Below are 121,896 nucleotides of genomic sequence, written 5' to 3' on the forward strand. Positions count from 1 at the left end.
TACTGTAGGGTTTAACTGATTGGCACACACGATATTGGCTATTTTGGAAAAGCTTCCGAGTCGAGAGTGTCGCATCCGAGAAACCCGTTATTATTGCAAGAGCCTTTGCCGCGAAACGCGTTTTCCGATCACGTGAGTCGAAAAGCCAAAAAGCCAAAAAGCCAAGCCGAGCGCCAGCAGCCAACTGAATGAGCCAGGGCAAGGTTTCCGTGGTTTTATTGTGAACTTGACTCTAGAGCCGTCGTCCGAGCCATCGTTACTGCCAGTAATATAGGTGAAAGCTCAACCTGCAGTTTGATGGTCACTGGGTTGGTGTCTATGACGACTGATCTTCCTCACATTGGTGGATAACTTGGCTAACTACCGTATAAGATACTTGATCTTTTCTAGAATGTGTAATACGAATATACTAGCTATATTTAAACAGTTTATAAATATTATATTAAATAATATTAAAATATATATTATTATATTATAATATTAAATTTAATTTTGAGCCATATAATAACTATACTTTTAACTAGTCAATTTAGGTAATAAGGTTTCTGGCAATTATGTTAAATTATTACTTACCTGAAGAGAGATAAATTCTTAGTTCCAAATCGTTTTGATTAAAAGTACCATATTGGTTGAATTACTTTAATTAATTAAAAACATAGAACCTTTTGTTATTTTTGGGAGACTTTATGCTAGATCTAAAGTTGACTGCTTTAAGCGACGGGCTGAAGCTTGCCTAGAGCCCTGGGCTATGCACTTCCACTTTTCTCATTACGCACACCAAATACACAAATACACACATAGACCCATTGTTCGTATTTGGGCAGCCGGAGCACGAGGAGCAGTAGCTGAGCAAAACAACACAAATTGTTATGATAAAAGTTTTTATCAAGTTTCGCTTCGTTTTTGTGTGTCGTCATCATCTTGGAATTGGTCTAGCTCCGCCGTAGATTTCCCCCATAAGATAGCAAAAACGCCGGAGAGCGAGCAAGTTCTTCGTGGGCTAGCTGGAAAATGCATAAAACAAAGACCTCAGGGCATTTGGTCCGAGAAAGTGGTGTGTGTGGTGTGGTTTGTCTCATAAAATGTTAACTACTTGCAAAAATACTGCTAACTGGTAAAACTTTAAGCCAAAAATCATTAAGTCTGCACAGAGCATTTTGCCGATGAGCTCGAGACCGAGACTATGGACAAGGACAACGTGTTGGGGGCAAGGACTTGGCTTGTTTTATGCTAGGGAATCGGTTGCATGGCCATTTTGCGGTCCACTCCGAGCCACCGGGGATTTTCTAGACGCCCTTCTCAAATGCAACATTCAGGGTTCATCCCATATTGCCATTTCAGTGGGTCTCGGCTTTTGTCATTATGACTGGGACCTTGGGGGTGACAAAACTGGACCAACGGGCCAAAGTGTCCACTTCTCAGAGCGCAGCCAAATGGACCGCCCTATGTGTGAGCTCCCTCCATGGCTCCCTGGTACACAACTTTTTGATTGCAATTAAAAACTAAGCAAAACTCTTGGCCAAGAAATTTTTAACTCCTCGGCTTAGTTGCTGGTGCGCTTACTGTTGTTTCTCTCAAATTAAATGACGCTAGCGGAGACCGAAGAAGTTACGGATTGCAATTCTTCCCCAACTTTACTTTAAATATTGCAGAGCCGATAGAGGTTGGTGTCAAAACGAGGTAAAGTTGTACATAGCCGAGCAGACAGCGCAAAAATGCATCTAAAAATGTGAATTTTAAATGAATAAAACACATTTAAAGGCGTACATTTGCCAAACAACATTACCTACTGAAATTAGCCGAAATGAGTTGGCGATCGAGCAAGTCACAGAGAGGCTACGAACTATAATAAAACTTAATATCATTTCATTCAAGCATGGATCCTTTTAGACCCCATTGTGGTTAACGTTTAGTAGAAAAAAGGGGAATCTAAGCAAATGTAGTTCAACATTTTTGCGCATATATAAATGCCTATTCTACGAATGTGCCGCTTCAACTGTTCAACTTTCTTTTGCCGGGAGAAGCTGCAGAGTCCAGTATATCCATGTCCTGACCGCCTCAAAGGATCCCTTGGCTTTTGTGGCCAGGCCAGAAATCATTTCAGACCTTGCCCAATCCCAATCCCTCTCCATCTCCGAATCTCCGACTCGACTCCGGCTACTCACATGTTATGTGCACGGTAATCTCCTTTATTACTGCGGCAACTTTTGCGAGGAGCTGGGGAAGGGGCGTCGGGCATAAAACAGGATATCCAGGAGCTATGCCGGAGGACTCCCCGCCGTCCTTGTCGTTTACAACTTTTGCATAAAAGGCAATGGGACAAACTGTGAGCATTACGCAAATGTTTATTTGCGGGTTCAAAAAGCCACGGAACCATAAAACAAAGTTTTCCTCAAATTATATATTTGACAAATCCCATAAATGTTCCAGGCTGAGCGCTAATTGAAAATGATTCTGGGCCACTTATTTGTGTATTTTTTCTGATGCCTAGTAAACTTAGATACCGCAAGGGGTATGATGGTTTCGTAAATTCTTATAAATATTTTGGTATTTATTCAAATGGTCTACTCTGATCAAGAGGCCACATTCCATATTAAGGAAAAGCTTTGATGGTTTTCCCGGCCTTCTTTTAAATTCCATTTCCTCACTTTCACCTGTACTTATCCTTTTTTTCACCTCTGTGTGGCCATATTCCAATAGGTTACAAGTAATAATTAAATAAGTTTAGGGTATTAAGCAATGATTCAATTAATATGTAGCCCCCAATGTCACAATTCAGACAGCCATAGCCAGTTTAGTACAAGGAAAATATTAGAGGATAATAAGAGCTGCATTAAAAGCGCCCTCGGCATCCGGAGGAGCAGAAAAAGTGGCAGGAGGAGCTGCAGCAGAAAGCCGCCATTTTTCTGGCTTGTTTGACAATTGTTGTGGCTGGCGCATGGAGCATGGAGCATGGAACTTGGAACATGGCCGCTATTCATCGTCCGTTCGTGCGGAGCGCCGGCCGGAAGCACCACCAGATGCTGAACGTGACCATGACAACGATTCCTCCCGTACACTGAAGAAAAAGAATGTTCAAATTTGAATTATCAACGCTCGGAAATTACCATTAGAGTGATACTGTACACTTTTGCATCTAAATAAATTACCTAATTAATTCTTGTTTCCCTATATCATGGTTTATTTTATGTCAAGTGACAAGGAGTTAAAACATAAACGTTTTCATAATTTGATTCATATGCTATTAATCAGTCATACCACCTGTTGCCCTTCATATGCCTTAAAACTCAAATGTCAAAATCCCAAGGGCGTTACCTGGTTTGAATTTTTTTTTTTTTAATGTTTGGCAAAATGATTATGCACAATAGTTAAGTTCTGTTGGCGCATTCCGTTTGATTATACTGAAGCAGATAGACGGCAACTTTCTCCAATAATAATGGAAATTCCCTCAGTGCAACGCTGAATGGAAACAAGACCCGCCGAACCACTAATGCTGTGCTAGTTGTGTTGGCTGTTGTTCGACTCAAAGAGCCATGCAATGCAAGTTGTTATAGTTAGCTGACTCTTGTGGTGCGTGCAGTTCGCAAGTTTGCCGCTGCAAGTTGGGTGTTCTTCAAATTCTCGGACAGTGGCTCTATCAAACGAATTGGCGCGACTTCTAGGCAAAAAGTGTAAACTTGGATATCGAGAAATTTCAGGGTATACACACCAATAACTTGCTGCGTCGTTAGAGTCCTTACCTTTCGTCGATCCCTCCGCACTGAAAGGGAAAAGTATTCCCCAAGACAAAGCCATCGTTTTTTGTTGTATTCTTTTGACTGCTTCCTTTTTAAGGCTTCTTTTCGCTTAATTGTTTTCGGCACGTTGAGTGTGAAAATGGAAATGTGTCTGAAAGGCGTTCGAGTTGTCAAGGGTTAAGGCGCTGGGCGAAATCCGAGCTCGCTTCGATGCATCGCCAGACTTTTGTCTTCTGCTGTCTTTGATGGGGCGCGCCTAATTAGCAACGGGCCGAAACAAATTGCTTGTTAATTAAATAACGCCAAAACATGAAAAGGATTTCGCCTTTTTGTCGTTTCTTTCATGCAAACTGCTTCAAGTGGCATCGAACCCATTGACAGGCACTTTGGAGTCCGTTGGAAGGGGAATGAAATCAGTTTGAAGCAGTCGAAATGATTGGAATCCGTCTTAAGAAGCTCGTAATGGAAAAGAGAAAAAAGTTTAATAGGGTACCTTAAGTTATTTTTAGGATTCTTTGATTGCTGAAAGAGAAACAGAGAACGGAAGAAATCAACCATGAATGTCATACCCTTGCCATATTAACTATACAAAAATCAAGTATACGTCTTGTGAACTTAAGAGACTGTCTTATCCTCGTGCAGAGCTAAAAATAGCTATGAAAACTTAAACTGCGGAATAAAGAGACTTGACTTAAGGGGTTCTAATTATATTTTCACCAAGTTGAGCTCAAAACTTGCGCCACTCGACTGAAAAAGACACCGACGTCTGCGTTTGAGTGACCAACTTCCGCGGCCCCCTTAGAAAATTAGAACTGCGAACCGATAAACTGCAATGACCGTCTGTATACGTATACTGGCTTTTGAATGCGCCATCGAGTGGCTTGGTGTGCTGTCCGTACTGCGATGGCAATTTTATGTCAGCTGCAGTGCCATATGCAAAAGGAGGCGGTGGCCCGAAATTTCGTAAGCGTCCATTGTCGCGGGTCATTAGAGACACGCGATGCCTGCAACTAGTGCGAGAAAATCGCAGAGTCGAAACCAAAAGGGGACTGGCTGGCGGGAACGGGAACAAGGGCCAAATTGGAGCACAATGCGAAAAGCAAACCGCAATTGATGGTCAGGAAAGTGCGTAGGAAAAGCTGAAGTGAGGGCACACCGAAAATCGTTGTTCAAGTGCCACGAAGTGAAGCCAGACATTAAAGGCGGTGAATACTCCATACGGTATTGCTCTACTATTAATGCGCAATTTCCATCGAATCACCATTTATGTTATTAAGTTCTGCCTTACGCGGCTCATTGTTATTATAAACATTCGATCTCATTTCTTTGACCCGGCAGAACTGCATTTCTTGAACCCCAAATATAGGATTCCACCTTTGTAGTCCTATACCATTGTTATGCCCACATCTGTCGCCGTTGCTGTTGCTGTCGTTGCCAGGAGGTCCTTTCTGTTATTGCCATTTGTGATGTTGTGGCTGTGAAGCAGCAGGTGCACGGATCTAAACGGTTTCCTATTCGCTTTGGCCTAATGCGTGCATGTGTGAGTGCGAGTGCGAGTGTGTGTGTGGCGGGTGAACTCAATTCAAAAATACTTAACAAACATTTATTTGAATTTTTCCCTCCCCGTCTTCTTTTATTATTTGCAGCTCCAACTGCGCTCGCAGTTGTTGTAATAAAAATGCAAATAACTCGAGCTCGAATGGGTTTTGGCTAGTCGTATGCAAAGTGCCAAAAGCTTCGCCAAAAATATCTCCCTTATTTTTCTGTATATTTTCTGTTTCCTTCATAGCATGCATACGAGCATGCACATAATTTTAATGCCAATTCAATTTAATGGTTCATTTCATATGAAAATTGTAAAAAGTCATTGCTGCTGCTGCGGCCGAAAAAAGGGGGAATCCAGCTCAAAATTTCTTCGAATATTTGGTTGCTGCTGCTGTAAATATCCTTGTTGGTGGCTCTTGGGCTCTTTGGCATTTTGTCATGCGTGATTTTAGGTAAGGGGTTCTTTGGGGCGTATTTTCTCCATTGTGTTGGTGCAACCTACGGCAGCCACGGGTCCCTGCTTTCAAATATACATTTCCTATTTATTTTTATTTAACTTATATTTTTGTGCGCTTGCTAGGGTGCAGTTGGGAATGAAGGTCGAGAGGATTTAAAGATTAAAGACAGATTAAGACAAAATAAGTTGTGTTCAATGCAGCTGGGAATACGGCGTATCAACGAATAACCAAGGCTAAATATTTTATGGAAAACTTAAACATTCAGGGTAGGTAATATTTCGATTCAGAAAATCATTTTCCCTACTTTTTATCGGTCACGTAATAAATATGCGGAAATGCATTTGCATTCTGATTTTCCCACAGCATACACACACAGATGGTCTTTACATTGTGTAAATATAGCCCTTTTTATATAGATGTGAAATCACTTATACGTGCATTTCTAAATACATGGATGAATGAATGAGTTTCCCACCCATCTACATTTTTCTGCTGCTTTTTGACATATTTGATTTATTTTTTGCATTTATTTGATTTCCATTCCAAATTATATTCAATTATTGTTGCCATGGCTGCATTCTTGCCTCTGACATGTCAAACAGTTCTTGCTGCCGATGGGGAGCAGCATGGGTAGCAAGGGGCATATATGTTTCTAGCCCTCTATACAAATAATTATATGCCAACAGACATAATAAAAATATATACAAGGCCACCAATATTTACAAAGTAAAATTAAAAAGAAAACTTTATACTTTGTAATTATTTTTGACATAAAAGTAATGGATTTTCATCAGTAAATAATATTCATAAATTCTTTTTTGTCTTTAAACTTTTAATTCTACTTACAAGAAACTGTTCTCCCTTGAACTGGTTTGTCGGCACTTAGTTTCCCTTAAAAGAATAATTTATAAAATAATTTCTTTACAGGAAACCATGTTGGGTTGAATTTTCCAATTTGTTGCAGCCAAACAAGCGTTACTTACTCTTACTCGCATTCAACCACCCAACGCATGTTTTCACAACGCTCCATTTTTTGTAAAGTCCCGGAATAATCCTGTTTCTGGAAGTCAGCACCGTAACTGCCGTTGCTGAGGTTTCTCGGCAATTTGTTCGTTGCATTCTTTTCGCTTTTTTACTTGTGGGTCATGGGGAGCCCAGATCAAAGCCGCTGGCAACTACATTTCGCTAGTTTGATTGGAGCATCAGGTCTCGATATGTCATATTCGTCCAATCAAAATGGAAAGCCATGACAAGTGAGGAAAAAGCCCGTTCGAGATGTTGTTTGATCTTCCTACTGCTGACATAATGTCCATCAGCGACCTACATTTTTATTCTAATTTAAGTTTCTTTGTTGGGTTTCTGCGAACTACTTTAATGATCAAAATTCATGAAAGGAAACTCTGCCTTTCAGCACAGGTACTTGAAGTATTTAAAGTTTCCCTCGATTAATTGATACTCTACCCCAAGGGCTTTAATCGCCAGCATTTCAAATCCTTTTCATTTTCAGTCCGCTACACGAAATCCGATGCTCTGTTGCGGCCTTAACACTTTAAATGGCCTAAGTAGGGAATGGCTGGGAAATATGCGCTTGGCTAATGGATTCTTTTTTTATTTTCTTTTTTTCGGCTGGCGGTATTGGGAGCTCGTTGTTGTTGTGGACTAATGGAAGCGCCGACGACGACCTTAAAAATGTAAATAAATGTTTTTCTCGTTTTGTTGTTCACGAGTTGGCTACCTTGTGCTTAACCCCTTGAAGCCCTCCAGCACACACACACACACACTTCTATTCGTTTTAACCCCTAGGGGCGCTGGTAGTGGGTTTCGTTTGGCCGCTTTTAATGCCGCGTAAATTTTGCAGGATAATCCAATAAAGAGATTTTCGTTGTGGCTGTTGCCGTGGGGTGCCCACACCCGAAACTCACTCAAAAAATGGGAAAACATTTTCGCTGGGACACCACATCCAAAAAAATCGCGCTTGTGTTTGTGGAAACAATTGATGTGACCCCCAACGACGGAATTTAGAAATGGCGTAGAAAGGTGATTTCTACAGCACGAAATAGTGCTAAAACCTAATGAAACACTATTCGCTATCATTATAAAAACTAATTACATATAATTTATATACTTTTCATTTTATTTATCTATATGCTTTTAAATAAAATAACGCACAAAGTGCCTAAAAAAATCTTTCTCTTACAAAAAAACTTATTAAAATAAACACCGTAAAAAGCAACCTCTCACATTTTAAGTTTTCAATTTTCAAATTGCCCTGAAAAGGCCCGCAAAGGTACTTCACGTCCACTCGAAGCCCATTTGCTGCTAAAACTACTTTAAAAGTCCATATGTAAAAATAGCCATGCAAAAAACCCCGACCATAAAAGGAGGAAAAACCAAACAAATTATAGAATCAATTTTCATACAAATTTATTATCACAAAAGAAATGCATTTATTTATGGGGATGCCTATATACAGCTACTCAGTTAAGCATAGACAAACTACATAGCTTAGTTATAAGCTTAGTAGAAATCTCCTTCTGTTTTGCTGTTGGTTTTAATAATTAAATATACTTCACTGACCCAGTTTCCTTAATAAACGAAAAATTACATCTATTTTTCCCATGAACCACTTATTAAATACAGCAGTTTGCTTGTTAGTCATGGCCCTTAAATTAAACTTATTATTACATTTAATTTATATTTTTCCGGTCAAGTGTGTGTATTGGCTTCAAGGTAACTGACAGTCACAAATTGCACCAGGGCTGCTGCTCAGTCACACCTAAACTAAAGTCAAACGCCAAAAGCGAAACTCACTCGCTTTTTCCATTACATTTCAAATTTCCTCTGGCTGAAGGAATCGTACAGTTGCCGATTTCCAAGACAAAACAAATAGCAAACGAAGCGTGTTGAGCGAAAATTCCTAGCGTTCTCCAAGGGTAGAGCGAAAGAAATCAATAAATTTCAAAGGAAATAATTAAGCAAGTAATTGACTTGGATTTCTTTTAGGAATTCCTCCATAAATCTCCTCCAGCTAAGCTAGCTCAGAGCGTATAGAACCTAAAATACGAGAAGGGAGGCATCCTCGCCGACGTCTCCTCCTTGTTAGTTATATGGTGTTTGTGTGAGCGGGCCAAAAAGGATTTCCAGATTAAGTATGTGGGAGAGTGGTACACTATGTTTCAGCAGCATAAGAATCTTTCAAATCTTTTTAAGTGAAATCAAGTACAAAGGATAAGCCATAAATTTGCTAGCACTACAACTTATGTATATGTGTAACCAGAATTAAGTTCTCTTGCTTTACAAAATGGTATGAAAAAGGATGAACTTAAGCCAATTCCACTCTGACACAATTAAAAATGTATTCAAACTGTGGAAGAGATTGTTATTATTTTATTGCTGAGCTTCAGTTAACTAGATTTCGTACTTGGTGTTATGAAACGCACTGTAATTATCTGACGCCGTTCGTATATAACCAGCTGCAATTGCATCTTGGGTGGGCGGCGGAAACGGGGATGGCAGCATCTATTTTACAGTTTCAACACGCCCGGAATGCGCCACACTTACACTTGCCACTAGCTGCTGGCATTCCTCGTGTATCTGTATCTGTGTGTGGGATCTGAGTCTGGGATGCGGGAAATGGGATACATATGGGCGGGAACTGGGGATATAAATAGACAGAATAAGACCAGCGCCTCCAATGCCAAAGACGTCGCCCGAAATTAAAGCCAAAGGCATTTCGGATTTCGGCAAATATGTTTGTTTGGCCAAAGCCGAAAGCCATGGAATATTTGCACACACTTGCCTTCGAACGGGCGAGTGTAACAGTTCCTGACAAGTGTTGATTGTTTGGTCAGAAAGAATTTCCCCAGCAGTCACCGAAAGCGTTTGACTTTCTTGATCGTGCTTTAATTGCCACAATTAAGTTTTCCAGGGAAAACTTCCATTTCATTCATTCCTTTTTACAATACAAAATTACAATTTTACAATTGAAAATTGCAAACTTGGGATGTCTATCCGCGTGATCTTGTTAACCTGATAAATATAAAACAAATTTATAAAATATGCATCAAATCACGCTAATTAGTAAAACGTTTAATCCAATAATTGTACTCATGGCCGTAATTAACCCATTACAATTAACTCTAACACTTTTTATTCCAAAACTATTGAAAAAGAAAATGTTTCAGTGTTTGTTTGAGTTTTTGTTCTCCACTTATTGCCGACACAAGTGCACTATAAATATTTCAAGTCTGACAAAGGCTAAGTGGCTCTATAGTATGCCATATTTATATTTATATGTTTTATTTATATTTTTTAGTTGTAATGCCTTTAAAAGGTGCGCAAGCTTTTTCAATATAATTATACCGCGTTTAATTGCGCTCATAAAAGCTTATGAGTGCGATGGGCAACCCGCATGAATACAGCCCTGCGCGACTCGTTCCCATATCTTGGCTTCTCTGTCAAATTGTAATTTATACTGGAACACACAGCACATGCACCGCCGTCTGGAGCTTAACTTTTACAGTACATCAATAAATTACATTATCCTTAATTTCCCGCGTTTTTCCTGGTCAACACAGCACAAGCGACAGCCACGACACTCAACCCGCCCGCAGCCTTCTGGTCAACGGCTCCTGCTGAGCCAGCAGAGGGCAGCTACCTCGGGTGTGGGAGAAAAGGGTCCTTAGGGGAGTTGAAAAACCAACGAAAATAGGTTTTATTAAACAGAAATTTAAGAAATATAATCACAAATGAAGAAAATTCAATTGAATAGAAAATATTCATTAAAAGCCTGCTTCAAACTAAGCTTGTGCTGAAGAATTCGCGACAAGTAGGGAACACTCGAATTTTTGCTATATATCAATATTTGTAACTTGTATGTTTCGGCCTGAATTTGGATGGTTGATCTGATTTGGCTAGTGGTGAACACGTCTGCATACACGAGGATGTGTGCATAAGTCCGTTCAATTGAATCGGGGATTTTGGGACGAGTAGTGCGGATTGAGGTGCATGAAGGGAGGATAGACTAACAAACCTTAATTAAGCAACGATGAATTGCGATTATCTGATATTGAGCTGCCCGCTCAGTCAGCGGAGCCATATTGATTACTCAGGCAATTGAGTAATCCCTCGAACACTACGACTTCACCCGCTTTAATAAGGTCTGATTTGTGTAATTCAGCTCATGTTTGCCAACCTGCATTCACGCAGTGGTCCATGCGATTGCAGCCAAATTTAAGCTCATCTGTATTGTGGTGGATGAAATCCATACCTGACGACCAGGTGTAAAGCTTAACTCCGAAACAGTATAATACGTAGAGTTATGTTACAAATAGTTACAGCTTAGACGAGTTATACTATTTAAATGTAACTTTCAGTCGAGCTGTTCATTATATTATATTTCGTGTTTTGTGTTTACGACACGCCCCTCTAATCGTTGCTTTTCCTTCAAATTGTTTGGTGTCACGCAAAAATAAAATTAATATCTCGCGCTTTGTATTGCTAGCTTGTTATTGAAAATTCCTTTTCTAAATATAGAAAGCATCAGTGCTGTTTACATATTTGCCCAAAACAGAGTTAAATATTTTATTTGCAGTTATTGCGGACAGTTAAGAGGTATTATTTCGGCGAAACGCACAGTAAAGTTACTTGGCTTTCTTGAATTCTTTCTGGGTAAAGGAAAGGCTTGATTGTGTCCTTTGTCCCCGTGAATTTGATTTTTCTTATTAATGTCGACAGCGAAATCAAAATCAACTTGTTGTCGATGTCCGCTGTGGGGCTCATTTCTTGGGGGTGGGCTGGATGGCATTGTTTGTGAGTTTGTCGTCCTTTCTGTCGTTGTCATTCGTCAACGTTTCGCGTGGCTGAGTTTTCGGGTTAAATTAATTAAGCGTGTGCGTTTTTATTGTTGATTGAATACACCGACGTGGGCGAGGTCATTTGAACCGCCCTGAACGATAAGCTCTCTGTATTTTTATGTACCAAATGTATTGACTTTTTCACTAAGTTGCCTACATTTGGCCGGATTTGCTTGTAAGCAAGAAATGGCTAAATGATTATTATTTTGTGTATGAAAAAGTTTGAAATATATATCACGCATTCTTTGGTATTAAATATGTGTTTCAATCTTCGTTACATACACTGACGAGCAAAACTGTAACACGAGTTGCATATTCTAACTTCAACGGTCAGTATCTTCTCTCCTATTTTATGTACGATAATAATCTTAGTCTTGTTTTGTTGCTACTATATTTGACTATCGCTTGTGAAAATATGAAGCGATTTGATAATCTGGAATAAATATTCCGAAGCAAAATGTAAAAGAAATCAAATGTTACAGTTTTGCACTGGGGTGATATATTAAACGAAATTTTTTTTTAAAATTATTTTAATAATGAGTCCACAGCCCTTTTGATTTTTTTAGCTCCGTTATGCGATTTGGCATACTTTGGGTATAGCGTAGCACCATTTCAGGACGAATAGCGTACCAGAGGTCCTTTGTTCTTTCCCACAGCTCCATCATTCTACTTGGAGGCCTGCATATTTTGCCAGTTGGGATTTTACATGGCTCCACAAATTTTCTATGGATACATATCAGAGATGCGTCACTTCACGATTGAAATTTGCTTTCCATCATTGTTGACCAAATCGATGTGTTTGATCCTTGTCTTGCTGAATATGCATTTTTAGCAGCATACCATATTTGAATTACTTTTGAAATTTTTGCAAATGTTTAATTTTTCCTTATTTCATTAACAAAACTCGTTTTGTTATACAGCCAACATTATGATCCCACGTGCTTCATTTGCTTACTTATTTGATATGTATCTTATCAATAATTAAAATTACAATTTTTTTCAGTTATATGTCAGCTGAACAAATTAATCGTTTCGATCAGATGACCTCTTGTATTGACTAGTGCGTACTAGTAACTCTTCCATTTAACGTGCCTTGCCATCTCTATATGTGAGTTTAGAATTAATAAAATTACCCCAAACAAAACAGTATCGGCGCACAGCCGAAAATGGGAAATACAACAAAACCACACCGAACTGCAAATTGCGAAATTAAAACTACCGCATCGCAGGCGGGAAGGCGGAAAGGCGGAAGGACAGCCGAACTGCGTTGGCGTTTGTTTTGCAGTGCGAATATTTTGACTGCAGCAGAAGTTTGGCATAAAATTTACTAATTTTATAATGTGGCAGGCAGACATTTATTTCGACGCTAATTACAAACATTTAAACTTTTAATTAGTTTTCAAACAAGCAGCGCAAAAATGCAAAACGAACGCAGCGAAGGCTTGGCTAAAGAAAATTCCCCATCGAAAGCGGAAAGAGGTATTATATGTATGAATACATACTCGTACATATAGATATGCAAGCGAAGTTCCGCAGATCTCTGAACTTATTATGGTTGTTGTTTGTGATTGGGGAACGTGGGGTATGCAAATTGCAATGTATTCCTATGGCAAATGGAGAGCCAGTTCACTGCTCATTTATGGTAGCAAGAGCAAAACAAACAAATAAAGGGAAGATAATGGAAATAAAAATAAGCATGAAAATACCATAAACAAATCCAAGCTCAAATTGCCACTCAAACTAAAATGGAAATTGGCTACAAGCAAATGGCCATAAGCAGCTTCCAAAATGTTGAAGAGATCCCAGGCAAATGGAGCAATGAAATACAGGGGGGAGTGCGATAGAGAAACTTTTGAATTTTTTAGCCGTCAAAAGTCAAAGTATCTGATTCCCCATTTGCTATTTGCTGCTGGCTCAGCTCCCCTATTTCCAACTGCCCATCACACTAATTGAACATGTAAATAGATAGGGATGTCAAATTAGTTTCCAAAATAAAGCCCGTACTGGGGAAATGGACATTTTCCTGTGAATGCAGGGAGGAATTTACTATTGAGCAAATTCTTTAAAAATGGTCTCAACAGACGATTTATATTTTGCAATAAAACAGTTCATCTGAGCAAAGGATAGTTGAACAAAAGTTACATTTGTAGTGTACTTCATTAAATTAGGAAAATTAATTTTCACGCAACCCATTTCTAATTTAATATCCCCTCAGTTCATTACACATGCTGGCCAATTACACGAATAAATTCAAGCGAACCTGCGCAAAATCTCGAATGAAATGGATATGAATATTTCATGGCGATATTTGGTGGCACCACCTGACCGCAGATTCCCTGGGCCACAAGTCATAAAAGTATTAATGCCGTTTTAAGTACTTCCGTACCGAGCACTAAATACACCACGCCACACACAGAATGTACATAGTACGTACATATGCATATGGATGCGAACAAGTAAGCGAGATAGCGAAAAATGCAAAGCGCACTAATTCTAACTGCAGCATAAATTAAAGCTCTCATGAATAATAATTCAAGGCACTCGGGCAAGGGAAATACCCTGCAACAACAACAGTGGCAGGAGCAGCAGCAGCAAAAACAACTGGAAAAGCAGACGCACAGTATCAACGAGCCACTTGAGTAAATGCGTCAGTCGTGCGTTCTCGATTCTGTAATTCGACCCCAAAACTCATCAGTTTGCTGAAGAAAGGGGTATTATAAGTTAAATTACTTTACGATCAATGCAAACGCGTAACTCGAAAACTATTTCCAAATGTATACAAGGATTTCATTATGTGGAATACATGATTGTGAAAGATTACATTCCCAAAAAGTTTGTAATTCTGCCTTCTTTTGATATCCGAAAATGTAATTGGAAAGCATATTAGATTCGATATTTCTCTAACTTCGAAGTGTACTTGATGGTCATGTGCTAAATTTTGTATATGCAATTCCAGTTTCAGGAACATTGCTCACTTCTGCCACTCTCCTTGTGTCGCAAAAAGCCAACAAAATTTTATAGCTGTTGTCATTATTTCATGTGCAGAGCCACATAGTCACGCCCCGCCACAACCCCTACCGCCCACTTTCGCCCTGCCAGAAGCACCCACACACACTCACCCACACACACACCCACATACACACGTTGATCATACGCAGTGTTGTGCTTAAAAATTTCAAATGCATGGCACTTTGCTTCAGAGACAGCCGCATCGCATCGCATCGCATCGCATCTCGTGCTCCCTCAGACAGCAAGTGGAAAAACATTAACAACACCAACAAGGACAATTTTTCGTGTCTGCAGCTATTGTGGTGTTGGTGTTGCTGTTGGCGTTGCTGTTGCTGTTGGTTTTCCTATGCGATTTTCATTTTCATATTTATTTATATGTTTTTACGCTGGCTAAACTATGAGTACAAGTGCACACTTGTCTGGCGCCAAAAACGGGTCCTGTGTCCCCAGCCTTTTTGCGGGGCTTGAGGTGGAATTGGGTTTAACGCTCCGCTTGCAACTGGCTCCGGGCACTGGTGCCAGTAACCCCAATCTCCGCCAGCTCTCTGGGTAAAAACGCTCTGCGATTGTCTGTGCATTAATTTAAATGCACTGTTTGGCTAGCCAATTTAATGGCAAGTCATTAGTTCTTGTCTGCAGCCAGTTGGGCTCCGGATAAAATGTTTGAAAACCAAACTAATGTCGTTTTAAGAGGTCCTTTATTCATGGACCATGACTGGGGGAATTATTTAAAGTGTCACAAATATACATATATAATATTTCACTACGAAATTCTTTACTCTTTTGGAAAGAATATATGTTAGGATTTCATTAATTTCTTCAATTTATTTATGAAAATACTTACTATAAACAATTGGCGTTGCTGAGAAGCACAATTGGTGCTGAATCCAGTGAACGTGCAAGCTTTTACCTGCCATTGTTCCCTCTTTCAGCCGTAAACTTAATCATACGGCTCTTAAAATTACAAATCACCGCCATCAGCGTGGCGCCAAGGACACTGCGAGGCTGGGTGGCTGGGCGGCTGCAAGGATAATAACAGACAACCTGCCGCACAAGATTGAATTCCCTCTTTGGCCGCGCAAGTGTCCTTAACAGTGGCCATTTAACGGTAATTATTGCAACACTGTGGCACATTTTAAGTGCTCTCGCAGCGAACTTTTCATTCGGCCCGTCCAGTTTGATGGTCAGCACCTGGCCAGCAGTCAATTGGCCCACCTGGGCTGGCTGCATAAATTTCCGGCTCAGCATTTTACTTAATCCCGTCTATTTGGCGAAAGGATTATCAAGCAACTTTTTAATTCGCCGCCCAAGTGGCCAAGTGGCCGGGCAACATCGCCGCCGTGATCGCATCGGCCGTGATGTCAGCAGTTTTGTGCGGTGGCCTTTTAATGGGCCTTCCACTCCCATTCCCATACCCTTTCATCCATCAGCAGGCGGATTTGCAGGGAGGTGGTGGAATCGCCAGGACTCCTTTTAATGCCCATTGAGGGGCCCATTTGATGCGTGGCCAACTGAGCGTGCTCGGGAACTTGCCAACTTGGCCAGCAGGCCACCGGGCGAGAAGATAATAATTTGAAATGATGGATTAAAGTAGCCGTTAAATTGAAGGAGGTGAGCTAAGCAGAAGGGACTTTTGCGGTGCTTTGCAATTGAAAAGCGTGAATAAGGGCGAACATGGCATGACTTTTATGTATGTTATAGTATTTATATTTATTTAAAATATTCAAGCACATATTCAAGCGCCGACTGACGAGGTGCTAAACTATTTGTCAGTAAATTTCAGTTGCGAAATTCTTTCAGGAGAATTTAATGAATGGCCTAACAATCCATCCTAGATATGCCATTTATAGAGCATACCGACATCCTCGAGCACTCGCCAAGGAAACAAATAACAAAAAATGGCAAATATTTGCACACATATCTGCATCGCAATTGACTTCAGCCCGAATTCCTTTCGGTATACAGCATTATTCAAAATGATGGACTTAAGTAGCCGTTAAATTGAAGTGGGTAGGAGAAAATAACAAAAATAACAAAGCCAAAAGGGGAATGATAAATGTTTGCTTATGCCAGCGCGTGTGTTTGTGTGGCTTAAGTTTAATACGCCATTCAATCAATTTCTGCACCGCAACCCCGATCCACTGAAGCCTGTGTGCCGGGTAGCCGGGCAGCCGGGCAGCCTTATCCTGTCGATGTCCTTCCTTTTCAATATTGTCGTTTGCATTTGCAGGGGAAGAGAATCCAGCGGAAAACGAACGCGTCATTATCCTTTCAAGCAAACAAAAGCGTGGCTGCTGCCCAGGACCTCATTCTCGCACTTCTTCAGTCGTCGTGATTCACATTCTGCATCTTGGAGCCCGTATCCTGGCCAGCCACTCCTCCTTTTAAGTCTTTTGTCTGGCCATTTATTTATTTATTTATTTATTGTCATGCTTGTTTATTGTTTCGCCTGTGATTGCCTTTGGCTTCACTCTCTTGATTTCTAGCCGCACACTCCAGTTTCCTCATTTCAGACCGTTCATATGCATACGCTGCGACTTGATGAAGTTTATTAGCTTTGTGGCAAATGAGTGTCATTTCGAGATAAGGACGAACTCATTTCTTTGACTGCAAAAACAAAAACAAAAACGTGAAAGGGCAAATGACAGCATGTAATAAAGGATATTTCCCAATAATTTTGGCCAGAAACAAGTCCCAGTTAACTGCATTACAGCGTAATGCAGTTAACTTTCCGAATTTCAACCTCTTACTATCTGTAAGGGATTCTGATTTTTGCCATTTTCAAATTTATGCTCAAATAATTGTTAATTGCAATCTCAACTAAACCCCTCTAGCGCTGATATATAACTAAAATAATGAATCCATTTTGAAAATCAAGCAATAGATAAATGTTTTATAACATCGAATCTTCAAAAGATGGAAGACACAGAACTAATTTGATTAGTTCATTTCCTTAGTTAATTATTTGTACATTTTTCAGACTGCACAAAAATTCTTTTGAATGTAAAACAAATTTGTATACAACTCCGGAAATCACATATTTCCGGTGAGCTCTCGGCCTTTCGACGTGCTTTTAATGAGCAGCACAATTAAATTTCACTCTCAAAATTACTCGAAAGGATGAACAGCCAATATGCATTTCGAAAGTTGACTAGTCAATGCTCTTTGTGTTATTTTAAATAATACAAATAAGTATAGCAATTGTTACCAATTTGCCGGTTAGTTTTGATGGATATTTTCAATGTTTAAATTTACAAATTGATCTTTTTGAATTTACGAATTGCCCCTGGAATACCACTCATTGTGTATACATTAAATGAAAGTTATGCAAAATTGGGAATGTACCTATGTGAGCGGATGTTTGTCTGTGAGTGAGTGTGCGTGTTGTCCTTTATTTTCCCATGGCATAATATAAAACATCCTGTTGTTGGCCCTCACATGCCTATTGTCATAAATAACCCGTCCTGAAGGTATGTTTATGTTTGCGTTTGACAGTGTGTGAGCTTGTCTGAGTGGGTTTTGTACATTTTTGTGACTGGCTTAAATTTGTTGCGTTATTTGCGTCATTTCCGAAGCAAATCAAAAAAGGGGTGAAAAGCGAAGGCCAGACAATGTGCGGCGAAAATAAATAATGGCAGGATAAAAAATACCTACTATGTGTGGGAGGTTTGTGTAAAGTGTGTGCTTAATCAGCCAATCAATTTCATATACATATTTTAACACTCCAGTGCGTTGGTAAAGAATAAAATTCCGATGCCGCTTGAGTTGAGCCTCGGGCCACAGCAAAATGCCCACTGAACATTCCAGAGAATTCAATACGCACAATGCAAAATAGTTCAGCATTATATTGCTATTTGGCCAGGCAATTGTGTTGAATATTTACGTTTTAATTTTTAATTATCGGCAAGAAAAACAGTGCTTTCATCGCCACATGGGACTGCACACTTGGTAGCTCATTGCAAACTAATTGGTATTCAACAACAATTGGAACGCAAAGTTCTAAAGTTTTATATGCTGAACATTTGAGCACCTGGAGTGGGAGTGACACTCGATATTGATGAAGACATTAGTACATTTAAACTGTCGGGGAACAAATCACCAAGGAGAATTGCTAAATCTTCCGTGACATCGTCGAGTCACTTAAATAATTTCACGTCCTGGAAGTTCAGTGTTTCGCAGCAATCTAATACACCTATGGAGTTATTGGTACCCACACAAGTGAGCAGTAAAAAAGCACATCCCCATAAAGTCTCCTTGCTTAGTGGCATGTCGAAAGGACCCTGTGGGAACTGCTAAAGTGCAGCCACTTAGCAGGGCTCTGTAGTTGCAGCTGGCATCGCCTAACACATCGAACGTTAACGTATTTATGGCTGCACTCAGCCTGACATCCACCAACTGCATTGGCATACAAAGTGGGTGGCGATGGCAGTTTGGGGCAACATAACTTAAACGGACGACCGACTTAAATTTCACGTCTCCGCTGTGGATGGCATCCATTTGGGGCAATTATAACGTTTCCTGACTTTGCAGCTAACAAGGCGAAAATACATTTGTATTCAATGTTTGTTTCTCTCGCCCGCTCTTTTTCCCATCGTTTTTTTCACAATTTTCGTAACATTTCCGCCTTTTTGCATTCAATTTAATTTAACATAAACATGTATATGCTTATGTTATTATCCAACGCACACGCCGGCAGCGCAGCTGCTGTTGTGCACTGTGCAGAAGGGTTTCATGCTTCAAGTGAGCATACGTAGCGTATACGTAATGTGCAATTTTGTAACGGACTGAAGGGGTTAATGCAGTTAAAGGGGTGGCCCCAGTTTATGAGGGGAAAAGTATTCACTATAAATTTTGTGTGCGCACCGCTTGCAACAACAACGGACGACGGGAACGGGAACGAGAACGGGACGAGGACGGGAACAACTGCAACAACAACTTAAATCTTAAGTAGCTCAACTTGTTTATTTATCGAAGCAGAAGTTAATGCGATGGTGGTGCGAGCGGGTGGCAGGTTGGTCGCTTCGTCGGTTGGTTGCATGAAAAATGCAGCAATGAGTCAACTCATTGTTGCTGTCGTGCCCACATTATTTACAACTGTAATTGCAGGTGCAGTTCGTGGGTAGGCGTGGGTTGGCTGTACACTTAAACGGTACAGGGTATTTGTTCCTTATTTAAAGGGCACTTTGCCGCACTTAGTTAAAATACAAAATTAATTTAAAGAAAAATGTAGCGACTACCCAAAACATAAAGCCATAAGCTGCAGCCACATTCGAGATAGATACAAGCAGATACAGACACAGTCACAGATACAGATACAGATACAGATACGGATACGGGGACATGATGTGGCCAACTCATGGGAATAAAAGCATAGATGCAGCAGCAGAAGCAGAGCTTTTAATTTTCCAGACACGTGCAAGCGGCGTAAACAACAAAACAAGTCCGACATATCAGAGGACAAATAAGCAAAATTTGTTTTGATATCTCTGCTTGTTCTGTGGCTCTCATAGTACCCAGTGCCAGTGAACAAGCGAAGTATGTTGTCTTTAGCCTAGAATAGTATTTATTATTATTTTAGATTATTTTTTAGAAATACAATACTTTTTTAAGGGGGTACCTCTTAGTCGGAGCACTTATATTCTATGCACACTAGCTATTTGTCTGTCTGCAAGCTTATTTCTAAAGATTCGGCACGCAACAGTTTAATGCAGTTATGAGAAGAGCAGCACAGTATCAAAACCATCACAAAAGTTTCCCCATCCTGCGTGCTATGAAATTGCGTAGTCGATAGACTCCATACTGCAGACTAGACAGGGACACCAACATAATACTGAGCCAGGATACGGTTCTCAAAACTAGCTTTGGCTTAGCAAAATTTAAAAAAGGATATATATAGTGTTTTCCATCTCTGAAATAAAAGTAGTAAATATTAAAAGGCTAATGCTAAGTACGGATCTTACAAGTTACGACCGCCCCGGGCATAGAATATTATTGCAAAAATTCCGTACAAATGGAGGAATGCCAGTGGATAGACAAAGTGAAGAAGGCGGGCCGGTTGCGCCACCACAAAGTTATCGATGGTGAAGAAAACAGGTGGCAGCAAGTGAGTCCATATGTTAAACAAATCCGAAACCCGAGTCGGATTAGTTATCACACGATCCTTGGGATATATGGCTGTCCAATAGGCAACTGCGATCAAGCACGCCAATGAGATGTTGATCCAATAGCAGACCCAATAGATCTTTAGCCAGCAGGACGGGGGAACTAAGAACAATGGAGTATTAATAATTATCAATTATTTAGTAAATGAATTCATGTAATTTCTTACCCCAGGTTTCCGGCTTGTAGTGATAGATAGTCACAAGTATGGCTCCGCTAATACTGGTAATGCCGCACAACACAAATCCCCAGTTGGTCAAAAAAATGAAAAAATTCCCGTTATTGTAGTACTGATAGATACAACTGACCACGCCAGTGCCAAAGAATCCGCCTAAAAGCCATCGATAAACCAGGAAAACAGAAGATTTCGGTCCACTCTGCCACTGGAAGTAAAACATAGAACATATTGATGGAAAAATTTGAGGAGCACCAACTTGCGATCGCAGGAAGTCCGTGGGAGTATGATGGTGTAAGCCCAGTCCACTGAAGCGGAGCTCATCCCGTAAGCTTATGGGCTCCTGAAGATGGCCGGAGTATGATTGCGGCTCAGTTCCGGACAGCAAACGAAACATTTACCTACACTAACAATTTGTTTGTTTTATTTCGAAGCGTCTGTAAATCAGCAGAGAAGTGACTTTAAGTTCAAGGCCCGCATGGCATCGACTTCTCGGCGCCAATTATCCCATCGCATATTCCCAGGACTCCTTATCTCGTGGAGCACGCGGCCTGCCCTGCATAATTAACAGATACATGCGATTCAGTTGGGGTCTCCAGTGCGTGCGATTCGGCCGGGGTTCCGTGGTTCGCGGAATCCCGCACCTCTCGTTCCACGCGAATTACGACATGTGGCTGACATCATTTTCCTTCCTCAGCCATTCAAAGATTACGGCGGGCGGAAGTGGGTGGAAGTGGGTGGAAGTGGGCGGAAGTGGGCTCCCAGAAGAATGGGACAGGATGTCGGTTTGAGCCAGGCAGACACTTTTAATTGAGAGACACTTGGCTGAGCTGTAGCGTGCAATTAAAATGCCATTACATGTCAAAATAAAGCATCACCTGCACAGTGGTACTAAATAGGTAATTTAGCACATCATTTATTTACAAAAAGAAGTATCAGAGACATATTTTGAAATGAAATTTAAATACAATTCTTATTTATAAAAGTAATTAAAAGAAGCCTCTTAAGTTTTGTGTCACCTATGAACCACAGTGCCACTTTGCCTAGTAAGTTCCGATAGGAATGTTTTGCGATTCTTTCCATCTTCAGGCGATGTTGGTCCCCGGGTGATTTTCCTGTGAGAAAAAACTTGGTTTGCCAGAAAGTCTAAGTACTTAACACCCCTGGAGATTCCTGGGGGCGAAATCCCTCTTGCTGTCTTTCAGACTCTTTGCTCAACTCTTTTATTGTCTACAAAGCTCCAACGTACACTAGTCTGCATATTCTGAACAAATCACGTCGAGTCAGATAGTTGAATGTATTGAAATAAACATCTAACGGCCTTGTCCACCTTGGGATCATTTAATATGCAAATTTGCTCCCAACATTCACTCGGTTGATTTTGCCGGAAAATTACATTGTTTACGTCCTTGGCTACGCTGTGAATTTATTTTCCTAGTTTTCGTTTTTCCAATTGATTGGCTGATTTTTACATCAATCAAAAAATATTTATTTTTTGAGGCAGGAAGTTTCACCGGTACTCGAGTGTTGTTGGATCAAAGACAAGTTTAGATTCGACAACTGCTGCGGAAATTATTGAGTGGTCTGGAAGTTAACAGGCTCTTTGATAGTTTGAAATTGTATTGATATTGTACAAAAGTATGCAAAGTGCAATCAAGTTTAATTAAGTACCCACGGTTATGTTATAACTATGTCGACACTGCGAGCTGTTGGGGTGGAAAAAGTACTGAGATTTCGATCGAAGAACTTATTCAGTTCAAGCTGGGGAAGTGAGGGCTCAACTGAGCTCCGTGAGCCTGGGGAAAAATTAAATTTGCCAGCGGCAAGCCCATTGGCGTGCCCCACTTTCTCCGCCCAAGGAAGTCAACTCTTTGGCAGTTTGCCATCGAGTTGCGCTTTAAAAGTGCGTGCTGCCATTAGGGTGCTTTCATGTAGCAGGGCGAAGTCAAGGGTTAAGTGTTTTAAAGTGAGACGCCATTCAGGCCATTTCTATGTTATCGCAATTTACCAACCACTCCTGGCGCCCCATGAGGCGATACCTCACGTGTCATTATCTCAATATAAGGCAGTCCTTGCCCCGATCGTCCTTGCCACATGCCTCCCGCTTGATAGAGCTTCTTTCAGCTCCCATATCTCTTACTTGAACACACAATTAAGTGGCAGGGCGTTCGCCAGAGTGGGGTTCGCCTGTGGGGTGGCTTAAAATTAAATTTCCCCTGCTTAGAGTGCGAGGACCTGTGCCGTTGCTCATTATTATATAGTCACGTGGCTGGGGTTCTCAAGAAGATACGGATACGGACACGGACACGGTATGTGGATCGTTACTGCGCGGCTATATCGCAACTTGAGATTCGTCGAGAGCTCTTGCAGTTCTAGTACATCACTCGAGCTGGGTAAACTAACTAAGCGATAAAGAGCAAAAAACGAAAGGGGTGCAAGAAATCCTTAGGAGGAAATAAACTTGCGAAAATGTAACAGACAGCAATTAAAGAGTAAGAATACTCTAACTACAATGAAATTATATGAACTTTAACTAGTAAAAGCAATAGGTAATATATGAAATAATTTATACCTCAAAATAATGAATACCTGAAAGTATAATTAAGCTGCCCTGAAATGAATCACATTTCAAAGGGTATTTCCATTTCCCTCCGGCAGTTTCTACAGCTTTTTTGCTTTGTTTCGATGTTATTAGTCTCTTGGGAATTCACATGCAATTTGCAATCTTTGGTTCTTGCCACTACAGCTCGTATATATTTAGTGTGTAAATCAAATGAGCATATAAGCACATCTATATATACTTTGGAGAATATACGGATAGCTTGTGTGTGTGTGGTGGCATAATTAGAGAGGTTTCTTCTGCTTAAATGGCAGCTCTTGTAAATAATATCAACATGTTATTGCATTTGAATTTAAAACGTAGTGAACTCTGCAAGAGAAATCAACAAAAGTGTCACAACCTATTTGTCACGTTCATGTCAACTCATATAAAGTGTTTTATAAATATACATATGGAAATATTAATATGGAGAACGTTATGAAATGTTATATTAATAATCTGTTTGATTTTGATATGATATTTGCCATTTTTTATTTGTAGGATACACTTTTGTTTCCCCAGTTAAATTTGACATGAAGAGTCATTTTAATATTACAATAATGATCAATCGGTAAGGTCTCAGCTATATTCCAACAATAAATATAATACTTTTAATCTCTGAAAAAAAGGATTTTATTTAAGTAGCATCATCTCAATTAAATGGCGAATAAAGGAGTAATATCAACAAAACTTGTTGATTTTCTCAGAAATGCATTTAAAAGTTCCGTAATTTAATTATTACCAAAGAAAGCGCAAACACAACACGCCAACTTGTCAATGCCCTCCGCTGGCCCTCTGCGGAAATCAATGCATGCCCTACTGCATCTGGATCTGAATGCATATTGAAAATGTGCATAAAGGCTGGTTGGCTGGCTGGCTGGCGAAATGAAGGGGGTGGTGACAATGCCGTCTGCTCGGTATTTATGCAACTCGCACACCCACAATCAATTATGCAATATGAAAAGCCAAGGCTTGTCCGAGGAAAACGAAAAATCGAAAAGCATTTGCGGCAATTTCTCAATTCGGGGTGAAGGCAGTTGGCATGGCATGCAGGGGGGGGTTGAGTTGTGAGCCAGAGGCGCCGAAAGGGGGGCTGCTTCCATGGGGCAAGAGATAGGGGCAGGGAGGTGGTGCTGTCAGGACAGACGGCATCGTAACCGGACCCCCGGGCTACGTCGACGTCTGCATTGCGCCATGCAAACTCGAGCTGCGGCAGCAACAACTTATTTTTTCCCATTTCGTATTATTGAGAAAGAGGGGGAATGTCGACTGTCGACTGCCGACTGCCGATTTTCATTGAATATTTTTCGGCCAAAACGAGCCCCTCTTCAGGCCTGGAACGTGTGGAGCTCAGAGCACAGAGCCCAGTCAGAGTCATGGCTCCCAGACTGTGTGTCGGGAGTTTGTGCCAAAGGCTAGCAAACAGTTTGAACCACCACCAACAGCAACAGCAACAATAAGGCTCGAGACTCTGCTACTCGACATTCTGCTGACCTCAATATTTGTTCAACTTTTCAGCAACAATTTTGTTATGCGATTTTGGCCCTCTCTCACCCGGCCCACCGCCTCCGTCGCATGGCTGTCATAAATGCCTGCAGTTTGGCAGTTTGTGCAGTGAAAGTGATTTTCGGATGGGTTCAGTTGGTTTATTGCTTTGATTTGCCGCTGCTCCTGCTCCTGCTCCTTCTCCTGCTACTGCTACTGCTGCTGTTGCTAAACTTCTGTGGCGCTGATTACGATGGATGGGGGATGGGGGTGTGGCTTTTGGCCAGCAATCAGTGCCGGCAAATCAAATTTCATGCCTCAAACAAGAATCCACTGACTGAGCTAAAGGAAGGCGGCCGCATTAAAGAAACGAAGAAAGGGGTTCCACATCCAGAACATTTAACTCGGGGCACTCACCCACATGCGTCCGAGGAGGCGGCCCACCAGGACCACTTGGCAAACGGGGCCCAGGCACAGGACCGTGAGGAGGCGCAGGCTGTGGGCGTGGCCATGGACCAACAGCAGCTGACAAATGGCCAAGGCGAAACAGGCGAACAGCACGAAGTTGGACAACAGAACCAGTGTGCTAATGAAGGCCAGCTTGCAGCGCTGCAATGAAATCGAAGAAGTGCGCCGACCACAAAGACAAAGGGGTAATCACTTCTTACGGGCACCAGGAGAGCCAAATTAAATGGCAACAGCAGCGCCAGATGATGCCTAAAAAGGACCTCAAAGAAGTGCCACGTGGACGTCCCAAGGACCTCGTGCCAACTCTGATGGCGTCCCGAAGCAATGCTTTCCTCATACACCAGTGGTACGTAGTAGAATGTGTTCACCGGTCCGTCCGAGTTAATCGACGCTGTCCAACAAGAAGTTTAAGAAGACTCTAGGTGAATCGAAAGGGTATGTAACGTACCCTGGGCCAAGTGCTTGAACATATTGATCACATAGTAGAGCAAAAAGTTGTGCAAAATGAGCAACATAGCGTCCTTCTTTAAGGGGTGGATTGATCGCTATTCAGCAAAGGCAATTAATATAGCATTGACTTATAAACATACAAGTATGGCATAGCTTACGATAATCAAAGTAATCTGGTAGAGGAAAATAATGCAAGTCACAATAAGCTCATGGAAATCGGCCATTGTAACTGACTTTATAACTGAGCCCTACAATTGTAACAATTTCGAACCAGGTTTCCAAAACAAAATTTACTCAGCTAGACACTGAAATCGTTGCGTTAGATCAAAGCCTGCTCTGGCAGCCAAAATAATAAGTTAGAAATAGAAAACAGCAAATGTCTTTAGTAAACCAAGTTAAGTACATTGCCCACAGTGAAAGGTAAATTAAACTAGTACTGCTTGAATTAACTCAAAATACCGTAGCCTTGAGATGTCTTGGCTAGCCTTTAAATTCTACCTCCTCTACTCCAAGGATCTCTGGCCACGCAATTCATCAGGATGCATCAACATCTCTTCCTTGACGTCGCCCCAAATATTATGCCTGCAATTAAGAGTGTTCGGCCGCAGGTATTCTGCAAGCCTAATGGTTTACAATTACCAATTAACAGATTATTCCATACCAAGGGCCCGATGAAGATGAAACATCACAGCCAAGACGGTGCAATCGCAGAGGGCAAAGCAAAATAATGCAATTTAAATTTCCAGCCTGTGCAAATATGGTAAAACATTCCTGCACATTTCAAGTGCTGCTGCAAATTGACTGTCAGTCAGGCAAAGCGGCCACAAACATCAGAAAGTGCAGCGACAACTGCAACAACTTTCGAACAGCCAACCACAGCAACAGCAATGAGAGTTACGAAAACAATAGCCACACAATGGCAATGCAGGGCCATATTCGCATATTAAACAAACAATAAACATTGTTAATTAATTTACTTCAACTCGAGCGGCAACTGCACTTTGGCCCACTCCAGCGAATGGATGAGTTCAAGCGTGTAATGTGATCAGCTTCAAATACTTTTAATACACAACTTGAAGCCACAACTTTAAATAAAATAACAAGAACATTCACAATTTATTCCTCCATATTTATAGCTCCAAAACTCCACTGCCATGTCCACGAAATTACTTTCCAGAACAGCCGTCGGAGCTCTCGTGGAATTCAGTTGTTAACGCTCATATGATATGGCGCTTACTTCGGGCTTTTGATAACTTGTGGCATATTTCACGGGCACTGACTATAATGCCTCATGCAAGCGGTATCATTATAAATAATGACTCTGATTAAATATGATGTAATCCTTTGCCAGGGCTGCCGATTCGGGCATTTTTTAAATGCTGCAAACTTAATTAAGCATTAATCATGGGCGGCAAGCGGCAAGCGGGAGGGAGAAGTGCAGGATGAGATAAGGCGATTGGAGGATGGAGCAGACAAGTGCATTAATTAACGCTCTGCTGTGCCTGGTAACTGACCATAAAGGATTTGCGTTATTAATTGAACGATTTTCGGATCAATATTCTATAATTCGCAGCGGCAGCTACGCACTCTCGGGCCACACCTTTCACATTGCATTATACCTTTATACCTCTATACGTTTATACCTTTTATTTTTAGTAATTTGTTCGTTTGGGCCATTTAAGAATGACTGTCACGTACGTCTGGCATGGCCCGCACACACTTACCATTTCATCAAAGTAAATCGAGCTTGAATTGATTTCGCACACATAAGCCGCACCAGCCTCCTTGCCACAAAAACTACCTTGGCTTGGCCCTAATGTGTGTCATTTGGCCGGCAGTTATCTTAGGGCCAAATGCACAAAGGGGCGGTAATTTCCGAACATTTCCTTTTTGGCCAAAAACAAAGGACCCACTGTGTGTTTTTTCTTATTTCATTTCCTTTTCTTGTTAGCTAAGTGAGTTTTTATTTGCCATAGCTTTTAGTAATTCGCCATTATATTTATTCGATTGGGGACTGCACTCAATATAATTTCATATTTCATAATAAATAAAAGTTGATGATTTTAATTTAAATAAGAATTCGGCCAGCGTTGAAATGCATACATCAGCCGCACTTTCAATCAGCAGGCGCAACAAGTTATAACCGAAAAAGCCAAGCTCTTTTAACTCCATTTCTGCATTCATTTCAATTTCATTTGCAGCAGAACTGGAAAAAACATAACGGCGAAAACTGAGACTCATTTACACATTTATGCGGGAAAATGTCAGCTCCTGAGTAATTTATGCACACAACGGCATTTAAATGCCTGTTATTCCCTTTTTTTCGAAACAAGGCCGCTTCAGCTCGTCACTGTTGCGGGTTCACTTTCATTTTTCACCGCGCAATGTCCCTCTGAGTAAGAGAAATGAGCTGTAATGGGTGCCAAAAGCCAACGACAGGGAAAAGGAGACAGGAGACCAGAGACCAGAGACAGGAGGCCAGCAGACAATTTATGCGAGCCAGGGGAATTGTTTCGAAAATTGACAAATTATGGTCGTAAGTGCTGCGATTAGTCCGCTCCTTTCGCCTTTTCGTTCCTCACTTTCTCCAACTGTCCCAAGGTTGTCTCCTCAAAACCACAATGTGCATTACATACGAGAATACTGCGAGAACAGCTGCAGAAACGGGTTTATGGCATCCAAAACATTGCGGGCACTGCGTGTTATTAATAATTCAATTTAGCTGTCTCACAACAGGCGCCGGTTCAGAGAACTCTGCAAAAGCTTAGGACACGCAACTGCGAACGAACGGCGATACCTTCGAATCCCCCCATTACCGTGCCCATTTTCCGCTCAGTTTTCCCGTTCCATTTCCATTTCGACGGCGCACAGCTCATTATCTATTCATGCAAGTTAAGTGCGAAAGCTCATATAGTGGAATAATAAATTGAATTTCGCCGGGCAGCTGGAACAACGGCAAATAGCTACACGTGCTATGCCAACCGGCAGGAATCGAAAACTCAAAGGGGTTGCTCGGCATCAAAAAGCAAACGATTCTTAATTTGTTTATATTCCCAAAATAAATTTTATTCCTACAAAACTACGGCGTACTTGAATTTGGAACAAAACCCACAATTTGCAGACAAGAAATGGCAGGAAATCCCAGAAGGATGAATGAATCTCGACGATTCAGGATCTTAGCAGGGGTTGCAGACACGACGGCGCTTGTGGCGTTCACTAGTGGTGACCTTGCAAGCCTAAAAAGATAAATTTATTATCACCATAATAGGAATGCTTAATAAAAAGCGTACCATGCGGCGGTAGCGATCCTTCTTATCCTCGGGCAGCTTGGCCCAGGCTTTCGCGGCCTCGGCGATCAATTCTTGTGGCTTCATGTCACAGTGCTTCTTGCGGAAGGAGCGCACGAAGTTCAAGTAGCCGTTGTTGGTGACTGGACCCGGCTTGCTGCACTTCGACCTGGCACACTTGTCCTTCTCCTTGGTGGGGCAAGCCGATCGCCTGGGCTTCGCACACGCTGCCCGCGGCTTGGCACAAGCGGCCTTGCGACGCGGCTTGGCACAGGACTTCTTGGGCTTCGCACAGGACTTCATGGACTTGCGCATGGAACGCCCCATGGGATGGTTGCACATTTCGCTGAGAACTTTGGGCTGTTCATCTTCTAGGCTCATGGAAATGACGCCTATTTGAGCATCGGGCAACTGGCGATAATGGTTCTTGTCCTCCTCGCTCATCTCCTTCCAGGACTTGGCGCCCTGCTCAGCGAACTCAATCCAACCCATGTCGCCGTTTTGTTGAAGGAACTCGCGCATGTAGTTTAGGAATCCGCTCCTTGCCCACGATCCATTGCACATGCTCTGGCTTTCGTTTACTTTGTCTGAACTCATTGTATGACAAGTCTGTTAGTAAAAGGCCTTCAAAATGATATAGAGAAATTCCATAAATCCTGAAAAGAAATGGGGAATTGTAAGGATTTATTACGATGTCAGCTATTCACTTTGCATGTCCTGCATGTGAGTGTCGGCCCCAGAAGCCGCCGAGTTGTGTCCTGGAGAAGTCACTTAATCAGTGAGGGACCAGAGTCCGAAACCAGAGCAAAGCCCCAGCCCTGCCGACCATGATGAAGACCTGAGCTGCAGGCAACATGCGGTTGCCACTGCAACAAAGCCCATAATTAATATCAGTTGCAACTGCCTCCCGACAACCGACGTTTAGTCACCAAGTGTGGGAGTCTAAGTGGCGGTTCCCAGCCAAGACCAATGGGTATTAGGACTGGTTACTTAATTGTCAGGGAAATTCGCAGCGGTTTGTACGCAGAATGGGCAAACGTAAATAATTAATCTGTATATTTATTTACAGAGATAATTCAAGATTAGCCGAGTTTGCTAAAATGTGAGTAATTTGCCAACCAGCTGATATTTCGGGCTTGACAAATATTAATTCGAAATATTAATTAGAAATCGTTATGGATGTGTACAAATTACAATTTGTGACCAGCTGTGCCATCGCACCGCACTGCCTGCATATTGTCTGTTCGACTCCACTGAACACCCAGTTGGAATACAAAATTTAGGGCTTTGGTTTCGAACTTAAAATTAATCATGCGGATCAATATGAAAAACAGCAGGAGGTGACTGGCATATTGAATATTATTATTCTACGGGCTTAACCGAGAAGATGTTCTTCAAAACTCGAATATGTAAGCACACCTTGATTGATTAAGTGCTAAAATGGCCATAAAAGCCAGCGCGGGTAGGTAAAACTAAGTAGGAACCGACAGGAGCCGAGGGCGTCGAGTGATTATCATTAGCCGCCAGAGTAGTTGCCATTTAGCACGCACAACGAGATGAGCGCCAGCAACATCAGCAGCAGATGCAACAATGTTTGAGTAATTGTTTGCCGTTGCAGCAGCGTCAACAGCAGCAGCACAAGCAGCAGCAACTGCAGATGCAACAAAATTTGCATGCAAACACAAGTCCCTACCCCACCCAACCCAATCGCCACCCCCTCGTGGCCCTCAACCCCACTCATTGCCCCATTTGGCTGCACACGTAGCTGAACGGTGGCAACAACTGCAGCAGTAATTGCAACAAACAATTAGCGTCACTTGGATTTATGTTTACGAGCGGCTGCCTGGACATTTTCGGCCACAATGACAGTGTGCCCCTGTCCACTGCCCTTTTATGGTTGTCAACGGGCAAAAAGTTGATCAATCAGGACGTGTAATTTATTTACAATTCCACTCTGGCAACGAAAGAAAGAAGCAAGAGTTTGTTTTCAGATTAACTCGATCTTTCGTTCGGCCGAACCGCGTGCACTATGATTTATTTAATTGCCCGCCCTCGCTGCCATTGTTGTTGCAGCATGTAAATGACGTCATTACAAGGCGTGGGGCGTGGCAAGGTGGTTGGCTGTCGACGGACTGCCCCCGGCATTAGTTTAAAGCCAGATAGGAGGCCACATCCATCCGACATCTAGACAAACACGCGGGCCGCCAGAAAGGCGTGGCCGCCGAGTTTCCGCTTCGACTTGCAACACTTCAGTGCAACACGCCCCACAACCTTGCAGCCGACATTAATTTAAGCAAATTTTGGAGAACTGAATTTCGCACAAGTTACTTTTACAGGGAATTTTGAAAGTAAAATTTTAAAGGCATACTAATAGAAAATGGCTATCCGCTTGGTTTATAATAATTGACATTCTGGTCCTGGTTTTGTAAAAATAAATCTTCATTCGTTTGTTTCACTTACCCACTGAAGTTTCAATTTATAAAAACCGCACTCTTCTCACAACAAATTTTAAAAAAGGGTTTGAAAAATATAACAAATTTTTGGGAGAATTTTGTATGCGAACTGATTGTGTGCCACTCCAAGTAAGAACTGGGGTTCAAACGAGCAAGCTGCCAGGTGGAGACGTTGTACGGCAAAACCCACGCCAACTAGATGGAATAAGTTAGATTTGATCGAAGCGACGCCGGCGGATACGCATCCTGGGAAACATCCTTCTGCTAGTTGGGTACGACCCCACTTTTTCCCTTGCCTTCGGCGGTGTGTTAAGTTTTCCTCATAGGTGGCATAAATTATGTGAAGCCATTTTTATACCCACTATGGCTCGTGCCAAACTCTCTGCGGCTTATTAAAATTTCTGGCCGCCGGGCTAACACACTCGGTGTGGCTAAGAAATTTTGGGCGAAACGTCTTGGGGATTGCGATTGTTTGGACATGTGTGAGGTTTTCTATTATCTGTAAAATGTTATGATTTATTATGTGCGGGCTCAAGTTGATGGTGCGCCCATAAATTGCGACCCTTTGGAGTCCTTGCCTTTGCCTTTGCCTTTGCCTCTGCCGTTGGCTTTACCACTTTCTTTTCCGGCGGTTCATCTTTGGTCTCTGCCTTTGCCAGCAGCAGTTAAGTCAATTAATTGGCCCTAGATTTATTAGTTTTTACCCCGCGCCCTTAGCATAGGTGCCGTGATTTATTGTTGCAGGAATGCCAAAACAACAAAGGGAAATTCCTCGGCTTTGGCTTTGGCATTGGCACGCACACCGAGAGAGTATTCAAAGTCCAGGTGGCTGAAGAGGTGTGGCATTTGCATATAAATAGATATGTCAGCTAAAATATGAACCACATGAGTCGGGTCCTGTGTTCCACATTTTGTTATTTCCGCCTCGCGGAGAAGGCGCCTCCATTGCGTGCCGCGATAAACACAAATTTCAAGTTTGCCACTCGGACATTTTCCATTAAATTAGCCTCAGTGTCAAATACTGACACCCAAACTGATGTGCCCAGGGGCGGGCAGTACACTCATTGTAGCCTAATGCTCCGCCACTGAATTATTAACTGGGTCAAAGCTGAGGGCACACATAAAAAGTATCGGTGTCCGCGTCTTATGAAACAAACTGTCAGGAGGCCGACATTCAACTTGCAAGGACGGGCAATATTATTTATGTATTAAGATATTTTATTCTTAAAGTAAAAGTAATTTCACATTACACCAAGAATCGAACGCAGTATTTAATAAGGCAAGAACACAGTTTGCTGATGATTGCTTCATTCCTTTTATTTATCTCTATTTCTTAAGCTTCCATCAACTTTAAAAGTTTAAGAATCCAATCAATCAATCCGGCACAAATAGCAGAGAGAAAAGGAAGCTGGAAACGTTAAGAACGGAAGACGAAATGATTTTCATCCAAAGCATGCCGACAAATTCGGCTGTAGGCCAAAAGGCATCATGTCATCGCGTCATCCGTGTGAGGCCAAGTCCTGGATTCAAGTGCAAGGAGTCGCATATGTGAGTGCACTGTGAGCAATGGCGCCCGATTATCATCGCTGCTGGATGCTGTTTTCCCGCTCCCCGAAAGCCCCGTTCTCCATCGGGTTGCCGGTGTAATAACTTAAAATCCCATAATAAAGCTACTTACTGCCTGCGTCGTTGGCGATGTCCTCGTGGCTCCAACAATAACTATTTTTCTTTGGATTTGGCTGCCGATGTGGCTCGAATTGAGTTCCAGAGGCTTTCTGCCACCGCAAATGTGCAAGTCAAGTGCATACGTCACTGGTTCCATTCAGCACAGCCATACCTAAGGTCTAAGTGCACAGCTTCCATTTGGTGCTGTTTTTTTTGGTCCTTGCTCTGCTCTTGTTAGTTACTTTTCTGTCTATAAAAAATATCCTGCCGAGCGACTGGATTAAGATTGAATTTTTCTTGGTTTTGCCGCTGTTTTTTTTTATTTTTTATCAGTTTTCCTTGCCGAGGTAGAAATTTTTATCTGGTCGTTGTCAGGTGAAGAGTCGTTTAGATATCCCACACAAAAGGCTGCTAAAAATATTTTCATGTTGAAATAGAAATATTTTTCCATTGAAAATGGAAACGATTTTGCTATTGTGTTCGGAATTATATGTGTGTGGGTGTGTGTGTGTATGCAACCGGATGTTGTACAGTTATTGGAATGTCTCTTCATTTCCACTACCCGTTCTCGAGAATCCCTGGGAACAGCGTCGACAATGGACTATTAGTTGGCATTTTTCTAGTATTTTTGTCGTCCTCAAACTTCTCGTTGTAGTCGTCGACAGGAAATGGTAAACTGATTTCTCTTATTAATTTCAGTTGGCAATTTGTGCAGATAAATCAGCGTAGTTGTTAGTGCCACATTGGCATTTCGCTCCCTTTTCGTCCCTCCTTCTTTGCCTTTGCCCAAAGCCAATTCAATTCGCCTGAAAAGTAAGCTAAGCAATTGCTTGCATATTTGTTAAGAATAAGCATGCCGGAATTTTTCAAGTAAATTAACCTTTGCCTGGCACTCGTCCAACTGGAGAAATGAATGGGGCTTTCACAGGAGAGGAATATTTGTCAGGATGCAATTGAAGTTTCAAGTGGAATTTTCAAGTAGTTGAATTTCACTGGCCAAGAAATTACTTGTTGGCGTACTTTATGTAATAGCCAGCTTATTACCTTATGATTTATATGGCTTAAATATATCGTATGTATGCATGTTTTTCTTAATGAAACTCGCTTTTGATCACGTGGCCCTCTGAAGTATGCAACGTTCTGCCGATTGCAACGGTATTTTTAATGGTTTCAATTAAGCCGAATCGTCGATTCGAGGCATTATAACAACATTAACAATAATAACAGCAACGACGTGACTTTTGTGCAAATTGTTAACGTCGGCGCCCCGCGACATTGTTGTTGTTGCTCCTGCTGCTGCGCTAAATATTTTAATTAAAGAAATAATTACATTAAATGCATTTCCTGCATAACACGCGGATCGCGCTGACGTCGCCCACGAGCAGTTGGTATTTTTTAAAACTTCATTAAGCGAATTTATTGCAAGCAGGCACTGGCCATCGGACAGTTTCGAACAGAATGCAATTTAATCCAACTCTCACACACACACACACACACACACACACGAGGGGAAAACAAAACGAAAATCGAATAAAAGTGCTACAAATGAATGTGCAAGTGTCACTTTTGGGTCATCAATGAATTGCGCACCTTCGGCATTTTCCGCGCTTAATTATTTCAATAAAATCAGCATACGAAAATAATCATCAGAGAAACGGGCTTCGGACAAATTATAAGATTGAACTCGAAATGCGGTTAACACAATTATAATTTCAATTTGCTATCGTATGCAGTGGGATAATCGCAGTGAAGACTGTTTAAACTGTTTGCATAATGTGTTTTCTTTATTTCCGCAATGGATGCCCAGATCGTACCAAGAACTAAAAGGCTGTCTTATTAAAATATGTATATATACAATATCTCCAATCACATTTTTACAGCCATGCTCCAAAATGAAAAAGGAGCCTAGACTTTCGCTTAGATTCAAGATTGTACAAATTTTACCTCGCTTCCTTGTTGCTGTTGCTGGTGTATTCCTGTTTCCATTTGCTATGGCATATTTAATAACAGCGCATTAAGATGCGACACATTTGCAGTCAAGTCAACAAATTGCCGGCAGCAATGCCACCCCACCTCGCACCACCCACACCACTCGCACCACCCGCACCACTCAACCACCGCCCCCGTTTTCGCAACACCCATTTGGCTCACACTCTAAATCTTGACGACGTGCGCGCTTTAATCTTGTTTAAAAATGCGCAGCTGTAACAACAACGACGGCAACGCGAAATGCGTGCTTGTGTGCTAAGGTGAGGCAACTGAGTCGCATGCCACAAAGGAGATATGCGGAAGTCGAATGCTGAAATACTCTTAAAAATGTAAAGAATACTTCGTACTCATATTTGAATATTGTTAAAGAAGAACATGAACCCTAAAAGGTAGCAGTTGATTCTTTATAAATCATAAGTACCAAACCAAATTCTAAACAATTGTGTGAATTAAACACATTATGACACAGAATAAATAATTCTGTGAGCCATACCAAACTTATCGTTACATTTGCAGGACCCTTAGAAAGGGTGAGCTGGAAAGTGAGGAAGGTGCGGTGTGGTTTTCGGTCGGGAAAATGCTAGCTGTATTTAGGCGGACGTCTTGTCAAATCTGCGCCGTGAAGCATTCTAATGAGAAGTGCTCTGCTCCAAGTTTTTCCGGCTCGTCCTCGCTACAAGGCCAAAACGAGGAATGGAAAGGAAAACAACAAAGCTGGGCTATCACAGCCACATAATCAAAGGGCAGCCACTTTGCCTGCCTTTTTATGCTCGCCGTGGAATTTCATGTTTCCTTTTCTTTCTGCACGGCGCTTTTTTCAGTCTTCGTTTACGTGAGATATATAATTTCATATTTTTTAAGATAATTACGTCGATAAGTTGGAAAAAGGTAATGCATGCCGGTAAATAAACCAAAATGAGGATGCCTGGCCCGAGGGGGAAAGTTAAAGCATAAAGAATTGGTAACGGAGCCAACAAAAAAGTACAAAATGGGACGAAGAAATCACGATTACATTATAATGCAGATTTTCTTTTGAATGAACAATTACCACTCTAGATATGAGAAATTTACAACTAATTTTCAAGTATATATATTCCTTTCCCAATCTTATTCTTCAGCTGAGAAACTATGGAAACTCATGGGCATAGATTCATTTAAATGACAGTCCATTATGAAGGTTGTTGCTGAAAATACGGTTACCTCTTGTTAAAAAATGTAATTTAAAGCAACTGCGCTGGGGACTGTCCTTTGGTTATTTTAGGAAAATGTGTGTTCCTGTATGTTGCACAGAAAAGCCCTGTCATCATCCATCCAACTTAATTAGTCTGCCCGATGTCATTGGTGGCACGCACGCCCTCTGGTCGATTTAATCAATAGCTCCAATTATGCGTGCGTCGAATATTGCAATTTAGAATGCGGAATAGTTGCCACTGGTCGGTCGCAGGATCAACGGGGAAAACCTCAGCAGCATTTAGCAGCGATGCATAAATCATAGCATACTTAACAGAGCAAACACGCACGGATGCACGGATGCATCCGGATGGAGGCTGTGCGTGTATAGTATGGCATGTATCCGCTTGGCAAAGCATCCAAATTTTCCAGCTGGCTCGCGGTTGTTTTGATATTGTTTGCAACCTTTAATTAGAAATATTGCCACATACTAAATGAGTCGAAAAGTGCGGCCGCGCAGCACCTGCAACAGGGGTAATGAATGGGCGGCGGCCGGAGCAACAAATTAAATATTGAAAAACGGAATAATAATTATGAGAATTGCATTGAGAGAGAGAGAGATTGATAGTGCATTAATACCGAGAAATGCAGTTAACCGCATTCGTACATTTATCTATGTATTTATGCGCGAAATTAACTAGTTTAAGTGACATGAAATATTTTGGTTATCACTCGGTTTCCATTGACGAGCAGGCAAACAAAGCTTTATTATCACATTTATGATGCTGGCACTGCATTGAATTAGCCACCAATCGAGTTATAATTGAGTTAGTCGGCAGTTCTAAATGGCATTGGCAGGAAATTAGACGATTAAACTGATAAGGCAATTCAGGCAGATGGCAAAAATAATTAATCTAGCTGAGATACAATAATCGGGTTTGCTCTAAATAAAAGTTAGTTAATTGAATTGGGAAAGCGCCATATGGAAAATACAATTTCAAGCCATTTTGAAGTTGAAACTTTAGTACTTTTTCTGCTCGGATTGTCTTCTGTCGTGGAGCTCAGCACTTCACGCAAATTAAGATGGCATTCCTTCAGGAACCAAAATCTGCCGCAGGGATTCTGGGGTAAATCTCTTGAGTCTGGCAGTAAATCAAATACAAAATACTGGCACGTGCCGAACGTCTGCGCGATATCTAGTCAACTATAGGAAAATAGGAATGGAAATTCAGTCTCGATAAACCTGAGACCCAAGTGGGAAAAGTTGCGAGTGCCAAAGGTTGGAGAACTTATGACAAAGCAGTTCGCAAATCCAATTGATAAATTTTTAAACTTAAATATTGTGCAGGTCCTGGGTGGAGCGGTCACCAACTTCTTGGCCTAGTCCTCGCCACTCTCGCCCCCATCGAATGTCTTGTGGGTCAGCATCGATTATGGGTACGTGTATATCGGGCCATAAATCACAGGACAAGGCCAAGATCTCTCTCTTCTTGGTCTTGGTCCTGGTCTTGGTCTTCCGTTGCTGTTGTCTGCCACTGTAATCGCATTAAAACCTAAACGGCAAAATCCTTACTACGTGTTCTTGTTAACTTTTCCCGGGGCTGGCACGGGCATCAAGCCATAAGACAACTGCTTGGATTGAATTGGAGCTGGGTGAATTATTCTCTGGGTGCTGACATTTGGCTAAGCTATAAATACTTGAGGAACCGGTTACCGCTATTGTTATTTTACCTTCGGCAACATCATAAAGTGTAGGCAGGGGCATCTTAAGACACTCTGAGCTTAAGAGCATCAATTATTATTATCATAATAAAATCGATTGCTTCCAGCGTACTTTAATATATTTACGAAAGCCCTTAGAGGTTAACTTTACAATATTTAAAAAAAAACATGGAACTAAAGACTCAACACGCTTTTAAGGTTCACTCTGCAAGCCTATTAACTTTCATAATATGTAAAAATAAAGTTTAAAGGGGGGAGAACTATAAACCAACTGGTGAACCGTATAAAGTTTTTGCTGCCGAGTAGGGCGAAAATTTAATTTAAATTTGCTTCGTTCTCATCGCATTTGTCACAGTTTTGTCAGACAGTTGATGCGGATGTTGAATGGATTTCTTTTTCATTGCCGGCCATTCGGAGTCCTTGTTGCTGCTGCTGTTGTTGTTTGGCCCGGGTTTTGTTACCAAACTCTCTGTTCATTTTTTCGATTTCGGGACAGAGCAGGGTGCCTTGTGGGTTAAGAACTTTGAACTTGTGCTGTAACTTTTTCGTCGCTGGGGCTGGATGTGACAACATTTGATTGCTCATGAAATCGATCGATTGTGGAAACGTGTTGATTGTATTGTTGTGAGCTCAAACCCAAAGGTCAAAAGTTTTCAATTCTCTCGTAAAAGTTGCTCGGTCTCCTTTACTGTGGCATATAAAATGAAGTGTCCTCGTTACTGTTGGCTTTTCTGGAAATCATTTAAATACATCTCCATCTCCGTTTCCGCAACGCATTAAAATTGCATGCCGATGTCCCAAAAGTCGAAAGATGAACTTCGGAAGGAAATGGCCATCTCTCTTCCGTCTGAATAGGTATCAGCTTAAAATTTGGACACTTTGATTAATACGTCAGTATGGATGCAGAAAGAGAGTTGACTCTGCCACCCAAATCATATTGATATTCGACTCGACACATGATGGATTCGAGTGACCAATCACTTGGCCAGCACCGCCCTCCATCCCTCTAATTAGACAGATACGCAAACGGATATTGGGATAGCTTTTGTCACATTTCAGATAAAGCTGATTGATCGCTTGATCGATTATTTAACAATGGGATTTCTCACTTATGATGTTGCTTCTTTCGCGCAGCTCATCGCTCATAGGGTTCAGATTTGCAATTTCGATTAGGCGATATAATACCAATGTCTTGTATAAATTTATGCTATTTTCAATACCATACCTAAGTCGTTTTTACCAGAAGAGCATTATAATTTACCTAACAACAACAATATAAAAGAACTTTATAACATTTTAGAAACTAAAGCTTATTGAGGATAAATACACTATGGTGCACACACATTTTGCGACTTAATTAACTGTTGTGTTGCAACTCTTTCTGGAATAAACTTTTATTTTAAATTGGCCGCCAAGCCATAAATCGTAAATGGGGAAAACAATTTTTGCAACTGTCGCAGTCGTAATATGCAAATAACTCGGTTAACATGTTATTCTATTTGATTGCACATATTTTAATTTGCATAAACATGGCCAATTGGCGGGGCACCATCCACTGGTTTATCGGTTCACGTGGAGGTGCCCATACTGCTATCTTATTGCTGCCTCACTGCCTCACTGCGCCGCTGCCCGATGCTGCGTGACACGCAAATCCGACACGTAAAATAATAAGCGGAAATGTTGAAAAATTCAAAGCGTTTCCGCTCTTCCGCCAGCTGTCCTGGTCCCTGACTTGGTCGTGGCCAAAATGAGCACCTGAAGTCTGGGCGCCATTATCGCATCGCATTGATGTTTTCCCCGGGAAGTCAAGATTTGTGCGCATTAATGGCAAACGATTGAATTTTCAATATCTCAGGAACGTGACTGTCGCGGTCGCATCGATTTCATTGAAACCTGACGTGCCCAACATGTTTAATTGCATCTGGGGAACGAATGCTGATGGCTGATGGTGATGGCTAAATGGCATATGGATGGGTATGAAAAGAGAAGCTAATGCCAATATAGAAGCTACGCGGAAACGCGAATATTCCGATCCTGAATAGAGGCTGTGTAGATAGCCAATCGGTGGGCCATAAATTCGCAGAGCAATAACAGACAAGGCCGAGATACCACAAGTGTTTTTAACAGGCTAATATGTGACTAAAAGATACGCTTCTTTTCAAACTTACGGTACAAGAATTAAATGTATAAAAATCTTAAAATTCTAGTTAAAAATCACAACAATTTGAATGGTTATACAGACAACTGAAACATTAATATTTTATATTTTCCTTAGAGAGCTTATCTTTCTACGTTATGTAGGCTGCCGAGTGTATTCAAGTTATTTTGCTAAATATTTTAGGGATATAGAGCTTTTGTCCTGCGTCCACTTTGTAGTAATTCCCCGTGCGTCCGGATCTCTTCTCAGTGCCAAGCTGGGCCTTTGCACATCATACATTTGGCGGAGATTAATAGCCGCACTGAGTGCTTGGCACCTATCAAATTCAATCAGGGGTATTCATCAATTTTCAATTTGGCATTTGCTGCTGGAACGAAGCAGGACGCAGGACACAGGACAACGGCACAGGACGGCGGAGTGAACTGAGGAAAACTACGGAAACAGAAAGTTGGCTCTGGCGGCTTGGGTTCGATTCCTCTGTTCATGTTCAGGCGGTATCGAGGCCAGACATCAAAGCAAGTCCGAAGGAGCGCAGAAAAAGTGCTGGAAAATATGAAAAATCGTCGCTGACCGCAGAGCAAACACACTCAGGCACAGACCTACCAGCACACACACACACACACGCAGAGTGGGAAAATTGATTCAATGTCATAAATTAGATTTGAAATACTGAAAAGCTTCGCCGGCGACGGGGACCATAAAAATGTTTGCGAAACTCACTTTTGCCGTTTGGCTTTTCTGCTCGCTCATTCGCACTGAACATCGAGAAGCCGCCGAGATGGCGGGGTAAACGCAATGAAGCACCACAAAATAAAGTAAATTATATTTACGTATATTTTGCATAGCAATTGCGCTGTGATTTCAAGCTCCCTCCCAATCGAGGGCTTTGTTTGTGTGCCTAGGCTTCTTGCTGGGCCACGCGTCGTATGCGCAATATTTCCGTTCACACGACATTTGCAAAACAGTTCGATGGGTAGGACGCCTGCCTAATAAATGATGTACAATCAATTAATTTGCGGCCTGTGTTTACACAGCAACTTAAAACGCTGCATCGAGGGTGACACTTTGCTGTGGCGAAAGCCCCAGCAAACACAAAAGTGGCCTTCAAAAAATTATGCCCAATTTGGCACGAAGTGTTGGCGTCACTTGCTCTCGGCATTTATCACACTTGATAGGCAAAGTGTTTTTGCTAATGATGCCCTGCCGCCTGTCACTACGAGCAGAGCCATTTATTTCCTTCTCGATTTGTGGGAATCCAAAGTAGATGAATTACCATATAATTTATTAGATAAATTTACCTAAAAAACGTTATATTGAATCAACAAAAAAATGATTTCTATACAGTGTCACCAGTTTGTTTTGTTTTAGCACCGTATTATTGAAGGGCTATGCAAACACATCTCTTATCAATAAAGGACATATGATTTACATTCCTTTTGAACCAGCACGCATCAATCTAAGTACTTGGTCAACAAACAAAGCGATGAAGATGTCAAAGTGAAACGAGTTGAAGGATCTGCAGCCCGTTTTCCCGCTTTCCGGCAGAAATGTACCTCTCACTCCATAGCTCACGAGGCCCTCGCATAACCCAACGTTTTTATGACTGCAGTAACTTTGCGCCATAAAATAGGATTTCCTACTGAGCCTATTCACAACTTTTCGCATTAGACTTAAGCGCAAAGCCCGCTGCCAGTTCGCCACATCTTCTCCTGCCCTCCGATCTCCCCTTTCGACCCCCTTTTTTTGGCTTGAAAGCGCGAAGCGTTTGCCTCTTGGCCAACACAGCATTCGTGGCAATAAAAAACCTATACACATGTGAAATGTGAAATTCTGGCGGGATTTATGGATGCGGCGCCTTCGCTGGCTGTTTGTATTTTTTGTAATTTTCTGTTGCGCTTTTTCCCCATTTTTAATAACCAGTCAGACAAACCAACAAAGCCAAAAAACCAACACCCAGCTCCTGGCGTTCGGCTTTGCGGTTTTAAATAAAAGAAATTAAAACATTTAAGTTGTAATATTTTAAGGATTTAATATGTTCATACTCTCGACAAAAAATGATTTGAAGTGTTTTTTAGCTAAGCAACTCAGTTTTATAATTAAAATAATTGTTCTGCACTTGCTGTTAAGGTATCTTCAAATGGTTGTGTTTATTCCATTTGAAGAAAAAATATCTTTTAGGAATTCAAATATTTGGTAGAAACTGCAATCCGGGAATGATATTTTGGTAGCCCTCAAGCTAATGCACATCCAGAATAATAAAAAACTCGTTTTTTTTAGTGTAAAATTAGAATTACGGTTCCATGCTCACGTTTATGGACGTCCGAAAACAACGCGGCATTTTAATTAAATAAAATTCGTGCGAAAACAATTTGAAGAAATAAATATTTTACGCTTCGAGGCGAGGGAAATAAAAACTCCAAACAGTTGAAACGTGTTGTGACCAGCAAATTGAGCGAAAGCCCGGTTAGGAAATCAAAGGCTTTAGCCCCAGATATCCTTTCAAACATTACCAGCAGCAGAGATGGCAGCAGCCCACAACAGCAACAATAACAGCGAATTGAAGAGGCAGGCAGGCAAATAAATCAATTCTGATAATATCGTGCGTGTGGCCCCCACCCGTTTTATAATAAAAATGCTTTATATGTTTTGATGCGAGGCCCTGGCGCTTCCGCTTTCCCCCTTGCTGCTGATGGTCTTCAAGAAAATCCCAATAAATTGAAAAACAAAATCATTCAATTCAATGGCAGCAAATCAGGCGAGTAGGCTTGGCATCTAAAAAAAAGGGTTTCAGTTGGGGAATTGGGCGTGGAGCAAGTAAGACATCAGCATTTTAGGGTTTCTGGTTTGGTAATGCCAAGTGAAAAATGCGAGCATGTATGCAACATTTTATTTAGATATTAATAGAGCCATTATTAGTAAGTAGGTATTTGTTTTATAGCCCATAAGTTTTGGGTTTTGAGTGCAATAATTGATTACCATTACTTTATTGAAAAGATTAATATAAATAATATTTATTTTTGTGCACATACATATTAACATACGGGTATTACGCTTTTTATAACATCGTCGAATTTCGGCACAACCTTACGTTTTTAATTTAAAATCTTCAACAGGTGCCTGAAAACTTTTCCCCTTTCTTTTTTGCGGATTTCCCATCATCGGGGGCCGCTGCGTAATGAGAGGTGTAGTCATAAATTAACGGCAAGCTCGGGAGGCTGTCACAACTTTGACCTTGACAACTGGCAGGCTCCCCAGTTTTAATTTAGTTTTAAGCCCCAACAGGAGATGCTCGGATGCAAAGGTCATTGTTGTTGCCATGTTTGTTGTTGGCATTGCGAAAGTTTTCAACTTTGCCATAAAGTTAAGTGGCGAACATTTTAGGCGCTGTCGAAAACAACAAAGAAACTAATTGACTTGGATTAACGCTTTGTGTGTGTGTGTGTGTTGCTATTTGGCAGTGTGAGTGTTGCTGCCACTTCTCCCATAAATCTTTCAACGGAAACTTTGGACACTAGACAATTTCGTCTCAAGGTTGTCGCGTGGTCGTTATCCCGGCAAATTCTCGATTCGTTGGCCTTGCTCGTTTCTAGTTGATAGTTTCCAGTATTGCGCATACGCCCTGTGAGCAGAGCTTGAATTCCCCGCTGAGGGTGGCCTCATGTAGATTGTCTGACTACGAGCTTTAACTTGATCCAAAGGCCGAAAATCAATAAGCAAACCAGCACACTGACCACGCCCCAAATTGGCAACGCCTTCCGGAAAGCGTCTTCCGCTGATTCCTGCTGGCGTTGGCAAAAATTTATTGTGTGTGAAAATGTGTTGACTTCACTCAAAAGTTGCTAGCCCAATGCCAAGTTGGATTTATGTATACACAACACCCTCTTTTCCCGTTTCCCATGCCCCATGTGTCTGTGATGTTTGGTCAAGTTATCGTGTGCGGCTCTTTCGCTCCTCGAACACCCCAACCTGCCCCCTATATACATTGCAATCGCACTTTCCTTGGATTTATTGCCTTTGATGTTCAACTCCTTTGGTTGGCTGTCTCCTTTCGCTGACTGGGCTTTAGCAGAAACATCTCATAGAGATGATTTTCCATCAAACAAATGTAGTAAATGGGAAACTTGAGCTGGGAAAATGTCGCCCGTCGGCTATTAAAAATCACTTTGAGCAGTCGGGCGCAAGGCAACAATTCACTCATGAAAAAATTATGATAAATTGTAGTTTAATCTGCGGAAAATTATGCAAATGTAGGAAATAAAACAAAAGGGCCATATAGATGGGAAAAACTAAACTGTGAATGCTCTTTAGCAAAACTTTATATGGAACAAATATGAAACTCTCCGGCATCTAGCATTTATGTAGAATATAATTTGTAGTATTGTTCATAGCATTATATTGAGCAGCGTAAATTATAGGAAACTTTGCGTTTTAAGAATGGTTTTATATACCCAGAATTTAGAAGAGTATTATTTCCGCTCAAAATGGGTTTGGGTCAAACCTAAAAAAAGAAAATTGCATAAAATGTCAGCGGCCTCACAAAAAGGGTTACCCAAAAACCGGACTTACTCTCATTATTTGAATTTTTCATTTATCATCCTGGATTGATGTAAATGAAATGAAAGTGGGATTATGCCGTAATCATTAGGCTAGACCCGCTGCCACCAACTGGTATATTTTTCTAACAGAAAAAATAGGACATAAAATTAAAGACCCCTAGTTAAAGATGAATTTTCTTTAAAACATATCACATTTCGTAGATTTATGCGCTGCTCACAAGGAGTTTTTCTCGCGACTGGCCGGTCTGTCAATAAATCAAGCCCCCAAATGAGGACCCAAAACAGCCGACCAACTGCGGGGCGGGGTGAAAATCTAATTGTAAAGTTTTCGAAAGCTGGCCAAGAATTAGTAAACTCCAACAAGCCGCTCTGTCATTATAAACGCAACGGGGTCTCCCGAACAAACTCACAACAAAACCGCCAGACATTGCCCGAGCCACAGAATTGCCAGGACCTTCTGCTCACGCTAATCCTGTCCACCGCACTGAAGTCCTTGCCCCATGTTTCCTCCTTGGACGCCTTGTTTGCTCGGCCGTTTCCCTGGCTGCCTTTGGTCTAATTTTAAAGCCATAAATTTGATGGCCTTTTGAGCGCTTAAAGTGTTCTCGGCAATGTCGAATATTTGATATAACAATTATATAAATGCCGGCTGCTTATATGCATCAATGGGCAAGCCAAAGTCCAAGTCAAGGCCCAAAAGGAGGAGAAGTCAAGGCTCAGGGGGCAGTCTCAAGAAGAGATAATAGCTGCAGGCAAAGAAAACATGGCCAATTCCCTTAGAAAATTTTTATTATATTTTATAAGTCTATCAATGTGGGCGGGTGGAAGGAACGTATTTCAGGGCTGATGAAAAACTCAGATAAAAGTACGTTTTTAAGATTTTAAAGATTTTTGAGAGAAATTAAACTGGAAGTAAGAAATGTTAGGTGTAGTATTTCGTTGAAGTAATAATAATAAAATGCAAAGTCGAGATTATAGGATTATTTAAATCCAACATCTACAACTGATTTGGAAACTTAAGTCAGCAAAGTATGGCTGTTCATATTTTTCAAAATTCATCATTCTAATTTGTGGGTGCACAGATTTCGTAGATGACTTTTATGTGATACCGATACTATTCTGTAGCCCTGAAAATGGGAGCGGGAATGCGTTAGTCGTGTCCTTGGCAACCGCCTGCTAAAAATGCGCAGCACAACAAATCCCCAAATCCCCGCCAGCAAATTTATTTTAATTCACTTTTGGACGCTGCCTGTCGCTCTGTTCTGTGCCGCTTCGGTTAGAATTCCCCTCTGTTTTCTGGATCTTGTTATTTTTTTCTTTGGTTTCGGCATTGCCAATTTCCTGAGCCCCAACTTTCCACGGCCTGTGGTCCAATGCGGATGCTGCCCACATCTTGGCATGACACTGGGCGCCATTGAAATGAGCACTTTAGGCAAATAAGCCGAGGGGCCAGGGGGAGTGTCTCCAGTATCGGGGATTAGGGAATTGCGGGGACTGGGGACTCGAAAGCCCACACAACGAACTAAACACCGAAAACAGAAGTCGTCACTGTGTTATCAAATGTATTTTTATGCTCTTTTGATTTTTATGACCACAGCGGAGCCGAAGCTCTCCTCTCCTCTCCCCTCGGGCACTTGATAAGTGAGCTGGGGAATTGGTGGCGCCCCCGGGCGATTATTTTGCCGGCCGCTTATGACCCAGTGGCAGTGGGAATAGTTTGTGCCAGGGGCTACTTAAAATTAAACAAATTACTGCGTCTGACGGTCGGTATTGTTTATCCAAGTGCTGTCGTCGATTTGTCCCCGCCATCATCGTCATCGTCATCGTTGTCAGCGTTGTTTTTTTGGGATATTCCATTGCCATTTCCCGTTGGCAGGCGCGTGCTGAAATTAAATGTGCCGTGAAATAAATCCAGCAACGACAGAGTCAGGCTCTCGGCCAAAAGCACTGCCAAATGTCCTTCACAGCCACTGAGTCTGAGTGCTGTGTGCTATGTGTGTGTTTTAGGTCTGTTTGTATGTGTGTCATTAATAGAAACAAAAAGTGAATTGAATCCGAAACCAAACAAACCGGAGTCGGAGAATTGCTAACAAGCCGGCGCTCCCGAGGGTAGAAAACAAAGATAGAAAACAAAGGCGATGTTCGTACAAGGAGATTTACAATTATGGCCGGCTTGAACATAACCGTTCTTTAATGGGGATTAAGTCCATCCAAATTATTCAACAGATGCTCCAGGATGTGCAGAAATACAAAACATTTTCACGACAAATAACCATTGTGCACTGTAGCATTATTATCCCGCGAGGCCAGCGGCTTCAATGCGAAATTGTTTTCAATACAACATTAAATATTTACTCTAAGGAAAAAACTTTGTTTTCAATCAACACGGATTCCAAAACAATTACTGTTTTAACATAGATATTCGTGCATATTTGTAATATAAGATATGGAAGTCCATTTTTCGCAATTAAATCATGAATTGTCTCATTAAATGGGAGCTCTTCTCAGTCGAAAAGTAAATTAATTGAATGGAGAACTACAACAACTACAGCGGTAAGTTGTCCTGCCAACCACCGAAATAGCGACCCACCGAACCCTCAATCCGAAATCGCCCATCCCATCCACTTAACCCTGAGTCCTGGCCAACCGCACTGAGAGCAGCTGGAAACCTTGGCAACAAATGCCAAGGAACTCGCCCGCCCACAAGGACAACAACATTTATGCGGGGGAAGAGGGTGCGTCTGTGTGTGTGTGTGTGTGTGTGTGTGTGAGTGTTTCCTGTGGGCCTCCTTCGCCTTATTTATCTCAACACAAAGATGACATTTGTGTTGAAACAGGCAAATTAGTATTTATTGCTTTTTGCTGCTGCTGACATATTATTTTATTTGTTTAATTAATTTACCAAAAAATGACCACAAAGCAAAACCATCGGCATGCCCATGTGTGCTTAAGTGTATGTGTATCTGAGGGTCCTTCCCGCCTCGTTGTCGTTGTCTTCCTTCAACGCTGTTATGTCATATGGCATATGGCACATGGCATTCGTAATAAATAAGCAACAGATAACCGAAAAGAACAATTAAAAGAGAGCCAAAAACTTTGGGGCTCGTAAATTCTGCTGCCTTAGTTTGAGTTGATTTAATGGTTTTGCCCCCCTTCCCACTTTCTCTCACTTCATCACCGTCACAGTCCCCCCTCTCCCCAACTAACATACACACACACACACACAGAGTGAGTCCACATAATTAAATCAACTAAATATTTAACGGGACATTTGTTTGGCACCCCTCGTCCATCGTCCTTTATCCATCGACTGGGGTTTTTATTACATTCCAGGAACATTAAGTGGGCCAGGGCGGCGGAATTCCAGCGGTTCCTGCCATAAATTAACAATCGCAAGGACAAAATTATATTAGGTAAATCATGTGAGGACAAGGCTGCTTGGGCATTCAAGCTTTGTTTAAGAATTCGGTTTTTCTCTGCTTTTGTTTGTCTTGCCCGACCAAAATAATTAAGTGTGGACTGGGGACTCTCAAACATTGTGTACTCCATTAAATTTAATGATAAGTTTCCGAGAACTTGAATAGTAGAATCAAGCTGTTTGATAAGTTTCCGAGGACTTGAAACTCCTATTTTGTATGTGGATGGAAGACCCAACTTTGTTTTAGAACCATTAAACATACTCCCAACCATTTAGCTTCACAAATTGCCATACTTTCTTCCAATTACTTTATAGAAACGGTTTTGATTTTTTCCAAAAATAGCATACATTTGGATTCTGAGAAAAGTGACCTTTTCTCTGAGTAATCGTGGTCCTGGGACTCCCCTGGCAATTACTAATCGCATCTAAGTGAAAACGAGCATTTTATATAAGGCCGTAACTTTGGCTGGACTTCTGGGCGTGGTAGCAATGCCAATTCTCGGAAGCCACTTGCAACTTTGTCATTTTATGGGTCACAACCGTTTTGTTGCATTCGCTGGCGGGAATGAGCGGTAGTTGGTGGCTTGTTGCCTTCTGTTATTGTTATGGCTAGTGTTGCTTACAGCCTCGCGTTGTCCATAATAAAGCAAACATATGACAAGCAAGCAACGAGGGAATTCTTGGTGGAATCGCCAGTGTTTTGCCCGGCAGGCAGAAGCTGGATGAGCAGCCAATAAAGTCCAAGGAAGCCGAACAGAGTCATGAAAAATGTTGCCAAAAACACAAAAAAGGAAAGTAAACATCCGAAGAGTGCCAGCCAGAGAAAGGCAAGGATTTTGGTGGAAATGCCACAACGAGGCGGGAATGTATATCGGTGTTATTATTATTTTTACTGCAAGGCATTCGCATAAAGGACATAATCATATTTTTCATCAAAGTCAGCAGCAGCGATAAAAGCTACAAACATACTCAAATTCGCAGACATGCACACATATTCGTACATATGTACGTACATTCTGCTCATCCTTTTTCCTCCTTTTCCCTCCACCTCACACTCTCACTCACCCGGAGCATATCTATTCTGCAGTTGCTGTCAACATTTTTCATATCATAAACACTTTTAGTGTTGATATTACCAACAATAACTTTCACGCTCACACACACAAGCTTCGCAGCAAGGATATTTGGCATGAGCGACACGCCCACCCGTCGTGTATTTGTGAAGGTTCATCCTTTCCCGGCTCGAATTTGGGTTTCTGTGCCCCTGATGCGACTCTTGCCCCAGATATTGCACAAGGAAGTTGTGGTCTTCAGTGTGAGCAAGCAATCTTGTGGGTGACTTCACGCTTGCAACGTCCAGTCTCTTTAAGAGCTTTTGGGGCTTTAGAACACCTATAGATCTGCACTTGTTTTATAAAAATATGAACAAATTTTAGGGAATTTTAAAAGAAATAACTGACAGGATTACACAACGTAATTTAATTTAATGGCATTATACAATTTGCGACACAAAGAGAATTGCAGAATAAGAGAAGTCGGTACAAATAACTAGATTTCGCAACATTTAAATGATAAACCCTTCAAGGAAGAACACAGAATTGGGTTTATAGCAGTTATACCTCTTTATTCCTACTCGCGTACCTTTTTTATTCTTATCCTTGGCTTAACGTGCAGTAATGCGGTAACTTTATTTCGTCCTTGTCCGCCAGAGTCAAAAAATTATACTCTATCAGGGATTCAACACAATGAGTTCTTGAAGTTAAAGTATACCCCTTCACTTAAATAATACTTTTAAGACTATTATTATATTGCTCCGTGTTTTTAAAATGATTGGTACTGTATGTTTAAATTTGATTAGGATTTTGATTGAGTTAGAGCATTGAAATTCGGCTTGGAAGCAGAACATTTCCTTTTTATTTAGTGTTTGTTCGCGTACTTTTCATTGTTGTTCTCATTTTTTTGGTTTTAGAGAGATAATTACGAAAAATGTTTTGCGTGCCTCGTTCATTGCGCGATGGGCCGGGCATAATTATGACTCCTGCCAGGACTTCCCCACAGGATTTGGGTGGGGAGGGGGGGAAATGGCAATAAAGGGTTAGTGTGCGGCACTCTCCTTTCCCCCTCACAGTTGAACACAACTTTTATTTTTCGCCTTCACTTGCTCCGTTTCGTTTGGTTTCTTTTCGCTTCGTTTCGCAGCTCGCTTTTTATGTGTGGCGCGTGTGTTTTGTTTTGGGTGGAATTTGTAGCTTCATTTCGAGCAGCAGTCCGCGTAGATAAGACATTAAAAAGTGGCAGCCACCGCAGAAGGAACTTAACAAACAAGAGCCGAGATAAGTAGGGAAAATGGGAAAACCGAACCGAGCGCACCGAATGACGCAGAGATAATAATGCAAAGGACAATTGTCGAGCTTCTCATGCCGCTTGTGCGGCGGATATCAAGGTTTATGGAAATTTTCAATTTGCTAAGCAAATAGCTAGCCGGAATCGATTTGTGCTGAATGGACAAACACATGTTGCTCCGTCTTTCCTGCAATCCTCCCAGCCCATCCTGCCGCATATCCTTTGGGTTGCAGTTTTCGGTTTAGACACTGAAACAGAGTTCAGATCCTGAAACAGTTCAGTTCAGGTTCAGGTTCAGTTTCACTTCCCCCTGGCTTTGTGGTTCGTCCGTACCTTTGATGGCTTGCCAAACAGTTGGAATATGATTTTTGCAATTTTCGCATCAACTCAACCAAAAAATTAAACTCGACTACACTGCACAAATTGTAAAGTTTTTAATACGTTCTGGGGCGCATCTCCCTGGTGAGCCAGTTGCTCCTGTCATGGTTGTCAATCTCTGCAATCTGCGGCACAGCCAGTCAATGGAAGGAAAAAATGTGGCTCCACCGTCGTCTCCGCCGTGGCTGCCACTCCGATTCGTTGATATTTGCATCGCTCCACTTCGGCCCATGTGTGATGTGTGTGTTTCGGTGTGTTTGGGTGTGCGTTGAAACTTTTTATCCGGCAAAATATTTGAAAATTATTTTAATTAAGGCATTTTAATTAACACATACACGAGCTCACTCTCGCACTCACACTCTCACTCCCTTATTGCGTTGAAATATTTGTTTTCCCCTTTTTGTTTTCGCATAAATTGTTAGGTAGGACGACTTGGCAACATCTCACCACGCCGCCTGTTGACACAGAATTTAAATTTATTTTTCTTGCTTGCGTGATTATTTTCACAGTCTATTGAAACAAATTGGGTACATGTGCATTCGGAGGGTCCTTAGCTTTTTAAAAATAATAATACTTATTTTTGGCATCTTTAAAACAGAATTAAAGCAACTTTCAAAATCACCAAAGTAATATAATCCCAATAAATATAAAACTTACGCATATTACAAAATGTATAAAAGTTAGAGCAACAGCAAGTTAATGAAACTTTTATTTAGTTGATTTTATTAATATTTGCATTGAACAAAAAACTTACTGATAGTTATGAAAATAATGAAATGCAAATATAAATACGGTTTCAATAAAAACTCCTGTTGTTTCTGCTTAAATCGATACAAACACCTGATTCAGACCGAAGCGCTGCGGTTTGAGATAATTTTTTAAAGAATTTCTATTTTCCATTTGGTTTCATAACACAATGTTGCTCGTCTGCCATTAGTTCAACTCCGGTAGGTCGACGAAGCCGAGGCATGTAATTTATCGACATGGAAACCTACGTAACTGGTTTTTTTCCTATATATATATAAATATATATACGCTTATACTTTTGGGCCATACACAAGCGCTTAGCCATAAATTGTTGCGTTGAGCGACGCACGGAAAAGCGGAGAACGTCATGAAAAAAAAAGTAGGAGCAGCTCGGGAAAGCCGAAAAACTCAAAAACAAAGAGCATATGGAAGGAGGCCGTTGCGCTAAATTTCATTTCATGCAGCGCTGCGTTTCCAGCGACATCGAGTCGACTCCGCTGGGGTCAAGTTGAAAGTGTAGGCTGAGATTTATGGCTTCGCCACTGGCCAGGAGGAGGCAGGAGGAGAAAGGAGGAGGCAGGAGGAGGAGCAGCGCCTCCCAGTGGGACGCCTTTGCTGCGATTGGGTTGACAAATGTGGAAAATTTGTGCGGTCGAGTCGCGGGTTAATTGAGTTCAAATATGCAATTACATATGCATTTGTTTACGGCGATTATTGCGGCCTGTCAGATGCTGCAATAAATCAAATAATAAAACCGTGATGTTTTAATTAAAATGGCCGGGTGACAAAAAAGTGGACATGCTAAAAAGCGCCTGCACACAAAGTAGCGTACTTTTACGCGCCATGGACAAGAGCCCATTAATTTAGCTGGCAAAAAGTGCGGTTGGATTTAAATTAAAAATCGCTAAAAAAGGAAAACCATAATTTCAATTCAAATTAAAATAAATTCTAAATGCCTTAATTATGAATGCGACCTTGGCCCGCGGCAAGGCGAAATATGTTTCCATCCGCCACCTTGCGCAGGAGGACGTGCGAAGTCATTTGAATGCTAAAAACAAAAACCAATATTAACTTTAAAACTTCCGTCTCGCTCGCCCTGCTAATTGCGTTGACAATGTCCGGAACAAAGAGGTCAGAGGGCAAAAAATACGGGGGGAAACGGGGGGAGAGCGAACTGCAAACGGAAACCGTCGAACAAAGAAGGCGGCCGGGGCGTGGCTCGCCTTCTGCTAATGAACATCGATTTGGCCTCAGCTGCTCGAAAAACGCTTTTGCCGTAATCGAAATCGGAATTTAAATTGACTCATTAAAACGGAGCAAAAAGCGGGTCGCACGACAATTAAACAAACGCCCCCCTCGCAGCCCCACCAATCTCCCGAATCCCGCGCCAGGAAAACCCCCCTCCACAACTTCGATCCTGTTCCCAGCCCCCTGCATCCCCGACATGGGGTCATTAGTTAATTTGCCAAAGCGGCTTCCCTGCGGTAATACTCTGCTGGCGGCTCTGGCCCTGCAAGTGTTATAACGTTATAACGCCACAGCGTCGGAAAGTTCGATAATGAACAAAGAAAGCATCCGGCGGGAAGATTGGGGATTACTGGTCTTTCCGCTCGTCAATATGGCTTTACTGCTGCCGGTGCGTTTTATTTGTTCATAAGAACCAAAGGAAGCTGTTACCTATAAGCTAATAATATGTGTAATTTAAAACTCATTAAATACAATTTAGACGTCTTTAGCTTAAGTTAGTTTTTGTCTATATCTCACATTAATAAATTTGTATTATATATTAAACACGAAAAGAGTTCCAGTATTATGTAGTTATATTCTGGTATATATATTACTAACATGTTTATATTATGGCCATGAAGTTGAGCATACCCCATTTACCCTATCAGTTTATTGAAAACTTAAAGTCAATCAGCTTAGAGATGTCTCAGCGGGTTCAAGCTCTGCGGATCACTGACGTCAGGCTGTCACTTTTGCCATTTATAGCGATGCCTATTAAGTTTGGCCACTGTCAAGGACGAGCTCTGTGCCCGTCCAGCAATTTATGATTACCACCCACCCAGGCCCACCTCCCCGTTTTGGTTTTTTCCTGTTTGTGTTGCCTTGGTGCGGTGCGTGCCGAGCCGCAATCTGCCGGGGCTATTAGATTTTATTGAGCCGCTGATTTACACAACGCGCTTCAATTCAATTCGCCGCTCGCCCTCAGCGGTTGGGGCACTGAAGCTCTAGGGCGCGGTGCTAATCGCTAATCGGGGAGGGAGGGAGAGCGGGAAAACTGTAAACGGGAATCTAATTTTCACACATACTATAGTTGGGGCGGAAAAATCAATATGGCCAGCACGAGCAGAGCAGACTGGTCGAGAACAACAATAGCATAAGTCACATGCATAATTGAGTCGAACTTATTTGCTCAGATTTCTCTCTTAAGGCTTGCTCCATTTGAAGGAGTTCCATTTATTTATTTACATTTTCCGACCTCAGGGTTTTCTTTGCTCGGCTTTATTCTTTCTGTTGCCCTGTTATTATTGTTGTGTCTGGGTAATTTCTGACACGTGTGAAGAGATTTCTATTAGTGGGCGACGACATGAAAGCAAATACCAATCAAATGCGACCGAAACAGAACAGAAAACTACTTGTTTGGTTATTCAACTCGAAGGGTCAGTGATTGACAGGAGGTTTAAATTAATTGTGAATTGGCTAATATCGTCAAGGACATGGCTTAATTTCTTATTTAATTTCTATATTACTCGCTGGCATTATTAATAAGCGCTACAAATACATTCATTATCCTAATTAACGCTCCACCACATATATTTGTTAATCAATAATTAACTGACTACCCTAATATCAATGTCACTGCTCTAAATGCCAGTGGAGTTCGGGGAATCCAATATTAAATTTCTATCTGCCAGCCTGCCGCCTTTGTTTTCCCACTCAGGCCGTCGATTCAACTTGGCTCCCACGTTCCATTCGGTTGACCATTTTAGTTGCCTGAATGGGTGAATGGGTAGGCGTGTTTGGTCCGTACGACCACCCACGTATACATTTGATTTACTAATGAGGCAAGTCCGGCGATGGGGAAAACAAGGGACGAGCAGCATATGAAATTTTAAGTAGTTTTTTCGCTTGGCACTTGCGGTTTGTCTTGCGGGTGTTGGGAATTGTGGTTGCCATGCGAACCGCAGGAACGGGTGGCGTTTGAAGCTCCGTGTGGCGTTTGAGTGGCGATTTAAATTGGCCAAGTGGGGCTGAAAAAGATTTCGGACATGTGTCCAGGTCCAGGGGGTATCCACAAAAAAGTGAAATTAAAATGAAAACCAGCCATGTGGGTTTCAACTTCCAAATTAGATTCCAAACAAATAAGTTCCCACCGCACTGGGTTTGCAAATAATTAATTAACTCTTTTGGTTTTTTTGTAGTTGATCTATATTTACTTTTCGCCCTTTGTTTACATTCCAAATAGTCAATTTTGTCTTGTCACACTATCTTTCGACTTAGCTTAACATATTTATTGATATTTACGCCTTATTCTGTTAGCCTAGCACAGTTTAAACTCTTTCAATTTCTTTGATGTAATTTACCTTACATCTAGCACTTTTCCTTCTAAACACTTAACTTCAGTTTTTTTTGTAGCTCTAAGCAGGACCGTTTGCCGATTTGGGCGGCGACTCAAACATAAACTTTGATAAATGTACAATCATTCATATTTATATACAACAACAAATGATATTTAGGTGTGCTTGATTTTTCTTTTTATACAATTGCCTATAGTCTATGCCACGTATATATATTTTATATACAAGTATTCCTATGCCGTTTACTTTCATTTCGAAAATATTTTAGCTATTAAATATTTTGCTACTAAATTGTTTGAGTCTTTTTGGAGTTTCCTTAAAATAGCGTGTGTGTTTAACTGTGATGTTGGATGATGTTAATTCAGTTTAACTCCTTGCACTTCAGTTAGCATGTTTCGTGTTAAAATGTTTTTGAAAATATAATCTCAAGATAATCTTTGATATTTCATTGCATCTGTTTTATTTTGATATAACAACGGATATGCTATGGAACCAGAAGATATGATGTTTCCTGTCAGTTAATGACTTCTACTCCCAGAATTTACTTTACACTTAAATGTAGGATTATATATGCACAGCACCTTAACGAAGAGAAAACCGGCATGTTTCAGTTTTCATATTCCTAGAAAGGTCTTAAAATAACTGAAAGGATGTAGGGTAAATAAAACAAGCCACATAAATGTAGGTAGTTACATATTTTACACACTTTTCAATAAACAATCATGAATAATTCCTGCTTCTTTAAGATTGAAATTATCTGAAAACTTCCACATTCCCATCTGACATAGATCGATATTCTTGCTAAGTAAATACTTATATCCGTTTCCGTCTCATCCAAGCCTCGAACTTAAACGCAACTCTCGGGCACTCGCTGCGTCATGAGGCAGTCCTTAATCGCATTTATATTGATGTTATCGTCCAGATCCTGCGAGGAGTTGCACGAGGTAGTCGCCGTCGTGGTGGGTCCCACGACGCCCATCACGCTCCCAGCACTTCCCATCAAGAGACTGGAGCCGGAGTGGTGCGTCTGCTGGTGGTGCGGGTGGTGGTGGAGCTGCTGCTGCTGGTGCTGCTGCTGGTGGTGATGCCTGTTCAGGGTGGCGGTGTGGGTCACTCCGCTTGGCATCCCACCCCCAGGTGGGTGGTGCAGCCGCCCGCTGGCGTAGGCGTTCAGTATGTAGCCACCGCCGCTGCCGAGTCCCGGTGGCAATGTGCCCACTCCGCTGCTGTGCACCGGCTGCAGGTGGGCCGCCAGCGTGGCCGTCGAGGATAGCGACGTGGGCGACCCGATGACCGTGCCACCCACTCCCACGCCCATGCCCAGGCCCATGCCCATTCCCATGCCCAGCGGCTTGGCCAGGCCGCCCAGGATGCTGCTGCTGGGCGAGATTACGGTGCTGCTGCATCCTCCGCCCACAGCAGCCACCGCCGCCAACAGCTGCGCCCGCTGCGCGTTGATTTGATTGTAGGTGACAGTTGCATTCACCGCATCGCCGGACAGCATCGTCGTCGTCACCTGCAAGGCAGAATGGAAGGAGACATAGATACACTCAGAAACACAGAAAAAGCAACTGAATTTTATGAAATATTCATCATTAAAAACGGCAAATATATGAAAGAGAAAAATTAAACATTGTATACCTCGTAAACTGTTTGAAAATGCAGGGAACAGCTGAGCTGCAGTTTATTATCTAAGATACGTGTTATATTAATACCACAATATAAGTATTTCTCTTAGTGTAGCCCTACTGGAACTGAAAGTAATTCGCCTGGAAGCAATTGTGCTCTGCCACTTTGGAATTTTCCACGCGAGTGCAATTAAATTCTTATGTTTGCCGATTCCCTGAACAATTCTCAACTTTTAAAGAAACTAAAAACCAGAATTTTGAAGCAGGAAAAACCCATAACTAAGTTTCGTGCCTTTTTAAAAGTAATGACGGGCCTCAAAAGTTATTTTTTGTACAGAAACCGAATATGGAATAAAACAGATTTTTGCTTTACCACAAACAGTTAGGCCATAGTTGATTAAAATAGTATGGATTTGATTTGAAATCCCCTGAATGCGTAAAAACTTATTCTGCAGATACAATTGTGAATTTGAAACAACGATGTTTTGATCTGCCTCTCACGCCGCCTCCGCAATCCAATTAGCTTAAATGATTATTCCGAAAAGCTCGATTTTCGACTAGAACATCTAAAATGCCGACGACCAATACTTTGTTATTTTGCATTTTATTTTGCCGTCTGCCAAAGCGAAATGAAATTCTAATTGAAATCTCAATGCAATTTCCAGGTGGACGGGTGAGTGGCGGAGTGGGTGAGTGGGGGAGTATTGCGAGTACAGGCATGTTCGGCTGTTATGGCTCGCAATATTTAAAATTATTTAATTAACGAATTGAGTTATGCTGCGATTGCCCACTGGCCGCCATGGCCGCCCATCCAACCGCATTTTAAGCCTGCCCGGAATGGTAATTTAAATGTAATTGAAATCTGCGCAGCAAATCCCATTTACAGAATGAAACATGAAACAAAAATTCCCTTTCAGCCCGACTACGCTACGTATCCGATTTGGGCTCGCAATCGGATACTTTGTTATCTGGTTCCGAATGCAATGCGGAAAGCGGCACGGAGTACGGAGTGGGTGGAAAAAACCGCAGAGTCGGCTGGTTGCTGATTTGCCAGCTACTTCTGTTTTGGCATTTTTCTGCATTGCAAATTGGTTCGCACCCAGTCCCCCTCCGCTGGGGAATCGGGGCATCGGTTTTTCGGGCTAATGTTTTTGGCCAGATTAGTGATATATATACATATATTCGCGGACTGGCAGTCAATTGGTCATGGCCGATGCATATGGCCGTTTCCCGGCGCTCTAATCTCGTTCGCACAGCTTATGGTAATGGCTTTCTGGGATCTCGACCGTTGTCAGCGCATAAAGGAGATATATACACACATATACACATTTATACATTTATATTTGAATATTCATATGTGCGATGTTCGGAGGAGCGGGGGAGGGTTATAAATAAATTCTAATTGCGAACTTAATGAAATGAAAACAAATGTGTTTTGGCCGACACTCTAATCTCGAATGAATGGTGGGTAAAAAAATGTGCAAAAAGTAAAATAAAGTCAACGTGGTAATAAAATTTATTATACAAAAACCAATTGGCCTGGTCGGCTTTTAATTTTTGGGCGAATAATTTACTAAATGATTCAAGAGCTATTCGAAATCTATTTACTGAATTAAATGAACTTTTGCATTTCAACTGCAATGCATTTAACTCGATTGGAATCCCGTTTGTATTTCCTGAGCAGGATTGCTTGTCTGCAGATTGCTTTCTTAAACAGAAATTCCAGGTGCATCGCACACTTGAGCACACCTGTTGCCACTCTAAGAGCCAGCCATCCATCAGCTGAAAAAACAAGCTAAAAAATTGCAATAGCTCAGGCGCCACTCCACGGATTTGGCCATCCGACGCAAAGTTTCGTGCTCAATACAAATGCAGAGCAAAAATTGATTGATTACGGCCCTCTCAACATGATATATTGTGTTTTAAAAATCTCACAATTACCTCACAGCCCCGGCTGGTAGGTTGCTGTAGTCTGTAACGTGGCTGCACGTTATCCCCGATTTAGCCAATGGATTTTTATTTATAACCTGAGTGGCAGTGCAAAGAGTGGGAATTTCGAAGGAGCCGTGACAGTTTAAAAGCTTTTTTTAATACAGTCGGGGGTGTTTTGGGAGCCAACTCACTGCCGGTTGCTGGTTGCCAGTTGCCAGTTGCCGGTTACTCGGGATTCTGTTTAGCAATTTGACAATTTGAGTAGTTGATTGCTTTCAGTGCACCGCCCAGATTGCCAGGACAAAGGACATCGGGACCACGAAGTCTGGGCAATAGAAGCCCAGTTAATACGAACCGCAACTGACAACTGACAGACGTTAAACGCTCCAACTGGGCTGGCCCGGATTGGATTCAAGAGCCATCTGGACTACCTTTCTGCTCCGAAAGGCACTCACAGCACAGCCAGACTGTTTGCAACAAAACTTGCCAAATCAAATTGCATTACGGAGAATCAAGCAAAGCACAAACGGCAAAAGAGTTTGTCTAACTTTCATTTGCAGTTGCCTGTCCCACAAGATTGAATGCGCCAAAGGTGTCACGTTTTCATTATTCCACAATTCATCACTAGTGATGAGATCCTGGTGCGATTTTTCGTGTAAGAGCCACTACTATCTACTGCAGGATTTGCTGGGTTTTCTTAATGGCTTCAACTAACATTAGTTACATACTAGCGTGATAAAAAAATATAAAGAGGATAATACTTTATGCCCTCCTTGTTGCCTTGTATCTGATTAAAATAGTAATTCATAAAATATTATATAATATACTATATACTAATTAAGTTAGTTTTCTATAAGATTGTGTAAGTTACTCAAGTACAGATTTACCATATGGTTTTGACCTTGTTTCCTGTCCCCCAAAATGCAATTACCCAGTGGAACAATCGCCTGTTTGAGTACTTACATTGCCATTGGGTGACCACTTGGACGCCCCGCCTCCTGCCGCCGCTGTGCCAGATGCAAACTGATGGCCATCCGTGGCGGATGCTGACGAGGTGGCTCCTCCTGGTGCTGCCATCGCTGACGCGGCCACGTTGGCGTTGGCCACCACCGCCGTGGAGGTGCTGCTCCCGGTGGCGGTGCCGGCGGTGGTGCTGCCCACGTTGGAGGCGTTGCTGCCACTGCTGCCGGCGCTGCTGCCGCCAACTGCTTGATTGAAATTTATTGATGAGCAGCCACGTTGCGGGTCGTCGTGTCCATGTGTTAGATAGGCGGGCACCGTCGTTAAAAATATTTACGATTAAAAGAAAATTGCATTGGTTGATTGGATTGGATCGGTTGAGTTCAGTTCAGTTCGATGTGGGTGGGAGCGGTCGTATTGTTGTTGTGTTGATGAGATTGATTACGATTGCGGGTCGCCAAAGAACAACGGAGAACGGAGCCGGATGTGCAGATAGCGTATTGCCATTGCGATTGCGGGTCACATGAAAGTAAATGTCGGAAAAGTGGCCATAAAATTTGATTAAAGTTTAATGCCCGAAGTGCACACTATAAAAAAGCTGCTTTATTCTCTGTTACTTCGGCGGACACTTGACTCGCGCGGGGTGACATTAAAAAGCAAACCGAAATTGAGCTATACGCGCAAGTGACTCCTACTTGCCCTACACTGCACAAAATGATGAAAAAACAGCTTAATTTTAAAAATTATTTGTTAAGTAGTTAACATACAAAATACCTATAACTTATAGTTACAACTTATAATCCAATAAATTACTACGAGGGTCGTTTGATAAGTCCGTGACTTTTTGTATTTGCCGCGCACCTGCTCTAAATACAACACTGCTCCTGTCAGCAGTTATCGATTAACAGCTGACTGTAAAATTTTGAGAAAGCTGCGTTTTTTGGTTTGCGTTTTATAGGCATTGAAAGCAGACGATCTCGTGAATTTTTTTGTCCATCAGGACAATGCACGGGTGCACACGTGTGTAGTCAGCATGGCAAAATTTCATAAATTGGGCTACGAACTGCTACCCCATCCAGCATATTCTCCAGATTTAGCCCCCTGTGACTATTTTTTGTTTCCAAACATGAAGAAATGGCTCGGCGGTAAGAGATTCGGGTCAAATGAAGAGGTCATCACAGAAACAAACGACTATTTGAGGGCCTTGAGAAAACCTATTATTTGGAAGGAATAAAAAAATTGGAAAAACGCTGGACTAAATGTATAGAGCTAAAAGGAGATTATGTTGAGAAATAAAACGCTTCTTTACATATATCAATAATCGCCTCATACACAATAATGTATCATTGCCACCAGCTCCGCACAAGTTGAGTGCCCCGAAAGTGTGAGGAACTGTTTATAATCTTACCGTATTGCGATGGTATTACGTCCGGATCACGTTCGTCCTCAACCAAATCCTCCGATGATTTCGTTTTTATGTCCGTGTGCTGCCAGCGCGGCTTCTCCAAGTTTCCGCCCTGCGAGGAAATAATACGTACATTAATTGCTCGAAAGCCGTCGTGGAATGTGGATGCAGCTGATGGATGGGGAATGGTTGGTGAATGGTGAATGGTAAATGGTGAATGGTAGGTGCAAAGTGGTAAATCCTTCCCATAACTCCGGAACGTACCTTGAAGACATCGCTGGGCTGGGCGGTCACTCCGGCGGCGGTGGCCTTGCTGCCATGATGGCGATTCCGCCGCAAATTGTGCACAAATGTCACCACGAATATTCGTATCGCGATGGCCAGACCAATAATTATGATGGTCAGGACACTGCCGACAATCACCGGGGACAATGTCAGCGTTACATCGTCGTCTGTTTGTTGGATTGTTGGATTCGCGTAATTACAGGTTGACAATCGTCGTTCATAAATCATCATCGGTTTTAGATAGATTTCCATCACAGCAGTCCCACGTATATCACATTGATTGGCGATGGAAGTGGTAGTTAAGGCGTGGGATTCCACCGACGAGCAGGACGTTAAATTTGTCGACATGTGACGGTTTTATTTTTAGACAAGCAAAAGAACAGAGTGTACATAAATTCCGTGAGTATATGTGTGAGAAAAAGCCAAAAGAAGGGAACGAAAACTTTTGATTAATTGGTTCATCAGGTAGTGTGCAAATCCCTCTTTTTATTGAACCATGAAGAATATGGCTAAGATGGGTAATGTTAATTGATATTTTCAAAAAAAGTATACACGATTTCTTGGTGGAATGAAATCTCAGGAAGGATCAGCCTTGTTAAGAAGTAATTTTACACATGTTTCACGCCATCGCACAAAGGCAGCAGGGAATGTGTCCTTCAGGCAGGCTTGTTGATTGGAGTAAGTACTGCAGATGACTGGCGGAGGAGCCCACCTGTCAGGTGTCACAGGCAGAGGAGCTGAGGAGTTGAGAAGTTGAGGGTGTGGGGTCGGAAACGAGGCCTATTGCCTGTATGGGATTAATGCAGGCGGGGAAATCAGGAAATCAGAATATCTCTGGCTATGCCAAGGAAGCCGATATAATGCTCTGCTCCCAGTGTCCGTCGGATGCGAGTTGCTCACTTGTCAAAAGCATAAACCCGCCCACCCGTTCAATCTCCAAGCCATGCCACAGTTTGCCAGCCTTTCCAGCATTCTTGCATCATCCATCAATCAGGGCCAAATGTGCTGTTCGTTTTTCGGCGGCGCCAGCTGGCTGCTGGTAGTGCCACTCACCTGTCTTGTAAGCTGTTGAGCCAATTATGAAATCGGGCAGCAGATAAGCGGCGCTGCGGCCCTTCTGGTTGTACGAGTAGATGCGCAGCCGCAGCGAATTGTTCTCCTGGACCATCATCGAGGTCAGCGTGTCCAGGTTCTCCAGCGAAAAGAGTGCCTCCTCGGCGTTGCTCAAATTGAATCTGCGAAGATGGATCAGGGAAGATGGGTCAGACAAAGGGTAGTTTATTGGCCGGAGGGGCTCGATATGATTGCGAATTAAATCAAACGAAATGGCCAGGAAATCAACGGCATTAAGCCCTTAATCAAATGCCACAGTGTGTGTGTGTGCGAGTGCGGCCTGAGTTAAATCCAATGCCACAAATACTTTTTGGCAGCCCTTTTCTTTTGGCATTTTTACGGGTTTTTCGCTGGCATGTTTTCCAAACCCCAAACCCCAAGCACTTTTGCCACCCCCTCCAAAACCCCAGGCCTCATAAGATATGCGCTCTTTCCAATCATGACCTCAATTTGAATTTGATGCCCCTGCCAACGAATGCGGCTTTGACTTGTCTACCCTTCGATCCCCGGCAATCCTTTCCCCGAAAGAGTTCTGAAATATTAGGGTTCGATGTCTATATATATTTCTGCTAAACATTTTAACATTGATGACGATGTTTGTTGCGTTTCTTGTTTTTTTCTTTTTCACTGCCCAATGTGGGCTTCAATTTCCTTTCCTTTCGTTTTTTTGACGATGTCTTTGTTTTTAATAAGAATGTTTATTTGCTTTGGCTGAAGCCCAAAGGAAAATTTGGCATAAATTTATGGGAGAGAAAAATGAAATGGAGACATCCCCCGCATAATGTTATGTGCGCATATGAATTTCATTTCCCCATTTACCATAAACATGTATACCCATTTAATAACCACTATGAATGGGAGATATAGCTCGAGGACCCATTTCAGGACAAACAGCCTGCCCAGGAGCGAGCTGTTTCACGCCTAATTACACACCTACATGGAGTGCCATAAGTATGTACACATCCAAGAGGTGAAGGCACTTGAAATACATTTGCCGCAACTCGAGTCCACCCATCCCTCACCCAAACTATTATTGAATAAAATCATGCTGGTATCTGTCTCTGTGGGGTGTCAGGACCAGATATCCTTCCACTTGGGGAGGCGTTCAGCTCAACAGGGTCATGCATGCATTATTATCAGCCCCAAGCTCAACTGGGGACTTAAGCCTATTATGCTCGAGTAGTTGTCCAGAGCTACTCGTTTGTCAAGAGATACAATTGGAAATATATTTATAAAACAAACTAAATAGTTTACTAGGTTGAGTTACCATTCCATATAACGCGAATCTTTTAGGCATCGAAATAGCCAAGCCAGATTAAGCCACATTTGTGTGTCAACAAAGTCAAGCTTGATAAGAAAAAAATCAAAAATAAATAAAATTATATCTAATTGGGGACATAGGACATAAATACCAGTCATAATTCTCAAAAACGTTATTAAGATTAGGGATCAGGATTATAATTGATACCCCCGACAGGTAATTTCGCATATTTTATTTGATTAAAGCTAGTGTTGTTTCTACAGCAGCCCGGAGGTCAAATCCCACGCCCATACATGAATGCGAAATGTGCTACACCGAAACGATATGGAGCCATTTGTTTGACATATGTTCCGTATCTGGGCTCCGGGTCAAGTTGGACCGGACATAAGCGGCTTAAAATCAAGCCCCCGGGCGGAAGTGAAGGGGGGTGGGTGGCAGTGGGAGTGGGGTAGTGGGGTGGTGGGATGTCCTGGCAGCTGTAGTTATAGTTGATTAATATGCTTACCTGGTGATGCCGGTGCGTGTTGAAAACATTTCGAGCACAAATATTTGCGGCAGGCCGCCGTCATAGCCCGGTATGCACTGTATGTCAACACTCAGCTCAGTTCTGTTGAAGACGGTACAATTGCTGACGGCGTTCGGCAGGGCTGCAATCGAAATCGCAATCGGAATCGGAATCGCAATGGGAATGGGAGTGGGATTTGCAGTCCGCACACATTCGCATCCAAAAATCAGATTTATGTTGGTCCCCGGTTACGCAGGAAATTAACAAGCAGCACCAAAAACAGCAGCAGCAACAGCATCGAGAAAAGTCAAAGCGTGGAACATGAGCATTGGTTTTGGTTTTGTTATGTTTTTTTTTGTTTTTTTTGTGAATTGAATCCCAATCCCCAGGCTCCCCAAATGCACAATGGTCCACAACTCTGGTTTTGTTGGTTTTCGGTATGACTGTGCCCCCAGTCCATCCGGTTTTCCGGAGGTTTGGAATGCCCTCCAGTTCGGAGTACTCTGTGTGTGGCTCTGTTTGGCTGTGTTTGCATGCGGCATTAACATGTTAAGGTCAAATTGCACGTAATGAAGCAACGGCAAACATCCCCATCTCCACTGGGATAGGAAAAGCCGGCAGTTGCCACTCGCAGTGCGGAGTGCGGAGTGGAGTACATATGGGGATTTTAGCTGACATAAGGAGGCTTTGCACGCTGTTGATTCTTTTGGCACAGGCACGAAATATGATACCTTTTCGTGATTATCCAAAAACAAAGGCGAAGCTTAAGCTTTCCAAGAAGTTCCTTTCTTTCAGTCTGAGATTTTTTGATAGAATCGTTCATTTATGCTCATAAATGAGCTTTTTTAATTACAAATGTAAATAAATATACAACCATTTCGATGTGCATCATGATATACTAACGTATTGAGGAACATAGTAGAAATACCTTATTGTACATATTAACATTATTGTATAAATATAACATAACGATAGTGTGAACATTATATTAGAATATAAGGAACCATTGTGCATCGATATTATCGGTTGAGGAAAAGATCGATCGATGAGTGAGATCTGCGATCTCTGATTCCGGTCTGCTTATTGTGAACTTACTGTAAAACATATTGGAAAATAATGTAACCTAACAGAAACAGGGACCTATAGTATATTCTCAATTTCTAAAGTTTGTATATGTCATAATGTGAAAATATGTACATTGTACAACCAGAGTTGGTGAACCACTGCCAGAAAGGACGTTCTTCCCAATTTAAATGCGAAAACTTACCGGCTAGCACCACTTGGAAGAGGCAGGGGTGCTGCTGGGTGCCCACCTCGTTGGAGGCCCAGCACGACAGTGTGCCATAATCCTGCGAATACATATTTATTTATTATTTAAAATGCGGCTCTTGCTTAATTGCCCGGAGCTGACTTCGGTCTCCGCTGTGGACATAGCCAAACATATACATATACATACATATTCAGATACATATACATATAAGGTGGGAGAGGGGGGCGAATTGGCGTGTTTACCTGATCTGTGACTGGTGTGTACTTTAAAATGCTGCGGCTGCCGTTCACGCTGAATCGTTCACTGCCCACGTCCAGAGTTTCGCCCGAGTTGTTGAATTTCCAGCGAAAAGTCCTGCAAAATGTTTGTGCACATGTGTGAGTAAGTTGCGTTGACATTTTGACAGTTGTGTGTGTTCGTGTGAGTGTGTGCGTGTGTGTGTGCAGGAGGCAGGACGAGCGACAGCGACGGAGGAGGACAGGTGAAATGGGGACCTGGAGCCGGCGAGCGAAACATGTTTGCGAAGTTTTTCATTTTTAAAATAGCTTGTTAAAATATTAAAGGTTAAGCGGACACACACAGAGTGAAGGCCCAGTCCATTCCCCGGACCGAAACTCACACATTTGGAAGCCTTTTAAAAGGTTAATTATCTCTGGCATATTCGGTCGGACGCGTTCGCATCTTGGCGGTGCCAAAATAAACGTAAATCAATAAAACAGAAATCCATTTAAAAACCTACAAGAGGGAAAAGCTGAATGAAATCAATAAAAGGCGGAAAATATGCAGGCCGATGGAAGCCACCGCGCACATAAATACTCGATGTCAACAACAGTGCCAGGATTATTGATTTATTTCTGGTAATTAATCATCCGAAGTGTTCAATATAACTTTTCTTTGCGCAACAACTTTTAACTCAATACTTTTGAAATATTGGAATATTTCATATTATTATTTCGTTAGAAACTGATACATCTCAATGGCTTTAATTTATATTATTTTACTGACTTTAGCTTTATTTTTGCTTAGCTGTTGTGGCAGATTATTTAAATTCTTTAAGCTCTGCAACAGTTTCGATTAGATTTTAATACATTAATATGGTGTGGTAATACATTTTTTACCCCGCCGCTTGTCAGGCGCTTAAATGCTGATAAATTAACTTGTCGCCCCCGAGTCCCACTTCCTCGCCCCCCACCCCCCGGCGCCTTGAAGCTCGCAGCAGCTTTTTAATGTTCACGCTACGCTCCAGCCAGTTTCCCTTCGATATTTTCCCGCTTTTCCAGCCAGCCAGCCAGCAGCAGCCACAACAATTACACGGCGCCGCAGCTGCCTTGGCCTCGCATATTTTCCGCCGGCTAATGATTAATTATTTTAGCATAAAGCGTCAGCACAAGACGCAGCACAACAGCGCAGCGGCGAAAAACACAGCAAAAAATTTGAAATTAAATACGAGACAAGACAGGGACAGGAACAGAAACAGGGACAGTGGGACGACCTTAGGAGCAATATACAGACATCTCGGACAGAGCAAGAGTGGCAGCTGGCCGGCCTCGGTGGTGTGGCCTCATTAAAAAAACATTAAAGAGGGCCACATTCTCGCTGTCCGACTAAATCCAAGATTTGGCGAGTGCGATGCGGATGGCGATGGGGATGGCAGAGCCAGTTGCACATTTAAAATGAATTAAAATAAACAATTTAAGGTCCGGAGCAGCGAATAACAAAAAAGGACGACAAACAAAAAGCGAATAAAAGAGAAAATCGCATGGAAAAATACCAACAGAAACAACAAAAACCAAATTGTTAAATTTTCTCACATTTCCTACGAAATAAACAGCATTTTCCGCTACGCACACACGCGCCCGCACACACAATCACAATCATTTGTCAATTTTACAAACTTCCTTTCAACAGGAAACCGGAAGCAATCGCCTACAAACTCAGCAAAAAACCTTTATGAGCGCTCAGGGGGGGAAATTGGGGTAGGGAACAGGATAAGCAGGAAGCTTTTCTGATATTCTTGGTGTTTTTTGTTTTTTTTGCTTTGTTTTGTTTTGAACTTACCGCGGCGGCGGATCGGCTTGAATTTCGCACACAACCTCGACGGTCTCGTCCTTGGAGGCGCCAATTAATATTACGCGGTCCGCGTGTTTGCACATGGGCGTGTCTGTAATGAGGAGATTACGACAAGTCAGCGGAGGAAAGTAAAGCCAAACGACTACAAAGGGATATTCTTAAGAATCAGCATCGATAAAGTAAGTCTCTTCTTTAAAAAATATTCAAGTTTATTACACATGAAAAGCTGCTCTGCTAGCTATTGCAAATTTGAAAGTATATAATTGGTTAAAAGATATCTCACAAACACTGCGAAGAACCCAGCTACATACCCTACATATTTGAGCACATATGTAAATGTCACCCAAATAGGCTCGTAAAATATTCTATCAATATAAATTCAAAATAACACCAATCCGTTCGTGCTCAATCCCCCGAAGCCTTGTCTTTGTGAAATCACAGCCTTTTACTTTCCGTCGTGCATTTCCGGACTCTGGCACCTGTTGAGTGACAAGTCAGATGCCGTATCAGCGGTATCAGCGGCAGGACATTAAAATGTCCCGAAAATCGTTGGGAAATGAGCCGAAGTATTTGGTTTGTGTGGGCGTTGCAGGTGGAAAACGCACAAAAGTGATTTAGACAGCAGGGACCGACCGAAGGAGCGACGCCTTCGCATCAGTCTGTCAGTCAGTCAGTTTGTGGGGTGGAAAAAGGGGGAAAACGCCGATGGAAATGCCTTCGAGTGGAGGGACCCTTTTCTCGTTTACGGCAAATTAATTAATGTGGCAACATGATTTAGTACTTCCCAGGTAAATAGGCGTTCCATAAATGTTAAAGGATTATTAGCTGACGGCACACGTGGCGTATGCGTAATTTGCTGTCGTCAACGTGCCAACTTTCTCGTTCGCTCTCTTTCGCTCCCGATGTGGCACATCCGCTCGCACATTTTTGAAGGCAACTTGAATTTCTGATGAATTGTTTATCTTCAAAAATGTACACAAAAACCAAGGGGCGTAATTAATTAGCCGGAAAATTACTTCCAATTCGAGTAACATTAGCTAATGTTGTTGTTGCCAACTTTCGTATTACACATTTAAAGGGTGGGTAAAGTGTGTGAAGTGATTACTCAGTCGCTTCGCTAATTAAGCCGCACTTGAATGGCTGAAGGGCAGGTTCCACCTACCCACATAGAACTGACCGAAGTTATGAGCCGAATTGTGGCAATTTTCTGGGCTTCCAGCATAAAGGAGGAAAGATATTAAGCCAAGAGAAAGCCGTATTAGGATTTCCATTTTGTCTGTGGCTCAATGATATCCCTTTCAGTTATTTGAATCAATTATTATGTAACTGGTGTAATGTCTAATTATAACCTTATGCCTGTAATGCCTCGACTAAGGCTCCTCATCCAAGTTACGCATTCAACTGACTTGCAACTGCTGGAAACTCATGAGGCTCAATCAGCACGGAATTAAATCCCAAATTTATGATGCACTGTTGAAAAACACTAACCAAGTGTGCACTCTAAGCACTTTAAATGTGTCCTTTTCTTCTTTTTTTTGTGTATTATACTTTAAAGGTTTCAATATTCTTGAAGCGAATGCCTTGAATGCCTTTTGGGAACACCTAATCAGCCATAATTTAATGATTCGAAATTGCATTTCGCAGTGCACGTAGTGCACAAGAATCCTTGACGAAGACACTGGCAGAGGCAAAATCCTGCTAGTGCGATGGCGGCGCACTCCATTTAATTTATGGCTCGCAGCAATGCGCCTGTCAAAATATGAGTGTCTGTGTGTGCAGTACTTGAGCTTGAGCGGCAATTTGTATGGCTCAGAGCTGAGGAAAAAGCACTGGTACACAGCCCCATGTACATGTGTTTCGCTCAGCTGCAGAATCCGGCTAGACTAAGCCAGTAGCAGTAGCACTTCCAGTGCCAGTGCCAGGGCACCCGACTCATTACAATCATCCTCATCATCATCATCCCCATACCCATCCCCATCCTCCTCATCAGGACAGGCGTCGCTGTCAAATTGCTTAAATTCGGGGATGGATTTTTAGAGTGGGGCTGGGGGAGTACTTCAGAAGGGAGGGCTCCATAAGTTGCGAGGCAGCAGCAACTTTTCGCGGGCTGTTAAATTGAAGCATAATTCCGACTGCAGTTGCAGCTGCGATGAAATATGGCCAAAGCCAACGCATGTGGTGGCAAGCATATGAAATTCGCAACAGCGCTCCAGACAAACGAAGCCAAGCAAAAATGTTGTATTTATGCAAAAAGCGGAATGAAAAATATTTTTTTCCCAGCCTTGACGTGCAACTGCGCCAAGACTCTCCTCTCCGCCTGAGTTGTAAAATGAAAACGGACGGAGAACAGTACAACACAGAACAACACAACACAGTACAACACAGAATAAACAAAAAAAAAAGAAGAGGGAAAAAATAAATAAGAGCAGCCCCGGAGAAGAAGAAGGCAAATTGCAATACATCAAATGAGTCGTGGCTATGGGGCAAGAAGAGGGCTTAGTCGGGGTATGACAACTGCGACGGCTGCAGCCCTGACTTTATGATAAGAAACCAGAAAACCAGAAAACAGACGAGCTCCGGGTGGCAGCAAAAGATGGGGCACGGAACTGCACAGCGTTTCCAGATAGATGATGCGTTCAAACAAAGTGCCGCTTGGCAAATTTATTCTTAAAATCGCTGATGCATCACTGTTTCTGCTTAAAGGGTTGGCCGAAACGTAGGGCGTTCGCAGTGAAGGACGTGGGGACTACTCACATTTCACCCGCAGTGGCAACTGATTGCTGACCGTCTCGCCCTCGTCGTTTATGGCACTGCACGCATAGTTCCCGGCGTAGTGCTTCGTGATCTTCTGGAGCACCAGACTCTGATTGGAGCGGATGACGCGGGCGGATGTGTTGTGCTCCAGATGGATACCCTGCAATTAAATGGTAACATTATAATAAACGAAAACTGTATTATACAGTTTACTGGTTAAATCAATAACATGGCAGCTCACAAGTCCCAACGATGCTTATAAACGCCCTCTAAAACGGTTTTCCATTGTATTTTCTCCTTTTAGAACGGCTCTGTAATTAATTACCACTTTAAAATACAAGAGTCTGTTGCTAGAATTCCGAAATCTGTAAGTCTATTAGCAAAACTGAACTAATGCAGCAATGGATTATTCAGCCATAGTGCTGCCCAACAATAATCCGTTCTAAAGCCACTCGGGTTCGAATTTCAATTTGCCAAAATCCGCTAAGCGCATCCGAAAGGCAAAAATTCCCCACATACTGGGGCAAAGCACACTTCCTGCTCCTCTCCACTGGGAGGAGGAGGAAGTGGGTTGTTGGCCGTAGTTTGCGGACTGCGAGATGGGAACTTGGCCTGAGTGATTGCCAAGCGACTGCGGATTGCAGTTGAGCGACGGCAAAATCAATGCCGCAAATCCCAAAACTATTTTACCCAAAATGGCACCACCACCTACACCCCACAGCCCTAACCCACACCCCGCACTCCCGGCCAAAGAAACCACTAGAATGGAAATGAGCAAATGCAGATCCATGCATCAGGACATCGTCGGCGGTCGCCACTGATGCCACCGATGCCACTGACGGAGGAGCAGCCACCTCAACGCACACGCAACCTGCCATGTTATTGGCACTTAACCAGAACCGACCGAATGCAAGGAGCCAGCCAAGCAGCCTTTCCATCCTTTCAGGATTGCCACCCGGTGGCTGTGGACGGAGCCGGATCCACATGGATGGGTGCTGCCCGGCTCACTCCTGGCCAACTCGAACCCACTGCGACCTACATTATGCAACCACAACAGTTTCCGCCATTGAGGATTCGATTGTACGTGACACTCGAAGTAAACATCGTCGCCTTCCTTGATATCATCCGGTGTCAGAGTTGAGCCCAGGCGTAACGTCACCAAGGGAGGATCTGCAAAGAAGAGCAAAGGAGGAGGACAATTAGCCACTGGAAATCAAATAATCATGCAACCATCTAAGGTGGTTAGCTAGTCGTGTACTTCGAACGTGTAAATACACTACCTATACAGTACTGGTATAGACAAAAGATACTTTTAATCATATACTATTAAATATGAAGCACATGATGTTACAGTCGTCCTTAAAATAATTTATGGGCATATATATTTATTTCCTGCACAGAACCAGGCTGAAGACCAATTTCGAAATAAAATGTAAAACGTAACTCCGTGTCTTAAAACCAAAATCGTTTCTATTATTCATGCCCCGCAATTGTTGTGCCACATATTTTCCGGTTTTGCAACTGTCTTGTCATCGCCCGGAATCCCGCACACTGTCATGATCAAGCTTATTTAATAGTTTTTGCAAATATGAGCGATTTAGAGCAATAACTGGAACAAAGTGAAGCATCAGCCAAGAGTTATGAGGACAAGGCAACGACATCCCGCCCATCGACCGCTGTTTGCCAACATGTGTTGCCGCTTAAGTCGTTTGAATTTGCTTAACGAGCCACAAACTTTGCGACAAACAGAGACCAGAAGCGGCAAGAACCCGGACCCAGGCCCAGACAAGGAGACCCAGTTCCAGGACTGGGACCAGGTCCAGAACCAAGACCACCACGAACAGGACCAGGAACTGGGCCAGGAATAGGAATAGGAGCAGGATCGGGAAGGGGACGCACGTGCCAACCTTAATATTGTTGAGTTATTGGCGGCCAAAACCAAACGTCGGCAGTCAAGAGTCGGGCGAAACGGAACCCAGGACCAGGACCAGACCCAAAACCAAACACCAAGCCAACGCCAAAGCCAAAGCCAAAAAGTTCCCTTCCGCCTTCGCCGGGAAACTTTAGAATGGCCTGGAAAACTTTTGCCCAGCCCGCGTGGCGTTTCCCCCCCGCCGCCGCCCACTTATGTAGTCCTCGTTTGCCAACGTCTGCCAATCAGGCAAAGTGCCCAAAGGGCTGTGAAAACTCTTTCGCTGGAAAAGTCGCGTCGCGCATTTCCGCACACATGTTGCAGGCCATTTTTGTGATTATCATTTACCGTTCCATCACGGATACCGTTGCCCCCCGAACCCTGACCCTTGCCCCCTAATCTCCCAGCAAGCCCGCTTCTTTGGCCCAAAACGACCATCGATCGATGGCGGAGCGGAAGTCAACGGTTGCTCAGAATTTATGTGCCTGGTGGGCTGTTGTGTTACTCGCGGGATTTGCCAGGGCTGCAAGTACTAAAGATGTTTTGGCTACGTAAGCAAAGAAACTTTTTCTACGATATTTAAATTGGTTGCAGCAATACAATCAATTCAGTACTTATAAATCAGGAGCACACTCTGTTGGGCCCACATTGGATACGAAGCATATTTGTTTGCAAATTTGAAATAAAATCTCTATCAACTTTTTAAAAGCACTTAACAAGTTGGCATTGATTTGACAGCCGATTAATAAACTTAATAGGCTGTGAGAAATTAGGAAAGTTATCGTCGCTCGAAAAAACACAATTTTCCTCAGTCGGTGAGATTGCCTTCCCCAGTGCAAATCAGCAATTGAAATAAAAAATCGCAAAAATCGTAAAAACTAAAAAAAGAAATAAGATTTCAAGTTTTCTAAAACCTGTGAGTGTGAAACCAGCAAAATGCCTTGTAAGAGAAGGTCGGCCAGTTCCCGAGCAGCACCCAAAGACTATGAGAGCCAAGAGGTCCAAGTCCGGCGTTCGTATTCCCGTGCCAGGGCGACACCACTGAAGAGCCCCATCGAGGCCAGCAATCACAACGCTTCATATCCAACCGGCAATCAGAAATGTGAAACCAATCCGAATTCCAAAAATGCTTCGCAGAAAGGGCAAACGCCACAGCTAATGACAGAAAGCGCTGGGAAATTTGATCCGGAGCCAAAGAGAACACGGCAGGCAGCAATCAGTGCTTCCAGGTCCTCACTTTCGGATGAGTTGGGGAGAGGGGTAAATACCAAGGATGGCTCACAAGGTTCAGTTAATTATGCCAGGCCACTTCAAAATACTTTGCGAGGTACCACAAATACTCAGGGCAATACGAACGATGAGCAAAAGATGCCTGCACCTGCAAAGCCAAACGTCTCCATCCGTTCGAGATCAGCGCGTAGATGCACACAGAAAAACGAAAATGTCATTGACCCTGTTGACCTGGCTGAGAATAAACTGTTTAAGATACCGGATAGTTCTTCCAATATGGTTACGGGAAAACTTACCCAGAGGACTTCCACGGCTCAAGGAAATCAGAATAAAGGTCAGAACATAAATTCCTCCAGAGAAAGCTATGTGCCACCACACTTGGACAATAAAGCTGTAAACTTAATCCAAGCCAATAATAATAGGTCTGCAAAGTTGCCTCAGACCATTCCAAAAAATATACCGAACAAGAATTTGGATGCAGAGTCCAGCTCTCTAGCTTACTTTTCAGAGTCGGAAGGAAAAACCTATTTAAGACGTCAGACTGAGAGGAATTTCTATTCGAAGCCAAACCAAACGGGTTACTATTCGGAATCAGAAGGGGCAAATGGCAGACTTATGCAGAATAACACACCGGCTACTAGAGGTTCTACAGCTCAAATCAACTCGAAATCAAAGCCAAATCAAACGGGTTACTATTCGGAATCGGAAGGAAATGGCAGATATAAGCAGAGTAACACATCGTCTGTCTATTTAAAGCCAAATCAAACGGGTTACTACTCGGAATCAGAAGGAACAAATGGCAGACCTATGCAGAATAACACACCGGCTACCTATTTAAAGCCAAACCAAACGGGTTACTATTCGGAATCAGAAGGGAAAAATGGCAGACCTATGCAGAATAACACACCGGCTGCCTATTTAAAGCCAAACCAAACGGGTTACTATTCGGAATCAGAAGGGGCAAATGGCAGACCTATGCAGAATAAGACACCGGCTGCCTATTTAAAGCCAAACCAAACGGGTTACTATTCGGAATCAGAAGGAAATGGCAGATACATGCAGAGTAACACACCGGCTGTATATTCAAAGCCAAACCAAACGGGTTACTATTCGGAATCAGAAGGAACAAATGGCAGACATATTCAGAGTAACACACCGGCTACTAGAGGTTCGAAGGCAAAACAGGAATACAGTTCCATGTACGGTCAGGCTGGGAATTTAGTCTTGTCGGAAAACGTTAACAGACCCATTATGAATGTGGACTTTGAACAAAATCTCCCGGCGCAGAAAGTATACGTAACACATAAGCCGAATCCAGGAGCAACATCGCAGTATCATCCGGCTGAATATAATCCCAGCAACTACGGCTATCAGAAGGACGAACTAAGAGAACGGCGTGAAGTGCACTCAAGACAGGGGCCAAGTTACAGCTCCATGCCGCAAAACAAGAATCAATATGTGCATCAGCCCCTTATAGGCAACCAAGCACCAAGTAAACCCGATAGTACTGTTTGGAACAAGGATATCAGACTCTTGGAAATACTTTCTCAAACCGAAACTAGAAAAGAGAATCATGAAGCTGCCAAAAAGCCACCGGTTAATAAAAGTTCCAACGTATCTCAGTATCTTATCGATCTTGGCTTTACCGACGATAATATAAGTAGCCCCAACGTCGAGAAAATCAATAACTCTGCTAGCAAGGAGCAGGACGAGATTGACAGACGCCTGAATGCCGAACTGGAGTCTCTGTTTGCAACTGAAGAGCTGCCACGTCCACCTCCACCTACGGCTCCACTAGCACAGATACAGATTACACCAGAGCTGAAGATAGTGGAAAGGCCACTTGCCTCGAATCCCAAGAAAATAGAGGCTGAAATCGATGCACGCCTCCAGGCGGAACTGGATTCCTTGCCCATGGTGGCGGCTGAGGACACGAACGAATCCCTGAAGGAACCATTATATAAAACTCATCCATACATACCAGTACCTGCAGTCAGGAACTTGGCGGAGAACCAAGCTTTTCCAAAACAGAATCCGGTATTCATTCCTCCACAACCAGCAGCACCAGCCAATATTATGGCCAAAAATACCATGGAGATGGGAAAACCTGCCCTTGTTCAGATGGCAAATAATCCGCTAGCTTCTAGTCAGCAACGCGTCTTGCCACAAGGACCGATCATCACGCGACTGAAGGGTGCTCAGGGTGAGGACATAGCCGTCAAGTACACCACGGGTCCGGATGGACTGATTACCAATGTGCAGATGGTGCCACCAGGGATGGGAATAGGCCAACTGAAGGTCACCGAACTGGAGAGCTTTACGGCCAGCCAACTGCATCAGATACTGCAGAGTGGGCATCCCTACATGGCCCTACCCATGACTTACTCCGGAGTTCCAGGTGCCATGCTGCAGGAACCCCTGAAGACCAGAGATGCCATCTTTCCCCCCGAACAAGCGGTCGAGGATGAGGAGGTGGACTATGAGGAAATAGGAGTGGCCGACACCTTCGCAGCTTACTGGCCCAGCAAACTGAAGTTCGGAAGGGCCCATCCCGATGCCGTGGTGGAGACGGCCACTCTGTCATCGGTGGAGCTGCCCGATATAACCTACCAGTTGGCCCTGCCCGCGAGGACCACCGAGTGCCTGAGTGCCCTGCAGCTGGAGGCGGTGGTCTATGCCTGCCAGGCCCACGAGCAGATCCTGCCCAGCGGAGAACGAGCCGGATTCCTGCTGGGCGATGGAGCGGGCGTGGGCAAGGGGCGCACCATTGCGGGCATCATCTTCGATAACTACGTGAAGGGCCGAAAACGCGCCCTCTGGGTCTCCGTCTCCAATGACCTCAAGTTCGATGCAGAGCGGGATCTCGGCGATATAGGAGCGAACGAAAAGGTCCGAGTGGCGGCCATCAGCAAGTTCAAGTACAGCCGCATTGACTCCGATGAGAACGAGAACTTCAAGCGCGGTGTGATATTTTGCACTTACACCGCTTTGATCGGAGAATCGCTGACGGCCAACTCGAAGTACAAGACTCGTCTCCGCCAGCTGGTCCATTGGCTGGGCAAAAAGTTCGAGGGGGTGATCGTCTTCGATGAGTGCCACAAGGCCAAGAATCTCAGTCTGATGAACGTGGGCAAGTCCACCAAGACGGGAACCACTGTTCTGGAGCTGCAGAAGCTGTTGCCAAAGGCCAGAGTGGTCTATGCCTCGGCCACCGGAGCCAGTGAGCCCCGGAACATGGCCTATATGGTGAGACTGGGCCTATGGGGTCCGGGAACCGCCTATCCGGAGTTCTACGAGTTCGTGAACGCCGTGGAGAAGCGCGGCATAGGAGCCATGGAAATCGTAGCCATGGATATGAAGCTCAGAGGTACCTACATAGCTCGTCAGCTGAGCTTCAAGGATGTGAGCTTTCGCATCGAGGAGGTGACCATGCCGAAGGAGTTCCGCAAGAGCTATAACTTGTCCGCCGAACTCTGGGCGGAGATCAACAAGAAGTTCCAGAAGGCCTGTCGCCTGATGTGCATCGAGAATAGGGTGCAGAAGATCATCACCTGCCAGTTCTGGTGCGCCCATCAGCGCTTCTTCAAGAACCTGTGCATCGCCTCCAAAGTGAACCACGTGGTCAAGATGACGCGGCAGGCGACTCGCATGGGCAAGGCGGTGGTCATTGGCCTTCAATCCACGGGGGAGTCGCGCACGTTGGAGCACCTGGAGCGGCATCATGGCAAACTGAACACCTTCGTCTCCACCTCCAAGATGATCATCCAGTCGTTCGTGGAGAAGCACTTCCCAGCTCCCAAACGCGACTCCTTCCACCATCTACTGAATACGGGTGAGTTCGAGCCGGAGGCACGTTCCCGCCCCTCCAGACCCAAGCGGTCAAAAATGAATCCCGATTGGTTCGACGACGATATGGATGCCGAGGCGGGCGAGAGCGACATCGAGATGTACGAGAGCAGCTGGACTGCCGATGATGAGCGCATCAAGTCCGGACGAAAGCGGCGAGGACGACCGCCCAAGGCGGATAAAGGTATCTATATACTATATAGTTTATTTTGAATAAACATAAATAAGTTTGATTCCCCAAACAGTGGAGAAGATTACCATGCAGGAGCGCATCCTGCAGCATCTCTGCAATAACATGAGGGCCCAGGACAACGAGGGTGAGCCCAGCTACACTTTCGACAATACGAAGCCCCAAAAGGCGAATATCACGGAGCGGGATGTCGAGCGCTGCATCAATATGCGCGAGATGCTGCTGGAGAAGATCGAGATTCTGGGCAAGAGGTTGCCGCCCAACACGCTGGACAAACTAATCTCCGAGCTGGGTGGCACCAATTTGGTGGCAGAGATGACGGGCCGCCGTGGCAGAGTGGTGCGCACGGAGTACGATGGCTACAAGTACGAACCCCGTTGCGAGAACGACACCTCGATGGACCTGGTCAATTATCGGGAGAAGCAGCGCTTCATGGATGGCAGCAAGCACGTGGCCATCATCTCGGAGGCGGCCTCCAGTGGCATATCCCTACAGAGTGACAAGCGGGTTTCCAACCAGCGGCGTCGTCTGCACATCACCTTGGAACTCCCGTGGAGTGCGGATAGGGCCATCCAGCAATTTGGACGCACCCATCGCTCCAATCAGGTGAATTCACCCGAATATGTATTTGTGATCACGGATCTGGCCGGTGAGCGCCGTTTTGCCTCCACGGTGGCCAAGAGACTGGCGAGCTTGGGAGCCCTTACCCAAGGCGATCGGCGTGCCACCGATGCTCGGGATCTCTCCCAGTTCAATATCGACAATAGCATCGGGCGCAGTGCTCTGGAGAATGTGATGCAACAGCTGACCAACGACAAGCCACTGGACCAGTCCCAAGTGCCTCAGTCCTACAAAGGTGACTTCCTCTACGACTGCTGTGTGGCCATGGCCGGCGTGGGCATGATCAATGTGCGGGAGGAGAACAAGGTGAAGGTGTTCACCGTGGAGAAGGATAGCAATAATATCTCCAAGTTCCTGAACCGCATCCTCGGCTGCCGTGTGGAGGTACAGAATGCCCTTTTCAAATTCTTTCTGGACAAGATGTACTCGCTGATCATGCAGATGAAGCGCACCGGACGCTTTGATCTGGGGATTCTAGACCTGGACGCCCATGGAGCCAGTGTCAAGTCCATCAAGCTGATGCGGTTCATCAGGAAGCACGCCACTGGAACGGCGGCCACCGAGCTCCACACGGTGACGGTGGAACGTGGCATGTCCTTTGAGACAGCCCTAGCCAAGTGAGTTGAATTCGAAATGGGGAAATGTAATTCACTAATTTATAAACTCCCATAGATACCGAAAGGAGGCCCAGCACGAGCACGAAGGCTTCTATATTCTACAGCAGCTGCGCCAGAACAAGAACTCCTCAATTTTGTGCCTGCAGGCACCGTCCAATTCAGCGGATGTGTCAAACGGAAAGATCAACTTGCAGATCTACCGACCCAACACTGGTCCCCAAGTGCGATTGGAGACGCATGGCTCCATATCATCGCGATATGTGAAGGTGAGCCCGGAAGAGGCCCAAAAGTACTGGGTGCAGCAGTACAACCTGTGCCTGAACATGTGCTCCCACGTCTACTGGAATCGCACCTGTCCCATCCCGACGGGCTGCGAAGTGGGACTCCGGATGCGCACCTACCACGTGCTCTCCGGGCTGATGCTGCCGATCTGGGACCGGATCGAGCTGATTATCGAGAAGAACGGACACAAGATCCAGATCATACGCGTGAAGACCGATGTGAACAAGAAGATTGTGGGCACGGTGGTGCCGCATGCCGTCTACGATGCCCTGGTGGCCGATTTGTCCACGGACTCCATCGTGGAGAGCCATTAAAATGACACCGCCCACTGTACGATACAGCATACGGCATACAGCACACAGCACTTCTATTGCCACTTTAAAAATATCAACCCAAATTGTGGCATTCAATGCAATACATGTGGCGTAAGCTTTCGCTTTTTCCAAATTCCAGGCACGCTCCACCAGATCCACCATCTCCACCATGGAGGAGCAGCCCGCCCATGTTCCCGGCCATAAACAATGGCCACAGAAGCACATACGGGAAGACACTTACAGCTCGTCTGCGTGCGTATGTGATTCATATGTATTGTCTGCCATGCTGCGGGGTCTGCTTCACATACACCAAAAGAAATAAAGTTACCCGAATGAAATTAGTTTTGTTTTTTATACATCAAGTAATTGTGAAAGCACTGATAATTCATAGGGGCTGTCATGGAATGGCATACATTGAACTTGTGCTACATTCCTAAAACCTGATTATAAATGAAACTAGCTAGTATTCTATTTCCCGCAGTGCACCTTCTTTTACAATCCGGCGCTCTTTGGGGAAGTCTGTGATTGCATTCCATGTTTTGTCTTGTTTCCATTGCTAGGAGACCAACTAAGGCTGCCCCACTCGGTTCACTTGGCTCGCTCGGTTACATTATAAATTTTAAAACGAGCCAGTCGCTTGCACCATGCCACACATGCGAGATATAAACAAAATTATACAAAGGCAGAGGGGCAGGATTGCGGGGCATGAGATGGGCAACGCGTGGCATAAACCATGACCAAATGGCCTTGGCAAATGTCGTGCCTAAGGAGCCAAAACGCAGTTGGCATAATAACTCACGCGTGATGCAGATATCGTACTCCAACAGCACTGGCTGCAAAAACAAAGACATAAAGATGCCGAGCCAAATAAATTCAGTCGTTATCTAAATAAGAATTTATCTGCTCATATGAATAGGAGTATGGAAGAGGCTCTAATGAAGTTATGGCAAATAATATTTAAACATTTCAACAATACTTCATTTTCCTAAAGAGCGTTTAAAGTGCAGACTAAATTTGTTTGAAAATACTTGTTGAATTTACTTTTATTTACAAATACAATCCGAATAAAAACCATGTTATTTGTGCTGAATGTTTGTAATCTCTTATCTTAACATACGTATTTTGATTTATTTTTTGGAGCACATCGAAGTCTAGATATATGTGCAAATTTAAAAGAGTGTTTGTGAGATTTCGCGAGCCTGCCCCAACAGAAGAATTTTCCAAAAACACAAACATTTGCCGCACATTTATGTGTATATGGCTACGTGCCCATCATAAAGTTTATTTGCGCCAACGTGGCAACAAGCACAACACCGTAAGGACGGTACAAAGCACCGTCAATTGCTTTAACGTGGGCAAAAACAAACAAATAAAAAATAATATTCTAAAACATAAAATATGGGCCTGCAAAGTATGTGTGGGGCATAAAAAATATAATCATATTACGCCTATACACACATCCATATGCGTAAACACACAAGCGAAACTGTTCTGTGGGGCGTGGCAACCTCCTTCAGATTGAAGTGAAGAAAATATTCATATTTTAAGAAATGAAAAGCAAAGAAATGCTATTACGTGACGCCCTTGGAAACAGACAAAAAAAGGAACAGAAAGCAGGACGAGAAATGTTGACTGTGGCATACATGGCGGATGCGGAACGCCATTGAGTTCGATTCGTTTTCCCTATCCGACACTTTTGTTTCACACTTTACGATGTCCGCAGTGCTTCCCAGTTGGGATTTTCGGTGCTGTGGAATACGAATTAAAGTGGCTTTAAGTGCAAATTACAATTATTGGGAGATTCGGTTAAACCTGCAGGTGAAATCCGTGGGCGGCAAAACCATTTCGGACCCCGTTGAAGATCTCCACTTTGGGTCTACTTTGCAAAGTTATTTTTTATTTATTTTTATTGAAACGGGGCCACAGCTAAAGTCCTTCATTTAATTTAAGCGACTGCCATACATTTTGTTAGCCCACATATTTCATTTGTGCCTGTGGAACCGAACCCCCTCCACCACCACCTCCTGGCCACCACGAGCGCTACAGTGTTTTGGCCCTTTGGCAAATTATTCACAATTTGTCATTTGTCTTTGATTTATTTGCATTTTAAAGGCTTTCAACGGCAGCGATGGCGATGGCGATGGCGACATCGCCGCCGTAATAAATTTCGACCCAGGACTGTCTACCTTTTGGTAGCTGTCGGCAATGCCTTTCCTTGCCGCCGGCTTTCTTTTTCGCTCGCATTTGGTTTCTTCGGTTTTTGCCCGGCGCGCTGCCTTTTGGGAAGCCTTCATTTGCCACTTCCACTTCCACTTCCATTTCACTCATACTTTAGACTTAAGCACAATTTGTAATACTTACAAACGACATTCAATTTCCACATGGTCTCCAAATACAGGCCATTCACATTTGGATTTTCCGCACGGCATGTTATCGATTTGCCATCGTCGTCTGTGGTCGGCACAAAGCTCAGCTCGGAGCGTGTCGAGTTCTTTGATATGTCGTCCTGCAACAAAAAAAAAAGTAAAGGGAATCACAAAAAATATAAGAAAATGTTTCTGCATTAATTAAGTTTTCCCGCCAGCCACTGCCAGAGCCTAAGACCCTGGCTCAGACCTTGCCTTGAGGCAAAGTTGGGGCTCCTCGTGTTTTTTGCGTGCAAATTTGTCGAAATATTTTATGTTTGCAATTTAAAATTTATTGGAATGTTTGTTCGGGCTTTATGTGTGCTCCACGTGTGGGTGTGGGTGTGGGTGTCTGCGTGAGTGTGTGCTCCTGGGGTATTATAAATTTAATGGCAGACAAGGACACCAACAAAAGGCGTCACACAATTAGTCGATGCTCCGCCCGCCGCCATATACTCGTAGTTGGTATGGCCATAAAGTGTTTTTCCCCGCTTTGTTGGCACTTTCCACATGGCTCAAATCGCTCCAAGGCAAGGCATTTGCCAGATATGTGATTTGGTGTTCGGGTTATGTGGAGGAAGGGTGTTAAAGTGCTGACAGTTAGCGGGAATATAAATCCTTGTCCTTAGGGTGCGAAATATGATCGATTGGATTTAATTTGAAACGATTTGGGGTCACTTTAGGGGGATGCATGTAGCGTGACGCTTTCAGTACTCTATGAAATACAACAAATGCAGCCACAGCAAGGAAATTAAGTGTACAAATAAAAAAAACCCTTTTGCGTTATATCCAGCTTAACTTTTGAATTTTGCCTTTTTTGGTATAGTCAGTAAGTAGTATTTTTTAGTTGCTAATGGCGTTTTAAGCCGTATTATAAGTGTTATATTTAAAAAAATTTCATTTTTCAGCATGCTCGTTCCCTTTACAAAGACCATTTCAATGTATGGGCCAAACTTCTCAATTAGACCGTCTGCGGGGCTTTGATTAATGCCTGAGGCTTCCACAGCTAAAACACTCCGCCTGAGCCCACCCACAACCTGGCAAAGGGGGCAAAGGGGGGCAGACACAGACATATATTAGGAGCCCCAAAGTAGGGTACGAAAAGGCATGTAAAACATGTGGGATGGCAGGACCGAGGACACCGGACGGCGCGGCATTGGCGCGGGATAGGGGGATCGGATCAGAGGGACCTGTGCCGCATTACGGCAACTTTATGCTACATGAAAACTACTGAAAAACATTTCCGGTCTTTAAAACATTGGCTGGCCCAGGAGCAGGACCAGGAGCAGGAGCTGGCCAAAACGGCAAAGCAATCAGCGTGTATGCATATAAGACATGGACATAAACAACGGTCGAGACCGTAGAGGCCCGGGTTAGGACTCTATGGCTAACCAGGACTCCACTCGACTCCACTCGCCTCGCCTCAACTGGAGGTCCCGACACACAAAAATGAATTGCAACAAAATTGCGCCAAAACTCCCATAAATTTGTCGAAAGTTGGGGAGAAAAAAAGCAAAGAAGGAGAACAACAAACAGAAATACTCGTTCACAGTGCTAATGTTTTGGAATACCCTAACCAATGCGTTTAATTCTGTAAACAAAAGTGATAAGGATAGGTTTTAAATACACAATAGATGTATGTACAAGACAAAAACTAATTGAAAAATTAATAAAAAATGTAAATGCATCACTAAATATACCTAATTTGTTCAAGTTATATAAATATAAAAGATTTAAGGACCATTTAGGACTGAGGGGCCCACCTCTGGGAAAAACTACTTCAAAAACCAGGCTGAAACCTGAACCAGTTCAGTTTGCCGGACTGCAAGCAGTCGTTGAAAGGGTACAAACAAAAAACCAAAAAAAGGGGAAAAGTGGAAAAGTGGGTGGGCCAAAGCAAAATGCAAAGCGGACTAGAATCGTTTGTGTATTGTCGAGTTTATATCACATTATCTGTGTTTATTCTAACCGAGTTGCGGGGTTGGCTGGGGGCACTGGACTAGGACGCAGCTGCGAGTGTGAACCACGCCCAGGGACAACAAGTGGGTGGTGGTCTGTAGTCTGCACTCTGTAGTTCAGGTTCTGGTTCTGGTTCTGTCTGTCTCTGCACTATGGTATCCAGTGCTGTCCAACTGACTGTGGACTGCGGACTGTGGTGCGGGGGTGGGTCAGGAGTTACGAGCTCCGTTTGTTTGGCATGACTGTGCAAACACAATAAGTTATCGAGCTGAACGTGAGTCAGTCAACAGCAGCATGGAACCGGAGGCAGGGACAGACACGGCCAACTAGCTGCGTCAATTGCGGTCACTCCACTCCATGGAAAGCCCTCCATAGCTATACATGAATATATATATATGTATATATCTATATACTCCCACTAACCTTTGTGCGTCGTAATTGCCGCTTTCCCTTGTACCAGGTGATGATGGCATTCGGGCGAGAGCCGGAGGACTCGCAGGACACCTCGTAGCGGCGATCGGCAATCATCGAGCTGGGCGGCTCCAGGATTTTCACAACCAAGGGCTTCACTGTAATTGGACAGGAAGAACATTCAATTCAATGCAATTGCAATTAAAACTGTTTACCATAATATTTCATGGTCTCATAATTGCAGTTCGTTTTGTAAGGCAATCATTTTGGACCCCCTTCCCGTTTACTTAGTTGCAAGTTAGGGCTGTGTGCTTGTGCTTGTGCCACACAGTATCAACAACAATTTGTGTCTATTACGACTCGACAGCTCTCGGGCGCTGCACTTCCTGGCAGGATTATGACTTTGTCCGGCCTTCCGATGCCGTGTCTGCTGCTCGTTGATGAGGACTGGACTCCTTGAGCTCCTGCCGCATTGTGTTCCACCTGGACGGATGGATGGATGGAGTGAGCCGAGGCCTTCGAGGGGCTTCTGCACAACACGAGGGCCTGACATTCGAGAGTTGACGCCCCCCATCGACTATGTTGTTTTCCCGTCAGTTGGCATATAATTATTTAATGGCCCTTATAATGCTACATTTAACATTATGGCAAGTGTGCGTTGGCCGGAAAGCCATGCTAAAGGTTTGGGCGTTTGAAATTTCGAGTTTTCTCTGGCACAAGGTTTTAAAATAAGCATATACATATTTATGAGCATATCGATTTTTTACATAATTGTGCACTCCGTTGTGCAACCTAGATTCAGTTTATATCAATCCGAAGTTGGAAAATGTGGGCAAATGCCAAAGGTTTTAAGGAACATGTGTATATGGTATAAGCAAAGATATTTCAGTCAGTCCAATTTAGCCGACTTTTAACAAATGTATTAGGGGAATCATCAATCAACGCTACTTACAGTGCATATCCAGTATGAAGCTCTTCTCCTTGGGCTTATCCAATTGCGTATTCAGTGCCTGACATGTGAATACGGAATTCAAATCGTTGCGCTGCACCGACGGCCACAACAGACGGTTCTCGATAACATCGCCGGAATTGTGCTCGTTTTGATTGTCGACAAGCAGTCCATTTACGAGCCAGCGGACTTGCGGTTGCGGCCGACCTATTGGGATACCAAAAACAAAAAACCAAAAAAAAATGAAGAAAAAGGAAGGGGGACAAGAAGTTAGTAAACCGGTTGTAAAAACGAAAAATGGTGCAAATTAAAAAGTCAAGCTTGAAAAAATACCACAAGCCAAGCTCCGCTCCACAAGGAGCCGAAAAGTAGAGAAACCGAAAGCAGAGCACAGACTTTGTGATATTTTCATTTGCAGTACTCCTTCTTTGCTTTTTTGCCGGTCAAAGCTTTTAAGGAAATTAACAGGAAATTGTCTAGCCGAGCATACGGATATGGCTCGTATGGGTGTGTGTGTGGGAGTGTGTGGGAGTGCTTCTCTTGTGTGTGTATTGGGATATTGGGGTTAAGTTCGTCTTTTGTAGTCAGTCGGCTTACTTACCGCCCACCACACGACAAGTGATAACGATATCATCGCCCTCCTGCTTGGGCCCCAATTGAGTGCCATTCAGCTGGCGACCCCAGCGGTCCAGGATGATTGGCTGCTCCGGAAGTACTAAGGACACACAGGATGGGCGAAAAAACAACACAGATGGATGGATGGGATTTTCAATGGCACTGCACTCTCATGAATAGCATTCGAATGCTTCGTTTTATGGGCAACACTCACTTATTACTGACAAATTGAAGCGGAAACTTTGCGTTTGACTGGTGCGAAAATCCACACGACAACGGTAAATACCCTGATCATGTCGCTTGATATCCTGCAAAAATTGTAAGTTATTATTTGTGGTTTTTGTGTGTTGGATGCAGGTGGGTAAACGGGGAATTAGCATGCACACAGTCAACCAGAAAACCGGGTTTCCCAGCCATATAATTTTCAATTATTGCATGACACTTGAGCCTTTGCGGTTTTCCCTCGAGTGGGCTTCAAATGCCGGAATAGAAGTTGTCGTTTGTCACTTTTCCACAAGAGTCCTTGTGGGCTTGTGCAATACCTGTGTAGTTTTCAATATATACGTTTTTCAGCATATTGTTCTCTCAGGAATTTTGCTCTTTTTATTCACATTGAATCACATATATATATCCAGTTAGGCGAGGAAGAACTCTTTCCATTATTTGTCATTTTCTGCCGGATTTTGCTCTGCGGCTAAGGTCTGATTCTTAAAATCTACGGGTGTTAATCCGCTTCTCTAAATATAATTTTGCAGAACTGATTCGGCTTTCATGCACATGTGGATTATTTGTTGACATTTTTCAGAGGTTCAATCAGTTTTGGGTAATTTCTTTTTATTCACTCTTCTGATAAAAATGTATATTTATATTTTAAATAAATGCTAAGCAATCAGATTATTGATTTAATTTCTAACAGCTTTCTAAGTGCTCCTCTTTTTCAGTTATCACAGATACGATTGAGTGAAGTCATGTGAAACTGTTAATTACAAAATTTGTTGACTGATGACACCCAATGGAAGTACTTATTCGTTCATCTAGTTTGATTCCCAATGCATGAGGAGACTCTTTGACCTGCTTTATTCGATGTGAAACAGACTCTTTGAAAGCGAACACTATGAAGTGCCATTGATTATATGTATGAGTAGTAGATAGCACGACAACCACTCATAGATCCTATACTCCTGCGTTTGTTGGCCGCTCATAAATTGCGCCAAGTTAATTGGCTTGCAATTGAAACGCAATTAAAATTCATTTATAAGCTCAGCCCCAAAGCCACGCCCCGCAATCCCAGACCCAGACCAATTTTAGCACATAATTCATAAATAACAATTTTTGCAAAGTCTCCTTACATTTCGCTCACCCTGCTAAACTTCACGAGGACCTTTCGCCCGGCGGATTTATGGTGGCCGACTCTTCGTGTGCATTTCACATTCATTTCGAAATGCAGCTCGTTAACGGAGTCCCCGAAAGCCCCCCGATTTCCCCCAAGCTGGCTGTTTATTGCTTAACTCACTTAAGACCTTAACTAAGTTGGCCTTTAAAAAGTCAAATGCCAGGGCAGAGACAAGCCCAGGGCAAGGAAATCCAAGGCGAGATTGAAGTAGCAAACACATTGCATAAGGACGAAGTGCGCTGCTATGTGCGAGTGTGTTTGTTGGTGTGTATCTATGTATTGCATGACAGAAACGCTAAATCAAGTTATCTGTAAACATGCAAGACATTAATAAACATTTCGCGTGCGCCAGGCAATTTAACAACTTTTGATATCTAAATTTGTTTTTCACATTCCATTCAGTTCCTCGGCTCTTCTTGGCCATGTTTTCGCCATTGCTGCTTCCGCCAGTTGGTTGATTCTCTGTTTTGGCCAAATCTCTGCTTCTCTTTCTCGATGTTGTTTTGGTACGCATTTCAGATATTCATTTCATTAACTGTATAGCAGGAATTGTATCTCAAATTGCATGTGTCTGGCCAAAATGGATGGCTTTAAGCCCAAACGTGCTATGCAAAATGAAAGTTTCACTTCCGATTTGTGTATATATTTGCATTATATCAGGCCACCATGGAAACACTTTGTGTTATTCCTATTTCTTTTGCGTATATTAATTTTTCATTTCTGGCTGGACATTTATTTATTTAAATGCGCATTTGTGCTATTTTTATATAGGCAAATAAGCGTGCCCAGTGGCCCAAAAAAGTGCGCAGAGAATTCATCTTTTCAGGTGCATTTCGATTGAATGCATTATTTAATTCCAGGTAATTTAAAACGTTAAATCCCCGCATTTATTTCATTATCAAGCGACATGGGGTGTCGCCCCATTCCTCCATCCATTCCCCGCAGCACACTGAGCCAAATTAATGAGTACGGATTCACGAATCCCACGGGTAAATCTCACCTTAATTTCCAAGGTTGCTGGCTGCGAGTCAAAATGGAATTTGGCACGTGAGCCAAAAACTTCCGGGGCTGACCAATGTCGGGGCTGGTCCCGGCTCTCCTTATCGCGGACATCGAAGCTGGCGGGGTATAGCATACAAAAAAGAAGAAAGAGAAAAGAGATGGAAAACACACAAACACATTAAATAACATGAAGCCTTGAAAAATGCCCCGCCCACGCCCCATTAATATTTAATGTGGGCGGGCAATGCGAATTAAATCAAGCCCCAAAATTTCGTCCAGCTCGGAAATTAATGGAATCCATAGCCATAGCCAATATAATTCAACCTCCGCTCGTTTCCACGTTTTCCACGTTTTCCACACGCCCCTCAACTCTCAACTTTTCGCACGAAAATTAGCGAAATTTATTTTGGTTTGCTCATTAGGCAGCCTGGAAAATGCTGTGCGTAAGGCCTTGCCAAATGCAATTTATGTGCTGCAGATAAAATGATTTTTTGTTTTGTTTGCTTTTTAGGCTCCTCGATTCGCTCCTCAAATTGTTCTGCAGATTTAAGCCAGCACTGCATTTAATGGGCTAAGTTTATGCCTCCCGAGAGTTTCGAACTTTCCAAGTGCTTTGGTATTTAAAAGACAATATGCCTTGGAATGGCGGCGTTGAAATTAAATAGAAATGCAAATAAAAAGCAGCTGATGTGAGCCATAGCTTAGCTGCGCTATTTTTCTTAATTAAAGTATTTGCAAACTTTTTAAAGAAAATAAATAAACATGATAAAACGAGCACTGTTGGCTAAAAAGCACAGTGAGTATGCAACGATTTCAATTGTGATTATATTCAGTTAAAGCAAATGACTTTAAATGGAAGTAATTAAAATACGTGAACTATTTGCAACGTTACATGGGTTTACATTGAATTTCATTAAAGCCAACGCTGTCAATTAACGTTTTCCATTCCGGCCATTTCGGTTGGCAAAAAATTCGCATCCTCAAATTTAAAACCAGACTGAGGTCTCTCAATCAGAAGAGGTCCTTTTCAGCCACTCTCTCCCTCTCTCTCTGTCTGCTTTCTGAATGGCTCTTGCGCTTTCTGCCAAATTGTTGCTACTGCTGTTGCCATTCCAGCTGCGATTGCAGCCACTTTCGAATATTTCTGCGGCGAGCTGAGCGTTAAGCGCCCTTTTGTATGCAACACACAATAAATTATGCGGCAAGCCGTCGAACTTGCACTCGTTGCAAATGCAACAACTTAATTGCGGCACGGCCAGCAGCCGACTCAAGAGCAGAATGAGGGCCAAAACCCCCGACCCCTTTGCCACCTACCACCGTTAACCCAAATTTTAATCGTACTTTTTTTTTATTCCTCGCCGTCCTTTGCGACGCCGTTTTAATTAAAAACTAAAAAACAGTTGCACTTCGCTTAAATGGCAGCAGGAGCGAGACAGAAGGAGAGCGTGTGCGAGAGCGAAATTGCAAAGCGAGTGCCCAACTTAATAATAGTTCCACAGGAGCCTATGCAGCGAATGTTTATGCCTAAATAATACGCAACGAACTCCGCTGCCAGCGACGCGACTGCATGCAAATTGAGTGTAATAAAAATGCACCGGAGGCTCCAGGAGGCGTGGCTGAAAAGCCAGGAAAGGAACGACAAGGACGGAACAGGATGTAAAGTGCGCAGACTGATTGAATTTGGAAATACCCTGAAGGATAATCGAGCGGTAGTGGTAGGAAATCAAATTCAAGTGTGAAGTCTTCGAAGGTAAATAAAATTTAACGCAGTAAACTATTCCGAATAGCTTATTCTAAACTACACTGTTGTATAGTTTATGGTAACTTATCAAAAGGTTTACCTTAAAGTTGCATATCTTATAATTGTTGCTTTAGGCATTCTGGTATTTTATTGGTTTTCTGAACTTAGGGTAATAAACCGCTGCGACGCAGCCTAAGCTACCCCAAGCGAAGGCAAAAGCAATTACGTGGAGGAAAAAATCTTTGGTTGACAACCAAAGGGAGCAGCGTGGCGTGAAATGCCGTGAATGCAATTAGAAGTTAACACAGTGCAGGTTCTCAGCCAAGGGCCGTCAATTACGGCCACTTTATTATGGACCCGACTTTGGTTGACTTGCGATCTGACCAGCGTTTGCTTGGCAATTTCACCGTAATTTAATCTTCGGTGCCCGTCGACGTTCTACTTCAATGTTCTCGCCCGCACATAATTCCCGTGGTTTGTCATGGCCCGAGGTTAATCACTCTAAATTAGGTAAACATAATTAAGTTAATACCCAGGCGCAGACAGAGGAGAAACAAAAGTCAAACAAAAAAACGGGGCAAAAAAAACGAAACAAAAACAGGTGGGACGCTAAGCTAAATCACACATCCTTCAAACGCACACTGCCACACTTGCACACAGGCAAGCAAGCACACACACACGCTCACATACAGGCATACTTAAGAGGGGGAAATCATAGCATACTTATGTGCGCCAGCGCCCCAAACGATTTAAAAAAGGTAGCAACTCTCGAGACTCTCGTTTGCATTTAATTATATGTGTGCCCGGGCCGAGACAATGGGCCAATTGAGATGTCGTCCTGCAGGACTCACCTATAGAGCGGTATGCCGGCATTATCGCGGAACCAGAGCACCATATACACATTATCCAGTGGCTCGGTGATGGGACAGGGCAGCGACACCGACTTCCCCTCGACGGCGTCCACGTCCTTCGTTTTCACTGCGGTTCCGGGCGAATTATGTTGTCACGATTTTGGTTTGGTTTATGTTTTCGTATGCGGTTGGTCAGCATGAGCAGCAGCAACATCGGCAACATCGGCGACATCAGCAACATCAGCATCATCAGCGGCGTTATGAAAATAGAAAATAAATGCGTAAAATTTGTTAATTAAATGCTCCATTTCTCCCAACTGCCCCCGTCGCATGCGTGGCTGCTTCGTTGCGAGCAAAGCTTTTAGCAATTAAATGTTGATGGCGGCTTAATTCCAACGTAATTACAAATGCGTAAATTTGAGCCGCCCTTTACGGCACCAAACTTTCCGCACCCATTGGCTTAGCAACTGCCTGCGGGCGGCCATGTTTATTTATTATGCATGTGCAAATGCGTGCACCAATGTTTTTTCCTCTTTGGATTCGACAGGCTTTCAGGCCCTTTTATAGGATCAAAACTTGCCAAGCTTAACAAGCAAAGTTAAAGTTTGCGTTTGGCTGGTGGATGGTTGTAAAAAAGGACTAGCGAAATTAAAGCAAATAAGCAAATTCCATTATAGTAATTAATTTTGTCATTACACACAAATAAAGTACCTAACTGCGTTCGATTAAAAAGGATATGCTGCATATAATAATTAATGCCAGCGGATTGTTCTATTTCCCATGAGCTTAAAAGATGGCGCAAAAACGAATATGTCAAATTGTTCACAAACGAAGCGTTTTAAGAACTAGTTGACATAGCACTGCATTTATTTATCGCGCTAAGTCAGCAGAAATTTAATTGTTTCTCTCTTAAATTCCCCTATTTTATGGCTCTATGCGACGTTTTAGCTGCAACAACATTTTGGCATTGAATCAAGCCGCACAAAAGCGGCAAAAACAACAATAGCTGTCACATGTGCTGCGGCTTTTGTTGCCCCTCTTGTTGTTGCCGCTGTCGCGCGTCATCTCGTATCAAATGTGTATAGATAAAAGTGTATATAAATATAAATAAAAATGTCTGCGCTGAAAATATTTCGCATCGTATCAAAAGCAAAAGAGCCCATAAAAAATCGCTGTAACATCCTTCACAAACGACTTCCCCGCATCCCGCTAAGCCTATCCCTTCCCGTTTCCCTTTGCCTTCTCCATTGACTTTATGTGTAAATATGAAAAAATGTCATTTTATTGCCACAATGCGTCGAAATTTTGTGAAAATTTATTGCGCATACGCAACGTTGTACAATAAATATGCGCTTAAATGCCCCCAAAATGTACGGCCATTGCTGTGGGTGTGAGATGGTGTAGGTGTGGGGGTGTGTGTGTGTGCTTCAGTGTGTGAGTACGTTTTATGCTTTCTCTGTTTGCTTAGCACTGCGGCACAGCAGCACAAACAGCAGCGATTCAATACAAAATACTTGAAAATCTTCAAACATGTGGCTGCTCCGAAGAATGTCAACGCCCACGGCAAACTGCTTCAGAATCCAAGCAAAATTTTAGGCAGTTTTTCATTCACCGTGAAAAACGCTTGGCCAATGGAAATTTTCATATTTCAAGTTGACTCGAAATTGCATTGGCCATTCATAAACATTCCCTTAGGAGGCATACCAAAGGCAGTTTCATTTTCGATTCTTTTATAAATAGATGCTAGCGAAAGATTTTATTCATATAAAAACTCACTCAGTAGCAACTATTTTATTATGGCTATTTTTGTCAAATTGAATGTGACCCAAATCCGTTACCTTCAGGGCTTAATCGGATTGAAGGTAGCAAAGAAAACCAATTAGTTTGATTTAAAAACTAAAGCACTTGTGAATGACTTAGAATAAGCCAAATGTTCCAATGAGATGAAAATATAAAGTTTCAGAAAAATTGAACACCATTTGTACCTTCCCATTAGTCTGGCAATCCGAGCTGATTGCATTCCAATGCGTTTTCTAGGTGATGGTGCATCAAAGGAGTGCAAGGCAAGGCGAAATGCATATCGTTGGATGCATTGCTAAACGGCCTTCTCTGTCAATTTTCAAAATTGTCTGCTTGGCTCTCGCCTTTTTTGGCTGCATTTGTGTGTCGCCTTTGGTTTTGGCCTTCACTTAACTACAGCAGCCAGCTCGACAGCTCGTGCATGTTAAAAGCTATTTAAATATGCTCTCTTTGAATGCCTTGATTGGCTTACTTGGGCTCTCTCGCATCTCGGGATGCCATTCCTCCTGACCTCTGACCCCTCCCTAACCTACACGACTCTTTTGGCTTGACTGGCGTTCGGTTTGCGTTTGCTTTTGCTTTTGCTTTTGGCTTGCCTCGCCTTGACTTGGCTGCTGACAAAAATGGAAAGAAAGCCAAATGGAATAACAACGAACGTAGATGGAACGTAGAAGTGAAGTGCTGGAGCTGCATAACCTTTTTGCATGAATTAACCCCATAACGACCAATGAGCATTGACGGCTAAAGTGATTTTGCTTATCGAGATCAAAGAAAGCAATTACCGAAGCCATTTGCAGGAACTTTTGCGAAAAAAAACTGGCATGAGTTTTGAAAGCAAACTCTTAAAGTCATCGTTCTTATTTAAAAAATCTTTTTTTAAATTGTTCTATTTAATTTCCTAGTATTTTTATTTTTAGGTAAATTATTTTTAATTTTAACATATTTTCATATAAATTTTATTTGTAACTAATAAAAATGGCTTATATATATTTACTAAAGCTTAGAAAGTGCAAATAATTTGGTTGTTTCTTGCAAGCAAACTTCTCATAATCAAGCTAATAAAAAGGGTTTAGTATTACCCAAATGCAGTTGAGATAAAATCACTTAAGACTGCACTGCTATATGCAAATTAATGTAAGTGGAGCTTTTGCTGCCGTCCGTCAAATTGCAGCAATTCGTTGCAATTTGAAACCCCATCTCTGACCATTAAAATCTGGCTAGTCTAGGGTTAAGCTAACCTCAATCAGTATCAGCTACCGCACACGCAGACACCCACACACTGGCACACACTGGCACACAGTGGCACACACAGTCAGTAGACACAACAACCACCACAATGCCACGCCCCATCACATTCCAGACCGCCCACTGCCACGCCCATTGGCAACACCCGCACTCAGAAGCTTTCTGGTGATGCAATTTCAAATGCAAAACTTTAATGGAATTTTGTGCTGGCTGTGTGATGTTGTGCATGTGTGACAACAGTTTTGCACAACTTGACGCTCCCGCAACTTTTATGTCAAATGCATTTCGCACATATTTTGTTGCATATTTGGAAGTGCAGGGGCGGGGACACCAGCACTAGGCACGAGGATTAACTTCTTGTCATCCAGTCTAATTGATATTTAACAAGGAGTCTCCAGTCGCCCAGCTATTTCTAGTCGCACGAGTACAGACATAATTGTCGAAGGACCTCGAGCCCTGCAATTAGCTTCGATGGTAAACTTAACCATGACGCAACTGCCGCCTCTACCTTCTCCATCTCTACGGCTTAATATACATATTATATATTTTTTTGTCATGTTCGGTGACATTAACACGTCACCAGACTGAAGCTCATCGGGATGGAAGGTAGTTGTTTGCTGTGGCAGTTCTCGATTAATCGTCGTCCTCATTAGCGGTGAAAATTTTTATGATGACCCATGGGGCTTGAAGGCAATTGCAGTGGAAGTGGGAGTGGGCATGAATTTTATATCCCACCGCAGTTTTCGTAGGCTTACGGTTAAAGGTGATATGTAAATATCAAATAGGCTTTGGTAGTTTATATAAATAGAGTCAACCGGAGCATTAAATAAATTTAATAAACATTGTAAGCTAAGTATACAGAAAAAGTAGCAGTATTTTTTAGTTCTTTCAGCTGCAAACTTTCACATACTAAAATGGCAAATAAAATGAAACATATCCTAAATCCTTGAATGTAATTATGACTTGAAAAGACCAGAGAAGATTTTTAAATAAAATTCCCTTAAATTTCCCTTGTACGTTTGCCCCATAGACTAATGAGCGATTCAGACCACTTGTGTGTGCACGTCGGTTGACTTTTTGAGCCGCTTTTCTGCCTGCTTCCCGTGGTCGGCATTATACAAATTACGAGTATTATGGTTGGGCATTAAGTGCGCTGCTGGAAATTAACGTACATCGTGTGTGTCCTGCGGTCAGGCAGTCAGTGGCAATCTTTTACGCCGAATTCCACTGTTTCCGGGCACCACCGATGCCCCTCGCTGCGCGAATGAATGTTTATTGTGACCTTTTCCATTGAGTTGGATTATCTGAAGGGATTGCTGATATTTACTCATCCAATACCCTGGCTGGCTGTGACCCAGTGAATTGCTCTGGATTGTCAGCCGTAGAAAACGCTGTTTTGCAAAACTAAAATGCGAGGCAATAAAAAGGATGAATGGCAGACAGCCAGACAGCAGCAAGGAATAAAAAGGTTGGCTTTTATTATATTATATTTTAAATTTAATCAAATTGAAATTTGGGCAGGACAAAGGATAACGACAAACTGGCAGACAGCCAACATGAAAAAAATTTAAATAAATTTGCCGAAAGGAGAGAGTGACAAAAAAAACAATGCTGACCATCAGCTAAAAATATTCAAATCTAATGATATTGTGACATAAAATTCAATTAAACTTTGCACAAACCTTTTATTGGATTTGTGGCTAAAAATGCAAATCGAAGTTGCTGCCGAGGTATTCGATTAGGAATTGCAGTTTTTACGGCTTAACATGAATAACAATCAAATAATATTTTCTGGACAAAACTTATATACCAGCTAAAAATGACTTCAAAGCCGAGTTTACATGATTCGATTTTTATTTAATTAAAAGTAAACATTTTTCGTTTGTGTTATTGTATGACCATATTTCTGTCGACTTATGTCCAGAGGGGCAGAGCCCAATAAGCCAAAAGACAAAAGTGGTTTCTCCGTTATATTCTCAGATATATCGCAATAATCATCAAAAATCAGAGCCAGAAAAACTGGCCGGTAGCAAATGGGATACGATTGCACATTGCAAAAATACTTGAACTAAATTCGGCAGGATAAGACTGTTAAATATAAACTGTTGCTGCATCCACATCACTTTTGACCAAACCCAATATGGAATCAATGCCAATCGGTGCAGCAGCAGCAATAGCTGCCCATATCCGAGAAAATCAATATAGGCAACAGGGGGGCAGCATCTGCATAAACAGCAGCAGGAGCAGCATCCCCAGGAGCAGAAGAAGCAATCGTGGCAAACAACTAAGCCCAGTTTTATAATAAAGTAACAGAAATCTGCCGGATCGCCTCCACCAGCCCCTCTGGCGCTTTGACCTGACCTGGACCTGCAACTTTGAAACAAGGCTTTGGGGTTTCCTGTTGTTGGATAGTTGTGGGCAAATCAAGTCACTTGTCTGCAGTCTGCAGGGGCGACAGGGGCAACAGGGGCGTTTTCAATTTTATGCTAAACGCTGGCAATGGGGCATTTCTGGCCAGAGAGTAGTGCGGCCAGAAAGTTCAGAGGTGCTGACCGTGTTGGGGGTAAAAAAGCATAGCGAATATTGAATTTGTTTTAAATGGCAGGCATAATGAGACGACAGGAGTTGGCAAAAAGTTTCCGCTGTCTACTTCCCCACGAACAGCCGAGCAGCAAAGTCCTGGGGTTGAGCAAGGTCCTGGTTGCGGCCAGAACAGGGCAAGTCAGGCCTGGGCGAACAATTTATGGCTCCTAGGGGTGCTTTCGATGATACCAGAATTTAAATATAATTTGTTTGGTTGACTTTTGTCATGTGAATCGGAAGGAGAAAAGATAAACGTTTAATGGCATATTTATTGGAAATTGGGGGAGCTGTTTTCCTTACCGCAAATCGCTGTTACTTTAATTCAATATCCAATGCAAGCCATCAAAAATGCTTAACTAACATTTTAACAACATTTTTAATTGGAATCTTTACAGAAAACACCTAATACACATTTCTGTGTAAAATGTAGCTTAGATATACATTGTAAGGTAAGCCCCTTTGGTGAGTTTCCAAAATGTTATGAACAAGATAAGATTTTACTCGATTTTCTTCGCTGTTACCCAGCCCAGATTTTCAGTTGGGCCAATACAAATTTTATGTTTTCCTCACCCCGTATGAGGGCAATAAAGTTTACGAAACAAACTGAAGTCATCATGTGCTTGAGCTCGTATTCCATCTCAGTCGGACTTTGGAGAAAAGTCTTTAAGCTGGCAGTCCTGGCTGAGGGCTAAAGGAAAATCGACTTAATAACCCCAGCCACCTGCGACCTGTGCACCCTGGAGAGGTTATGGAATGGGCCAGAGATTTACATACTAACATACTACAGTGGTGAGCCACAAAATTCAACCAGCTCATAATCTTAAATCTGGGCAATATGATGAGCGAGAGGGAAAGGCAGTGTCGAAGGAAGACAGAGAGAGAGAATGGCTTCAAAACTATGTGAGTTCTGGATCCTAGATGGAGAAAATCGAGGCTTTCGGCCCGCTTTCTGTTCCTTTTGCCAAACACACACATAATGATATGCAAATGCGAATGAATAAGTGTGCTGAAGTGTGCCAAGTGAGCAGACTAACACTTATTCGAGCACACACACGCAGACGCCTACACTGAGAAAAGCCTTTCTTTGTCTCTTATACCAAAAGTATTTTATAACTGGCTAACAACTGTCTGAACAGGTTTGTACAATTCTACAGCTATAATATTAAATATATCTTACTATTTCTTTATGATTTTTTTTATCTTCTAAGAGTGGAATTTCAAAAGTAAATCTGTATTATTATTATTTTACGAACTTTCAGCGTGCTATTTTCTTTCCTGTGCACTCAGAACATCAAAGCAAGTCGAAGGCCAAGTCAGCTAGTTAGCAGCTAGTGGAATAGGAGAGGGAACTCCTCCATTGGGTTCGACGTTAATGAAATGTGCAAATGTACCAATTGACCAAACCACCAGCCCAAAAACCTCCCCGAACAGCCAATGCCAATAGCCTCGAGACGCTCATTTAGTCATTTGCATATTAAAAGCTTTTGTCGCACAAAAGGTTAAATCAAAAGATAAAGCGTAATAATTTTTTGCGCCTTTTGGCTTCCTTTGCTTGCTTTTTTATTCTTGTTTTAGTCCTGTGGCCTGGTCTTGGTCCTGGTCCTGTCCCAGCCCCGCCCCCTTTTCCGTGCGCCCCTGTAGTTGTTAACATGCGAATGGAGTCGCGTTGGTGTAGATTGGCTGCAGGGGGTGAGATGCGGTTGATGAGATTGAGGGTGTCGGCATGTGCGTGTCGATAAAATATTTCGCTTTGACGCTATGTAAACACTTTTGTGGCATTTCTCTGAAGTTTTTTCTGCGGGCCAGCGCCAGTTATGATTGAAGTATACTCGAACATGGGAACGGGGCGGGCGAAATGCGGATTTAGAGGGCAAAAAGTGCCAGAAATGCGAATCAGCGCACATTTGAAGTTGCTGGCAGTTGATTGGGTATATGTGGGTGGAAATGATTTATATGAACACAAATTGCATGGAAATATTTTGAATAGTTTCAAGCGTTTTCGACTTAAAGCATTCCATTATCTACATATAAGCTATGTAGAAGTAGGTACAATAGAATTGTTGATCGAATTGGTCTATTTATGAATAAGTGACAACCGATTTTTCGTACTCTTTACTACCTCGCAAGTACATATGAGTCACTATAAACATTCGGCATTGATGCCACCAATCACTCATGGATTATTTCTTCAGATTCATTTGTCACAAGGCCAGCATAAGCTGTGAATGCTGTCAATATTGTATCTAAAGTTCATATCGATTTATTTGTATGTGTTTTTATGAGCCAATAGGACGGCCGCTGAGGCTTCAGAATATTACGAATACTGTCCACAATTGTTATGTGTTAAATCTGGCGATGATCTGAGCAGACTTAAAATGCCACTACAATTGCAGACAGCTGCTGCCTCGAAATGTTTAGCTCAGCATAACACAGCGATTGTCAGCACGGAAGGCATACAGCATACAAGCATAAATACACAGCAGCCTCTATATGTTTATATACATATCTGTACATCCAATATCCATTCCACATACTTCCCGCCTTTATGGCCATAAAGTTCAATAGCGAACCCTCGCCGCAACAAAGCCCCACCCACAGGATTTCTGCCGGCAGCTGTGCGAGCTGACATGATGAGCGATTTCAACACTTGTGCGGCAATAGGTTTAAAGGGGCCGCGGCAGAAATATTGCAAATATTCAACCTACTTTCCTGTGACCTTACCACACCAACGCCAACGCCAACAACGACACCAACACCGTTTGCAGCAGCCAACAGCGCTGGCATCAAAAAGAAAACCAACGGGCAACACCGATGTGTAGTTATTATGATGGCTTTTGTGCCCCGAACGGCTTTTGGCAGTGGCACAGAAAAAGCCAGGGTATACTTGGTCGAATGTGAAGCAGGAAAAATAAGACTACTCTTAAATTGGGAAGCCTATGCTAACCAAGCAGAAGCTGCTGTTCATTTGTGTGTCATTTCATATTTAAATGAAAAAAAATCCTTTTATAATTCAACTATTCTTAAAAATACAAATATGCAGAGATAAACCCTTTGAATGTTTGATTTTGAAAGCTTCCTCCAATTCGATTATGAATTCTGGCTACCCGACTGCAGTTTAGAGTGTTTATCAAATAATAACAGAAATATAAACGCTTCTATTTTATTGTTATGTGTCAGCAATGTTGTTTCTTGCTGTCGCCGATGCCACGAATGGTTCTGCGGAGTCGAAAGCCACATAACCAACTGGCAATGACATTTGACAGCCCACACTCACACACACACACACGCACACAACTCTAATACGAGGATACGCGTGAGGACATGTTTACATTTCCAGCAGGGAACCACCGGCATACGCGTATACATACAGCACATACATGATAAACAACAATAGCGAAAGTAAGGAAAAATGAAACCAAACCGTCATAAAAAAAGATAACATGTTATGTTTTTGTTGTTCGAGTCCTTCGGGGGATCCTTCTCAGAGGGCCAATGCCTTTGCTGTGCGCGTTGATTTGTTTAGCTCTGCTGGAGCAGCGTATTTATACCGAGGACTCCCCGAACACAATTACTTTTAATTTATTTGCGAGCCGTATATGCGTGCAGGAAATCCTTATAAGCACTAGCACTCTCATCTCTGCGAATTAAATCTAATTAACTGTGTCGGGAAGCTACGGGGGAAATAATTATAATACTCTTAAAACTTTAAGTCCCAAGCCAAGTGCCAAGCTGTAAAATAAAGAGTGAAATTATAGTATATCGTAAAGAATGGGGTCATCTGTATCTGGTCCATCTTCATCCGTGATCGTAATGGAATCAGCATTAGCAGCTCTCCTGCTGCTCCGGCTCGTTTATCCTGTACATGAGGTGCTGCCCCATCAGGATATAATATAGTTGGGATGTCACGACACTAAAGCCAAACTAGCCAGCAAGAGGACTCCGGCACTCTCGCACACATGAGACGGCGACTAACGAGGTCAATTGTAAGTTATTTCCTCTCTGCACCATCAACACAGGACATCATATAAAGGAGCGGCGGCAGGATAGAAAAAACAGGCGGCAACAGAAAAACAAGAACAAAACAAGAATGCGGAGAGTAAGCGGAGGTCCAGACCAGGAAATAGCCCAGCATGAATATCATTAATGGCAAAAGAGCGTTAAAGGTCATTGTTCCTGTTAGCCTTCCGCTTTCTGAAGAGCCAGCAGAAGTCGAGGAGGCGAAGTCAGCTCTGCCCAGAACGAAAACTAACTCATTATTATGATTCCTTTTCCTGGCTCAGAGATGTTTTGTGAGGATATATGTATGTGTGCGGGGATTTAGTAAAGGGGATTAAATTATGACATCCCAGAAGAGTTGTTCTAAGGAAGTGCATCTCCATGAAAGCGGAACGAACGGGCACATACTTTCAGTTTTCTAATAAGTTACATGCTTTAATCTTCAGGTTATCAAACTTACAAGAGATTTTTTACTGAGCTCAAAACTGATAACCATCTAGTCTTAATCTAGTTTAAATCTAGTTTCATAAAACAATTCGCACTCTGATGGAACCATTCTCGTTCCAAATGCCATCAGAAAGTGCATTTTAAATGGAGGAAGAACAAAAACAGAACAGAAGTGAAGCAAAACTATGAGTAGAGTGAAATTGTGTCACCTAATTTCGCAACAGCTCTTGGCTACGCATTATTGCACACGACAAATATCACACATACGCCCCGTATGACAAATTGTCAGACTCTGTTAGAGCGGAAAAGGTATAGAAGGGAGTGCGAATGGGACAGTACTATACACCTAAGCTGCAGAACAACAAGAGCAGCATTTGCATTGAATATGAGTTGCAGCTGGAGTTGAAGTTGTAGTTATTCCTGCTGTGGAATTGTCTCTTTCGCTCCGACGAGACGGAGATATAATTGTATGCATATTTAATAATTCATAACTTTTTCTAGATCACCAGAAATATGAATATTCAGACGCAACAAGAGCTGACGAAAAATGGGGTGAAGTACAGTAGTCATCAGAGTCGCAGACCACAAACGGTATGCAGAAGATATTTCATTTCCCATTTTTTGAGTTCTTTCCACGAGTTTGTGGCAGCCTAATTTTGTCACCCCTGCTTCCTTCGCTTCGGTTGGAAGTTCTTTTAAAAAGTTTCCCTGTCGTCAACATTGTCGCTGCTCTTCTAGCCATATCTGCAGCCACTATGAAGCCATACTATTATTTTATTCTTTTTGAGATGCAATTGTTTAAATTTGGGTCAATGTGTGTGCTCCGAAAGAGAAATGGAAAGCGGCTGACTGACAGAGATTCCTCTTAGCTTTTGTCTCCGGGCGGCAAACAAACGTGCAACAAAAGGACATTCGGAAGGACAATGGCAACCGAAACATTCCACATACGTGCTCTGTGTATATCGGTGGCAGGTTGAGTCCTATTCTGTTTGGCTGAAAAGCAACCCACACACCCAAAAAATACGTAAAGCCCACAACGACAAATTTTATTTTATGCAAAATAGTTATGTGTGCGCTCCGTTGTACAATATAAAATTTTGTTGTAAATGTTGCACGTTTTTGAGTGGGTTTTTTTTTCCTTCAGCTGCTGATATATTGATTTTTGCATTTTTAGGTCGCACGACTATGGTCTATGTGTGTGTGTGTGTGGCTGTGTGTGAGTGTGTGGAGCGGTAAAGTTAGGCGGAGGTGCTGTGCGCGCCACACACGTTTAATGAACACAGATTTATGATACGAGTCACCAAACTTGGCTCCAGCACGAACAACCCGTCCTGGGAATTTGGGTTAAGGTGACCTGTGCTCCACTCAATTCGCCTTAAATCTTTATAAGTTTGGCGCTCCTAACGATTTCAATTTAAATGTATTCCAACTCTCTTATATATTTCGCTATACGCTCATAGCAGTGGCTAATTCGGATGCTTTGATCTTGTGGCCCCCGCAAAATGTTGTCTTAAAAACGCCCTCGGCTTATCGGACCCCATCTATAAGCTGAGTAACCCCCAGCGTTGCCTACTTGTCGGCCTCGCAACTCAACCCCAGGCTAATGCCGAACTTTAAAGCGTAAAAAGGCAGAGGCAGCAGGTCTGGTGAGCATTAAATAAATTTTTAATAAAGTTTTGCTCTAGAAATTGTTATTTTTAGCAGCAGACGCGGGCAGCGTCAGCGGGAGTAGTTGTGGGAGCAGATAAAATATGACATTTATAGCTGCCTGAATACGTAAAAGTTGAACGCACCCCGAGAGCTTGGAGAGCCGGGAAATCAACAGCGAGCTGAGTTTTATGTGGCTTATGTAACCCAGCGGGCGGGTGGATGAATTTGATTGTGGTTGATATACATATATATATAAATATTTCATTCAGGGCGGCGTCGGGACGTTCTGAACCAAGTTTGTTTTACGACAAGGTGGAGTAATATGATGATGTATCCTCTGCCAATAGAGAGATGTAGCTGGCGGATTGGTGAGGGGGTAGGGGGGCAAACCAAATCATCGACTTCGATGCATATTCAGGTGAAGCCACTTATTTGCATAGCCAAGCTGGATTCACGCATATATACATAAATACATACCCCATTGGGCGAGAGCCCTGTGAAGTTTTATTAAATTTTTGCCACCTAGGAAACCCGGCACTTGGATATGTAAATTACACATGAACAAACAGCAGGAATATTATTCGGAGCTAGCAATTCCACAGAGAGAGAAAATTCTCCAGTTCACATCAAAGTTGAAAAACTAAATACATAATTAAATAGATGTTACATATAAAAAAGGCTTACAAAAAATAAAAGGTAGGAACTTCATTCAACACTTGAATATTATTTTTATTTTATGTTTATTTTTATTAGTCGCCGCTGTTTTTGTTAGTGTAGACAACGGCACAGACATAGCGACAAAGGACATTTACGCCAACACCTTCTAATCAAGCAAAGAGCTTAAAATAAAGTAAAGCCAAAAAGAATGAAATGAAAGATATTATGAAATTTGAAAACACACCCTTAGACACACAAGTTCTACAAAAATAGCAAAAGGCACAAAGGATTTCTGTGTGCGGGTGTGTGAGTGTGCGAGTGTGTGAACATGTGTGCGAGCCTGCCTGGCAAAATGGCAGCCCTTTTTGGCCAAAGCCAAGCACCAAGACAGAGGCAGAGATGGTATAAATATATACAAAGCACACATAACTGTCAACCTATCCTTATCCGCCCAATACACCCCCAGGACCTTCCATCCTTTTGGTGCGTGTTTGTTAATGAAATGTTTGCCTTTCGCATTTAGTTACGCTACGTTAGACACTTTTGCTTATTAGTGCAAAGCGCAATTTAAACGTTGGCCAAAGAGACAAGAGGAAAAGTGTTTTGGGGGAAAGTACAACTTGGAATGCCCTTAAAAATAGGGCCTTATAAGGCCTTCGCTTGGTAAGTCAGAACACAGCCATAGTAGAAGTCAAGATTATTTTGTTAAGTAATGGCAAATACATCGAGCACTAACAAAAAATTAGATATAGAATAAACAGCATTTTTACATTATACCCAGTACTTTTCCATAAAATCTTTTATTTCAAGTTTGAAGGCCAAAAAGGGTAAAAGTCACAGGGGCCACTCTTTATAGGAGAGCATGTGTTTATACATTACCAACGTTTAGGCGCCAACAGGCGACATCAGCAGCGAAAAAAGAGACGGAGACAATGTCCTTGTATTAAGTTACGACAAAGGCCAAAGGCTCTTGTTTATTTCTCTGCTCCTTCTTCTCCAACTTTTCCGACTTATTCCTCTGGTTTTTCCGACCAAGGTTCAAGGTTACCGACGTGTGGGGCCTTGATTTCCTATTTTTTGTTTGTAGATTTGGCGCAGTGCGATAATTTCCAGAGAATACGCAAAGTGTTGTGTGTATATGCACGTTTTTTGGGCAATTAAAAATTAAATTGCGCATACATCACGTACAAAAGGGAAACGCAGAGGAAAGGGACGCCGTGCCTGGCAATGACTTTTAAAGTTTAATTGGACTTTGAAAGCCGCTTTGGGATTCCAGACAATAAATCCGAGAAAGGCATTGAAAGTAGTATTTGATAAGCTGAGTGAGCACGAAGAGAAGAAAGGAAAGTAGTTTTCATTCAAATAAACGGAAAAGAAATGATGAATTCATAATTCCATTTGGCAGAAAAGGATTTGTTTGAAGTGTTAGCAAAATATCAATCAAAAACCATAAAATAAATGTAGGTCCGTGACAGAAACTTTCAAAATAATTTGTCTTGATCTGTGCTTAACAACGACAAGTAAGTTAGATAACTCTTCCAGCAACATCCACTCATTCATCAATTTATATTTAATCCCCAGTCTTCCGCTGAATTGCCTTCGATGGCCACCACTATAATCCCTCAGGCTACCTTCGCAATTTCCAGTTTCCTTGGGGGTAAGGAGGTGGCACTAAAAACGTCTAAACGTCTTCGGTTGCACGGCTAAGCCGCAGCAGGTCGGAAACACCTGGACTGGCCCATAACCACAACAACCTCATAGAGCCGGCCCACTCTGCAGTTTATTTAAATTAAACCTTTTTTCACACAGGCATCCGCTTGGCTTGCTCTTCTTCGGTGCCGAGCGAAATGCTCGGTTTTTTTTCAATTAACTTTCTAGGCCAGCCGCAAAACAGCTACAAAATACAAGCAAGCAGACAAGCAGCTGTTGATGATAATGATGATGACGACGATGTCGGCGACGACCGAGAAGAAGTCCAACAAATTGCGAAATCCCCTCCAAGCCACACCAAGCACAACACCTAGGGCAGGGCAAACATCTTTCAGCCCTTTGGGCAGGTGAGCTCAACTTGACTATGCACTCGGTGCGTATACTTAACGTAAAACCCTAAACCACTAAAACCACCAAAGGAAAACATCGCTACAGTACGCAGTCCACAGTCTCGTCATCATCAACAGCCATAGCCGTTTGGTTTGCGTAGTTTACTGGCCAACGTAGCATTTTATTTAAACTGCAGTTAATTTTCGCTAAAACATTTTAATTGTATTTTTGCAATCTGTCTCTTACAAGTTTTCCACAGGGTCAGCCAGTGCGGAGAGAATGGCAAGTGGTAGCAAAGTGCTGAAGGGGCAACAGCCGTCAAGGCAGAAGAAGAGAAGACGAGAACATTGGGTTCAGGGTTAAGGGTCATCAGTTAAATGCAATTGAATATGTGGTTTTTGAGAATTTAAAATATGCATATTCTTTCTCAGGTAAAGGTATTAAATAACCACGAAACAGGAGTTTTTAAGCTTCGCCCAACAGAGTTATACAACCTCTCATATCCAGAAAAGCCCAGTTTTCACCACCTCGGAACCACTGTGGATGGGTTTTTCGGTTAAGACCAGCACCCTGAGGTCTGAGGTCGCAATGGCCAAAGCCACTACCATTTTTAATGCAATAAAAGTCAACTTAAAATATGCAAATTACGGTAGTTTCGGAAAATTTGTGCAGGCTCCGTGGAGGAGGAACCGCGAGGGAGGGACAAGCGAAATGGGAGGGTCAGAGTCGCCGACTGAGGCTTATACTAAACTTCTTGCTAGTCCACTCTGACTCTGTGGCAGTCTGTTGTCATTAACATTTCTCTGGGCCATGGACTTTTAATTGTGTCTACGACTGTGTCTGCAAACGACTAGGTCTCCTTCACTTCTGCTACTGCTACTGGGTTTTTCGGGCTGGGCGAATCGAATCGGTGACCTCAGGCCGTGTCACTCGGGGTGTCCTTTAGCAGTTGGCCCAAGACATTAATGTATATTAGTGTCGCCATAAATTAAAAGCATTTTGCTGTTCATATTTACCAGCGACCCGGCCGCACTTAAATCTAATTGCAACGAAGCCAGAGGAGCGAGCCAGACGGAATGGCATTTAAATGGCCACAACAAGGAGCCTAATCAAATGCTAAAACTCGTTCTGCTAAATCTTTTAATGAGCCAGCTAGCTTTCCCTTATGGCAGGGGAATATTGTTCTTTTGTAAATTACGCCTATCGATAAAAGGTCGGCGAAAAGGGTGGCCAATCAGCCGAGGGTCGCCAACTCTTGACTCTCCGGCTAAGCTACTTAGCCGGCGAAGGTGTCAAGTTTAGGAATCAATTACTACAGAGTATGCAAATGTGTTAGCCCTCTCTTATTTGCCCTGTCTCTTGGCCTTCTGAGCAAACTTTTGACGCGGCTTACACAGCGTGAAACTTGGCGAGGAAACCGTAGACTTTTGACAGTTGAATCGATTTAATGAAGGCGAGCACTCGCAGATAGCCTGGATTGATAATGGTTCGAATCAGTTCCCCGTTTCCCTGGAATTGAAAAGCAGAAACATTCTCTATGCAATATGTATTCAGTTCCAGTGAACTATTTTCGTATGCTTGCTTTGATCTTAAAACCCGCCTACGAGAAGGAGCTTGGGAATTTAGGCGAACAAACATTGCTCGGGCAAAAGCTTTGCTGGCATTTCCTGTTGCCCCTCCGAATAAAAATCCAATGAGCCATTAGAAACACATGCCGCAAGTGAATGTGAATGTTTGTGGGGCACATTCAAAGCATTCGAAGCATATTTTTGAGGCTCCCGGCGCGTGTTGTGCCCGAGTTCACAACTTAAATTACGCAGCTAGCACACGCACACAGGCAGCCCAACTTTGTACCCATTCCGCCGGAGTTCATAGCCTTTGATTGATGAAGAGGCAATTCGTTGGGAGAAGCTCGTCGGCCACGCCAGTGTTAAACACTAATGGCAGCTTAAATTAGATTACAGAAGACTCGTTTCCCCGAATACGATGGTGAAATGGTGGAGTGCCCGAGCATGACCAACGCATTTGCAACCAAATCCCCCGCCTCCGTTCCCATTTCCACTAGCATTTGTATTTTATAGGGAGCATTTTTTTGGAGTGCCATTTATTTAAACTATTCCTGCTCGATTACAGTAATTCGACAAAAGTGAACCCCGCCGAAATTCAGCTGGTATCAGAAATCAGCTCATAAAAATCGCACAAAAAGACATAAATAAGATTTATTGTTATAGTTTCCCCCCACCCCCCACTCACACTAGCGCACCTCCAACGGACGGGGTTTCAATTGCCATTACGTATACGCAGCGTGTGCTTCCAAATGTCCAAACGAGTTTTCGGCCCGGCCCCAGCTGTTTGGGCTTTTATATTGGTGTTAAATTTCACGTAAAAAGTGCACTAAAAATTAAATATAAATATTTGCCTAAGGCCATTAAAATACCCTAAAACCAAGTTATACGGGTTTCTAATACATGTTGGGGCGTTCTTTACACGGAACTCTCTTAGCGGATCGGTTACCAACTTAATGTAAATCTTTTGATGTTGTTTAACAAGGTGAGTAAAAGCATACTTAAAGAGTTAATCTCTGAGCATATATCTGCAGATGCAGCGTATTAGATAGTCGTTGTAGGTAAGTTAAAGCTGTGAGATTTAGCTTTCATATCGTGTTAAAGTCAAGCACGAACCCAAATCCTTTATTATGCAGATAGCACACAAGTGGGGGGCTACTTGCTCTACGGAATTTCATGGTTACAAATAGTTAATGTACAGCTAATTATTACATAATCACTAACCAACACGAAACGAGGCGGAGTACCCCAATCTGAAATCCCACACAGTGGGTATGGTCAAGTCAAGTACATTGACTCGCACTATACATTTATTTGTGCTTCTCACATTTATATTGTTTTATTTCCAGCTTGATCTCCACATCCCTCCACTTCGTCGTATGTTTGCTGGCCATAAATATTAATTATAAAACACGATATCCATTATATAGTTCTTCGGGCACGAATTCATCATCATCATCATCAAGAGCAGTAGCTAACTGAAGGGGTTGTTCGTATGGGCTTCCAGGTACTCAATTTGAGGGTAAATTACCTATTGCTGAACCCTTAAATAGGCGAAGCTATGTTTTGTATGGGCAGAAGTTGTGTCCTATTTTTAAATTGCCTTGTCTCGAAGAGAATTCAACGTAATTTTATTTATTCATCAATGGAATTAAATCCTAAACGTAAATGTTTCTTGGCCCAGGTAAACATTGATTGAATTTCTTGGTAAACAGTAAACAGTATGTAATTGATTTAGATTTCAAAGAAATTAGAGTTGAAGTCGTAAATGTGAAAAGTTATATGTATATTGTATGTAGCATATTTTTATTCATATTGTCACAATAATCACGACATTGATCGAGTATTAGAATTGTTAAATTACTTTTTCAAGGGCTTAAAGTTCTTAAAACTGTCAAATTTCCTTACTTCTTTCCCAGCAGTTCATTAAATTGTGGCAACCTTAAATTGTGGCCAACAGCTTTCAAAATACAAACAATATTTATACACGTTACTCGTTGAGTAAAAGGGTATACTAGATTCATTGAAAAGTATGTAACAGGAAGCGTTTCCAAGTGTTAAAATTTCTAGGTCGCAGTTGCACTAGCTGAGTAATGGGTATTTGATAGTCGGGGAGCTCGACCACAGCGTTCTCTCTTGTGTTTTGAGTTGGCTTGTTGCTTTACCAACGCAGCAGCCCCCTTGGCCATGCCTTTCTCATTTTCTATGTATTATGTAATAACACCGTAAAATAATTTATGGCAAATGAAAGTCACAAAAATGCGAGAACAGGCGGCAAGGCAACGGCACCAAAGTTGGTTTCATGCCCCATTCACCAGGCAGCTTTCTATTACCTTTCCCCTTCGGACTTTCGTAAACCCTTTTCCAAGGCGACTCTTTTGAAATGGTCGTAGTACATTTTTGGCCGAAATAAGGCACACAAATACAAGCAAAAAGACGCCTTGGCAGGACATGTAAACTTTCATTTTCTCCGCGCTTTTGGCCAGAATTCTCCTTTAACCGTGACGAGAAAAGGTGCAACAAGAATGTACGGCTTATACTTTTCATGTATCAAAGCTTTTGTGAATGATCACACGTCTAGCCTTTCTGCCACGCCCCTTCCTTCTGCACCATTGTAGCACAAAATGCTTTTAGCGTTTTTTTGGAAATTTTGGGCGAGCCTTTGTTTTAAAGGCTTTTGTTGCGCGTGCTTTGAATTTTTTGCCTCTGCCGCTGCTGCATTTTGATGTTTGGCGAAAATTGCGCGACAAAATTCACAAAGGAGCCAAAAATGCAGCGAGTCCTTCCCCCATCAAGCCACCATATTAGTTTCACCAAAGCCGAGAGAAATATTCGCTTATAAGCGTAACAATGGTGTGCTTTACTTTTGCTATCTTTTGAAAATCTCTGAATTTCACTTACAGCAAGAAAGGAAGCTGTCTTCAGAAAGCGGAAGCTTAAATTCCCTTAAAGTAATTATACATTTAAACAATGTATCTTACATTTAAACAAGCTGATTTGGGCTTCAATTCTTGTTTATAATATTTCTTATTTTTCAATTTTCTCCTTTACCGCCTTGAAATCTTTTAACTTAGATTAATATACCCTTTACAATGGTATTATAGGGTAAATAAATCCCTTGTTAAATATTTACACCACCCCCATATTAAAAGTGACAAATATAGAAAGTTCACCCCCCAATTTCTTAATTAATTAAAGCCACAGAACCGTGGGCGTACTTCAATCCCATCTGTTCTTCAGTGAGCACCTGTCAACCTGCTGTCAATTCATCCCCTGAAGTTGCCCCCTGCACTGCGAACTTTACAACTTCCCCTCAACGGGTTTGTCACTCACCTAAACTCAAACTCAAGCTCGAAATTTGATTGGCAAAAGTATTTTTATAGAGCCTAATTTGTGGCTGCTGAAGCAAATACCTGGAAATGTTTTAGTTTTGCTACCCTAAAGAGTAAATATAGGATCAAGTTACATGAAAATGATTTACAACTTTAAGCTTTCAAACTGAAACCTCTTCATTATGTAAGTATACGGAACAGTATGAGAACATTCCTATTTATCAAGATTGTTGAAAAATCATAAAACCTAAAACCTCACAACTGCATTGTGAAAGTGCTACATGTTCAAGTCAACTATAAAAAACCAACTCAATTTCCAGCCACACAAAGCAATTTTAGCGGTTGGCTTGCTTGGACGCCGTATGAGGGGTTAATCCTTCATCGTTCTCGAGGATACAATTTCGGCAAAAAGCGCCAATCGTCGGATCCTTCGCTTGTTTGTTTTTCCTAAAGTTTTCTATTTATTTCTGTTTTTTTTTGGGGGGGCGACCAAAACGTGCCACAAAAGTTTACCACCCGAAAATACGGCGAAGGTGATGCGACGACTGACCCCGTAGTCCGCATTCTTTTTCCAGCCCCCGAAGCATTTGGCAACTGCTGCAACTCAACGCGTTGACAAGTTTTGGGAAATCGTTGGCGCCAGCAGAAAGGACATTCGTCAGTTAGTCAGTGTGTCAGTCGTTGCCAGTTGCCAGTTCGTTGCATACTTCTGGCCGCCTGTTTAGCGGGAATGCATCAGCAGGAGGTGGTGAAGACAAAGGGAGTAGTAACAGGCGAGGGATTTGCCAGGCAACTCCTTAAAGATTTATTATCGCCCCTGTTGTTGTTGGCTACTTTCGGGTAGGTTCCGAGTGATAAAATGCTTGACACTTTTCTAAACGGCCAAACTTTTTGACTGCCAAGAGATTGTCCCTCTCCCTCTGCCTCTCGGCTCCTGCCTTTGGTCCTGTACTTTTTAATGCTCCATAATGCTTGTTCCCTTCAGCTCCAGCTCCAGCTCCATCTCCAGCTTCAGGGGCAACCCAGGTAGGTATCTTATCCCTTTCCCAGCTTCCCTGCCTTTTTTCCACAGTTTGTTGACACTGTCTGGCTTAGAGAGCGCATAAAGTGGAAATGATTTACACAGTTCACCTTGCTGCTGTTCTGGTTGCGTGTGTGTTCCTACATCCTGTGGGCATAATAAATAGCCCCAGCTTTTGGTCTGGCAGTTTTGTCAAATAGCTCTTCGGAGCTCAAAACACCTAAAAGCTGTTGTTTTTTTTCATGCCGGCCCAAGACTTCACCAAGAACTCTCCACGGAGGCAGCTTAGCTGGGAATTCTCCGCAGTGAAGAACGCAGCGCGTGTGACAAGTGCAAAAATCTTGGGAATAAACTTTTCAATCAACTGCGCAAGTTAGCATGGCTTTGATTTGTGGCACTTTTTGCACTCATCCAGAGCTTAAGAACGTGGTTTTTTATGACGTCACTAGCATATTTATACTTCCTTTCGGTTTTATATTAAAATACTTAAGGGTGCTACAGGAATTCTGTTTAACTGATGCAAAAGCAGTCATTTTCTTCAAAGAAAGCCACACTTAATCTTCAACAATCTTGGTCATTGCCATTACTCAACCCTTAAGAACATTCCTAAATATGAATCAAATATGTCCAAACTTGCAGCATCGCTTTACATTAGCTTAGATCGCATTACTCCAAAGGTACGTGTTTTTTTGTGCTGCCACCTTCATCTAGTGTAATACCTATTCCGCTGCCCCATCCTGTTCAAAATTCTATAAGCATTTGCCTGGGTGCTAATGGACAGTTTAGAGAGGCAACCAAACGAGAAGCTACTCGTACTTCGTACTGTGCAACTTCCAGCTGCACTCGGGGCAAAACTTACAGCGGAGCGAAATGAAATCATAAATGCCAGGACACGTGCCAGGACAACGTGCCTCCAGTTGCAACGAGGTGTTAGAGTTCTTCCACCAAGCTCCCACCTTCCCCAGAGTTCAACTCCTTGCTGTACTTCTGTACTTTTTGGCAACGCCCGACGAGTCGCGAGTGGTTCGCAGTCCGAATGCCGGTTAGTTAAATATTTAAATTTATTTATTGGACTTGGCTTGGACCGCCCTGCAGCCACGGCCATTTAAAATAATCAAAAAAAAAGGAAAAAGAAGGTGTAATAACTAAGAGGGATAGAGGTGGACTTACCGTGTGAATCCTTCGAGGATGTGCCTCCGCTGCCGGATCCTCCGCCGCCAGGACCCATGCTGCTGCCTCCGCCGGACATTCCTACGCCGGAAGTGGAATGCAGGCGCGCTAATGTGACCGGCATTAGCAGTGCCATCGCCAGCAGCAGGACCATAAAAATTTTCCACATTGTTAACGTGGCCATTTGACTTTTATTGCACTTCATTTTCCCCTTTCTGCACCCCCTCTCTGTCTCTCTATATATATTTTCCTTATAATTTTCCTTTTGGATCTTCGTTCTCCGCTCAACCTTCGCCCGGTTGTTGATTTTAATTTGATGTGACTTAAGTTGGATTTGGTTTGCAGATTTGGCGCTGCAGTTTTTCTTTCTTCTCGCCGACTTCGCCAGTTTCAGTTTCCCGTCCGTCCCTCTAATGGAAGCACATTTTCGATTTTCTCCTGTCTCCGCTTTTCTCGGTGGCAGCAGCTGCAATTGGGAAAAAAATTAAGAGGATGGGGTGAATCCATTGGTTCCATTGGTTTGAGTATTGAAAACTTTTTAGTTTGGAGGCTAGTTAAAAAGTTGAACAAGTTTCTTTGCTCTTTTATTCCACTCCCATTTCATATATATATATAGAAAATGTATATATATATGCGTGTTTTTTTTTGTTAAAGTCAAGTTGAAGCCGCAATTATCGAGTTGTAAGGCGACGCGCCCCGTTAAGACCTCACACAGATGTTCATGTTCACAGGGTGGGGAAAAACTCAATTTCGGGCAGGAAAGTTTCTCAAAGAGAGATGAGCAAGTTCGTCACCTTGCCGAAAAGTTTGGCCGTTTGTGGAGGTGAATCAAAAGGTGGTTTGACAACATTAGTCATGGAATTTAAAGGGAGTAATTATTGAAGCGAGAGTTTAGAGTGGAATAATAAAATATTACCAGTCCTAAACTTTTAATTTTGTTGGCGAAACCGGTGGCTCGCATAATAAGCTACACTTCGTTCTTTTTGGATTACAACTTATAACCGAGTGGAGATGGCTTTTGAAAGCTAATTTAAATGGGTCCTATGCTTAACTGACACTTGAGTGATAACGATCAATTAATAACTGTGATGATATTAGTAGATATGTGAAAAAAAACTAGTTTAAGTTCGTAGCAACCACTTATAAAGAGTAATAAAATGTAAAAAGCCAACGCATAAGAACCAAATGTTTCTTTTTTATTTAAAAACTGAAATTTCCCAGTACAGTTGGCTGGAGTTAAAGATAAGGCATTGAGCCAGAAAAGAAGTTCCCCCTTCCGTTCATCAAACCCTACCTCATCGCAACCCCTAGACTTGCCCTCTAACCATCCTTAGATTGGCAGCGAGAGATAAAATTCGCCATGAGCAATATTCAACAAAGGACAAGAAATATGGTATTTTACCTTGAGAAACAAAATAACTGACATAAAATAAAAGGTTTCGAAATTGGCACACGACTGGAGAACAAAAGAGTCATCCCATGTATCTCTCTTCCGGGAAAGATGTCCCCAGCAAATAATAATGATTTGCAAATATACATATAAAGCAAGGGGTATGGTGAGCAGGGAACCAAATGCTGACAAAGGAGGAAAAGGTACCGCCAATAAACAGACACAAAAGGTAGCCAGGGAAGGCAAAAAACTGGATGATGATGGAAAAGATGCTGGCCCTGGGATGGCGTAGTACAAAACAAAAAAAGGCAAATCAATAGGCTGCAAGGCGGTGGGAAGATATCAACCCAAAGTTGGGTCGAAATTTTTCAAGTTTTCCGTGCTAAGGAATCCCACACTTGGCATCCCATCCTGTCGCTCCTCCCATTTAAACCATTGTCATTTTGTCAACGTGTCCGTTGAGTGTCGTGAACTTGGCGGAGGAGGGTGGAAGCTGCCTTTAATAATGATAAGAATGTAAGACAGCGCAATAAGCGACCAAAATTATGAGCAGGAGATAAGCGACAAGAGGAAGCTGCCGGAAAGGTGCCAATGTGAGGCAATATAGTAATACATAATAATAACAAAAGAACTGCGCGAAAAAAGATGCCACCACCCTTAGGAGGAAAATAATAATGATAAAACTAATGGGCCGACTGGCAATTATAAAAAAAAATTGCTTATACTTTACTCGTCGGAAAAAATGGTTGCAAATATATAAACTGTGAGTGAAGTGCAAGGGGAGGAGGGGCTCAACTTGAACTACACTTGAGCAATTTGCGCACAGTCGAGTGCGCACATTAACCCACACAAAGAGCGCTGTATGTGCGCTCCCAAACAAGCAACAAGAACAACAATGAAAATGGCAAAATCAACATGGCGTACAGTGAGCGGAAACGGAAACGCTGGCCGGCCGAGCTAGCGACCAGCAACAGAGCCATCCAACCAATAGACAAACATAGAGAGGCATGTAGCGGGTCGGGGGGAAAACCCAGAGAAAACCGAAAAATAAATAAAAAACATTGCACGAAGTGGGAAACAGTCCGAATATGGAATTCCCTCGCTGCATCTTAATCTTGTTGTTAATCTCCTAATCAGATCAGTTACAAAGCGATTCGATCTGTTAAAAACGGGATTATTACTTTCTTGAACAGGCATTTTTAATAAGTGAAGATTTTGCTGTATTGCCATTAAAAATAGGATAGGTATTTGACATTTATTTAATCCATCATCTCACATGTGATATCTGAGCAAAAGTTTCCTTTACCCAGTAAAACTACGACCTACAGCGAAGTCAGCCAATTACGGAGAAGAGGGCATTAGGCATAGCGTTGGAGTTAGAATAAAGAGATACATTTGATAGACACATTTTATTGCATGCAGTCGTCGTCAGTGGCCTGTCGCTGCTCCTATTCACTGGCTGACAGACTGGAGAACTGGGCGAACTGGGGAGCTGAAGTGCCCGGGGCAAGGATCTGCTACGGCCGAGGCGAGGACTCATACTCATACTCAGACTCAGACCATCTAGACAAAATACAATAGTTGTGGCACTTGCGCCCCTCCCCTCTGTCAATGGCTGCCAGGCACTTCCTGACCCTCGGTTGGCCTCTTACTCTGTGTGCCTGCTCGAATGTCTGTTGTAGTTTATTATTCCCGCCAGCCTCATTCTTTTCTATTTGGTCTAAATAAATTTTTATCATGTGCAAAGGGCCATGGAGAACAAACAATTCCGCAGTGCCTTTATCTCAGACGGACTCCGGCTAGTCCGTCACTTCAATCTGCCATGCACTTGGTACCTCATTCCGAACGCCAGTCACTCATTCAGTTATTCATTCATCCACTGCCCTCCGCATCCCCCGCATCACCCACTTCCCATCCACAGGATTCAGCCTGTTTCGCCTGTTTCTTATGGCCTTTGTGGTTATCGAAGCGATCATTCGGAACATGCACAGAGTTTTTTCTCTGTTTTTGGCTTTATTCCTCCCCCGACTTTTTGCCCAAAAAGTTATTAATGGCAAAAACGTTTAACATGCGAAAAATTTAAGAAATTGCTTTCATATTACGACATTAATGGAGGCGCGAACGATGCGATTGTTCCATATCTGATTTTTAGTGCCGTCGAGATTAATGCTGCCGGATAAAAGTACATCTATAGAAATAAATCCATAGCCATATATGTAAAGACAAGCCTTGGTTGACACATGGCCAACACTTAAGCCACTGGCTTTATGCTCCGGCAACCGTTGAAATTTATGTCCTTGCACAGGAAATATCTTTTCATGTCGTACGAGTATTCCCACGCACAGTCGCACATTTATGTATAAATATTTATGGTTTATATGTACTTGCGGTCAGCCAGACGGCATCAAATTGTTTTCGATGTTGTGGCCTAGTTCGATTAACTTGATGGCTGGGCTAACGATAAATGTAAGCAACGTTTTTCTGTATTACCATGGATATGCCGAAATTGGGATTTTGCGAAAGAATCTTATTTTAAGAACAGTTGAGTCCATGTGCTAAGATAAAATGAGCGAAACCTTAAGAAGTTTAATACTTAACGGATCTATTCTCAATTGTATTTCCCTTTTCTTGACTTCATGTAGAGTACAAGCAAACGAAATTTGAAATGGATTTAACTAAGGAAGAGCCTTCGATACACAAATCAAACAGATGCCTCGGAAGAGGGACAGAAAGCCAGAATTAAGGCAAAGAAGATTCCTTCTATGTTTTCCTTCCCCTTTTCAAATACTGCCCTCCCCATGGCTGTTTCAATAAACTTATGCAAATATTCAATTTGGGGAAGTTTTTTTTGACAAATGATAAGGCCAAACAAAAGGCAGCCAGACAAATAAAGTTTTCACACCCGAAAAAAGGCGGTTGAATAAGGGATAAGGAAAGAGATATCCGGCGGTTTGCTTAGCAAAATTAAAAGGGGACGCACATACAGTATATGTATGTATGTATGTATGTAAACATGTACCGGAATAGGGAAACGGAAGCCATAGGAATGAGCGGAAATGCAGAGTTCTAAACAACTTTTCACCGGGTTTTCCATCATGTAAGGCCCACCAATCCACCAATCCAGCTAAACAACTTATTCCTGGCTCACAGAGCACCACATCCCATCCCTCCTTGTGAAAGTAAACCGAAGTAAATTTCAATTTAACCTTCATCGAGCAAAACTCATTTATATTTATAAATTCGCCGACAACGATGCGGGGTAAAAGAATAAAATAAAAAACAGTGAGAGACTGAGAAAGAGACGGAATATGTAACCAGTATAAATAAATGCCATGCGGGAGGGAAAAGGGAAAAACACAATAAATAAAAATGCGTGTGTCTGTGGTGGCATAATAAAATTGCACCAAAACCAGCAACAACCCAAGAAAACCTACCATCCACATTCAAAGAAAACCCAGAAAATGGTGCAGGGTAAGGTTAAGGACGAGCTACGTAATAAAAGTGAGGCAGGCCCACACGGAAGTGCGGCCAAAAGGGATAAAAATCCATCAAACTTGCAAATAAGCCACAAGACGAGCAAGATGAGTTTCAGACTTGCTTGTACAAGTCCATATAGTATATACATATATAGTATAACCGAAAATGTAGGTAGAACTGAGCCCTCTCAAAGAATTCCCTTGGCTGAAGGCGGACATTGGCATCGTAAAAGGCAAAAATATTGCGCAAAATAATGTTTCATTTCGGTAAAATAACATACTCATCATTGAATATACAATATAAATGCAATGAGCAAGTCAAAGCAGTAAAGGCCGAAATGGGGAATATTCGACCTACGTTTGATGGCGAACTCGGGTGAAGGCACTTTAATGCTTGAATTATACTTGACCCGAAATTTCTATGATTAATTGCAGGCATTTATTAAAATTTTACGACGGTTAGCAATTTATACCTTGAACATAATATACTTTGCATTCATGTGCGCCATGTATGCATTTATTTTTGTAAATGGAATATTAAAACATTATTTTAAAATTAGACTATAAATGCCAAAAGTCTTTTAATGGCCACGCACTTTGAAAGAATGCCACGAGAAGTAAATGTAGCTTATCGGAAAGTATACTTCGGCGAACGAATATAAAATGTATCTGTTAAATTTAAAACACCTTTTAGGCGAATTATTTTCGGCACAATCAATCAATTTAAGCAATGCCAGACTTCACTGGCAGCCTATCCAATTGCTCCCAGCGACTCCAATTGCATTTCCTTTTCCAGGAACTTAACAAAACTCCCAAAGGACTTTTGCTACCTACTCAAACATCTCCAGCAAGAGGTGAAAATTGTGCTGGAATCATCGCAGACACAGCTCCTTTACCCGTCCGCCAAAGTCGAAAAACCTCAGAGCAGACATCTGTTTGCTTCTGTTGGCGCTGTTTCGTGCCACGCCAGGTTTGTTTGCTGTTTGTTAATATACAATTTTTTATGCCATTTCATTCTGTTATTGTTCAGATCGATTACGGTTACAAGTGCCAGATACTTGAGCGTGAAATTCGGCGGAAGCCGCACGTGTCTTCCAGCTGCCTTTTATTCAAGTTGATATTTCTGTTTTCCTTTCGGATAGTCTGTCATTAGGAAGATTGATTTCAAAAGAGTGGAAAATTTTCCCAATAGCACCTTTTGTTATGTGAAAAGCAACCGCACGCAAAGCATTCTCATCCTTCTTGCTAAGCGAAGTGGAATTTGTGGGATTGTTCATTATGGTTTCCTCACATGTGCTGCTTAGCTAGTTGTTCTACATGCCAACTTACAACGATACTCGCCTGGATATATCATTATATTTCTGTTGCTGCTTAAAATAAAATCATTAAATAAGTAATAAATAAACCAAAGTTCAATTTAAAAATTGACTTTAAATTCCAAAATTAAACAGAAGAAAACTCAGAGCAAATAAAGATATACATTTCAATTTGCATTAGTGCAGAGGGCAAGGAAAAACTTTCTTAATGCACGCATTAAAAAGAATGATGAAATTGCATAAAACTTTAACCGAGTTGTAAGCAAAACTGCGGTCCGTTTGAAGGAGTGGGAGGGTAAAAAGTACATTAAAATCACATTAACCCGTCAACGGTGAAGGTTGGGTATGCGTAACTTTTGTTTATACGTTTCGGCTTAATGCCTTTTTGAAGTAAGCACACACTCGTGGATAATGTTTTACGTACTCCTGATAAGCCATATATACATATGAATATACATATATATGTGTGCATGTCAACTAACCCCTAACTGCTTATCCCTTTGGGAAATGTATCTTTCCCCTTTCCTATTTGCGTTGGACCCATTGCACGTAATTGACTTTTCGCCATAAATTTGTGCTCCAACAAATGCAGGCGACACTCAACTAAAGGGCCCTTTCCCTTGGCAGCTCAATTAGCCATTAAGCTTTTCGAAATTGTCAAAAATGTTTTAAGGGGACAGTACAGGGCAGTGCGGCAGCGAGCCAATCAAAAATTCAGCCTACGCACTTGTATCTCTACATTTGTATCTCGGCATTTGTATCTCGGCATTTGTATCTGCCTGTGGCAGAGGACATCCAGGACGCACACCCCTTCACCGTTATCTCTATTTTTGGGTAGCCGTGCGTGTCCATTTAGACGCTTTGCATTGGCTCTGCTGGCGGCTCATTTGCATATTTTAATTGTCCAAAAATGAGAGGGAAATTCGTGAAATCACTGCAGGACTTAAATATTAACTTTGCCAGCAGTTTGTAATTTCTCACTCTTTCACTTCCATTTACTGAACTAATTTATTTATTTTCTCCGAAACTAAGCAGCAAATGTAAGCAAGTACTTCGCAGGAGTCTTGGAGGAGGTTGAAGGGAAAGGCCTGACGTTGTCACTTTTCCCTAATGAAAGACGGCATGCAAATTTAATAAACAGGCGAAAGGCATGAAATTTGGCTCCTCTTCAGGTGGGCTGTTCACAACTTTAGTTGGCCTGAGCTCGAGAAACTGCAACTTTGGGGCACTGCCTTCTTGGCAGTGCTCCAGTATTTGAAGGAAAATATATCAAATTAAATTAATTTTTATTTATTATCTTGACTGAATTTTACAACTCATTTTTAACGAGCAATGTTCAAATTACACTAGATGAGTATATTAAGAAAGTTGTGAGGCTTAACACTTTTGAAGTTATACAATTATTTCTCGAAAGTCAATAATCTTATATCTTATTTGATAAAATAAAATTACTGCGTAGCAAAATTTAAATATTGGTAAAAAGTGTTGATATTTTACTTCTACAAGAAATTATCAGCAGCATTTACTTATCTCTTCGAATGTCTTTTTGTCCATTTTATACCACTACTTTATTTTGCATTGCTAGACAAAGGAATGGAAATAAAAAAGATGAGCAAGACGGAAAAAAACAAGTAAATAAACTTTAGGCAAAAGTTTTTGGCAACTTTCTGGCAGTCAGTTGGCGCATTTTAAGTTACGGCAATCGACCCAGTGGCGTAGCGAGAAAGAGGAAAAGAGGGGTACCACGGGGGAATATAAGTTGCGAGCGACGGGGGAAAAGCGAAGGGGCGGCAAAAGTGAAAAACTGGCGCATCGAGACAAGAGCTTAAACCGCGAATTCCGCAGCTTCAACACTGAAAAAAGCCCTGCCACGTCTGCATAAAACCTTCAAAAATTAAAAAAAAAATTTAATAAATAAGGAAATGTTTTAAAATATCGGTCAAAAATGGAAATTATATTTCATACTTTTTCACACAGTCACTGCGAAAGAGTCTTCTTGTCCATTCATATAAAAACGGAGCGCAAATAATTATCTTGTGAACAATTTGCAAGCTACCCGACCGCGAACAATTTTAAAACAAGTCATTATTTCAGTTTTTAATTATGCATTCTCGGAATGAGAATGTAACAAGAACTTAATAAAATGGCAAACGAAATTAATTAATTCCCGGAAAGTAGCTGGAAGCATAATTTAGCTCAGCACTTTTTCTCTACATGCAGCAACTGCGAAGGCGGGTGGCAATTTCAACTTTAGTTAGTAAACTTTTAGGCAAAAAGTCACTCTTAAAGAGCAAAAAGTGAGCTCGTCCAACTTACCTGGCGAGCAATTTAAATTTGTCCCACGCAGGATAATCCTTTATTGCAGTTGTTGCTATTTGTGTTTGCTGCTGCTGCTGTTGCTGTTGCTGTTGCTATTGTTGCTGCTGCTACTATTATTGTTGCTACTGTTGCTGGACTTTTGTCACGCACAAGAAGGCAGTGGGCCGAGCCAACTTTGAACTGACCACGTGACCATCAAAACACAAACAAACACACGGTAACGAGGATACACACACCGGGCCACACGAACAACAACAACAACGACACACACACACACACACACACACACAACGAAGACACTGGGCCACTTGCAAATACTTAGTTGCTGGTTTTAATGTATGCCCCAAACGAGAACAGGGCAATTAAATCGCCTAAGAGGAGCCCCAGTGTAGCCTTTTGTGTGTGCAACAATATCAGCTGCTCGTTGAGTGAGTCGCATGATTTTATTTGCGTTTATTATTCGAAAACCCACAGCACGCAAACCCCAATGCAGTTCAAGCCCCCAACCAAATTGGGAGCAGGTATATTCTAATTAGCTCCTATTGATTTCGATAATTGGTCCTTTCTGGCGGTACGAGATTTATATTTATTCGCGAAACAGCGAAACAGCGAAAGCGCACCCGATTCTCTGTGTATGTGGGTGCGAGTGTGAGTGCAGGACGAGACCCGATAACTTCGCTAATTCGATGGCTGCCGCTGCGAGCGTCAGCATCCCTGCAAGACCACGTTCAAAACACTCCGACGGCTGAGCTTCAACTGAATCGGCCTGGCCAGCTCAGAGCCCCATAAGCCCCACAAGCCCCACAGTCCCCACAGTCCGCACAGTCCCCCGCCGGAAGTCGGCCGCCCGAAGCTCCGCTCCTCGGCAGCCGAGCCCCGAAAACGAGCACGATCCGAGCTGCAGGACAAGAGCCGAGCGCCGCAAGGATAACACGAGCGCCATACTCACGAGCATCGCTCA

The 121,896-nt window shown here is 42.6% G+C and overlaps 6 protein-coding genes across 10 annotated transcripts in view; 1 reads left to right on the plus strand and 5 right to left on the minus strand.

Moving 5' to 3' along the window:
- Positions 1-172, minus strand: part of LOC122619779 (sodium-dependent nutrient amino acid transporter 1) — a 6,837-nt gene extending 6,665 nt beyond the window's left edge. Inside the window, exon 1 of the mRNA XM_043796910.1 lies at positions 1-172. This exon is cut by the window's left edge and continues 284 nt beyond it. The gene's annotated coding sequence lies outside the window, so the exon portion shown is untranslated.
- Positions 173-20,144: 19,972 nt separating this feature from the next.
- On the minus strand, positions 20,145-21,400 carry LOC122626336 (protein rolling stone). The gene is made up of 4 exons (XM_043806554.1): positions 21,198-21,400; positions 20,933-21,146; positions 20,565-20,868; positions 20,145-20,512 (listed from the first exon to the last, which is right to left on the minus strand). The coding sequence occupies exons 1-4, from the start codon at positions 21,333-21,335 to the stop codon at positions 20,347-20,349; spliced, it is 822 nt and encodes a 273-aa protein (XP_043662489.1). The 5' UTR covers positions 21,336-21,400; the 3' UTR covers positions 20,145-20,346.
- A 3,769-nt stretch (positions 21,401-25,169) lies between these two features.
- LOC122626177 lies at positions 25,170-26,263 on the minus strand. Of its 3 annotated transcripts, none has more exons than XM_043806334.1 (5): positions 26,099-26,263; positions 25,939-26,035; positions 25,691-25,881; positions 25,440-25,631; positions 25,170-25,359 (listed from the first exon to the last, which is right to left on the minus strand). In XM_043806334.1, exons 1-5 carry the CDS (start codon positions 26,162-26,164, stop codon positions 25,327-25,329), a joined length of 579 nt encoding a protein of 192 aa, XP_043662269.1. In that variant the 5' UTR covers positions 26,165-26,263; the 3' UTR covers positions 25,170-25,326. The 3 variants fall into 3 exon arrangements, with proteins under 3 accessions (XP_043662269.1, XP_043662270.1, XP_043662271.1); XM_043806335.1 differs by having other exon boundaries at positions 25,170-25,364; positions 26,099-26,262; XM_043806336.1 differs by lacking the exon at positions 25,170-25,359 and having other exon boundaries at positions 25,490-25,631; positions 25,684-25,881.
- Positions 26,264-28,980: 2,717 nt separating this feature from the next.
- LOC122625318 (protamine-like protein 99C) lies at positions 28,981-31,837 on the minus strand. The gene is made up of 3 exons (XM_043805420.1): positions 31,688-31,837; positions 29,231-29,883; positions 28,981-29,176 (listed from the first exon to the last, which is right to left on the minus strand). Exons 2-3 carry the CDS (start codon positions 29,822-29,824, stop codon positions 29,117-29,119), a joined length of 654 nt encoding a protein of 217 aa, XP_043661355.1. The 5' UTR covers positions 29,825-29,883; positions 31,688-31,837; the 3' UTR covers positions 28,981-29,116.
- A 23,439-nt stretch (positions 31,838-55,276) lies between these two features.
- Positions 55,277-121,117, minus strand: LOC122611640 (nephrin). 2 transcript variants are annotated; one of them, XM_043784870.1, is made up of 19 exons: positions 112,435-112,673; positions 90,929-91,055; positions 88,335-88,452; positions 86,156-86,249; positions 85,928-86,041; positions 85,330-85,533; positions 84,390-84,535; positions 81,964-82,108; positions 71,630-71,760; positions 70,591-70,750; positions 67,825-67,927; positions 66,009-66,120; positions 65,764-65,845; positions 64,497-64,638; positions 62,671-62,852; positions 61,597-61,784; positions 61,336-61,444; positions 59,931-60,172; positions 55,277-56,923 (listed from the first exon to the last, which is right to left on the minus strand). In XM_043784870.1, exons 1-19 carry the CDS (start codon positions 112,637-112,639, stop codon positions 56,255-56,257), a joined length of 3,273 nt encoding a protein of 1,090 aa, XP_043640805.1. In that variant the 5' UTR covers positions 112,640-112,673; the 3' UTR covers positions 55,277-56,254. The 2 variants fall into 2 exon arrangements, with proteins under 2 accessions (XP_043640805.1, XP_043640806.1); XM_043784871.1 differs by lacking the exons at positions 55,277-56,923; positions 59,931-60,172; positions 61,336-61,444; ... (1 more) ...; positions 62,671-62,852; positions 64,497-64,638 and adding an exon at positions 120,933-121,117 and having other exon boundaries at positions 65,633-66,120; positions 112,435-112,900.
- On the plus strand, positions 71,645-79,940 carry LOC122611639 (protein strawberry notch homolog 1). Of its 2 annotated transcripts, XM_043784869.1 has the most exons (4): positions 71,645-74,309; positions 74,754-77,762; positions 77,824-79,006; positions 79,062-79,940. In XM_043784869.1, exons 1-4 carry the CDS (start codon positions 73,439-73,441, stop codon positions 79,600-79,602), a joined length of 5,604 nt encoding a protein of 1,867 aa, XP_043640804.1. In that variant the 5' UTR covers positions 71,645-73,438; the 3' UTR covers positions 79,603-79,940. The 2 variants fall into 2 exon arrangements, with proteins under 2 accessions (XP_043640804.1, XP_043640803.1); XM_043784868.1 differs by having other exon boundaries at positions 71,645-77,762.
- Positions 121,118-121,896: the final 779 nt, after the last annotated feature.

This window comes from Drosophila teissieri, chromosome 2L, assembly GCF_016746235.2.
Source record: "Drosophila teissieri strain GT53w chromosome 2L, Prin_Dtei_1.1, whole genome shotgun sequence".
In the NCBI taxonomy this organism is placed as follows: domain Eukaryota; kingdom Metazoa; phylum Arthropoda; class Insecta; order Diptera; family Drosophilidae; genus Drosophila; species Drosophila teissieri.

Excerpts from the sequence above, each read along its gene's own strand:
- LOC122626336 (XM_043806554.1), bottom strand. The coding sequence starts at position 21,335 with ATGTTTCGTTTGCTGTCCGGAACTGAGCCGCAATCATACTCCGGCCAT. Across the intron at positions 20,869-20,932 it reads CTACAAGCCGGAAACCTGGG|TTCCCCCGTCCTGCTGGCTA; the intron begins GTAAGAAATTAC and ends CATTGTTCTTAG. Across the intron at positions 20,513-20,564 it reads GCCCGGGGCGGTCGTAACTT|AGATGGAAAACACTATATAT; the intron begins GTAAGATCCGTA and ends CTTTTATTTCAG.
- LOC122626177 (XM_043806334.1), bottom strand. The coding sequence starts at position 26,164 with ATGGCCGATTTCCATGAGCTTATTGTGACTTGCATTATTTTCCTCTAC. Across the intron at positions 26,036-26,098 it reads ACCAGATTACTTTGATTATC|CGATCAATCCACCCCTTAAA; the intron begins GTAAGCTATGCC and ends TTTGCTGAATAG. Across the intron at positions 25,882-25,938 it reads GTTCAAGCACTTGGCCCAGG|CGTCGATTAACTCGGACGGA; the intron begins GTACGTTACATA and ends CTTGTTGGACAG.
- LOC122625318 (XM_043805420.1), bottom strand. The coding sequence starts at position 29,824 with ATGAGTTCAGACAAAGTAAACGAAAGCCAGAGCATGTGCAATGGATCG. Across the intron at positions 29,177-29,230 it reads AGGATCGCTACCGCCGCATG|GCTTGCAAGGTCACCACTAG; the intron begins GTACGCTTTTTA and ends TTATCTTTTTAG.
- LOC122611639 (XM_043784868.1), top strand. The coding sequence starts at position 73,439 with ATGCCTTGTAAGAGAAGGTCGGCCAGTTCCCGAGCAGCACCCAAAGAC. Across the intron at positions 77,763-77,823 it reads ACCGCCCAAGGCGGATAAAG|TGGAGAAGATTACCATGCAG; the intron begins GTATCTATATAC and ends TTCCCCAAACAG. Across the intron at positions 79,007-79,061 it reads TTTGAGACAGCCCTAGCCAA|ATACCGAAAGGAGGCCCAGC; the intron begins GTGAGTTGAATT and ends AAACTCCCATAG.
- LOC122611640 (XM_043784870.1), bottom strand. The coding sequence starts at position 112,639 with ATGAAGTGCAATAAAAGTCAAATGGCCACGTTAACAATGTGGAAAATT. Across the intron at positions 70,751-71,629 it reads AACTGTTGTGGTTGCATAAT|GGTATCCATCTGGAGCACAA; the intron begins GTAGGTCGCAGT and ends ATTTAATTGCAG. Across the intron at positions 66,121-67,824 it reads CAAGCCGATCCGCCGCCGCG|GACTTTTCGCTGGAAATTCA; the intron begins GTAAGTTCAAAA and ends AACATTTTGCAG.